Source organism: Miniopterus natalensis, chromosome 9 (assembly GCF_054644295.1).
Source record: "Miniopterus natalensis isolate mMinNat1 chromosome 9, mMinNat1.hap1, whole genome shotgun sequence".
NCBI lineage: Eukaryota > Metazoa > Chordata > Mammalia > Chiroptera > Miniopteridae > Miniopterus > Miniopterus natalensis.
The window spans coordinates 11,388,384-11,532,562 of record NC_142089.1 but is presented as its reverse complement, the minus strand read 5'-3'; the positions used below and the strand labels follow the sequence as shown (position 1 = coordinate 11,532,562).

General features: G+C 47.1%; 1 protein-coding gene across 2 annotated transcripts; it reads right to left on the bottom strand.

Annotated features, from left to right (window-relative positions):
* Positions 1 to 24,424: 24,424 nt before the first annotated feature.
* On the bottom strand, positions 24,425 to 142,505 carry UBR4 (ubiquitin protein ligase E3 component n-recognin 4). 2 transcript variants are annotated; one of them, XM_087820201.1, is made up of 106 exons: positions 142,330 to 142,505; positions 134,855 to 134,952; positions 133,602 to 133,705; positions 132,710 to 132,839; positions 132,468 to 132,607; positions 131,891 to 131,993; positions 131,632 to 131,773; positions 131,359 to 131,483; positions 128,421 to 128,545; positions 127,764 to 127,823; positions 127,388 to 127,578; positions 124,376 to 124,475; positions 124,107 to 124,244; positions 123,529 to 123,646; positions 122,203 to 122,390; positions 121,112 to 121,271; positions 120,924 to 121,009; positions 115,212 to 115,381; positions 113,706 to 113,988; positions 112,933 to 113,068; positions 111,921 to 112,000; positions 111,332 to 111,460; positions 110,475 to 110,657; positions 110,207 to 110,329; positions 109,890 to 110,119; positions 107,928 to 108,049; positions 107,279 to 107,376; positions 105,918 to 106,075; positions 104,986 to 105,195; positions 104,019 to 104,120; positions 103,607 to 103,707; positions 103,162 to 103,360; positions 102,369 to 102,557; positions 101,892 to 101,955; positions 100,314 to 100,505; positions 99,727 to 99,797; positions 99,489 to 99,636; positions 98,833 to 99,060; positions 98,048 to 98,218; positions 96,712 to 96,894; positions 95,675 to 95,833; positions 95,186 to 95,338; positions 94,580 to 94,807; positions 94,112 to 94,269; positions 92,994 to 93,165; positions 92,537 to 92,738; positions 91,855 to 92,018; positions 91,216 to 91,432; positions 90,157 to 90,373; positions 88,173 to 88,236; positions 87,618 to 87,752; positions 86,443 to 86,617; positions 85,440 to 85,580; positions 84,435 to 84,556; positions 83,670 to 83,781; positions 81,842 to 81,972; positions 81,547 to 81,724; positions 80,978 to 81,082; positions 79,329 to 79,484; positions 78,353 to 78,527; positions 75,002 to 75,098; positions 74,255 to 74,362; positions 73,667 to 73,783; positions 72,528 to 72,737; positions 70,683 to 70,832; positions 69,247 to 69,474; positions 68,401 to 68,479; positions 67,474 to 67,719; positions 66,514 to 66,682; positions 65,873 to 66,017; positions 65,015 to 65,100; positions 64,226 to 64,313; positions 63,768 to 63,961; positions 61,922 to 62,161; positions 61,398 to 61,536; positions 60,552 to 60,677; positions 60,308 to 60,436; positions 59,172 to 59,515; positions 57,455 to 57,545; positions 57,039 to 57,123; positions 56,750 to 56,877; positions 55,500 to 55,629; positions 55,218 to 55,375; positions 54,406 to 54,515; positions 53,600 to 53,741; positions 53,140 to 53,221; positions 52,645 to 52,818; positions 50,805 to 50,926; positions 49,676 to 49,873; positions 48,895 to 48,975; positions 46,729 to 46,816; positions 46,078 to 46,205; positions 45,620 to 45,727; positions 45,002 to 45,121; positions 44,103 to 44,293; positions 43,569 to 43,742; positions 43,109 to 43,208; positions 39,858 to 40,076; positions 38,854 to 38,967; positions 37,346 to 37,488; positions 36,777 to 36,902; positions 35,518 to 35,712; positions 32,093 to 32,317; positions 28,789 to 28,879; positions 27,929 to 28,091; positions 24,425 to 25,534 (listed from the first exon to the last, which is right to left on the bottom strand). In XM_087820201.1, the coding sequence occupies exons 1-106, from the start codon at positions 142,503 to 142,505 to the stop codon at positions 25,470 to 25,472; spliced, it is 15,564 nt and encodes a 5,187-aa protein (XP_087676327.1). In that variant the 3' UTR covers positions 24,425 to 25,469. The 2 variants fall into 2 exon arrangements, with proteins under 2 accessions (XP_087676327.1, XP_087676328.1); XM_087820202.1 differs by having other exon boundaries at positions 79,329 to 79,466.
* Between the last annotated feature and the right edge of the window lie 1,674 nt (positions 142,506 to 144,179).

The following is a 144,179-nucleotide window of genomic DNA, read 5'->3' as shown; positions in this document are numbered from 1 at the left end:
CCGAGGGTGATGGCCGGGCTCTGACAGCGCTGGGAGGTTGGCAGGGTCTGTGCCCCCAACAGTCAAACTGGGGAACCCCCAGCATCTCCAAATGTGACCTCCTCTGGTCATATGACTTACAGAGGTAATCAAGTAGGATGAGGTCATTAGGATGGGCCCTAACTTAACATGACTGATGTCCCTCTAAGTGAGGACATTTGGACACACAGACAGACACGCTCAGAGGAAAGACGAGGCGAAGACACAGGAGGAGGCCGTGTGAACGCCAAGGGCGGCCTGCAAACCAAGACGCTGGGCGAGGCTGGAGCGGAGTCTCCCGCAGTCCCCAGAGGAAGCCAACCGGCGACACCTCCCCCTCCAGTGACAACACGCTGCTGGTACTTTAGCCACCCAGTTCGTGGCATTTTGTCCCAGCAGCCCTCGCAGACTCACGCAGCAGGCTCGTGGGCAGGGGGCCGGTGCTCAAAAGGGCCCTCGCTTGGTGTCATGTTCTCCCCTCGCCACCCTGAAGTTCTCAATGCCTTTGCAACAAGGGGCCCACATTTGCCGTGTGCCCTGGGCCCCACTAATCAGGCAGCTGCTCAAGTTTTCAGGCCCCCCTGCAGCCCCAGGCCCAGAGAGCTCCCCGGAAGCAGGGGCCCAGCTCAGCACTAGGCTGTGAACTAGGGGACCCGAGCCAGGCATGGGGTGGGGGGTCCCAGGGTAGGGGCCTCCTGGGGCTCCTGCCACCTTCTTTCCCAAGGACCTGCTCGGAACAGGATACCCCCATATGGCTCTTAAACCAGGACTCCTGGGTTCCCTTGCCAACCCCAGATCCTCCCGCCGTGAGGCAAAAGCACATTAAACATTAGATTTTACAAAGCAGGTGGTCACCAGGAGCCGGCCACCACCCCAGTCCCCTCGCTAAAGAACCGTGACCTCTTCTATTTTGTGCTAACTCAGGTCCCATCAGCCGGCATTGCCAGACCCCGCCCTGGAGCTCCGCAGACTCCATCTGTGCCTTCCAGGAGCTCACCAAGTGGGGCTTGTTTCTATTTATTTCTTTAAAGACAAACACCCCCCCCCGGGAGGCAGGCCCCCTCCTGCTGGAGTGGTTGTCCCTCACGCCCAGCGCAGGCTGAGCTGGATCCACACCCAGGGGAAGCCACGGGCTGGGACGCCAGGGGCTCCAGAGGGGAAAAGCGGCCTGTTTCTGTGGGATGCTGGGGTCCCGCCCAGGGCAACATCCTAGATAATCACATTAACTCCCTGTAACAAAGCCAGGACAGATAGCGAGATAAAATAAAGCCGGGAAAATTGGGCTCACAGATAATCCCTAGATAGGACTTGAGCTCTGTTTCCTGGCCCAGCAACTCTTCACCCCGTGGGCTAGTGAGAATTCCCCTGGCGCCTCTTCTGTTCCTGGTGACCTGGCACCGCGGTTCCGGGAGGAGGTGAGGGGCAAGGTGGCGGGGAAGGAGGAGAGTGACCCGTGGTGGTGGCAGCCTGAGAACCAGCCCAGTCTGATGGCCCTGGGCCCAGACTGTCTTTCTCCTGCCCCCCCCACCCTCCCAGGCACCCTTGGAGACCCCAACAGGCATCGCCTCCTCGGGGACGCCCGTCCTGGTGTGGCCCTTGCCTGCCCCCCCCCGCCCGCTCTCCTGCTCTGTCCTTCACTGAACACATTCTACCTGAGTTACCCATTTATCCGTCTTTCTTCCTTCCAGCCAGAGCCTTTCTGGTTAATGACTGGCCTCCGCGCCTTGTATGGGACAGGACGCAGAGCAGGAGGTGGCACTAAATCTCTCGGGGTCAGAAGGAGGCAAGAAAGGAAACTGGGAAACCCGCCAGGAGGGCCAGACGGCGGCAGTGGTGACACTAGGCAGCCACCGTGGACCTAATGAGCGCGGTCGGACGCCGCACATGCGGAGCAATGGAGGCGTGAAGGGCTGATGAAGCGGAGAGAGATCTTGGGGCCCAGTGGAGGCCCCAGGCCGAGCCCATTTTGGTGGTGAGAGAGTTTGCAAGGGTGCAGGGCAGGCAGGAGACGTCTGCCTTCTTGCCTTCACCAGAATCTCAGCAAATTGAAATGGATGCAGCCCCCCGCCCCGCCCCCGAGAGCAACAGAGAGAGAGAGGCATTTCTTGGTGAACCCCTGTGGCTCTTTTGGGCCAATTCCTGGCATGGACCCCACGCGGGCAACCAGGGAAAGGAGGGCGACCCCACCCTGGAAGAGCTCAGACCAGCCAGGGAACAGGAGCGGCTTGCCTGGAATAAGCTCCAGTGAATCTCAAGAAATTAAACTAACCCCGAGGGGCTGGGCAGGGCCATGTGGGGACACCCAGAGAGACTCTGCATAGGACCATGAGCTTCGCTTCACTATCGAGGCCGTGCGTGGGAATTTTGGAAGGAGCGTGTATCCCCTGCCTCCACCCCTTCCCAAGGCAGTGGCTGTTTTATTAGGATGCAGCTCCTTCCAGCTCTTTCTAGGTGTGGTTTTCTGCACAGGGGAGAGGAGAGGGAAGGGCGCCCCGTGAAGGAGGGGCCCCCCACCACCCCTTCTTGAGCCCCACACGAGTCACACCGAGAAGCAGGGTTGTGACCCTTGCCTGCTGGCCGCAGAGCTGCCCCTGGTCTCTGGGCACATTTTCACAGGCCGGTGGAACAGTCCACATCTGCACAGGGGTGTGCGATCCTTACTGGGAACTCGGGGCCCCCGAGGAGGGGGCAGGAGGGCTCTGGGCCGTCCGGGGCAAATGAGCAGGGAGCATTCATTCATTCATTCATTCATTCATTCATTCTTTACTGGGCGGGTCCATCAGTCGGTCAGCAAAGTTCCTGAGGATCCAGAGAACGTGAAGAGAGTCCTCGCCCATTAGGGGCTCTAGTTTTAGGGAAGGACACAGGCGAGCAGGGCCGGTTACAGCTGGGCGTGCTGAAGGCACATGCGGACACTCACAGCAGCCCATGGGGTTCCAGGGACAGAGACTCCGCCTCCCTGTCCCCTACCCAGGCACAGGAGGGCGGGGGCCCTGGAAGGCCTCAGGTCAAGGGCTCCCTAAGGACGCTCAGATATTGCCTCTTCCATCGACCCGGGACTATCCGGCGGGGCACTCCACAGAGAGTTAGTCCCGGGGGGGAAGGACTGCCTGGGAGCTGGGCCCAGGTCTCACCACTCGCTTAATGAGGAAGGTGAGTATGAAAACACTTTGCAAACTGGGAAACACTGGGTGAAGCTGGGGGCAGAGACAGCCACCTGCGGACCAGGAGCATCCTGAGGACAAGGGCTGTGCCTCCACCATCTGTCTGGGATTTCGCTGAGTCAGGGGCTAGGTCTCTCCCATCAAACGGGAGGTGCCTGTTTTTTATTCTGCAGGCCCAGAAGGCCCTGCACCCAGGGTGTGTTCAGTGAGCCCTTTGCCCCACTTACGTGGGTGCTGGTGGACCATTCCTGTCAGCATTAAGGCTTAGCTGATTCGGCTGAATCGTTTCTGCTCCTTATAAAGACAATCCAGCTATTCCCTGACATGTGACACATTTTTAACCATTTATGAAACCCCTTACTATATACACATCGCACAGTGGTTGAGGTAACATTGACTTAAATTTATACTAAAGTGTAAATGACTCTGAAACAAGATCTTGTAACTTTGGAGTTAGAAGGGAACTTGGTGCTCTGGTTCTCAAGCTTGGCTACACGTGGGACCACCTGGAGAGCTTTTACAATTACCAATTAAGTCAGCATCCATGGGGGTGAGATCCAGGCACAAGCATTTTTTAATTTCCCCAGGTGATTCTGACCTGCAGCTGAGTTGCAGCAGTGTTCTAGAACAACCTCCTTCTCAATACAGGAATCGCCGTTGTTTATTTACTCAATAGACATGTATAAAGTACCTATTTAGTGCCTGGAACCAGGATTGTCTAAATCTCTTCTATAACTAGGTTGGTTCTCCAACCATTTTTTGGATACTCCTAGTGATGGGGAGCTCACTGCCTCATAAGGCAGATCTTTTCCCAAAATCTGGTCTTCAGGTGGCATGGAGGGAGGGGACGGGCTGGGAGGGGAAGCTAAGATGCATTTGGTCCTACCACGCGCCTGCAATGGTGTGGAGTAGTCCACAGGCACGATTTCTTTGAAACTTTACACCCCCACCCTGTGAGGTAGGGCGTGCAACCAGTATTACAGATGAGGAAACTGAGGCTCAGAGAAGTGAGGAGACTGACCCCAGACCACTGAGTGTCATTTCATTGGGAGATTGGGGCTGGCGGGTAAGGAGGGGCACAGGCCAGAGATGATGCCCAGGTCTCCCACCAACTTCTTACCCCTCCATTCCAGACACATTCCTCCCCCATTTTTCTCCCCTCTTATCTGTCAGGGTTGGAAGAGACTCCAAAACTCATTTGTCCAAAGTACTGGGGATCCGAGTCACCCCTCCAACAAAGTGCACTCACACGTAAAAAGACGCAACCTGGGCAGGGCAGTGCTCACCTGAACGCGTGGCTAAGGGCGATGCTGGCGGTGCTGCTGGGCGGAGGACCACGTCCATCCTAGACGGCCCGCCTCCAACCCCCAAGTGGGCGCAGCTGTGCAGGGTGACAGCGCCTGCTTCCTGAGTGCCAGGTGCCGGCCCCCGGGTGCTCCAGCCCGCACAGCCCTGCGAGCGCAGGGTGAGGACATTCTTTTTATCAACAGAGACAAGTCTCCAGGCCCCAGGTCTCCTGGAGAGCTTTTAAAATTACCAATGGTCAGGGCTGCACCTCAGACGAGAGCCCACTAGACCAGTGTTTTGTGTTTTTGTTAAATATATCTTTACTGATTTCAGAGAGAGGAAAGGAGAGGGAGAGAAAGAGAGAGAGAGAAACATCAATGATGAGAGAGTCATTGATCAAGCCTGCATCCGGGCATGTGCCCTGACCGGGAATCGAACCCCGATTGCCTGGATCCCAGGTCGACTCTCAACCGCTGAGCCACGCCGGGCCGGGCTAGACCAGTGTTTTAAATCTGCAGGTTGTGCCCAGCCAGGTTTGCTCAGTGGTTAGAGTGCAGGCCCTCGGACTGAAGGGCCCCGGGTTCGATTCCGGCCAAGAGCATGTACCTGGGTTGGAGGCTCGATGCCCACCCCGGTCGGGGTGCATGTGAGAGGCAAGCAATTGATGTGTCTCTCCCATCGATGTTTCTCTCTCTCTCCTTCCACTCTCTGAAAAGCAATGGAAAAAATATCCCCGGGTGAGGGGTAAAATATAAACAAATCTGCAGGTCGTTACCTGTTAATGGGGTTTGAAATCGAGTTAGGAGACCATGAATAGCATTTTTAAATAGAACAAGGTAGCCCTGGCCGGTCTGGCTCGGTGGTTAGAGCGCCGGCCTGCGGACTGAAGGGTTCCGGGTTCGATTCCAGCCAAGGGCACGTACCTCGGTCGCAGGCTCGATCCCCGGCCCTGGTCGATTTCTTTCTGTCTCTCCCTCCTGCTCTCGCTGAAAAGCAATGGGAAAGAGTACCCTTGAGTGTGGATAAATAGATAAGGTCACAAAGAGTGAAAAATCGCGCACACTGTAAGGGGAGGCTCGTTTCCTCAGCTCGTTCCCGGGGCCCTGCGGCAAGGTGGCGGTGAAGGCTCCCTCTCGGCGAGCGCGAGTGTGCGGCGGCCGGGGCCCTGCGCTGTTGTCTGCATGATGCTACTAGAAAGTGGCTTCCTTTCTTCCTGGGGGGGGCATGCACTCTGGATGCCCAGGAGCGCTCAGGGGGAGCACAGGGGAGGGGGCCCCTACTTTATAACTCCTCCAGGATGCTCGGCGGGGGGCCCTGGCAGCCACCATCAGGGAGGCGCCCCTCTGCTAAGGGCTCACCCCACCCGGCAGGTTCCATGCTGTTTACAGAACCTGCACCCCGGCCAGTTCTTGAAAAAACCCTCGGAGGCTGGCACAAGGGGAAGGAGGCTGCACTGCAGCACGAGGGATGTGGGTTAGACACCAGCAGGACTGGAGGAGAGTGTTGGAGACTGGAGTGGGCGGAGCACGAGGCGCTGCAGAGCCTCCATCCAGGGGCCCTTCGAAAGCAGAGAGGGGTTTCTGTCTAGACAGTTCAAACTGGTGGGCTGATCATGGGCCTCTTAGAAATTTCTGGATGTCTGATTCTCTGACATTGTGGTCTGGGCAGAGGTCCATGGCGTGGAGGTGGCACACGCGGGAAGGGACAATGGGTGAGGGACAGGACAGAGCAACGGTGATGTCCAGCTCAGCTCCCCTTCCTGCAGCGATGGGCACTCCTAGGAAGAGCCCTGAAGGGACCTTGGAGGCCCAGCTCTGCCAACAGGACCCTGCAACGACAGTGAATCGCACTCAGAGCCTCAGTTTCCCCGTCTGTAAAACGGAGCACAGCCTCGCCTCGTTTTGCTGCGCTCCGCTTCGTTGAGCTTCACAGGGGTTGGCCCTCCAGCAGCAGGCAGCTCTCAGCTCCCTTTGCTGCAGTACTCGCTGGGCCGCAGTGGCCTGGAACCAAGCACGGTGTCTCCAAGGTCTGCCCGGAGCGGCCTAGATCAGGGCTGTCCGACAGGCACAGCGTGACTCATTACTGTTCTAGTAGCCACATAAAACAGTACAGATGCACAGGTGAAGTCAGTTTTAATAATATGGTATTTAACCCAATATATTCAGAATATCATCAGTTCACTGTGCAACCAATATAAAAAAAGTATTAATGAGATTCTCCATTCTCTGTACTAAGTCTTCGAAATGCAGTGTGTATTTTGCACCTGGAGTACACCCCCATGTAAACCACATGCCCGAGCGGGGTCCCACTGCCACCTGGTTACTGGCCACCATGCTGGACAGCACACGTATTGATAACTCCAAGATCTCCTCTAATATTACATGACTGGATTGGAGGCCAGGTCAGATTCCTCACACATTTGCCTCCTGTGGAACCCCGGGGCCCTGGCTGGTGCCAGTGGCAGAAAAGCATTCAGGTGGCACAGTTAGGGAGTTACTTCCAGTGGCAATAAAATGGGCCATTGATTCTGGAATCACACAGACCTGGGTTCCTCAGCCATGTGCTCTAGACGAGTTATTCATTCCCTCCGAGGCTCGGTTGTGCCATCTGTAAAATGGGAATGTTAACAAAGCTAACATTATAGAGCACTCGCCATGGGCCGGGCAACGTTGTTCTAAGCCCTTTATGTGTATTAGCTTCTCTTTCAAGAGTCTCTAATGCAGCAGCCCAATTTTATAGGAGAGGTGGGGCACAGAGAGGTTAAGTAGCTTGCCCAAGATCACACAACTGGTATACACCATTGCTAGGATTCAAACCTGGGCCGCCTGACTCCAGCGTCCCTGGGCTCAACCATCGGTCCACACTGCTGGCCTCCTGGGAGGCAGTGAGGACCAGCAAAGGACTGCCCTGGAAAGGCTTGGCACAGAGTCGGCATAGAATAAGCTGTTGTTGTTGCCCTCAACTGGGAAGAGAGAGCGTGGGAAGAGCCCCTGGGTGACCTCCAAACACCTGGGGCACAGCTGGGTCATGACGGGCTAAGAGGCAGCCCCTTCTGAGCTTCCCTTGTGCCACCCCAGCCGGAGGCCCAGAGGGGAATCCAGCTGAGAAGGTGCCTTCCTCATAGCTCAGGTGCGGGGGCCTCTGAAGGTGGATGATTCAGGGCCTGAAGTGCCCAGGGCTGTGGCTCTGGGGGTGGTGGGTGGGCTGAGGGGGGTGGCAGCCCCCCTGATTTCAAGGGCTGGCCTGGAACAAAACCTTTTTTAAAAGTCTTATGTGGAACTGTAATACGTGAGTCAGATCCAAGCAGAGATGCTGTGCTCGAAGCAGGGAGAGGGGCAGGACCTCCCCTCCAGTCCCTTCCCCTCCCAAGGGGGCCCCAGGAGCCCCGTTTTCCCTCTATCTGTGGCAGCCCAAGCCACCTGAGTCAACATGAGCCCAGGGCAGCTCCCAGCACACGATCCAGGTTGGCTGAACTGCCCAGGTAATGTCCAGGGAAACCTGGACAAGGTGAGGTGGCACCCCCAAGACCTTGGGGTTCAAAGGAGAGGCTGGGGATCTGTGAACCCTGCTCCCACCATCACCCCAGGCCCTCTCAGAAAGCCCCTGCCACTGACCATGACCTCACACTGATGAGGAAACCGTGGGCGTGGGGATGGCGCGGTCAGAGCCTTCACCGCTGTGGGTGGCTTGGCCAGGAGCCAGGCTGGGGGAGAGCGGTGACAGCTACGAACAGAGCCACCTTGGACTCCGGAGGACAATGCCCTCCCAGTGTCCCTGCTGGATGGCCCTCAGCCTTGAGCCACTGTCTGGTCCCCAGGAGCAGGTAAGGCCAATGCTGAGTTGTTTCAAAATAATCATAGAAGAGTGACAGCAACTCCCACCCGGGCGACTCTGTAAAGCATTTTCCTGCCTTTTGTCTCATCTGATCTTCACAATGACCGTGAGAGGCCGCAGACAAGGTCACAGCTGCAATGCCTGAGCTGAGGCCGGTGGAGCCCCTGCCCTGTGCTTAACGCCTCTTATACGTCAATTCATGTCACCCTCACAACAGCAGCAGGAGGGGCCGCTGTGGCATCCCGGTCCCTGAAGAGGCCCCTGAGGCCCAGAGAGGTGAGCCCCAGGCACTCAGATCGAAGAGGCAGAGCCCGGACTCGAACCCCGGTCTGCAATCAAGACCACATGGGGAGCAGTTGACTCAACTAGAGCTGCTCGTTTTACAGGACAGGCTGGAGGGTCACCACCACCAAATCCTTGAAGGGCAGATCGCGTGAGAGGGACCGTGTGGGGCCTCTGGGGACAGAACATGTCTAGCACAGGGATGCTTCAGGGAGGCCAATTTCATTTCGACCCAAGAAAGAACCAGAGTTGTTACGCTCAGGGCCAAGGGCCAAGGGCCAAGGCAAGGGCAGCCGGTGAGGCAGGAGCGTCGGCCACTGGCCGGGTGCGGCAGAGGCGAATGTGGCGGGGGTTCCCGCACGGCTGGGGGCTGGGATTTCGCATTTCCTTTGTTTCACGAACAGGCCCCGTCTCCAGTCGCACCCCCAAGGCGCTCCGCACGCTGCGGAGGGTGATGTTCCAAAGCGTCCCTCCCTCCCCGCTGTCCCTGCGTCACAGTTCGCCACATGCGCCAGTCACTAGTGCTGGGCAACAAACTACCCAAAACGCAGTGGCCTGAAGCGACCACCCTGCTATGCTCAGAATCTGTGGGTCAAGCTCAGGCAGGGCGCCTGGGCAGGGCTGCGTGACTCGGTGGGTGCACCCCTCCCCCTGGCCCACCTCCACTCACCTTTCAGGCCTCAATGGAGACATCATCTCCCAGGTGACCTCTGCCCACCCGATGAGTTAGGGCCTCTCTTAAGCACATTTGCTCCTCTAGGTAGAGTGGCTTCCCCACCTGTGGGTCTCCAACAGACTGCGACAACAGCCCCCCCCCCCCGCACTCCCCCCAGGGCATGGATGGTGTCCACCCCATCTACCATTATATTTGACCCCAGGACTGGGCCAAATTCCAACCCCTTTCTGGGTCCCACCAGTGGACTTCCAGCAGCCACTTCCCCCAGGAAGCCTTCCCAGGTTCCCCCGGAGAACACTAGGTGTCTCTCTGCCTCTCCCGCGGGCCCCCAGCAGGTGCCTGGGAAGGCTGGATGGAAGGAAAGAGCCCCTCCCTGTTCCCAAGCCGGAGCTTGTCACTGCAGTAAAAGCAGCAAACTACCAGGCAGGTTCCCAGCTGTAACGATTAAAACAAGGGCATTGTTCTCGGGCTGCTAATTGCATACCTGAGGAGTGAGGTCTTCGCAGCCCTTGGCGTGTTAATACAGACCTCCGCCGCAGTGCGGGCCCGGGGCAGGGGGGCGTCCAGGAGCAGCGGGTCCCAAAAGGGTGACCTCATCTGCCTCACCTGGGGACCTCTTGACAGATTCCCGGGCCCTGCCCCAGAACCACTAAATCTGCATGGGGGGGGGGCTGAGGGCAGGCACATGTGTCCTTAGCGAGCTCTCCAGGTGATTCTGGAGGCCAGGCCAGCCTGGGTTCCTACCCCGCCCTCACCTGGCCCAGCCCACCTGGAGAATGTGGGAGATTCAGAAACTGACCTAGAGGAGAGGACAGGGAGAGGGAAGCCTCCCTGGGAACTCGGGTCTAATCTTCCTCGTAAGCTGAGGGACCAGGACGAGTCACCCACCTCTCTGAGCACAGGGTGACTGACTTACAGGGAGTGGAGGAAGCTGAGGCTTCTAGACCCCCCAAGGCCTAGGAGGGGCCCTAGCAATGGACTCACCTACTCATGTGTTTTGTACAATTTGCAAAGTTAAGACATTTTGTATTCTTTCCCTTAGAGTCCCCCAACCCCAAACTGTGTAAGTTTCAGGCCCCCTAAAAAATGGAGAAAGTAATTTGAACCTCACATAGTTGCTGTGGGGATGAAACAAGTAAATGTAAGTGAGAGCTGGCCCCGTGCGGACAACTCTCCACGGACACAGCGTGGCGGGCAAGGGGCTCAGCTCTCCACGCCTCCGTTTTCCCATCTGTGAAATGGACGTATGACCGGAGCTGCCTCATCACGCTCTGTGAGCAAGTGCAGGGAAGCGCCCAGCCCAGCGACGGTACGAAGCATGGGCTCTGTAAGTGCTGAGCGGGGTGCACAGCCCCCGCCAAGGACAACCCTGTGGACAACCGTGTGAGCGAGGGAGGGAGCGAGTGGGTGCCAGCTTCGGCTGGCCTGCCCAGCCCGCGAGGGTTGGGTGACGATGTGCGCTTTGGAAACCCTGTTCCCTGGGAGTGTGGAGAGAAGATAAGGCCACTTCCACCAAGCCAGTTTAAGAACGGCCCAGCCAAGAGGCAGGGGGCTGGGCTCAACGAACCAGATTGGCTGTGTAAGTCACAGGAGTGACAGGAACAGCCTTAACCTTGATTTCTGGGAAGGCGCCTGTTGGGAGGAAAGGGGGGGGGGACACCCAGAGCAGAGGATGCTGGAAGGTTTGGGCAAGAGGAGAGCTTGAGGACAGGGGCTTCGTCCAGTCCAACCTCCTCCTGTACTTCCTGTGCCACAAGCAATTGTGAATTAAAGCTGGAGGCCAGGATCCAGGAAAGGCCGGGTGACCCCAGTCCCCAAAACACACGTCATTTTCATGTAAGACTTCCTTGGAGGAGGCAACTTTTGAGCAGGGAGGGAAGCGACAGGGATGGACAGAAAGAGAAGACAAGACCAGGAGCTGCAGGGAGCTCGGTGGTCACCAGTGTAATGGCCATTAGGTGAGCACATACTATGTCGGGATTTGCCTGCACTGCAGTCAGTCAGTCTCATTATGGGAATTCTCTTGGGGTCATGTATTCTATTTCTTTGTTTTTATACTAATGGTTTTCAAAGTTTTGAAACAATTTCAGATGTATAGAAAATTTGCACATAGAATACTCCAAGGGTTTTGTGTTTTTTTGCTGGAACCATTGGAGAGTAAGCTGCTGACCTGACACCCTTCATTCCAAATTTTTTAGTGTTTGTTTTTTTGCACACAGGACATTTCCCTGCGCACCCAGAGCAAAACCACCAGATCAGGAAATGAGCACGGATGCATTGCCACCTTCTGCTCCACGGGCCTCGGGCGGGTCGTGCCAACTGTCCCAGCGACGCCCTTTATAGCCCAAGGACCCAGCTCAGGTGTTTGTCTGGGCCTCTCTGTCCCAACCAGTTCCTCAGACTTCCTTTCACGGCCTGGACACTTTTGACGATTTCAGGTCAGTTACTTTGTAGAATCTGGGCTTGGCTGATGTCTCTTCATGGCTCGGCTCATCTGTGGCAGGACTATCCCCAGTGGCACCTACTGGGGTTTGAATCTGTCCCATGACTGGTGGCGTCAAATTGGGTGACTTGATTAAGGTGGCGTCCAGCAGGTTTCTCCACTGTCACATTCCTCTTTCTCCCTTTGTCTTTGTAAGTATTTCGAGACTGTGTTAATATCATCTTCCTCATCGAACTTTCCATTCCTCCACTTAGAGCAGTATGGCCTGGCTTCCGATTGTATTCAACAGCTTGTAATCCTTTGCTCCCCTTGTTTATGTTAATGCTCAGACTGTCCCAAGACAGCCAGTGGTTGTCCCTTCGAGTGGTTCCTGGGGCATTCTGCCATGTCTCCACCATGCTTTGACATTTCCTTACTTTCTGGCACAGGAAGATATTCCAGCCTCATCTTGTCCTTTCCCTGCCTCGGTCCTAGAATCAGCCATGTCCCAAGGAGCCTTGGCTCCTGCCGTGGAGAATGGTACGTAGAAGCCAAGATCTGGGTGCAAAGTGTGCTCATTGCCATCGGGGAGTTGCTGCTCCCCGGCCCTCTCGGGACATGGAGCAGGGGGCGGGCATCAGCAAGTGTGTAATTTCATACACACGCATACACACATACATACATAGATGGCAAATACATAACACACACAGTTACACCCATATTTTTCTGTCTCTCTTGCACTGATAACCGTGAGTGCACACTGCTGGCTCACATTTCAATCCACCACCACAGGCTTCGTTTTCATTGTCTCCCATTGCATATCTGTAACTCCCTTCTCTGATGTGAAAATCTGGGCTTCTTTATCCTTAACATGTTTATCAATTAGATCAACCCCCTCTCTGTAACCAATCTCCCACTTCTACCACCTACCCCCCCCCACACACACACACAGGGGTGCTCACTGGGGCTCGGGCACCTCTCCACCTGGCCACCCTCCACACCTCCTGGGGCTCTGGCACCCCCTGAAGGCCACTCCCCCTGTGGACACCTTTCTCACCTCTGTGGGCTCTGACAGTCACCACGGGTCACCCCAAGGGGTGCCTTCTCTCCTGGCTCAGGCCCTGACTGCCCTCTGGGCTACTGCCATCCCCACGGACTCTGCTTACCAGGAAGTGGCACAGCCAACATTCAAACCAGACCCTGAGCCCTTGGCCACTGTGTCCTGTAAGAAGTCCTGAGGGGGACACTGTATCTGCCGATGAGCTTCCCCAGCCGGAACATCCGGGGCTCAGGGAGTCCTCAGCCTCCTTGGGACTGGTTCTCCTGGGGGAGGGCAGACAGGGCCCTGCCCCCTCGTCAGGGCTGCCGGCTCGTAGCCTCAGCAGGGCCCTGTGGCCTCCCCAGGGGTGAACTCTGCCTATGGCAGATCATAAGACAGCTTGCCATTCTCTACAGCACTTTACAGTTTACAGAGCCCTTAGTAAACTTGCTGATTCTTCACAACCCTTCAAAGTAAGGATCACTATACCCATTTTACAGCAGATGAAACTGAAGTTCCCACCAGGGAAGAACTTGACCGAAGTCCATGTCACACAGCCAGTGGGTGTCAGAGCCCAGAATCTCGCTCGGGACTGGCCGGCTGAGGCCAATCCTTTGCACACATACCCCCAGACCCCCGCACCCCGCTCCATCACCCCCACCACTCTACTTCCCCCTTTAGGGCAAGGCTTGGCTCAGAAGGGCTCCTCACATCATGCCTGACCCCCTCTGGAAGACCTCAGAGGCTGTGGCCCTGGTTATACCTGCCAGAGCGGGGCGCTCCTGTCCCTGCCCTTCCGAGCCCACAATCTGGGGCAGACATCACAGTGGCTGCAGTGCCAACAACAGTGGCAGGTTGTACCTACACCCTGCCTTTCCCAGAAGCCCGCCACCCACTCCCTTGACCTGGGACCAGCAAACTAAGGGTGGTCTGAGAGTTGTGTGGGGTTAGCCCTTATCTGCCCCAGTCCCCAGGGAATCTCCTGGCACTCAGGGGGCAGGCCCACCCCAGCCCAGGACAAAACCCCCAAGTCAGCAGGCCCACGTGCGGGCGATCGCCCAGCCTCGTGCTTGTGGCTCTGCTCAGGGCCTGTTGCGGGCAGGCGGCACCCTCATTAGCCTGCACGTGTACAGGGTCCTGAGCCCCAGGCTGCCTCGTGGGAGCCCCAGGACACCAGGCTCCTGCAGCCGGGCGACTCCACTGGGCCCTGGGAGAGGCACCTGCATGAGTCAGTCGCAAGCTGAGCTCAGCACAGAACTTACCTGGGCTGCCAGGGACACCACTCCCCAAGGTGGGAACAGCCTTTGTTCCCCAAATTCCACAGACGGGGAACTGAGTCTCAGCTTGGCCCTGGGTATGGGGCCCCTCCTAAGGAAAGCGAATGAACGCCCCCGGGTGGAACTGCTGAGTGTTTCCAAGGCCTCCGCTGCCCACCCCAGAGAACTACGGGACCCCTGACACTCCCTCCCCAGGGCACTGGGGAGGCCCAGCCGCTCCTCCCCTGGGCCAGCCAAACAGCCACATGAGGCAGGACCCTGGCCCCGAGAGTCCTCTGTGGTCCTGGGAAAGGGTTAGGGTAGGGTTAAGACACTTACAAAAGCCCCACATAGGGGGCACACGCGAGCCAAGGGATGGCAAGGACACCAGAAATGAAGAGGGGCCCGTGAAAAGGTCCGTGGGTGGCCTTGGCCAGCCTGGCCTTGGCTTCAGGATGCCGCCTGGGCCCCTGGCTCCTGGTCAGGGCCTCAGCTTCCCCATCTGTAAAATGAGACTGCTGTTTCTGATCAGTGGTCTCTGTTCCGTCATGCGGCGAGGGGTGGGCATGCCAAGCAGAAGGGACTCCAGCTCCCACTGAGACAGTGTCCCCAGGGCTGCGCCTCTGGATTCTCTTCATATATGGGAGTGGGGGTCTTGAGAGGGGCTTCTGTTCAGGGTTTGGGTGGAATATAAGGTGTGAAACCACTGGTCCGCCCTAGCTGGTTTTGCTCAGTGGTTAGAGCATCGGTCCCAGGTTCGATTCTGGCCCAGGGCATGTACCCCAGTTGCAGGCTCGATCCCTGGCCCCAGCTGGGGCTCGTGCAAGCGGCAACCAATTGATGTGTCTCCCTCACACTGGTATCTCTTTCTCTCCCTCCCACTCTCTCTGAATAGCAATGGAAAAATATCCTCAGGTGAGGGTTAAAAAACACACACCACTGGCCCAGGGCTGCCTAGGACCCCTCACACGGCCCTCCAGGCTCCCTTCTGTCTTCCTTTCCACGCAGCTCCCTCGGCACCGGGACTGCACAGGGCCCTCTAGGCACCAGGCGAGCCAGGCGCACAAACACCTGGCCCCTGCCCCCAGGACAGTCAGTAAGGTTCCGGTGAACAGCAGAGATAGGCCCCGCTCCAGCAGACGGGGCTGGGCTCAGAAACAAGTCGAGAGCCGCCTCACTTTCACTAAGGGACTAGTCCCTGTAAGGATAAACTAGCTACAGGCTACCGGCAGAAATGTCCCCCAGTTCCCCTGGTTCAGTGCCAGGGGTACACAGGTGCCAGGGGAACTCGGGTGCCAGGGATCTGATGTTCAAAGAAATAACTGCACCCAAGTCGGAGAGGGCTGTGACCAGGAGGTGACCAGCCACCTCGAACCGCACCTTGCACCTGCAGCCCCTCCTGGCTCCCACCACCCGCACACCTGGCACCGGGCCTTTCCCGAGGCCTTCCCAGGGCAGAGCCTACACTGGCTGCGAGAGATGCCCAGGTCCTCAGGGGTTGGCTCCCGCCACACACTCTCTACCACAGCTGTCCCTGGCCCCTTTGAGATTCTGTTCCCTCCACCTAGGAACACCTGTCCCCAAACACCACCTCCTCCAAGAAGTCCTCCCCTGCTGCGTGCATACCAACCCCAAGCAGATGTGGTTTCTCCCTCCCTTAAGATCCCGGCTGTGCTGCAGCTCAGTCCCTGGGACCCAGTCCTCCCTTCGCGCCTGAGGTACACCTCCCGCTGCCCTGGGCGCCGGCCGGGTCCTGTGAACAGCGAGGGCTCTGTGGCTGTCTGCTGACCTGCCCTGTGCCGGGCACCGGCGCTCCTAATGACGATGTAGGTAGGTGGCCAGTGACAGCACTGTGTCAGTGCTTAGCGGTCATAATTGCATTTACTTCTGCTGTAGGATTATCTCCTTTTCAGGGATGAGAAATCTGAGGCCCACAGGGGTTAAACAACTTGTCCAAGGTGATGGTGAGGGGTGGAGCTGGGACGAGAACCCAGGCCCACTGACACCAGAGTTCCCTGTGACAAGTAGTCTCTGACCTTCCAGGTCACCCCCTGGGGTAAGCCAGGTGTCCGCTGTCCTCAGTTCTGGCCTCTGATTCCCCCTGTGAGTCCTGGGGGCCCTGCCTCGCTCCCCCACCCAAGACCATTCAGGCCCTTCTTTGTTTTCCCAGCCTCCCTGCAGCCAATGGGATGCGGCTGCCCAGACTCTGAAACCAGAGCTAGGGGTGCAAAGAAACAGAATCAACGTGGGGCCTACTTAGGGGTCCATGGAGTGGCAGTGGCTGTGGGGCACAAGATGTCCAGGGCCGGGAGTGTGGCAGCCTGTGCCCACCAGTTCTGATAGCAGCATGAAGGGAGTGCGGGAGGCTGGGGGCCCCCAGGGCGGACTAGGACAGGCACTGCCACTGTCCACCTGACCGCGTCCCGCCCCCCTTGCGCACAGCCCTAGGGGCTCAGGTGCCGCCCTGCCCGGCCCCGGGGAGGGGCTGATTGTCTGAGCCAAGCTGGGCCACCCCATGTCTCCTGACAGGCGTGGAACAGAGGTCGGTGAGGGGCCCATGAGATGTGAGGGGAACCTTCTGGGGGCTTCCAGGAGGTCTCCTGAGAAGCGGACGCAGGAATCCGCACGCCCCGTCTTCCTCTGGACACTGTCAGGTGGATGTGATGACTGGACCCTGGGGGCAGCAGCCATGTGGGAGGTGGGGGCAACCAGCCTGGGGGCAAAGACCCTCTCCCTTGCGGCCTGAACCCCTGGATCAACCATTCCTGGGTCGCCCCCTCTGGGCTGGTTGCTGGGTGAGACAGTAGGTTCCCTTAACTGTTCAGGTGGCTTTGCATTGGGGTTTCTGACCACAGCTGGGAGCTTCTCAGCTGCTCCATGTCCCCCAGCAACGCCAACACCCTCATCACTGGTCCCAGCTGTCACACCTCAGCCTTGGCTGGAACCTGGGCATCGTCTCAGCGACGGACACCGAAGACAAGCTGGGGAGGCAGCCTGCAGTGTTTCCCAGAAAGGCTGGGCCCAGTGGCGCGACCTCGGACACAGGGAGGCTTAGAGGGCGTTAGGGACTTTGACTGGATGCTGGGCATGGTGTGGCCTTCAGGTGGCATCTCCTCTGTACCCACATGGATTGTGCACTGAACCAGGGCTCAGCAAACATTTTCAGTAAAGAGCTGGTCACGCAGCAGGCTCTGCAGACCACATGCAGCCTCTGCTGCAAATTCTTCTTTGTTTTATTTCCAACCCTTTAAAAATGTCCAACCACTCTTACTAAGCCACTCTTACTAAGCCACCCTTCCTAAGCCACTCTTACTAATGCATTTTTACTCAGAGGTGGACCAAGCAGCCAGACTTGCTCCCCCTGGAAACCCTTCTGGAACTGATTGGCCACGTTCAGCCAGGTCATCCTCGGGGACTCGGGAAGCTCTCCATGTTCCCCGCACAGACCCCGCCCCTAAGTCCAGGTGTTTCCAATACAGTGCCCAGCTGCGACAAGGACAGAGATGAGGTAGAGAGAGATGACGGCCGTAGACTGCGGCCTCAGGTGGGCCTGGACTCGGCTCCCCGCTCTGCCTGGTTGTGTGACGTGGGTGGGCGTGGGGCAGCCCGGCCCGGCCTGGGGCCTCCTCCCGACACCCCTGACACTTCTCAAGGAGGCCATGTGCCCCTCGGTGCCCGACAGCCAGGAGCCTGTGACACTCCCTAGCCCTCAGGGTCTCAGTTTCCCCCAAAGTGGCTAATTGGACGGCTCTGTATCCACCCGCGGGATGCCCCCAGCCCGCAGGAGTTGCTGCATACCCCTGCACATGTGTCCTACCCTCACAGCTGCCCCGGGCCAGGAGGAGCCCAGAGCACACACAGCACTGAGGGGAGCCTGGCAGGGGCCGCGACCCACCTGCCCATGGGGTCCACAGCTGCCTCGGCGTCCCTGGCAGAGAAAAAAACAGCCCAGGATCCAGGCCCTCCAAGGCCCTCCAAGAGGTGTTGGGGGACACCCTGGGGAGGGAAAATAGCTCTCTCCTCTGACCCACTATCTCCCCTCAGGTTCCCTTTGGACTTGGAGAAACCTACGGCCACTCTCACTGCAGCCAGCCTCACCTGCCGGGGGACAGCCAGAGTGACCAGGGAGGGGCTGGGCGGCTCCGAGGGGGCCAGGACCCCGGAGGGGCTCCTCAGAAGCCTCTGCTCCCCCATCAAGGAGGTGTTTCTTAGAACCCACAGCTGTTTGGCACCTGTGCTGAGCTGGGCACTTTGTGAGCATGGCCATGTTTATCCCGGAAGGTGGCCCTGTTAACCACCTTTGCAGGGGGCATTACCGAGATTGCACAAGGTTAGCTCCACGAGGTTACAGCACAGAGCAGCCAGAGTTAGAACCAAGACCTCTGACTCCAAAGCCCTTGAGCTTGCCACCTGCTGCCCAGGCCTTCGACAGCATCATCCCCTATGCGGCATCTGCCTGGATGCCTCCAGTGACAGAAAACTCAGTACCTCCAAGCAGCTCCTGTCACTGTAGGAGCCCTGCATCAGCTGCCTGTTCCTCAGATGGAACCCAAACCAATCCGTAAAAGCCCTTCTGGGGGGTGAGTCATTCATCACCCTAACTTGTGTTTCCGGAGCCTCCCTGAGCCAGGTGCTGTGTAAGCGCTCCTGGTTAACCCGATGAGGCATGTTCCTCTTACACATCAGGAACTCGAGGTCCAGAGAGGCTCAGGGCTCAGGCGGTGGCAGCATCCCAGGCTGCACGGCCAGCTCTGAACCCAAGTCTGAACCCAACCACTTTGCCACCAGCCCTGGCCACCAGGCCGTACCCAGGGCTGAGCTGTGGAGGGGTCTGGGCCAGCCTTCAGGGGTCTCTGAAGTCCTGTGGAGGAGAAGCTGCTGCAGAAAGGCCAGAGCTGGGGCTTCTGGAACCTGCCTCCCCTGCTCACCACACTTCAGACTCTTTGTGACCCTCAGGATGTCTCTTCACCAGCCACCCGCCCGCCCCCGCCCCTTGCCCCTTCCCCTACACTCCAGGCCTGTGGACCTTGAAGTCCCCCAAGCATGCCGGGCTCTCCCCAACTTCCAGGAGCACCTGCTGCTCCCTGGGCCCCCACCATGGGGGTCTGCACCTGGGTCTACCTCTCCCACAGAAGGGGAGAGGGCTTCCTCAAAGTCTGAACGAGCAGGGCTCAGGTGGTGGCAGCATCCCACTTACGGCTGTGCAGCCTTGGCAAGTGAGTGTGCCTCTCCGAGCCTCAGGGCCCTCAGCTGTGAAGCAGGAAGAACAATAAGCAGTGACCAAGACCAGTGACCATGCCTGGCACAGGCTCGGCCCAGAGGGGTGCTCAGTGCATTTGAGTACTGTGGGGTGCCTGTCTAAATCCAGGAACATCCTGATGGTGGTCCACAGGAGCCCTGTGGACACCAAGCAGGATGGGGAACAGTGGGCAAATGGGGTGACAAGGTAATTTGGCAAGGATGGCAGAGGGACCTGAAGGACAGAATCCAAAGAGCCAAGAGAGAAGACCCCCATTTCCTTCAGTGCCCACACTCAGAGCACTCGGGTAGGAGCTCTGGGCCCACTCGCTGATCTCCCTAGAAACTTGTCACTCCTGGTTAGTTCTGGTCCTGTCCCAGCCCCTCAGCTCCCACCCTCGTCCCATCAGTTCCATAGCCACTGAAGTTCATGGGCATGTGGACAATGGCCGGAGACCTGCATGGCTGTGCGAGCCCAGCATGGACGAGGTGAGCTGGAAGAGATGCTGGGCCTGTACTCAGTGCTCCGAACTCCACCTGCCACTTTCTCTCCCAAAAGAGAGCCCCCACACCCATCACTGTTCCCCCTTTCCTATCAGTGTCAGCCATGACCTGGAAACTGTTCTTCACTCACTCGGGTGACAGGCCTGAAGCGCCCCTGAGCTCTTGTGCCCAGAACCTGTTGGTCTGGGATACGGGAAATGCTGTGAGCCAGGGACCCCAGCAAGTCCTTCCTTCTCTCTGTGCCCCACTGTCCCAGCCCTAGAGCAAAGGGGTCAGAGTGCACCCCAAAGCTCTGAAATTGGCAGAGGGGCACAGGTGGGCCACAGGCTGGTGCAGCCCCGGGGTCCTTGTCACAGATCCCTCCTGGGCAGGGCCCCAGTGCTCTGGGAGAGGGGGAGCAGGGATCCCACACCCGGAGCTGCAGGAGCCAGCTCTGCACCTGGACACGCCTTGCAGCCGCTCCAGGCTTGTCCGGGAGGCTAAGGGGGCGAGCTGATAGCACACGAGCCTGGGCCACGCTCCGAGATGAGACAACAGACAAGGATGGGCAGGAGAGGGAGTAGCCCCCAGGGCGGGGACCACAGAGCAGCAAAGATGGAAATAACGATGGGGAACAAACAGGAATCACCAAGCAACAGACTCAGCGCGAGCGAGGCAGGCATGTGCAAGGGCCGCGTGCGTGCGTGTGGGCACGTGCTGCAGCCACGGGCCTTCCTGACAGCAGGTGAGGCCAGGTGACTCCACCTCAGCCGCCTGCGCTTCCTCTCTGCGGTAACACCAACACTGGCAACCAGAGCTACAGCGAAAGGCCTGGGCCGTGCCTGGTTCCAGGACTTTCTCTCACGTTAGCTCACTCACTCCTCACCCTCAGCCAGGTGAGGAGACTGGCCCATGTCCCATAGCAGCGCTGGGGCCTCCGGAGCCCTGGAGTATGCCCAGCACCACGCTGCCCACATGTGGTGACCACAAGACTAAGTCACTCACGTGATGAATCTGTTTAGTCTGGGAAATGCTGCATCCTCAGGCACAGGGCTCTGACGGTGTGTCCCAGGGCCTTGAGGACAGGAGGGAGCAAGCTGGGTCACATCCCCAAACCGCCCTTTACACCCTTACCCTCCCGGTCCTTCCCCTCCAGCATTAAGCACCAGTTCTCCCCACGCCGGCAACACTCTCGCTCACGGGGTTTAGGAGCCAAGCGGGTCTGGGTTCTAATCTTGACGCTGCCTGTCTCAGCTGCATGAACCTAGACAAGCTATTAGCTTCTGTGCCTCGGTTTACTTGTCTGGAAAAGGGGTGCCTCTGGTTGCACAGATGGCACTGCAGGTAAAACACCAGCTCCTAGCAGGCACTTGGTAAGGTCCGCATCCTCTCCCCTGGCCAGGGGCTGCCCTGCTCCCCTCCACATCTGAGCTACAACCAATCAGTCCTGAGGTGGAAAGAGGGCTGAGGTGGCCAAGACAAGCCAGAAGATGTAGTCCCAGGCTCACCCCTGGGGAACAGTGGGCAGCTGGCTCCAGGGGGCTCAGTCCCAGGACTTATCTTGGCTCTGGCCTTGCCCCCGGGGAAGAGCCAGCAGCGGACTCCAGGGGGCTCAGCCTGGAACTCATCTTGGCTCTGACTGCCAATCCTTCAGTGCTTCTGGGAACAGTCCAGCTTCAAAAGACTTCCTGAGGCCTGGGAGGCCAGAGGTAGCTCTGAGCAGAGAAATGGCCCTGCCCTTGGGGCAGTGTGTGACAGGAGAAAGGGGGTGCAGCACGTGCAGGAGCCCCAGTAGGGACTCGAACCTGGGTGCTCCAACTTGGGTCTGAGCACAGCTCTGCTTCCAGCATATTCTGGGACATCAGCCCGAACTCTGCTGCAAAGACAGCAAAGGGGAGAGGGTGGTGAAAGACCCTGTGCACCCACGCCATTCTGCGTGTCACCCAGAATTTCGCACAGGACTGTGGGCACAGCTGCCCCTGACCGTCCCGAGGAGACCCTGGCGCACCCGCTGTGGAGCAAGCACTGCTCCAGGCACTGGAAATACAGCAGTAAATAGGGAGAGTCACTAGCATATGGAGCTTAGGGAGATAAACCACCAAGTACACAAACTAGCAAGCTGAGTTCAGCGCATGAAACAGCAGCCAGGGAGGGATTCTGGTGAGCTCTCCAGTCAGGGCCCATCTCGGAGACTGACAGGAACCTGACTGGAGGGAGGGGACAAGCACACAAACATCTGGGGGTAAAGGGACAGCAAGTCTGTGGGGTGTGAGAGGGGACAGCAGGGAGGGGACAGCAGGCAGTGTACGGAACAGTGGGAGGGAGAGAGGAGCCGAGGCTGTGAGAGGGAGTTCAGACTCCACACTAAAGGTGAATGCGTGAGTTGGAAGAGATTGAGCAGGGGAGTCACATCTGAATGGCATTTTTAAATGACTGCCCTGGGTCATTGGGGCAACAGGAAGCCAGGAGACCGTGAGCGGCTCCTGCGGGCTCCCAGGACCAGGGTGCAGGGTGGGAGAAGTGGCGAGAGCCAGGCTGTATTCTGAAGACAGGAACCAGAGTCTCCTTTTCTGGCTGGTCCCCAGTCCCCCACAGGGCCCACCTGGCCAAAGCAGCAGTAACTGCCCGGGGGCCACAGACAAGCTGCCCACTGGAGTTTGCTGCGTGACAACCAGGACACCTGTCACGACTGGGCCTGAGCACCTGGGGTGAGCAGGTCAGAGCTGCAGGTGGACTGATTTGATGCCTCATTAGAAATCGGCTGCCCCAGACCCTCTGCCCCACACCCCACCTTCCAGCCCTCTCTCTTCATTTACTGCCTCTGCCCCTTGTGGGAATGTGTGCTCCACAGGGACAGACTGTGGAACCCCTGCTGCGCCCTCAGCACCCTGCATGGTAATGGTGCCTGCACCAAGCAGACACCGAGGATATGAGTGGGGTGATGTGTGGAGCTGTGCAGTCCCGCACCCCGTCAGCGCCTGGCTCCCAGCTGGCAAGTCACTCCCTCTGGGACCCTTTCCTCATCTGTAAGGTTGGACCACTACCTAACTTGTAGGGTTGATGTGAGAATTAAACGCAAATAACCAAGCACAGCCCCTGGTGTTTCAGCAAACATAACTGGGGCAGGAGGCCTCATGAGGAAGGGGCCACCTAAAAGAGCACTGAGCTCGGAAAGCTAGGCGCCAGGAGAGATGAGATACAGCTGAACGCAGACTCTGGAGCTTAAAACTTGTAGCAATCACTAGGCATAATTCAGTCTGGAATCATCTGAATTCCCAACTGGGGTTGCCTGCTGAGAAAGACAGGAATGAACCCAAGCAGCAATTAATTAGCCCAGAGATGGCTCGGTACAGGAAGGGACTGAGTTTTGCCTGGTGTCCTTCAAGGCTACTTTCATGAGCCCTGGGCTCGGGGGTGGAGTCCCCTCCCCAGACCAGTCAGTTCCCCTCCTGCCCAAACTCTGCTTCAGGCACTGGCCTGGGACCCATCACAGACCTGCATGGCCACGTGTCAGCAGTCTGTCTGGGACTGTGGCCGTCAGTGGGGAGCAATTGTGTCACAGCAGGGAAAGCTGTGACAGTGAAAATACGAGGCCTGATGCACTTGGGTTGGGGCCAAATTCCTGAGGCCTTTGCAAGAAATGAAGGGCAGAAAAGAAAATAAATGAACACCTTGTCATGACCACCAGTCCACAGCTAAGCTCCCGAAGGTGCCACATCAACACCAGTGCCCTGAGGTGTCGCTTCAAACACAGCTCAGCCTACAACGGTGCCACACAGACAGCAAGCCGATGCCTGGTGAGCAGGTGAAGTCCTGTTCACACAGGCACCTGCCCCGCTCACCCTTCTTACTTCACCGCCCCAGAAGCTGCCCCAGTTTATTTGCTACAAGGATGTTATAACAACAGCCACTCTGCACGCTAACGCATACCTGCAATGGTCTCTCAGGAGACGACCAGAAGGTGGGAGACGATGGACCCACGAGAGGGAAGAAACTTGCTGCACTCAGTGTGCAAAGGCAGGGTCCCTGAGACCAAGGTCCTTCACCCGCCTCCACTAGACACAGCTGGACCTCACCTGAGACGTGGAGCTTCAGTAAAGAAAAAAATCAAAACTTTGTAGAATGAAAGGGAATTCATTAATAGGAAGAGCAGCTACTTCCTTACTACATGGGCAAATAATCTCATGTGAGCCTGGCAGCCACCCTACCCCGCATGATATTCCCACCTATAGGCGTGGAGATTGGCGACACAGGAGGCGGTGGAGCTGGGGTCTAAACGCAGTGAGCACCTGACATGGCCTGGGCGATGCCGCGCCCTTTCCTCAGCCACATCCATCCCTCAGAAGCCCATCGCCCAATGCCAACACCGATGCCGATATGCATGCGAGCTCACACACTCTCATCTGCCAGGGCCACCAGCTAGGCTCTTGCAACAAACTGCTTCTGTCTCTGGCTAAACCCCAAGCACGATGCTCACGCCTGCTGTGGCGACTTCGACAGAGGCTCAGTGGAAGGGACACGAAGTCCTGGCTGTGGAAGTCTCTGAAACGGGCCCAAAGGAACCTCCTGTCCCACATGGCCTGGCCTGAGGATGGAGCCACATAAACTGGACATCAAGAAAGGGGAGTCTATCACTCAGAGAAGCAGCAGCAGAGCAGTCACGGAGGTCAAGACATGGGCGCCGGCGAGTTCTCCCTCCCCAGAGGCCATCTGGACCAGCCTTGCCCTAAGGTCCGGGAGAGGCTCTTAGGGGTTTTGCTGCTTCACTAGCAAGAGGGCCACTGCCCATGAACGTGGCAAGTGGGTCTCAGGCCCCCAAGGGACAGGAGCCACAGTGCTGGAGGACACAGCTTCAGAGGCACAAACCTGCAGCTCTGGCAGCCACTGGCGGAGGCCTCCGGCAAGTGACACTGGTTCAGTGGCCTTTTCCTGTAGGGCTGTCAGAAGACTAGAAATAACCACACACATTGGGCCTGGCAGAGGTACTCGGTAAAAGACAGCTGCTCATTATTGTGATTCTAGGTCTACCCCAGGCTCTCTCCTAACAAGCAACCCTGAAGAGAAGTCGCCAAAGGGTTCCTGATCCACAGCTGGCAGGCGAGTGTCCGATGCGCTTGCTGCAGAAAGGCTGGTGCCCTACTGCACGGAGCTGCTTTCTGCCGTGGGCTAGAAAATCATTGGGCTCCACGTGTCTTTGGGCTCCAGCTCTTAAGGCCTAACCATTAAGAGAGTTGGCCAAGGGGTTTGTTTTAGGAAAGATCACATTCATCAAATGCGGTGCCCCAACTTGCTGGCTGAACACAGACAGGCTCCATTTGACGCTGACAAGAGGCCCAGACAGCAAATCTGATGGTCTTCCTGCGCTGACATCGGAAAGGGTGGGTGGCCAAGGAAAAGTCTTTGGCCAGTGTCACTAAGGACGGGTTTAAGCAGCAGTCAACACCTTCTTTTTCAATGTGTATTAAGTCATTCGTTTATTTCTCAAGATGTGCACACTCAAGTATTAAGTTGGCCAGGACAACTCATGGCTCCTAGGTATGTACAGGTCCTTCGATGGCTTGGGTTACAAATAACTTCATAGCTAGTGCACCACACACACAAGATAAAACAGGAAGCCTAAAAACCCCAAGCCACTCCAAGGAAAGATGAGGGAGGGGAGGGGAGGAGTACTGATGTGGCGTCCTGTGGGAATCAATGCACAGGAGGGAGGAACACAGAGGGATGGGAGGCCAGCCAGCGTCAGTGGGTCAGCAGCGGTTCTGTGGGACAGTCAGGGGACTGAGTTCAACAGGTCCTTCAGGAAACTCTCTGGATCAGTGATTTCTGATAGTAGACCTGGAAACAGAGGCAGAGGTTGGTTAGGGGAAAGGAATGCATAGCCCCCAGTCCACTGAGTCATGGCTGCCACATCCACAAAGAGAACATACTGTACTCCAACAAGTTCTGACAGCGGCTCACTGGAGGCTTGGCCATGATTGGGGAGAGAGTCACCAGGCAAACACTCCCATCCTGTGAAAGGAGGTCTGCTCTGGAACCAGGCACTGCTGTTTGTCTGAGGGTTACAGTGGCACAGGCTGACCTCACAGTCTTCCCGGAGCAGTTCTAAGCCCGGGTCCAGAGACCACAGCAGGGGCCTGCAGGGCCACTAAAACTGAGTGGAAATGGAAGGAAAGTGTCCATAGCCTTCAGCACATTCTCAAAGGGACCTGGACTGAAGAAAGGTTAATATCACCGCCCTGGAGGTCTGGAGGTGCAGAGAAGGGTAGTAGGACCCTAGGCTCATCTGAACTCTGGGCACTAGTCCCGGGGCCCTGAGCCAGCTGCTGACACTCAGAAGCTCCGACAGTGACAAGTCCTTGTTTCATCATTGTGGGGATTAAATTAGGCATGTATGTGAAAGCGCCCAGTGCACAGGCGCACAATCAGCATCAGGTCCCCTGTTGTCCCTGGCCCTCCTACATAAAGCAGGGCACCCACGTTTAACAAGCAGGAGCTGTTACCCCAAGGCCCAGCACAACGCAAACTGAAGTTCTCTCCCCAGAATCTGATTAATGCAGGGAAGAGAGGCACTGATCATCTCCAGTTGGTTTCGGAAGATGTTTCTGTCCTTGCATTCAGATAGGGTGTGTCCGATGTTCTGAGATTTTCTACCAGTTTAAATAAAGTAATAAAGTCAGGCTATGAAAACTGGAACTCTGAGTGAGGGCCACAGAGGCTCCATGTCGACCGGCTCCTGTGCTCCCCTACTTCAGGCCAGGGTGCTGCTGCTGCAAAGCCCTGAGCTGAGGTGATCACCTTCCTTACCCTGCCCACCTCCTTCCTTTTACTCAGACTCTTACATTCACACTGACAGTCTTTGTTCGACATTCACCAGACCCCTGGGTGACAGGCACAGTGCTCGGCCCTGAGGAGACAGATCCATAGGCTACCTGCATATTTGTAGGGGGTCACTTCCTGGGAAGAAGGCAGGAGAGTAGCTAAGGTAAAAAGTCAAGGCTGGAGAGATGCACGTGGAAGCATCTAGTGACGTTAACAAAGGAACTGCAGGGAGCGGTGCTACCACGTGACCTCCGATGACGGGGAGGCACCAGGCTGATAAAGGCCCATCCTAGGGCACAGCTTCCACTGAGGCCACTGCAAAGGACAGTCAAGTGGAAGCCCAGGGCCTTGGGGGACACTCCATCAGTTGGGGCTGAGCTGGGAGCATCACAAGAAGCATCACTCCAGACCTTTGAGAGTTTAGTTCCCAGAGGGCAAACAGAAAAATATCAGTGGGATTGGGAAATTTTCCCCCTGCTTCTTTTCATGTCACAACATTCCCACAATGAACATCAGGGGAAAATAAAACAAGCTCACAGGAGTCAGGCAGGTGTGGGCCCCTCTGCTTCAGCCCTGGGAGCCCCACCTTGAGCAGGCGGCAGTGACAGGGGCTGTGAAGTAACAGCGCCCACAGCCCGAGAGGGCGCCGGATCTACGATCCGAGGTAGATTTTCCCAGGCAGCAGCCCAAATCACCCCCTGCGGTCACCTGATGCTTGGTTATGAAATCCAAACAATTTTTAATGTGTTTGAAATTAAAATACACATTTGTTGTATAAGGAATCCGTACGCAGGAGAGAAGGACGAGCTTTGTGTGGACACGGAACTGAGGCTGTCTCATAGGATAAGTGCTCAAAGTGCTGCCCTGTTCTTATAATCGAGATGCCCTTTGCTCTGATGCTTTGATGTTCACCACTTATTTTAAAAATCAAAGTTGAAATCTTCTACATCCCTCCAGGGGCAGCTGTGACAGAAGAGGCTAGAGAAAGACAAATAAGCTCCATGGTCCTCTCTGAACTGTCATAAAGAGCCAGGAATCAAAAGGGGGCTCTACCAGTTTTCCAGCTCTGCCCCACTAGAGATGTATTTAATCTTCAGCACCTCAGTTACCCCATCTGCACAGTGGGGATGACCACAGCCCTGCCTCTCACAGGGCTGCCTTGAGGACAGGGAAATGCAGTGGGCAGCACAGTGCCTGGAAAGCAGGGAGTCCACAACGTGTGCCATAGCTGCTGCTCTCATAATCAGTGGCTTGGTATGTACTTATCTCTTCCAGATCTTTTGGTGGCCCACAGGCTAGTTTTCACCTGTGTTTCTTCTGATATGTGAAGATAAAAGCTATGGCCAGCCCCACTAAGACAAACGGGTTTTGCTGCAGAAGATCTTTGAGATAGAAAACCCTGACACTGACCAGCCACGTCGAGGAACTCCGAGAAGGTCTCCACGGGCATGAACTCCTCCTGGAAGGTCTTCAGGGCTTTGTCAGCAGCTTCACAGATAGGCATGTCGTTGTGGCGGATGTATTCCGCTAGAGAGCAGGACCAGCCTCCCTCTGTGTTGCTGGTAGGCACCTTCTGCAAGAACCAACAGGAGACAGGCCCGGGAGGGGCGGGGGGAGATGACTTAATGCCTCAAATCAGGCCCTGTCAGTCCTGTGAAAGGAGAGACCTCCTAGGGACATCAAAGTGTTCCCTGGAGGATGTGTTTTGCTTCCAGGAACAATAAAATTTCATTTCACTCCTCTTACAGCCCCTTTATTACACACTGTGTCACCTGAACCTACAAGCTACAACAAGTGATTGCATTCTTTCCTCCACACTCATCACATCTGCATTTCCCAAAGAAAGGGAAACGTCAAGATGCCTCAATTGAGCTGTTTCATTCAGATTATGAAAGGAACCACCCCAAACCCTCTGATTTCTTCCAGGCAGAGAGGAGTGTCCTATTGTAAGCTGGGCTAGAGTAAGTCATATTCAGCAGAGCAGTGGAGTTTATCGAAACTGAGGGGACAAGAATGAACAAAGGGTGACTCAGGAGGGAAGCTTTTCTTGAAGAAGTGGGTCTGTAGCAGGCCTGAGACCAAGTGATAGGGTTGAGCACAGACACGCCAGGGTCTAGGCTGGTGTAAATCCCCTCCCACGGTGGGTGTGCTTGTTCCCTGGGAGAGGCCAGGGGAGGAGCAGCTACCTGCTGGCTGAGGCAGGGTCAGAGCCAGCAGCACGTCACCTAACACCCCTGCAGACATCACTGAGCCTCCAATGGCGTCCTTACCTTAAACATGTTGTAAATGAGATCGACAAGGGCCCAGAAGAGGAGGGAAGAGCGATAAGCAGAGTAGTCCTTCACGGTCTTGTCCGTCAGCCTGGAAAGAAGATCCCATTACATGTCCATGCAGACCCTGGAAGGGTCCTTCCAGGACAGTGCAAAGCATGGGGGAACAGGGAAGAGTCATAGTAATCTGTGTGTCACTCAGTGCCAGCCTCTGTATGTCTGCTCAGAAAAAAGTAGCTGTGGGCAGGGCCTTCTGAAGCCCCGGGACCCAGTACTTCATTTACTACAAACACATTCCATGACACATTCATCTTTAGTACTGACTCTTCCAAATCAGGGTAAATGGGAAGAAAGGGAGACACAGTTGTGACATGGAAACCAAAAAGCTACTGCCTTAAAAAGACCAAGGACTAGCGTGTTCCCATGTTGAGCCCCTACACGAGCTGTAATAAGTGAAGCAGGAAGCGAGGTTCTCCACAGTCTTCACATTCCCACTGGGAGGATTTTCAGTCAGCAGACCGAAAGCCACCAGATACAGCAATTTGTTAACCACGTGCTGTGTTGAAAACAGCAAGCTGGTGCAAAAGTGGCGATGAGCAATGTGAGGCGCAGGATGGAGGACGCAAGCGCCCGGCCCTCCCAAGGCCGGGATAATCCCGAGCAAACTGCTCACCACACCTCTTGGTTTCTACCCAGTATCAACCGCCTCTACTTAATCCCGTGATTAAGGTGCCTGAGGATTAGGGCCCGGCAGGCCCTGGAACACTGGGGGCTACCTGCAACCATGTCTGCTGCCTCCTTGGCAGGCACCGCTGCCGTGAGGGCTGGTTACACCAGGCGGAGCCACTGTGAAATACAGGCTCCTCTCTGTGCAGGGAGTGACATATCAGGGCCAGAATTCGGTCCTACCACCCAAGTCTACAAGAAGTACTGTCTGCAAACTGGCTTCACATCTGTAGTAAGTAAAGGCCAGATGAACCCTTGTCATGGAGATGCTACACCTAGGAACACACTGAACAGAGCCCACAACTAAAGGGACTAGAATTTAGTATTAGTGTGTGTGTGTTACTTATTACAGAAGCTAAACCTATACCGTATGGGCCTCAGGTGATGAGACAGGCCATCCATCACACCTAGTCAGTAAATGTAAATATTCCACTTGCTGAAATATGCTTCCTGTACCCTCCCTCCACCCGATGCCCTCCAAAGCACCCAATTTCTTTTATTTATTTTTTTATTTTAAAGGAGAGGGAGAGAGAGAAATAGAAACATCAATGATGAGAGAGTCACTGATCGAGCCCACAACCCGGGCATGCACCCCGACCAGGAATCGAACCCTGATCGCCTGGATCCCAGGTCGACGCTCAACCGCTGAGCCACGCCTGGCCGGGCCAAAGCACCCAATTTCTCCCCTGTGTGCCAGGCGTGAGGATGCTGCAGCCTAAAGTGAAAAAGACCATGTGAGGGGTCTGGGGATGAGGACAGTGACCCATTTCTCTGCAAACTAGATGACAAGAAAGTCCCAGGATTAAGTATCTGCAAGTTCCTGGCAGACGACCCTTCCTCCTCAAATGTGAAACACGCAGAAGAGCCCGACTTCTCTTGTGCAGATGCCTAGAGCTACATTTTTGTGTCTACCATTGCCTCCCACCCCATAATGTACAAAGCCTGTGCCAGCGACACTGCCCCAACCAGCAAGGTAACACCCTCTAAATGTCCTTCCAGCCATGGCCTCTCCTCAGAGGTGTCTCAATACCGTGCTAATGCCCAGGTCCTCCTCCAGCCTGTTTCAGGAGCACCCTGGCTCATGTCTCCACACCACACCAAGTTCGGTCCTTCTCTGTGACTGTTTTTGCCTTGGTGAGCAGGAATCTTGAATAGCCCTGCCCAACTTAATTATTTAAGGCTAATTAGGAAAGGTGACTAAACTGCTACAGAGAAAATGGCAACTCATGAGTGTAGCTCACACTGGATTGCCTAATTAAGCTGTGACCAAATCGGCTTTTCCTTAACTGCCTGGGACAGTAATGAATTCCAGTCTCCTAATTGAAAGCAAAACAGCTCCTGTGGGCTCAGATTTCACACCTGCCACTGAGAGCCTGTGCCCAGTAAATCGCCACTTTATGTGCTATGGAAGCAGGCCAGCCTGGCTTATCAACAGCTTGGTATCCACCATATCTAACTTGTGATTCTGGAGGCTAGTTAACTATTAATGCTTCGGTCTCTTGGGAAACACCGGAAGTGATATGTCTGGAATGGGGGCAGGGGTCAGATAGGAATCTAACAAGACTCGCCCCTCCTGCTCTACACAGAGAAACTGAGACTGGCCTGATTCAACAGCAGAGCTCCAACCTGGTCTCCCTGTGGGCGGGAGGCACCAACTAGTAACACTTGATAAATCAGAGCTGTTGAAGTAAAGATGCCAGGTGTGCCAATTCAGGCTCATGGCTGTTTCCACTTGGTCTGTCACTATCAGGGGCCTGAAAGCTCCTCCTAGGCTCCCTTGTTGACCTACAAGTGTGGAAATGTTTCTTCAGATCTTAGCAAAAGCAGAATCCCAAGGATAGATCTTCCAAAAGGGATGATTTTCCTCAAGCAGCAGAAAGCCGACAAACCCATCCCCTACTCTGCAGCATAGGGCAGGCAGACTGCACAAGGCCACCGTGAGCCAAGAGTGGTGCCCACGGAGTCCACTGAGTGTGTGGCTTCAGGTTGTTGTTTGGAGATGTTTCTCTCAAGTCACCTCCCACCTGACCCACAAGGCCAAAATCACAGCACAAGGTCAAAAAAACAAAGACCACTTCCTCTGGGAGGTGTCCACATCAATAGGAGAGGAAGAACAGCTTGTGGGACATGACAAGGACAGGACTAGAATGTGACCAAGGAGGGAGATGACAAGCTTTTAATGATAGGAAAAGAAAATCTCCAACTGCAACCATGCAGAGGCTTTCTTAGTTTATGCCAGACCAGCAGCCTGGGAAACCTGTCACCTGTCTGAGCCCGACACCCAAATGCTCCTCCTCGTCAGTCTCAAGACTGTCCATGGCTGGCTGCCTCTTGAAATTTCCCGGAGACAAGCCTGGCCCTGCCTCTCTAGTGGCTGAATACCAGACCAAAGGTGGCCAGGCACCTGCCAGCCATCAGGCCTAAACTGGGCATGGCAGATGAAGAAGGGTCAGGACCGATAACTGAGTCAAATGAGCACCTTCCCTCAGCACTCGCTCACTGCCTGGCAGTTTTCACACACTGGGAATACACAGTTCAGGCAATGGGGCAGGAGACAGCTTCCTGGACAGGTACTAACCTTGTGGCTCCTCCTGGAGCCACTGCCCGGGCCTGAGATGTCACCAGCAGCCTCCGCAGGATTTCCACACGAATGGCTCTCCACTTCTCGGGGGGCAGGATGTGAAGGGCCAAGACTGTGAAATAGTGAGGCCCATCCACTTCAAAGGCACTCTCTACCCACTTCTCCTTGGGTTGCTCCAGAAAGCCCTGGAGGTTCTTCTCTTCCCGGGAAGTTGCTCGGGTTCTAGAACAAACAGGGCTTGATGAAACGAGGGTAGATGCCAGGGACCAGCAGCAAGAGGGGAGGAGGGTGTGCTCCATTTCTTAAGTGTCTTGAACTCTTGGATAACACAACACTCCCACCCATCCTGGACCACCCCTCCCATCTCCTCTCCAACTGCTGCTGCTTCCCTTCCAAGCCCTTCTTGGTGGCACCTTCCTTGGCCCCCTCCCCACCCCACCCCCAGCTCAGCTCTGACACAATTCCAAACAACCGCTGGCTCTGAGCACCCTGTGGGTCGTGCACATTCACAAACACTCCACCATCAGTGACCTCATAATTCTGGAAGGTGACAGCCAGCACCTTTTTACCACGGTGATTTGCCCAAGGTCACCAAGCGTTGGGTGATAGGGTCAAGGTGAAACCAGAATCTCTGGTTCCGAGCTCACTGCTCACACTCCCTGAATCTGAGGTGTCTTATTACAGCTAAGTTATTTGCACTCCATTTCCATCAGCTGCTGTCCATGGCTCGCTACATTGTTTTCCTGTTTTTTGGGGGTTTTTTTAATGTATCTTTATTGATTTCAGAGAGAGGAAAGGAGAGGGAGAGAGAGAGACAGAAACATCAATGATGAGAGAGTCACTGATCGAGCCCGCAACCCGGGCATGTGCCCTGACCGGGAATCGAACCCCGATCGCCTGGATCCTAGGTCAACGCTCAACCACTGAGCCACGCCTGGCCGGGCTCCGTGTTTTTTTTTAATACTCACCCAAGGGGTATTTTTTCCAAGGTTTTTAGAGAGAGTGGAAGGGAGAGAGAGGGAGAGATGTGAGACAGACACATCGATTGGTTGCCTCCCGCAAGAGCCCTGACCACGGCCAGGGATCGAGCCTGCAACCGATGTACATGCCCTTGACTGGAACTGAACCCGGGGCCCTTTAGTCTGCAGACTGACGCTCTAACCACTCAGCCAAACCGGCCAGACTATTTTGTTTGTTTTCCTGTGTGTCTGTGCCCTCTCTCCATTAGAACAGCTTCTTCCAGGTGAGCACTGCCTCTTGTTCTCACTCTTGCCTAAACTGCAGTGATGATGATCATGAAGTTTAATGACAGGCAACTTTCTTAGACCTCCATGTGGACTGTCTCATTTCATCCTCACAATAACCCTGAAACAGGGACTAGCACTATCCCAATCTCATAGAAAAGGAAACTCCAGTACAGAGAAAATAAGTATTTTGCCCAAAGTCACACACTGGGGTGTGGAAGAACTGGGCTTTGAGCCCAGGCTGTCTGGCTCCAGAGCCTATCCAGCATTAGTTCATTCTCTATCTCCCCTCCAAAATGAAGCCTTGGTAGGTGGTCCCTGAGTCAGCACAGAAAGGGCGCAGGAGCCCCTAACGATCAGGTATTTCTGGCTACACTCTCTCCTTATAACCTGGATGGTGCTCTCAGGCCAAGAGAGCCTGATGTCCCAATTATATGGGGGGAAATAAACAAAACATAGCACTAAGAGTCATAAGAGTCAAAGTAACCAGGTGTGCAGACGGCACTGCCAGACTCTAGACTGTGGGAAGCAGGAGGGGCAGTGCAAGGACACCCTGCTCTCTGAAGAGTGGCATAGATGGAACCAGTGAATACACTCAACTATGTTCTCCAGAATTGGGAATCAGAAGCTTTCTGCCATTATAGGACCTGCTCAACTCTGCTCTGGATCATGGTGTCACATTCTTGCCTTAATACACAAATGGTCCACTGAAGGCAGCCACCCCCCTCACCCAGCCCCCCTGTGACCAAGCTTGCAGCAATGTGAAGTGACCAGCTAGGGAAGCAGTCTGGGGATGAGAAACTGCTTCTGCATGAAGCTTCCAGGTCAGCCTCAGACTGACCAACACAACCATGACACAGCCAACTCCCTCTCCACCAAGGAGCTTGAGCAGGAGTTAGAATGTCTAGCATTTGACAAACAGTGACACCTAAAATCCCCAGCTCTGTTCCGCGGGGAAATCATGCCTGCTCTGCGGTGTACCTCCGCCCTGGGGAATGGAGCAGCCCACTCCATGTCCTAGCTGCCAACAAGAGACATGTCTCTGCAAAGCCAAGAGCTCTGTCAAAGGCTACAAACACGCAATTAGCACGGCTAAGGCCTGAAGCACAATTTGCATAGTGGGAGCGTTTGTGCTGTCAGCGATGCAGGTGTTTCTTCTGACAGTCTAAACAGTTTAGCAGGTGATGTAATGCACTGACGGAGACCTGCCCATGCATCTTTTCAACAATGAAGCCTATGGTCTGGAGATCAGCCTTTTAACTCACAAGGAAATAGGAGGCAAGCAGAAGATAACATTGTTGAAGAGAGAAGACCAGCAAGGACAAGAGACATATTGTCTTGTTGCCTAAACTGAACTGCAGCTGCCTGGGGTAAACTGTGCACAGCCTTTCCACAGCCTGCCAATTCTCTTGCCCAGCAGATCTGTAAGGCTCTTGCTTGAAGTCTGGGGCTAAAATATGAAACCATTTAATCTAAGAGTTAAGTATATTAAATCTCTTAATTTGCTTTTGAAATCAGAGGTGGAATGAAAGAATATTATTCTCTACCCCTAAGTGCTTCAAGATCATACTTTCACATAGCAACCTAACTACTCCATTATGTACATATGGATGAAAATACAAATCTGATTTTTCCTGGCTGCCTTCCTTGTCAGTTGACTTTCCCAGATAATTTTTAACACTCCCTCCTTTCCCCTCACACCTGCCAGAAGTATTATTCACTGGAGAAAAAACAGGGGAAGCAAGTCCAGTTTCCATTTATGAAATGGGTTCTTGGCTCTGCCGTATCCCCTAGGTATGAAACCCTCACCTGCAACCCCTTGAAGTGACTGTGTGTGGCTCCCTCCTCTCACCTCCCCCATCCAAGAGAAGACAGTGTTGCAAGGAGAGGAAGAAACAGAGGCTACATCCAAGTAGAAGCTTTGATGGTCTGGCTTCTCCCAGTTTCTGCCCTCTCTGTGCTGAAGGTCAGTCCAAAGATGCAGCCCTTGGCTGCCCATGGTGGAAGACAGGGCAGTTTTGGAAGGAAGTCACCTAAAAGCCGTGGATGAACACTCCTACTTCAGTAAAGGCTGCCTCAGGCCAGAAATTTGCTCTGTAACTAACTAGGGCAACTATGGACAAATGAGAGGTCTTATTGAGTCAACTGATGCTGCCCAGTGGGATGCAAGATACTGACGTGTTCAGGACGTAAAGCACAGTGTGAATGATGTAGGGGATCAGGTGGATGTTGCTCTCCCGGCCGCCCCCACCAGTGTCCGCGCTGAACGACTGCTCCATGGCGAAGCGCAGGAAGAGCAGCTTGATGTCGTGGATGTTCAGCTGGTACGTGGGCTCCCGCTGGCCCGTGCATTCCTGGAGGTATGTGTTGTGCCTGGGGGATGCAGAACAAATGGTGAAATGGAAGCAAATTCCCTGGTGAAAACCCCCTTCCCTGATGGCTGCACAGGTTAAACAAATGGACAGAGGGGTGAAAGGGAGAGTCAAGGACAAGCACTGGAGTAGGAAGAGGAAGCAAAGGACATTTCATTTCTGCTGTGACTGAAAGTGATGCCCTCCAAGCTTTGATGAGAACCCACTGGTTTCGAGGGACCCATGTCCTGATGGACCAATGTCATAGGACACAGCGTGGCAACATATAGAAGTACATTTTGGAAGAACAAAGATAGAACTTATCCCTTCTGACTGACCAGGAAATATATTCATAAGAATCAACTCCTCAACCGACAAATAAAAGCTTCTTCTATGTCAATTTTCGTTACAATCTATTATGCCCCTTATTAATTGTGTGACCTTAAGTAAGTTATTCAATCTCTCTGGGCCACAATTTCATCTGTAGAGTGTGTTTAGCAATAATACATGGTAAGCATGTCAATGCTGCCCATTGTCACTTCCCTTGTTATTGCTGCCAGGTACTTGCTTTATGTGCCTTTTCATCACTGAGCATCAAGAACAGGACCTGGGGTGGGGCACACTCCACAAGACAGCCGTCAGAGGCAAGGGCCTCACAGAAGCAGCTTCAGCTACTCTACTCTGCGTTTTAGGACAAGGGAGCCCTTGACAGGGCTGGTATTCCCCATGCCACTAAGCTATTAATTTTTATTATTTAAACCTCAGAGGCACACACTGTAGAAGTGAACTCTGGGAAATTTTGGTCTCAAGGATCAAGTCAGGCATCTCATGTCTGATGTCCTTAGATCAACAAAGAAGCAGAGGTAGTACATAACTAGAAACTACACAGTGCACCAGACTCTGAGGGTACAGCTTCTCTCAGCAGAGTTCCTCTCTGTTCCTAACAGCCTCTTGCCAGCAAGCAAAGAGATATGGATACCCAATGAAGGCATCAGGAAATGGTCTTACCACAGGATGGGCTGAGAGCTGATGCCCCCCATCTCCTGGGAATCCCCTTTCCTACCATGCAAAATGCTCAACACTCACCTTGCCAAGCAAGTGGCAAAAGCTGACTCAGGGACGTGGGGTCCCCAAACCGGAAGGAGCCCATTGCACTTAGTGTTGGCGTTCTGAAGGGCAGCACTCTCCCACTCTTCTCGGCCTCGAGCCAACCTGGGTGGGGAGGAGAGCAGGGATTAGTGACTGCTAGAATTAACTTGGCAACCAGGCACTTGGAACAGTGGAACGGAGAAGAGTTTGCTAACACTAAGTAAGTTCGCCCACACTCCTGACTCCACACAGAGAATTAGCCATTTGTAAACCCAATATAGCAAATGCAGGCCTCACTGTTTCAGGTAAGTAACATTGCTTTCACGAGCCTTGGGTCCTGGTCATATGGCAAGAACAGTTCTGAGGTCTACATGGTTTAAGGTAAAACATCTTCCTCCCCAGAGACTAAGGAACAACGTTGAAACTTCAGGGTTGGCGGTCCCACCCCTCCAAGTCCAGGGACTTGGGCAAGCTGCTCCCTCCTGTGAAGCAGCAGAGGTCTGGAGCTGAAGCACACGTGCGGGAGAGGCCCATTGAAGGAGTCAGTCCGCCCGAGCCAGGCCCACCTGACGGCTGCCAGGTGGCAATCGTAGTGTACGATGTTGAAGTGGGACACGGTACTGTAACCCTGCTGTTTCCGGGGCTTGTTCTCCATCTCCTCCAGGGCTACCCGCTTGGTGAAGGTGTAAATGCCCAGGACCTTTGCAGGCTACAAAGACAACAGGAAAAGGAGGCAAGGTGAGGAGAAACGCCAAGGCAGGCTCTGGAAGCAGGTGAAGCAGGGCAAAAGGGACCCACAAGCCTACCCTCCTAGATGGGGACGGTCCGGCAGAGGGGTGACGGCCAGCACTCCAGGCTCTGGGTTAAGCACTGGCTGGGCACAGTGGGAGAATGTGGGGAGCAAGCAAGCGGGCACCGTGCCGGCGGAGAGGCAGACAGGTAAGCTCCCATTGCCCTTCTTTCCCTTTTGCTGCACTGACCTAAAAATGAATAAAGTGCCTTCTTGGTAAGTCAGCTGCTTTTCAAAAATTATCAGGCCGCTCCAAAGAGCTGTGTCACAGCAGAGCTTATGAAGCCTGTGGCCCAGGGCACCTGCCCTTCAATAGCTGAGTGCTAAGTTTTAAATACAAGCTAGAGAGAAAGGAGACCGGACAGGCCACTTGCTTCTCTGCTCCTTTCAGGTATAAATCTAGTTTAGGGAGCCTGGTCTCCCCAGGTGTCCTGAATGGAAGCAGCACGGTATGTTTTTAAAAGCCCAGAATTCTGGCTCTGCCCGTGACCTTTTTTGTCATCCACAAACTGGGACTTTTCACAAGTTTAAAGATAAAAGTATGCATCCCGCCCGGCCGGGTGTGGCTCAGTGGTTGAGCATTGACCTAGGATCCAGGAGATTGAGGTTCGATTCCCGGTCAGGGCACATGCCCAGGTTGCGGGCTCCATCCCCAGCTGGGGGCATGCAGGAGGCAGCCGATCAATGATGACTCTCTCATCACTGGTGTTTCAACTCTCTCTTTTCCTCTGCCTTCCTCTCTCTGAAATCAATAAAGATACATTTAAAAAAAGAAAAGAAAATGTTTAAAAAAAAATTAAAAAAAAAGAAAAGAACACATTCCACTAGGTGTGGCTCAGCAGGTGAGCATTGGCCTAGGATCCAGGAGATCAAGGTTCAATTCCCAGTCAGAGCACACGCCCAGGTTGTGGGCTCGATCCCCAGTAGGGGGTGTGCAGGAGGCAGCTGATCAATGACTCTCTCAACATTGATTTTCTCTCTCCTTCTCCCTTCCTCTCTATAAAATCAATAGAGACGTTAAAAATAAAATAAAATAAAAGTACATAGTTGCCATAAAGCTGTGTGCATGGGGCCTAGCACAGACAGAATCCAATGAGTGTGTGTTGTCTACAATCATGGTGATGATGAAGTCTAATGTTCTGATCAGTGTGCCTTCCGGCCTTTAAAGAAGAGTGGCCAAGAGGCAAGCTTTGGCCAATCTAAGAACAAAACAGCCTGCAGGTGAGGGCCACCACTGGAGCAAGTGAGCAGGCTGAGCCACCAGGCCCGGGCCCAGAGCCGTACCTGGAACTTGTACCCCTCCCTGCAGATGCAGCACGTAAGGCCCGGCTCCTCAATCAGCTCTTCCATTTGTTTCAGGAGCGCTGTCTTGGTCACGACCTGGCCCTTTTCATTTGTCTGTTGGGGGAACCCCAAATGGCTTGTCAGCAGGGGATTTCCACCCCCACCCCCACCCTAGCTCAGGGGCACTCAGGGTCAAGGCTGACCCTCCACATACACTAAAAGGACTGCTGCATCAAAAAGAAATCTCTTCAGTTGGCTTCTAATGATGGTAAAGACCCAGATTCCCCTGCTATTCTCTCCTGCAGGACCACTGAAGCAGAGGAAACCACCCGTTGGAACCCTGGCAGGTCGCCCTTGCCACCAAAACAGCCTTCTTTGTGCCAGCAATACCAACCCTCAGCCGCCAAGGGTTGTTGCGTTATGATTCAGTTACTGTTCCCATGGGAGTTTTAAAATTGCTGACACTCAAGTTTGCTGGCTTGGAGGAGGCTCTCAGGGCTACTGCTTCCTCTAAGGCCTCAGGACAGTGAAAACAGCACAGAGCCCTTCATGTAAACAGACCCCAGTTCAAAATCCTGTCAAGCACTTATTAGTTATGTGTCTTGGCCTATTTACTTCACCTCTCAGCCTCAATTAGTTCATCTGGATAATACCTCACAGAACCACATGAAGGCGTAATAAAATCTTCCAAGTAACCTGCCTAAGCACAGTGCTTGGCATATGGTAAATCCTCGATAAGCAATGGTTATCATCACCATCTTTACTGTTTCGTGAACTAAAGTCCCTTAACCTTGAGTCTCATCTGGATAGCAGAAAAGTCAGTCACAGCTCTTGAGGGTTGCTGGGAAGATTAAGGAAGTGAAGGGTCTGGCACACCAGTTCCCTCCTCTTCCTCCGTCCAGCCTCCACCCCCAACCCCAGCTCTGTCCCAAGTACAAATGGTTGTGCCACGGCATCTCCTCAGCAGTGTGGCAAGAACATGGGGACTCAGAGGATGGCTTTACCGTCATGCCCAGAGTGCCCAGAGCCTTCTGCCTCATCGCCATGGCCATGCGCTTCTTCTCAGCCCGGGTCTCCCTGCGGGCGGCGTCAATCTTCTTGTTTACATCAGGGTGCTCCCGCAGTGCCTCCAGCAGGTTCTCTGCCAGGGTCCCAATGCCCTCGTCACTGGATACCTGCTCCAGTTTATGCAGGTTTGTGATGGAGTCAGTTCCAATCAGAACCTGCCAAGAAGGGACCAGAGGGATGCAGGCCTCCAGTTATGTAGACAAGCATTCTTCCCAGAAAATTAATGGAATGTACACAATCTCATGTTATCTGCTCAAGTTTCAATGAGACCCTTTGATTCTACACTTTGAGAGATTTGGACATATGGAGGAGAGTTAGGCTCTGCCAAATACCTTTGACCTGTCACTATGCTCTTTAGCTTCAGCATCTCTATCTATAAAGTGGGGGTACTGCCAGGGTTCCTGTGATTATTAAGATTAGATAATGTGTAAAGCATCCAAGCACAGGGAAAGGGGCTCAGGGAAGATTCCCTGGAGAAAGAGCACCTGATGAGGCCTGAGTGGTGAACTCAGTGACTGTGGGGCCCTATGGGACCACCAAACTCAGAACCGAAATTTTCTTAGGATACTAAAGGTACAACTACAAGTGGGACTGGAGATAAGGAAACACTTTAAAAAGAAACCGCTGTATTTGACAAGGTTGGCTATCAATGCACTATAGCACCATGCTCTGAACTGGGGTTGGAGAGCATTCGAACACTAAAGGCAGGTGTCGTTTGAAAAAGTTCTCTCCAGGTAAGCTCACTGGAAAGGGCACCAGTTCACTGAAATCTGCACCACCCACATCACAAGTGAATTGATGACAATTACTAAATATTTGACAATAAATTGAAAACAACAAAGCCAACTTGCAATGTGAAAGCTCAGCACTCAACTCAGATCACTCCCTAGCTCATAAATCTATTCTCATGGCTTCACATTTGTACCTCAGCAAAATTACAGGGCATCTCATGTCTCAAGCTCCTAAATGCCAAACCCACAGTTGAGCTGCCTATTGAACTATTCCGCAGGTAGCCTGCACTCAACACTCTGGTGTTCACTGTGTAGGAGCCAGTGGTTTAGGTGCTGGGGGAAACAAAGACCGTACCCTCCTGAAGCATGCATTCTAGTTAGGAGGACAGACCACTTGTTACGAGTCTAATCTAACGAACTCTGCCCCACCTTACTTCCAACCTCCTAGGTTCTCCACCTTGTCACAGCACCACCATTTGCCGTCACCCACTCCAGAAACAGCACAGTTCTTGACTCGTCCAGCTTCTTCACCCCCACGTGCAACCAGCCTCCAGATCTATTTAGCCTACCTCCCAGATCTCTGCTGAATCCATTCAGTGTACACCTCAGTAACTAGTCTCCTCAGCCTAGCACAGCACAGGTACACAACAGGAGCTAAATAAACGTGTGGAAATGAAAGTGGACAGCCAGAAGCACTGAGTGCCAACTACCTACCTAAGCCTTACTCTAAAGAAAGTAATTCACTTAGTCACTAAGAACAAGCCTGTTGGAAGCTCACTGTTGCCACTGGCTGATCACAGCCCAGTCCCTTGATTTACTCACACTCACAGCAGAGATGCTACAAGGACAAGGAAAGTGACATAAGACTCGTGCAGGAAAAATCATCTCCACAGACATGTACTAATTGTGACCGTGTCCACTGAGCTGGACAGGAGAGACTTAGGTAAGACAGATGGAAGAACCTTTTCCATAACCAAATTGCCACGTCTGAAATGAGTTATCAGAACAGATTAGCAATGAGAATGTGGAACTATATTCAAGGCAGAACACTATAAGCAGGAAAAGCAATCCAGCCCTGAGGACTCTCAGAACTCAACGTTAAAGCAAGAAAAGATGTGAACAGGCATATCCCTGAAGGTACGCAGACGAAGCAGGGGAAGCAAGATGTGCGGCATAGTTAGCTGTTAGGGAAATACGAGTTAAACCACAGTAAGCTGTATCTCCCCACATCCATCAGAATGGCTAAAACAGAAAATAGCGACACCCCTCAATGCTGGCGAGGACGCAGAGAAAAGTGGACCACTCACGCTGTGTGGGCAACCACTTTAGAAAACAGCTTGGAAGTTCCTTGTAAAACTAAACCTGCAACTAGCAATTGTACTCTTGGGCATTTATCCCAGAAAAATGAAAACATAATCACATAAAAACCTGCGCAAGAACATTCACTGTAGCTTTATTGGCAACAGCCCCACACTGGGAACAGCCCAGACGTCCTTTAATGGGTGAACAATCAAACAGGCTACAGCACATCCACACCACGGACACCACTCAGCCATGAAAAGGGACAAACTACTGATACATACAACAACCTGGATGAGTCTCCAGGAATTATGCTAAGTGTAAAAAGTCGGTCCCAAAAAGGTTACATGCTGTGTGATTTCATTTATATAACATTTTTGAAACAACAAAACTACAGAAATGGAGACCAGATCAGTGAGTGCCAGGGGTCAGTGACATGGGGTGGGGGAAGGTGGGTGGGGAAACAGTGCAACAGGGGGGACTCCTGTGGTGCTGAAACTGTCCTGAATCGTGACTACACCAATGTCAATATCCTGGCTATAATATTTACTACAGTTTTCCAAAATGTTACCATTGACAGAAACTGGGTATTGAGTATAAGATATGATTTCTCTGTATTACTTCTTAACAACTGCATGTGAATCTATAATTATCTCAAAATAAAAAGTTTAATTTTTAAAAACTCCAGAGTGGTAACAGATGCCTCCGCCCAGTGGGGAGCTATCAGAGGGGACCAGGTGGGCGTCTCTGAGCACAGAGTTTTCAGCTGCCTGACAGAGCAAAAAAATGGTGGTGATGATTACAAATGTCCCAGTGACTGTGGCCAGATATCGAAACTGTTTTACACCTGGGCCATCCACACCCTCACAGTTCAGCTGCTGCTCAGGTGACCCGTGAGATAATGAAGCCCCACATAAGAATGAGTTGAGTGAGGAAATCACAGATAGAACTTAATCCTCTCTACAGACAGCTGAGCCAGATGACCTTCGAGAGTCTCTTCTACTCTAGGAGTCTTATGTATTAGGGCAAGTCATGTCTCAAGGCTAATTAAGGCAGTTATCTTCACTCAGTCCTGGAAATGAGAAGACAGTGTATGGTTCCCTCACTCCACATGTCCTGTCTCCAGAATAAGGTCTACATGCAGGCTGGCTACTCACCTGGGTGGCAGGGTGCTGGATGGCCAACCCCCGAAGAAGCCTTAAGATAAATGGCAGGGCTGGGCGAGACAAAAACTTTTTCCAGATGTCAGCATCCAAACTGCAAAGCAAAGGAAGGCTTGTTGGCAAGGCCAGAGAAGCAAAGGCTACCTAGAAACCAGCTGCTGATTCTGGCTAGTTTAAACACAGCCCTCCAAGAGTAACACAAAGAATCACAAAGGACCACCCAGCTCAGCTGAGAAGCCAGAGAGATGAGTACTCTAAACAGAAACCAAAGGCTGCCGTCCTTTTCCCAGAGCCCCAAAGGACTCTGCAGAGGCTGAGGGCTCACTGTGGTAGTTTCCAGAAGAGGAGGGAGACCCCCAAGGAGGGCGAAGGGGAACAATTATGCCAAGATGATGGAGGAGAAAAGGAGCCAGGATGAGGGGAAGGAAAGCAGCCATTTGCTGGAGCTTCTTACTTCTTGGCACTGGGAATGTGCTTTTTCATGTAGTCAAGCGCACTCTGGGTGATTCCCTTCTGGAGAATCAGATCCTTCAGCTGGTGCCCATTGCTGTTGTTCTTGATGCCAGCGGCTATTTTACAGAAGCAGTCCAGGAAGACTTTATCATCGCCGCTGTGATCTTCATCATACCTAGGTGGAAAGAGCAGAGTCTGCAGGTGAGAGGGGAGCAGCATAAGCTGAATGACCTCAACAGCCCACAGAATCTGGTCTAAGCTCCTCAGCTGATCCGGTTTCTACCACTCTCCCTCTTACCTGCTCCATTCCCCAGCTTCTCACACCCCTTCCCATCTTACACCTGGCTTGCCTTCTCTGCCAAGTCAATTTAACCCAATTATGGATTCTCCAATTATATCGAGCCACTTAAAGGCCTGCCGGACTGGCACACAAAAATCTGATAAAAACTCAGGTGATTCTTCCTCAGTCCCCCAGAACTAGTGCAGGGCCTTTGTGGGGACTGTCCCTTTGCCCTATGAAGTCCAAGCGACATACTTCTCAAAGCTGCAGTAGGGTTTGAAGCGTTCCACCAAGATCTGCATTTTCTCCACCTCTCCGAAGGAAAGGTACGGGATGATGCGCAGCAGGCCCTGGAGCACACTCGGGTTGGAGCGAACGAAGGTGCTATTGATCTGGTCTAAGAGCATCACCAGCTGATCTTTGTCTCCTGTCAGGAGGAGGTTGCCCTGCAACAGGAAAGAGGATGAGGGGACCCTTAATGGGGTCAGGACTTAGGCTGCAGCACTTCCATCAGTCATCAGAAGGAGCCCTAAAAGAACTGTGTCTCAGCACTGCCTGGGGAATAACCAGTATGAGGGCCACTTGGTAAATCAATTTCTGAATTTCTGTGATGGCTCTGTTAATAGTCCCAGGTGATGAGAATACACCAATACAATCTCCCCTTCCCCGGAGAGCATGCAGGCTCCCCGATACTCACTTGGTCATATCTCTAGCCGAAACATTGGCACCAATAAGAATGAAGGCAGGCAATGGTGCTACGGGAGAGAAACTGGACTGGGAGTTGGAGACCTCCAACTAGATGGTAACCAACTATGTAACACTGAACAGCTCACTCCATTTCTCTCAGCTTAGTTTCCTCAACTGTGAAATGAGGGGTTGGTCTAAGGCCCGTCTATCAGCCGGAACATGCCAGAATTCCACTAATGAGCAGCTTCTGAGTGAAAGAATATCCCTAGCAGCTTTGTTTCCTCTGAATCCACAGCTTTCAGGCTTCAATGCAATGATGTCACCATTAATTAGCTGAGGCTTGCCATTCCTATGAGCTGAGCAGGCTCAATCACTCTTGGTTGACACAGACACAAACAAGCCCATTGCTGGCAATGAGACAGTGCAGGTTCCCAGGGTCTGCAGATGGACAGGCTGGACTCACTCACCTTGTCCTCACTCAAGGGCTCAGCATTGGACTCATCCAGAATGATCTCCATGATGCTGAGCACCTGCTCGGCCACAGCTGCACCGCCACTGTCCTTGCTCTCCTGCTCAGCTACCAGGGCCTGTAAGAGGAGACGCAGTCACTCTGGGGATGACGACACAGCCGTGAGAGAGAGAGAGAGAGAGAGAGAGAGAGAGAGAGAGAGAGAGAGAGTGTGTGTGTGTGTGTTCTCAGAGAGACAAGCATGTGGGCTTCAGAGGGTAGTGACAATGTGATGTCCATATTTCTTTCTGGTTGCCCTGAGGTGAGTGGCACTACTTCTCCAATGGTGTGTGGTCTGGACTGTTTTCAGGACTAAACTCCTCTTGTCTCTGGTCTGAATTCAGGAAAAGGACAAGGAAGCCCTTGGATGTCATACCAGCAGCATGGGGGTGAGCAAGCAGAAGGAGAAGGGACAGCTGAATGACCCGAGCATCTGTGCCAGTCAGACACAGATGAAGGGCTTTAAGGGCCCCAAGTCCATTTCACCTGAGAAATGGAATTTCTGAGAGAACTGAGCTGTGTTTCCCCACCCAGGACTCCTAAGACTCACTCTATCTTCTGCAGCCAACACTCTTACCAAGTTTAGAGTCCCCAGCATGACATTCAAAGTGTTCATTTCCAGCTTGACCAGCTGCTGCCGGTTGACCTTCACTTTCACACAGTAACTGAACAATTTCAGCAGTACCTGGCAAGAAAAGCCAGTCAAAACCCATTTAAAAAGCAACAACAATAATAACAATAGACACAAGTACAGTTTTTTAGGAAAAGACTTTGGTTCCACAGGTGACTAAAGGGACACAGCAGAAGGCTGCCATCACACTGGTGTTTTGGGGGAGTGGGCCAAGAAGAGGGGAGTGGGGAAAAGGAGCCTAGATACAGAGGGCTCAGGAAGCTGCCAGGTCCTTCACTGGCTCGCACCCGTCCATGGCCTCATGCTGCCCTCTAGAGTTAAATGGCACAACGACCGCAAGCTCCTTTCCATGCAGGTCTCTCCCAAAGCAGAAGGCTGGTCCCGCCTTGCTGCTTCCAACTCACTGTTAGAAGGTGGCGGCCCTGCTTGAAATCCTTGATCCCTGCCAATCTGTTGAGCATGCACTCTAGGCCCCCGCACTGGGCCATCACACCAGCCATCTTGTAGACTTCTTCTTCGTCTTCTTCCTCATCTGGGGGACGGGAGGCAAGCAGACACCGAGGAAAGGTGAGGATGGGAGCAGAGCTAACAGCCCCTTCCAGGCTGAGAGCCGTTGCCCTTTTTCAGATCTCCAATAGAGACACAGACAATAAGGGGGTCGATATTGGCTATTAAACTACACCAGTAGCTTCCAGTAGTTTTTTTAAAGGTTCAAGTCAGTTAAAATTACTTACTCAAATATGTGAAAATATAAGCACCACAACCACCAACTGGGAGGGGGCAGGGAGAGCCAAAAAAACTAAGCTAAAAATAAATATGAACTCACATCTGTTGTTGCTAATTGCATTATTTTCCCCACGGTTTGCTTTTTCCCCCTCCCCAACCCCAGAGGTATCTGAATATTTTCCCTCAGCCAGAGAGGTAATCTCCCTCAATTCTGATCAGAGGTACAAGAGAGTACTTGGACAGACTACCCCTAAGTGCCAGGATGTGAACCGCTGACTGGTCCCAAACCTCAATCCAACATGCAGCAGTGTCTGTGAAAAGGGCCACACCTGTGGTAGAGTCCAGGGACTCGATGAACTCCTCGGTGGCATCACCCAGCAGCCCCCGCATTCGATAAACAATCCTCATGGGCTCTCCCTGAGCAGAGAAAGTTGGAGAAAGGTACTTGTAAACAGGCCCAGAAAATACAAAGAGCAATGTGGACAACTTCCATTTCTCTACACGATCTAGCACCTAGAATCCAAATGCACTACATTTCCCTTAAGGGGAAGGAAGCTAACTCATTTAGTGTCTATTTAGGCCAGGAATTGTATGAAACATTTTAAAGACTCAATCCCATTTAGTTTCATTAAACTCTAACAACTATTTACTGTTTTATTCTGTGCTAAGTCCTATGCTAATTAAGCATTTTGTATTACCCTTCTGTACAAGGTTAAACAGCTTGTTCTAAGTTACCCAGCTGTAAGCCCAGGGCTGTGCCTCCTTCAGGAGCAGAAACTCCAACTACTAAGGACCACTAATCAGGACAAGGGAGGTCAACAGGATCAAAGAGCTTTGATTCAAGTCTCAGGAACCAAAAGCAAGAAAAGACAATAAATACATCAGTCTTTGTCTATGAAGATCCTAAGGTCTTCATGTAACCATAGAGCAAGGAGAGGATTCCTCCAAATGTCCTCAATCTAAAACCTCTAACCTGATGGAATAACGAAGAATAAGTCTTGGTGAATTAGAAGACTGTAGCATTCTGTAAATTGGCGGATCATGAGCATTCATGATACACCAGATAAATGAGTTAGGCACACTAGCAGTTACATCATTCTCATTTTGGAGATAAAAAATGGGGGCTTGAGGTCACACTGTATGAAATGATACCTGCTGCCTCTAAGCCCATGCTCAGCATCAGGAGAGAAAACCCTGGAAGAGAGAAGCTGTCAGGAAGGCCATTTCTCAGCTATGAAAGCTCAGTGGGAACTAAGAGAACAGTCACAGACCATGGACAGAAAGAGGCCTAGAAAACAGAACAGTCTTCACTCAGTAGCTAAAGAGATAGGCTGTTTATGAGGGAAGTAAGAAGGGAAGTTGATGAAGCCCCAGATCAAAAGCTGCCACAAACTGGACTTTGTCAGAACCACCCCTCAGTGAACTAAGCACACTAATATGAGGGTCGAATGATCCTCAACTTCTATCTTGCCTCATGGTTCAAAAGGGGAGATGCCCATGTGTATTCCTTGGGTTCCATACCACCTTTAAAGGGCGTCCACAGAAGCTTGATCTTAATTGTTATGTGCATCGGGGATTAAATCTGCATCATCTATTTTGATGCTAAAATGTCAACGACAAGCTGCACTAGATGGGGCAGTCTTCTGCAGGTCCCTCTGCCAACAGCACTAGATCTACCTAGCTGGCAGCAGTCCAACAGTAAACAGTGTCCAGGATTCCCACCACAGTGGGAGAAAGAGAAAAGCAAAAATATGCAACAAATTAAAGGCCAAGATGTACAACACCAATCTGGTTTCTTAAACTCTACAAAAATATTTGAGAGCAAGTCTAGAAAAGTTTGCAGTACTTCATTGGAACACTAGTTTCCTGGAATTAACTGTTTATTTACTAAAAATCCCTTAATAGAGACGAGATGAGAAGGAGTAGGAAGGCAAGAAAGAAAAGGAGGGGGAGGGAGGGAGGGGCGGAGGGAGATTAAGAAAAGGGGAGGGAGAGTGGGAGTGAAGTATCTAAGACAGACTTTCATGAGTAGACAGAATGTGCTGAGGCGGCCAAAAGGACCAGAGTGCTATGCTGCCCTCACTTCCCTTCCCCCTCCTCAACTCCCCAACTAGTAGAAGAGAAATTATGCTTCCCTGACATAGCCACTGGGAAAATGTTCTGGTGAGTAGGCCCCAAAATGCTGAGGATTAACCTCAGTCACAAGGTGCCTGTATACAAAGGGTGCAAGACAACAGGCATTTCCCATCACAGTGCTTTCTCAGGCTTAGCCCACCCTGGTGGCCCACAGTCAGAAACACTCATCTCCTGAAGCTCTCCAACCTTCACTAGCCAGATGCCTCAAAAGGAGAGCAAGATGACTGGTTCTGTCCACACACCACAGTGAGGGGAGGGACAGGCTGGGTAAGTGATGACTAAAGCAGCTCCTCCCGGTACAAGTCTGCACACACCAGAGAAGTAAAACCACACCTCCACTCAGGAAAACAAGCACATACCTCATTCGTGGTACACCAGACCTTCTTGTAAACCTCGGCCACAGGAAGGTCCAAACTAATGATTTTATTGTTCACTAGGAGCTGAACAGAAAAGGAGGTGAGGCTGTTATTCCAGGTAATTGGAAGGCAAGTAAATTTCAAGATCAAAGGGCACTTTATAGCAGCATTTTATAATTCATAATTTTTATATGTTGAGGATCAATCGACTCTCCCTCTTGAAAATATGCACGTGTGCGCATAACACACCGAGTTTTGTGCACAATTTCATGGGTTACAAACACCCTTAATCCAAACCATGGTCTCAGGGCTAAATGCCCTTGCTGAAGACCTTCTCTTAACCTGAGCCCATTTTCAGGCTCAGCACCAGAAAAAGCAATTTTCTCTATTTCACCCAACCTGCTTTTCACTATGTATATAATAACGCCAGACGACCCTAGAGGCTGTCTACCGTAAGGTACCAGCTACAGAGTGAGAAATCTGCACAAGAGCTAAAGTGCCAGTGTTTACGGAGATTAACTGGGAATCACAGGGAAGCCTCTGCGAGAGCAACAAGAATAATAAAAGTCTACGCCTTGACAAGCAATAGCCACTAACCCTTTGCTTACCCTATGTCAGGCACGGGGCAGAGCCCTTTACAGGTGATTAGCATCAGGTAGGTGGGAATCATTAGCCCCCATTTATAGGTGAGAAAGCTGAAGCAAGCTCGCTGCCCAAGGGGAGGAACCAGAGTTGATCCCAGCCCATACTCTTAACCATGGCAGCTCTGTCCTATGCTTGTTACCTCCATCCCACTGTCATCCTCCAAGAGAGCCACCAAGTCACAGTCCTGGCAAATCTTGTTCTTTATATCCCTCATAAGTGGCCCAATGCCTGGCTCGTTGCTACTGTATGGGTTGCCGGGCATCCTGCCCTGTAAGAAGTCTTCTTGTTGGGGGTCCTTCTCCAGGGTCACAAAGAACTCAGTGACTTCGTTCTCCTCCTGAAGGACAGAGAGAGGACGCATCAGAAGGGACGTCACAAGGTATGGGTAGGGGACGGCAGAGGCCTTTTAGGTTCATGCCATGCTGCGTTGTTGTCAATGCTGAGGGAAACATGCCAGTCGCACCCAGCCCTTACACATTTAAAGATATAAAAAACAGGAAGCTCAGAGTGATTTAAAAAATCCAAATAGAATTCAAATAGCCTTAAACATCAAGCATCTCCTGTGAAATCAGGGTGGATTAAGAAAAAAAGCCTAATGAGATAAGCAGCCGAGGAGTGATATACGAAAGCTGAACTACTAAAATGAGGGGAGGGGGCTTTCCCCCACCCGCTCGTCTCATGGGATGCTAACCAATCTGGGGCCAGGTGACTCTGTTACTGGTGGCCTTCGAGTCAAGAAAAGGGTCTTCTCCAGATTACATAACATAATACTTGCCCACCCCCAATGACCCCTCATCAATAACTGAGAATACTGGTGCTTTTCATCCTTTCTCGGTAACAGGAGAGGGTCCCTGGATAACATTATGCTTCTCCACAGCCCAGGCCAGGGAAATACATAGGCATGTGTGCACAAAACGGAAAAAGGGGTGGTGAAAATTTCTTTGTTCTTTCATGGCGAATTGGATTGATAAGCAATGGCATTTTGGCAATGGGAGTTTAGACCTAGTTTAAAAAAAAAAAAGGATTAGTTGATCTTGATCTTGTATCTAGGAAATAAGACCAAAGAAGGTCTTTCTTTCAATATTTGGACATCAGGAACAGGAAAATTATGAAGATGCTTCCAGTTCTGTATCAGTGGTGCTTTCTAAAATGTTAACCAAATGGCCCGCAGCTGGTAAGACTGCCCATGACTACAATGGACCACTAACAGGTTTCATGGCAAAGGCTCATGCTGACACCCGGGCGCCATGGGAAGCACCACTGCTTACAGGATAAATGATGCTGCAGAGCCTCTCAAAGATGAACACGGGAGTCCGGTAGTCATCCAGATTGTAGCGCTTGGCTGTCTCAATGCACACAGCCATGAAGGCCTTGGTTTCTGATTCTGTACCTGCCAGAAATCAAAGTGGCCCAGTCAGTGAGGAAAGCATTCACACACAGAAACCAAGATGATTCTTTAAATGAAGTACCATCACTGACATTCTCTCTGCCTGGTAAGTCTTTAAAGGCCCTATATGGCAATATCAATAGTTCAACTGGAAACCTGAAGCTGATTGATTTTTATACTCAGACCACATTCTATTTCAAAGCCCTAATGCCCAAGTAAACACCATGCATCACGATCAGTTGTGTACATGTCTTCCTCTCAGAATTATAACCTCGTATTCTCTTGACCAATGTAGGTACTCGAAAGTGTCAAATATTTGACATTTTGATATAATTGTAACTGTATTTCAGTCAAATCAAAGGAAAGTTATAAGCTTCATTCTAAAAGATTAGGTAGATTGCCTTCTATAAACCAAAGACATAACGTCAAGTCACACAAAGAAGAAATATCTTCTTGAAAAGGGTCTAACTGACAAGGTCACAAACCAGTCAAGCATGGAAGGTGTCAGTGACCTGCCACACTAACAAAAAATCAAAAGCCAAATTAAAGAGAAATCAGGAACCCAGGAAAGTTAGCAAAACATTGAGGCTGCTTTTGTTTAAAACTTTGGTTTTCATAACCCGCCAAGATCTGAGAGCCGGATACAAAGCCCCAAATCTGCCAAGGTGAAAAGTCTAGCAGGAACGCCCTACATACATGTAAATCTGGTACCCGAAAAGAGCTACACCTTGGTCTAAGGGTCAACTAGAAATGACTCTCCCTTACCTTCAAGCAAATAATGACAGAAAAGTGTCTTCCCTTAAAATGTGGCATTGAGTAGAGGGGAAAAAAATCTCTGCAAACTCAGCCATTCAAAGGTCTGTGATTCACACTACCTGGGAAGTCTGAAAACCTGAAGTTTAGAACTTTGTTGAAGACAGCCCTGGGATGGCAGTGCCCTGAGGTACTTCACAGAAGCAGATACAAATCCCCTCTAAAAAACTCATCTTTGACTCAGGTCCTGAAGCATTTCGCCAAAACACAGTAAAAAAATCACAAAATACAAAAAAAATTTAAGAAACCATAAGAGTCAAAATAACAAACAGCAGAATCAGACCCATAAACACTTCTAATTTTAGAATTATCAGGCACAGAAATATGTTTGATGTGTTGAAAGATTATAAAAGAGATGAAAAATGTCAATAAAAAGCCATAGACTATAAAATCTACGTAGAACTATAAGAACACAATGGGTAGGTTAAGCAGGTAGCAAAGGGTATAGAAAAAAAATAATGAATTGAAAGGTAGACTAGAGGGAATTATCCAAAATCGGCATAAAGACACTGCGAGGTGAATACTATGAAAGAGAGGTAAAGAGATACGAATGACAGAGTGAGTGGCATTCCCAGGGACAAGGGAGAATGGGGAAGGGACAACTGAAGGAGTGATGGCTACGGATGTTCCAGAGCCAATGGAAGATGCTAATCTGAAAACCCTTGGCCTCTTCCTGCTCTATCAAAACATAAAAATATGTCCAAGTTGACTGAGCCCAGCTCTGGAATTTTATAACTCCAAGAACCAGTCTCTTGAGAGAAGTTTCTCCCTCTCTTTACTTGAATGCATGAATGTGTTTGCCACCCCTCCTCTGGGCTCTGCGAAACTCAGGGAAATCAGGCTAATGTAACTAGGTAGACCCAGAAGGGACATGGGGGTTGTGGGCCCTAGGACACTGGCAGTGTTACCTGTGGTCATGTCCTCCAGCATCTCCAGCAGCATATCCTGGGTCTCATCGATCAGCTTGGTCCTCTGCACCACCAGCTTTCGAAGACACAGGTATCCATTCAGCACAGTACCCACCAAGCGACTTTTAAAGTGCCTTTTGATGGATTCCACCTCAACAAAGGAGGAAAGAAGGCCTGTGGGGACAGGAAAAAGTTACTGCAAGCGCTCTGAATGAGAATATAAGCAAGGAAGGTCTGTGTCTTCAAAAGATTATGAGCAACTCAAAGGCAGGGAAAAGCTCTCTGTGCCTGGCATGGCGCAGGTGCTCAATGAGGTACACCAGTCAACAGAGCAGGAACTCAAAAATGTAAACCCACAGAGAAAACGTGGAGCTTAAATGTGCACCACGGTCAACAGGAGAGGGGAGAGTCAACCTCAGCACCCCAGGAACTAAGGGTCAGTTCCCAAACTACACCCAGGGTACCCTAAGGGAAGGACCAGGAGGCTCGCTCTACCTGTGAGACTCTTGAGGGCATAGCCCTGCTGCAGATCAGTGCTCAGGGTGGCCTCTTCCAGGGCCAGCAAGCGGGCTATTTCCTAAAGAGGACAATAAGCACATTAGGGTGACAGCACTGCCAAAGACACTGGTCCAGGAACTTGCAGCATCAACCAAAGACATTCTGCAGTCACTACTATTTTATTCTAATGATCCCTTAAGCTGAATCTTTGCAAAACTCCTTTCCAAGAAGCCAAGAACAATTGCATTGATGTTAAGGGATTGCTTAAAAATTGGGAAGAACCTATGTGCCCCCAACAGATTGCTATACCCTTATGACAAAATACAATAAAGTCATAAAAATAATGTTTTCAACAAATATTCCTTCTTAGCACAAACAAATATTGCAAAGTGTGTATGAGATACAGAGCTCACTGAAAGAGCTAGGAAAGGGTCCTCCTGGCTGCATGCTGGAGTACCTTGGTGATGAGGTTGCCCACATAAGGCAGGACTCCCCGAGCTGCCAGGTAGACTTTCCAGTGAGCTGAAGTGATGAGCTTCTGGTAGAGAGCCAAGTACTCAGCAGCACACTCGCCAGCTATGCTCAGTTCGTCCAGGTAACTGCCACCGAAACAGACAAGCCACTGAGAAAACTCAAACAGTTCCAATAGCCAACTAGTTCGTATGATCCTTCCATCTTCTAAGTTTTCTGCTGTCCTTTGCCCCGCCCCCCCTTCTAGGTTGGAGGAAGGAGCCCTGAGGAAACCCAAACTTCCCACTTGGGAACTCTCCACACTTGGGAAGAACCCAGAGCACACCACAGGGAATGGGACGTGACAAATTATACTCATCTGGAATAAGCAAAATATAGACCAGGATTATTTGGGCAGCGAAACAATGTTTGACTGTATCACTTAGAAGGCAAGTGTACAACAGGGTGGCCAATGCATGCTTTGGAATTAGACTGCCTGTAAGCAAAGGCTGCCTTCCGGTGAAGTTAATTAACCCCTTAAGCCCAGGTTGCTTTGAAGATTAAATGAGACAATGCAGGCCAAGCTTTTTTGCACGCTCATAAGCTGGTGCTTGTGCTCTATTACTACTACTATTACTACCACTAAAACTCGGCTTTTTAATACGTTTTTGTTTCTGTGGTTTTCTACATAGTATGTGATGATTCAGAGCACAGGGTGCCTCCCATCACTCTTATCTATGGATTCCCAGGGGAAAGCAGAAAAGGCTCTAGATGAAGTATGACCACTCTCCCCATCCCACCCTCAGATGGTACCTGGTGAGGAGGTCAAGGACCTGCTGCTTACGGCTGGGAATGGTGGCTAGAGCTTCCACAATGGTACAGGCTGCCTGCCGTGCTGCCTGCGTCGCCGGAGTAAAGAGCACCTGTAAGGCACAGGAAGAAAGCCTGGCTCAGATGACAGCCTTTCACCAGGCCCCCAGCAGGGCAGTCAACTACCACCCACCCAGAAGTCCTCTAGGCACCTCTTCAGGAAAAGGTTAAAGGCAAAAATCACCCGCTAACACGAGACCTGACCGCACACTGGGAAAGAGGCTGCTAAGGAGCCTCTTCTTCATGGAGATTTTCTCCATCAAGTAATCTGGAGAACACACCCAAGACGGCTGAACTGGGAAAAAGACAAGTGGGTATTTTCCTTAGCAAAGACTTCGATAATTCTATTTTGGGGACACCTCTATGCCAAGTATTTTTCAATTTATGTATCAATGGTCAAATGGGTTCTGAAAAAGTGTTACTTTAATCCTTTAAGACAGCAGCTAGAAAGAAGAGGAAGGGGGCAGCAGAGGATATGAAAGATGGAAGGAGAAAAAGGGTCTGTGGGGACTGCGGCTCAGGCCCACTAGTGGTCGGGGAGAGGGCAGAGAGCAAGACGAGCCTGACAAGGAGGGCAGAGGAGTTCTGCTCTGGCCAGTCCGCCGTGCTGTGGCTGCAAACAAGAACCTCGGCCTGCTCCTAATTTGAAAGGAAGCAAGAAAGCAAAGAGAAAGAAGAGAAGCAGAGATGTGGGAAGGTGCCCGGTATCTGGGGCCGGGCAGCACTGCAGGGGCCTAGGGGAGGTGGTCACTCACTTGCCGCAGCCAGTTGTTATGGCCCAGCTTGAGATCCAAGGGGGAGGTCCTTTTGCCCCGGCGGCTCAGGAACTGCTTCCACCTCCACACGTACTTCTCAGTCAAATAGAGATGGCGGAGCTCTGATTTGCTTGGGGATTTCCCGTTGCCATCTATCCCTGGCCGGCAAAAGGGTGCAGGAGGAGGTAAGGTAAAGAAAGTGACAGAAAAGGGAAGATTTCAGGGCTGTCAGGACAGGGGTAGGAGGGATTTACTTCCCAAGTCTTGAAGAGACGAACACACCTCTGATAGGAAGACACTTCTTCCAGGCTTCATAAGATGCCTTGGGGTCTCTCTTGAGCCACAGCTGAGCCTGGGCGTGGATCTCATTGCAGTACGGCTTGACTGTGGTGAGGGCCTCCACGGGAACATCCTGCAGGAGGAAAGCAGAACAAGGGGAAAGCACATGAGGTCACATGCAGCTCCAACAGTGGCACTGACACCCCAAAGGGGCACATGCAAAGGAAAGAATATGGAAGGATCAACAATCACATCTTTATGCCCAAATATGTGCTCCTGTTAAAGCACTCTGATCCAGTTTAACAGGAGCATCTCCACACTGAGCTTAAGGTCACTGATTTTGGCTGTGCAGGGTAAGATGTAGCTGGCTTCCTACAGACAATCCTAGAGTCACGTACACTAATTCCTATCCCCAGGCAGACTGGCAGTTTCCTAAACATAAAAGGGGTCACTGAGCAGCCTCCAGAATTTAAACAGCCATTACTAAACAGAACGCTAAGCCAGTGGTTCTCAAACTTTTTGGCCTCAGGGCCCCACCACTCTCTTAAAAAATTATTGAGAACTCTAAAGAGATTTTTTTTTCAGATATGTTTTTGATTTTAGAGAGAGAAAGGAAGAGGGAGAGAGAGAGAGAGAAACATCAATGATGAGAGAGAATCATCGACTGGCTGCCTCCTGCACACTCCCCACTGGGGATCGAGCCCACAACCAGGGCACGTGCCCTGACAGGGAATCGAACCGTGACCGCCTGGTCCATAGGTCGACGCTCAACCACCGAGCCAACACCAGCTGGGCTCTAAAGAGATTTTATATGTGAGGTTTTATCTATGGACGTTTTCCACATTCAAAATAAAAACTGAGAAAGTCTTAAAATACTTAATTTATTTAAAAATAAGAATAAATCCATTACCTATCAAGCTAAATGACATTTTTTTATATTTTCTGAAACAAAAGTAATCTAGAGAAAGGAGTGGCACAGTTTTATGTTTTTGAAAATAATTTAATGACTGCCTTAATAAGACAGCTGGATTCTCCTATCTGCTTCTGTTTTGGTTAAGTAAACAAAAAAACATCTATCCCTACACAGATATATAGTTGGAAAAGAGAAGAATATTTTTCTAGCTTTTCCAATTAATTTTGGATTTTCTTCTTTGACACTACACCAAAATTCAACAAACTGTGGGTTCTTAAAGATTGGCTGTAAGGTGGTATGTGACCCCGATCCACAAACTCTGAGACTCCCTGCCCAGTACCTTGTTCTTCTTGCTGGTTGGAGCAGGTGGTTTAATCAGCTTCTGCAAGATCCGCAGGCACATGAGGGTAATGTTCTCAACCACCACGGGGGTCTTCACGTTCACAGCCATGAGGAACAGGCTGAGAGCTAGAGTTGGAAGGAAGAGTCAAGATCACAGAACACCGCACCCCTGCTCCAGCAAGGCTGTCCAAGTGCAGTCCCTCCTCTCTCTCTGTGGCTGGGACTGCACCTTGAGGCCTCCTTTCTTTCCTCTGAAAAGCTCCTAACCAGATATTCCCCAAACTCACCACAGCGCAACCGGAGCTCCCAGCAACTGTCCTCCTTCGAGATAGAATCTGTCAGCAGCAGCATTTCATACTGAAGGCTACTTGCCTAGAAGGCCAACCAGAAGAGGCATGAGTAGAGAAGGGTCTGAAGGGTCAATCCCAGGACTGGTTTATGTCTAAGTTCTGACCCAGGGACTAAGTCACAAGTGGCATCATCAGAGAGAAGGGAGAGAGGGAGGCCCTTGTACTCCATATGGCCAACCACCCACTTCTCTTTTCCCTGTGGAGTTGGGTTGAACCTGGGAAAATCACACTGGGACATGAGCTCTGCAAGCAAACATGCTGCTCAGTCATGGCGATGGGAATGGAAGGGAGGCAGCGAGGGTGCGAAGGAGGAAAGTGAGGGAGGAGTCAGAGGGGACACCTGTCCTGCTCACCAGATCAGGATTGGCCCAGTGGCCCTTCAGGGCTGTGGAGACTTTGCCAATAATCAGGTCGTTCATTTGCTGGGTGGCTTCTGGATTGTCTCTGCAGAAGCAAAAAAACAAAGTCCTGTTACTCACCATTGACTGTCTCTCTTTTCCCCCGAAGGAGCCCAGAGAAAAGGAAATCAATGTCTAGGGCTATCTGGCCTTCTCCGGGGCAAGACTACAGCGTTAGCCAAGACCCAGGCATGTAGTGAAAAGCACCTGTCACAGCCACCTTTCCTGGAAGGAGACCCTGACTGGGGAGGAGCAGCAGCAACATAGGGGAGAGTGTATCCCCGCCCGCATCCCAGGCTGCAGAGCCCTCAGGTGCCGTGTGGTGTATTCCAGTCCCCAGATCTAGGCATTCACACTCAGTCTGGGTCACAATTCTTTCCTCATCTCCCCAACTGCCTCCACTTCATTTCCCACAAGGCATCCATAGTTTTCATTCCACAACCCTTTGAAAATGTCTACATTAACAAAAACAAAAACCGTAAACTGTATCATATCACTTTCTTGCTTTCCAACACTTCCTGAATAAAATCCAAAGTCCTTGCAATGGCCAAGACCCTTTAGGATCTGGCCCCTAGAGACCCCTCTGTAATCCCCACTGCCGTTTTCCCCACGACATCCTTCCCTCCAGCTACACAGACCTCCATGTTGCTCCCCCACCATTCCTGGCACAGCCCTGCCTCTCAGCCTTCCACGTGCATTTCTAATGCTTGCAGCTAATGCCTTCCATATCTGCACAGCTTGCTCCTATTTCACACAGCTCTTTGCTCCAGTATCACACCCTCAGAGGTGTTCCTGGACCATCCTATCCTATACAGCAATCCCTCCCACAATCAGGGTCACCACCCAGCTTTACTTCTCTTCACAATCTAACCTCCTGACAGTTTACTATGGAATTATCAGCCCACTGCAATTCTCCCATCTAGAATAGAGGCTCCAAGAGGGCAGGGACTTTGATTCATTTACCACTGTATCCTCAGAGTCTAGCACAGTGCCTGGCATTCAGCAAATGCTCATTAAGTATTTGCTGAGTGAATAAATAAGTAATGTTCATCAACCACCCAACACGTTTCAGGGTTTAAGCCACATACTCAGTAAACACCCACATCCAGCTCTGGGCACTGTGTCAGCAACCATTAAGTCCTCAACAAGTGTGAGTTACTACTCACATGAGTAATTTCATCCTCACAGTGAGCCATTAAGGTGTTTATTTTTCAGGCAAGGAAAACTTGGGCTCAAGGAGTTAAATAGTTTATCCAAGGCCCACAGTACAAAGTACCAGATACTGAGTCTTTCTGATCCACAGTCTAAGCTCTTAACCACTAGGCTCCACTGCTCCACTGTCTTCTTTTGGGTGAGTCTCAAGTCCAAGTGCCTAGTCACTCCCTTCTCCCCCCACACCAGAACTCAGATCACTTCCTCAGGAAACCGCAGTGGAACCAACAAAGCACAGTGCAAGCCAGTTATACTATTTACACAGGGTTTCAAGTGCTCCCTAAGTTCATTCATCTACACCCTGGACAGCTTCCCATTTTTTCCTCTATGATAAGCTGGCCAAACTGTCTGGCAATAAGCAGCATAATTCTTTGCACCCTCTAGTGTTCCCGGCATTGCTGATGCCACCAACCCTGGTGTTAGAGGGAATTACTACCCCCACCATGATGCAGGCTCTGACCGAGTTAGGAGGCACATGAGCTGGCGGACCTCCTCCCGCATGGCTGCAGAGCCCCTACGGAGATTGTAATCAAAGAGCTCCCGGATAAGGCCCTGGGAGACCAGGATGTGCCTCAGGGCCGGATTGGAGGCCAGGGCCCGGAGTAGTGTGATGCAATGTTCCGTGACGGCAGAGGCGCAGCCATAGCACTTGGTGGAGGATGTGTGGCCACAGCCCAGGACGGATAAGGCGCGGTACTGGCTGGCAGTAAAGGTGGGCTGCACAGACGTTCGGGACGATTTGGTGGCCGCTTCCCTCTGCTGCAGATCATATTCCAACAACTCTTTGCGTGAAGCAAAGACTTTCTAAGGGGGAAAAAAGACAAAGGAGAAAGAAATTAGCACTTAAAATAAGGAGGAAGTTAACTAGAAAGCTTTGGTGTGAAAAATATTTTACATGTATTTCTAACTTAACCTTCTGGATAACCCAACCAGTTAGGTGCTTTATCCCCATTTGACAGAGAAGAAAACAGGCTCAGCGGGGTTGGTTTTACCAAGGTAAGTGGCAGAGTAGGAACAGCCTCTGATCACAGGCACATGCCCTTAACTCCTATGTAACACTCTCACAGAGAACAAAGGCAAACATCAGAGCTGCAGGTCCACATAGCAAAGATGGCACACCAGCAGCTTGGGTGGCAAGGATACTGGCTGCTTGCTCTCCTTGTCTACATGAGCCTCCAATCCCATGGAGATCAATATTCTACCCGCTATAAGGCCCACCCTGGTTGAACAGAGTTGGTACGCCCTACCCATCTAGCCTGCCAAAATCGCTTTTAACAAAAAAAGGGAATCGAATCTTGGCGCCCGGTTTTTTAAAACCAGTCACTTTTCTACTAAAAGATGGGTTGTGAATGGTCAAGAAGAACAAATCTATCCATTATTTTCAGTCTTCTGGAATGAACTCGGCTCTCTTGACAAGCACCAGAAACCACAATAGGAGAGAATTTGTGTGGGGCAGCCACTCGGACTGCTTTCTCAGCTGGACTGGGCAAGGACCACCCCAGGAACTGAGCTGCTGGATGAAAGCAACAGGGCTGCTTTGAAAACAATTATCGATAACACACTCTAAGCACTGTAAAAGTGCTCCCACTTCTCTACCTGAATGATTTTGGAGAGTTCATCAAAAGAGTTCTTGCAATCTCCACAGTATTCCTGAGCCAACTGCAGGATGTAACGATTCACACTGGCTGAAGTGGAACTGATGCCCCCAGCCGAGCCCGAGTCATCCTGCAACCCAAGAGGAAAACTGTCAGCCTTCCACCAAGAGATAGTCTCTCCTGGGGGAAGTCTTCTGATCATGATCCAGAACCCTCTTCAAATGCCCCTTCCAATTTGGGATTACCTGGGGCTTCTCAGGAGCTGCCTCATTCACTTTGCAGAGCAGGTTCTCCAGCTGTGGCCGATGTCCCATCAGCTGATGATACACTCGATCAGCTTTGTCCAGAAGTGTATTGATGTTAGAAACAGCCTAGACAGGAAAAGACACAGACGTGCGTGTGAAGGCTTTTCAGCATGATGGCTTTCTCTGAGGAATCTGAATGGCTAACAGTTTACTGAAACATTTCCTGTAAGTCAAGTTCTGTACATCATATTATTTCTAATTATTTTTAAATAATATACAATGCATGTCTGGCCTGAGTGGCTTAGTGGTTGAGCATTGACCCAGGATCTAGGAGATCACGGTTCAATTCCCGGTCAGGGAACATGCCCAAGTTGCGGGCTCGATCCCCAGTACGAGGCGTGCAGGAGGCAGCCAATCAATGACACTCTTTCATCATTGATGTTTCCATCTCTCTCTCACCCTCTCCAGTCCTCTCTGAAATCAATAAAGATATATTTTTAAAAAATAAAATAAAACAATAGAAACATATTTTTTTAAAGCCTCCTTTAAAAAAAAAAGGCAGGGCAAGCCACCGACTTCTTTCCAAAACCTTTCCAAATCTAAAGTTATTTGTCCCTTGAGATATTCTAGTTTATTTCCAACACTTTTTCAAAATCCTATGCAAACCATGTGTTCCAACATGTCTTACTCTATTATTTGCTCTCACCCAAAAGCTTGGCCCTGAAAATGGTGCTGAGTTGAAGACTAGGGCTAGAAGAAAAGACTAGGGCATACTGCCCTACACCAGCTGTGGAGAAAGCTCAGATCAAAGCCATGGCTCTGAGTCTGGGATGGATGTGGCCTCACCTTCTTCCGGTCTTCTTCATTCTCAATGGGATCCACAGCACAGCAAGGCTTGGCATAGAGCATGAAGTCGAAGCGAGCATATTTACAGAAGCCACAGGCATTGCAGAGAAAGGGATCCTTTTCATCATAATTGATGGATCTGAAGAATCAAAGTACTTGGATCAGGCGGGTAGCAGAATTTGGTGGTATAGAGGTGACCCGGTAAGGAAATGGATTGGGTCACATCTATACTCTGGAAACTATTGCAGGGACAGCAACAAACAGGTGAGTATGACTTGAGCAACCAGATAACAAGAAAGGAAAACCAAGAACAAAACTTAAGGACCCATCCGCCCACCAAAGGATGGGCACATGCGCATGCGCAACCCCCCCCCCCCGCCCCAGGCCATTCTTCCCCCTCTCTACCTTTGAACTCCACACTCTACATACCCATAATTGTCTAACGATTGTGAGGGCATCAGACACTGAAATTGCCCACACTGCGACTCTTATGGAAAAATACGAAGCAACAACTACTTGGTTACCTGCACTTGTGACACTGATAGACATTCTCTCCACAGTTGCCGCAAACCCCTGGGTTGGCAGGGACGGAGGCACTACAGCGTGGGCACTGCAGGGTCTCTGTGGAGGCCTGGTAATTTTCATAGAAGTCTGCAAACTCAATCATCAGGTTGGAGGCCACAATGGGCAAGGGCAGGTCAATCTTCACCTCTGTCTGCCCAGGGGTCAGTTGAACCTTCTTGGCTTTGTGCCAGCGAGCCGGCCTATGAGAGACAGTGTCAGATAGAGGGGAGAGAACCTGAGAGCCTATCATTTAAGCCTCAGTGATGATGGTCTGATGAGACAAAGTCTGTCCCTAAGTATTTTTCTAAGGCAATGAAGTGGTTACTCTAAGACCAAGAAATCTGGCAAATAGCAGCACTCTAATTTTTAAATATTTTCCCACTACCTTTTTTCTATAAAAAAGGAGAGAACATATGAGTGCTTTAAGATGCTCCATATGATAATCTTTGAGATTCCAAAAAAACAGAAGTCCTTTTCAAGGGAAGACCTTATTCCAAAAGTGCACCACACTGAAGCCTGTACCCTCGAGAGGACCATGATGATGGCTGATGACTGCCACAAGTTCCCATCACAAATACTACCTCAGAATGATAAAGCTTAGGTTGCTTTAGAGAGACAGAGGGACACACCAGAATCTGGACCAAGTGCCAAGTAGAGTCAGAGAGAAAAGGCATGTAATAACCTAGGGGTAATTATATTAATACAATTAGAGCCAACATTTACTGAGCACTTACCACGTGCTAGGTAGGCTCTGTTCTCAGCACTTTATATATATATGTACACACACTAACTCACTGAGTCCTTAAAATAACACCTGAAAGTGAACTTATCTCTATTTTAAAGTTAAGGAAACTGAGGCTACATATAACTCCTCCAAGGTCGGACAGATAGGCAGTAGAACTGAGATGTGAATCCAGTCTTATTCCAGAGTCTAAGTGCTTTACCAGCACCTGCACGGACTCTACACAAAGAAAAGAAAATCCCCTCCTGCAGAAGGGAGTGGGGTTATCCCAAAGAGCAGCTTCAACTTGCAGGTCCCCAGTGTGAACTCTGCTTTTCAAAGGAAGGTGAGAAAGCTTCCTTTAGGCCGAGCTCCTGGTGGCCATTTGTCGACAAGGTACACTCCAGCTTTATTCTGCCTCTCAGAATAATGCCAATAGTTCCAAGTCTTAATGTTTGGGTAGTACCTACCCATGTTCTCTGCCCAACAGCAATGCCTGAGACTTCAACAAGAGATCTATCTCTGCAAAAGTTAGCACTATAACCTGCTAGTACCTTCTTTAGCCCATATACGACATGCCCGATACAAATACTGGGATCCGTGAGCTAGAAAGATCCAACATCAGCAGATATAGAAGGAAGGCACCATGCAGAAATTGGGAGGACCATGCACTAGAGAAACTTCTGGAGAAATACTGCCTGCTCTGTGCACAAGAGAATAGCATCTAAATCCAAATGACAACTACTTCCCAATATAGATGGTTTTATATAAAAATGGAACTGCTCTAGTTAACATGGGTATGAGAAGCCTGGGGTCCCCCACACTCAGCTTTCCCTCCCTAAGGCAAGCTGTTGAAGGATTTCCATGGAGCCTGGGGGCTCCACTGGACATGACTTTAAAATAACCCTTGTCAATATTCTTAGAAACTGGTAATTTCACTTTTGTCCCCCTGTCAAGACTAAAGTGGATAAGAGGACGTGCTGGACCCCTAGGGATGTGCTACTTTACGGGATTCCAGCAATCAAAGCCATAGGGGTTAAGCCTTTACAAGTCTCCTGCCCCTCCCCAAGTGTGAAAAGCCGTACTTGTTTTTCAACTCCACGATGGCCTGCACAGTTCGGTTGTTGTAATAGAGGTTGATAGTTCGCACCATCTTGGTCCGCTTCAGGTCTCCAATTTTCACTGTCACTTTGCTGATGGTGTGGCTGCCAATGAGCTTCACAACTTGCTGGGTGGTGGTGTACCGGGTGTCCACTTTAATGGAAGACAACTTGATATACTAAATACAAGAGGACACATAAAACACTGTATTATTTGAAGGCTACCGGCTCATTCTGTCTTCTTCAAAATTCACCACTGCAACCCACTCTTCATCCATGGATGAAATTTCGATTTAAGGTAACAAGTGTGGCAGGTAAGCATTCATACCCTTGGTGACCAAGCATTAGGAGAGGAACACCTATGTGGCAACAATCAATCTTGAAGTAAGAAACCCACTGGCCCTGTGAGCCTCAGGACTGTCCACGCTGAAGATGTCACTTACACAAAACGGCACTTCTGGATTATTACACACCAGGCAGGGGTCACTCTCCAGGTAATAGCCATCAAACTCCACTAAGCCAGACAAGGTGCTAAAGAAGAAACCAGTCTCAGCATAAAGAAATTTTCATCTTAGAAAGCACTGAGCTTCATAAAGAAGCCATGAAAAGGCCATGGCTCACTATTCCCCAAGGCAATCCCCACCCTAGTAAGAACATAAGGACATATGAGAAATGCCAACAGGGTTTAGAAGTCATGGGAAGGAAATTTCAACTAATCGACCTTTGATGTTTCCTGTTCCTGAGCTTTCCTGAGGTCAGGAGGATACTAAAAAGTTACGTTAAAGTTTGACTCCAAGAGTCACAATTAAATATACTAAAAATCATTGAATTGTATACTTAAAATAGGTAAATTCTGTCTTATGTAAACTGTACTTCAATGAAGTTTGAAGAAAAGAAAAAGGACAGTCACTATTAAACCTTGGAAATAGTCTAACCAATGTTCTCTTTCAAAAGTTTTTTTTTAATGCAGCCATTTTCTGCGAAGTTGTCGTATTTGATTTAGGCTTAGACTCTTGAGACTAGAGACCTTCTTTAATTACTGCTTATCAAACCCAAATTCAGCAATTAAATTTTGAGAAACTTCTATGTGCAAGATGCTAGTTACAAGGGAGGGATTCAAAGAACAACTAGACAGGGACACATTGATTCATATGTAAGAGCCAATCAACATGGAGAGAGCAACCTGGATTGTTGACTGAGCTTCAACAGGGAGAAAGCAGAACAAAGCTCACTTGTAAATGTTGGAGTTGGGATGGTTGGTAAGAATATGGTTTTGAGTCCGCAGAATCTCCACAGCCTTCTGTGAATATTCCTTCAACTGAAACAGAAGTCAATAAAGGACGATAGTTAAAGCCCAAGGAAATGTCTTATTGGAAAAGACCTTTGTCTTCTGCTTTCTAGATGATACTGCCCCAGAAGTACCAGACTTCTCAGCCCCCATCAGAATCATACAAAGCTAGGCCTAACTCCTAATCATTTAAAGGATTCTATCCTCTTTAGAAGTTTCCACAATCTTACGATAGTCCATCCTTTTTAGACCTTATAGAGGAAGATAAGTTTGATTCTTAAGGAGAAGCCATGCCCAGTCAGCTAGATCGCAGTTCAATTCCGGTCAGGTACATGCCCGGGTTGTGGGCTCGATCCCCAGTGTGGGGCGTGTACGAGGCAGTCGATCAATGACTCTCATCATTGATGTTTCTATTTCTCTCTCTCCCTTCCCCTCTCTGAAGTCAATAAAGATATATTTCAAAAAAAAAAAAAGCCATGAAAAAGTTATCTCATTGTAGAAACACTCTAGGGGATGTAGTCAGGGCTGTTAGAAAAACCTGAAAACCAGAGGAGCACTGTCTTTACCAAGCAACTCTAATGAGTTGCATTTTCTTCCCGCTTGATCTACTTCTATTGGCTAAGCCAATTTCAGGTTGTACTTTGGTGCTAGTATATATTATCTATGTAGTATATACCCTGAGAGTGCATGTATATGTCTACAAGAGGTTTCATATATGCACCACCTTTAGGAGTTGGTAATAATGTTCTTAACTCATATTAAAATGGTGAGTTAGCCCCTTAGACAATAAATCAACTGTTACCTTCTTCTCCGTTTGTGGAGTTTTCAAGGAGAAATATCCTAGTAAGTCCACAAACTGGGCAGCCTTACGACCGTAGGCTGGGAGTTCTGGCCATATGGACCACATCAGATCTAGCAGGAGCTCCTGTTGAGATTTGCTAGAGTTTCTGTAGATAAACAACAGTTCATATCACCAAGCAGCAGAAGGCCCAGAGGTTCTTTGTCAACAAGGCCCGGGTACTAGTTTTGTAGATATATCTATTTCCCCACAACTATGAGTTAAGTTTGAATGGTTTTGTTGCTTTTTTGACAACTGACCCTAACAGATGTAACAGTCTTTTCCTGTCTTTGGGATATGGTTTATTCCCATCATCCAACATTACTCCATGGCAGTAAACAAGCTTTGTTAGTCTGAAAAGTCAACAAACTTCTAAACATAGCCTTCTTAGTGGAAAACAGATCACCTCTTGCTTAAAAACATCAGTTTAATAGCTAAAAATCAGGTAACTCAATGAAAAAATCTGTAATAGTTAAGACGATTCTCCGGCTGGTGTAAATATTGAAACTGTGACCGTGAGTGTGTAACATAAAACCAAGGCAGAACTACACCATCCACTCTGGTCCCAGACCCATGCAGACTATCAAAACTGCCCTGCACCCTACCTGTAGATATGCAGTGTCAGGCAGTGGGCCTGCCAGCGCACTGAGGAAGAATTCGACTCTAAGAGGAAGCAACGCAGAAACTGGACCAAGGTTTCCTTATCTGCAAATTTGTTCAGTTGGTTCACCAGAGCTGTGCACAGCTGGTCCTCCTGGCTGCCTGCGCTCTCACCTGCAAGATCAAGGTAAGAATAGGAAGAAGTGGGCTAGAGTCACACAGCCAGTGTTACCATGTAGAGAGGGAGGGGAGGCTGACCATGTCTAAAAGTTTGAACTAAATGGTTGTAATCCGAAAATAGCTTTCAGTTGCTTCCTGGGGGACAAAAGGTCAACCCCATATAATAATGCCCCCTAAAAGGCACAGAATAGTGCCTATAATTAGCCTGGCACTAAACAAACACAATTATACTAGAGGAGAAATAACCTTTCAAAAATCTGCCATAAAAAGCAGTCAACATAACTATACAGCTACCTGCACTGAGAGATCTGAATAATTAATTGGGAGACTGTGAACCACCTTCCTTGTTTTCCACCCCTGATCATCTGTCTCAGGCCTCAAAGGACATGAAAAGCAGTGAAGCAGACACGCATCTGCCTTTCTGATGGTGAGAGGTGGGGTAAAACAGCTTGCGTTTGTAGAGCATTTAACAGTCACAAGGTGCATTTATAAGCATCACTTCATTTCACACTGACAATCTTGCCACAGAGCAAGCATGATTATTTCACAGAAAAAGAAACTTGGCCTAGTAAAAATGTTCAGTCTACTGACCTTCCTATCACTGTCACTCAGAATGGGAAGTCACACTGTTTAAGATGTCACCTTCAACATAACTGAAAATGCCACTGAAAGTAGACACTAGAGGGCACCTGGGTTTTCGGTCCCCCGTGCCTCAGGAGAGAATGAGCCTCATGCTCCGAGATGAGAGCGCATGGCGGGGCCACCTCGGCGAGGCAGCGGCTCACCCTCTTTCTCCTTCTCCTTGTCTTCCTTCTTGCTCTTCTTAGTGGACGACTTTGACTGGGCCGTGGCTTGTCCAGAGCTGGTGGCCACAGGGGCAGCGGAGGCGGCGGTGCTGGAGGACCCTGCCGAGGCCGCCAGAGCGGCGAGCACTTTGCTGCCGCACAGGGCACAGGAGAGCAGCTGCAGCAGCACCGGCGACACGCCCTCGTCCACCAGGAAGCTGACTTGCAGGAGGAAGTACAGGACGGCTGCGGGCAGAGGAGACGGTGCTCAGCTCTAGGACGGGGGCGCAACCACCGCCACAGGAGCAACTTCTCCAGGCGGCCAGGCCGCCCTGCGGCCCCAAGCTCCCTCTAGTTCTCTCTGCGGACTGCTGCCGGGAATCTATACCCTCTGGGCAAATGCCTGACAGGTATTGTACCGCCACCCAGAGACTGGCTCCTGGCCCCACTTCCTTGAATAAGATAATTCTCTAGACTCCACATACTCCTCTGGAGGTCAGATACTCCTACTTTGTGCCCCTGTAACATCCTACATTTTGTCTACTGGCCCTTATCACTCTTTCACATTTTTACTTGTCTTCTTTGCTAGGCAGCATTCTGTCTATACAGTCATGAGCCACATAAGGACAATCTGCTCAAGGATGGACACACATATGACCGTGGTATATCACATAGCGTAGGTGTGTACAGCTTACACCACGTAGATTTATATAAGTACATTCTATGATGTTTTTCACAACAACGAAATGGCCTAAAGACACGTCTCAGAATGTATTCCCATCGTTAAGTGGCATGTAACTGCACATCTTGCTCCTGGCTTTATATCTCTAGCATCCAGTTTAGTGCTTGGCATATAGTAAGTAGCCTCAGTAAAAGTTCTTGAAAGAATGAATGAGTAACAACAACCAAAGGAGCAGCACTGCTTACAGTCATCTTTGATGCAGAATTTCTGCCAGTTGATGGTTCGCTGGGCAGCAATCTCTGCACAGGCTTTCAGGTGCTCCATCTGAAATGGAAACCAATCAACAAAAATGAGTACCCTGCCAAGCAGCCCCTCAGTACCACACGTGCTGCCTAGAGGGGTCATCATCCTGGCTTTAGATGCAAACTGAACACGGCCCTCTGTGCAAGGCTGATCTGGGTGCCCTGGTGAGCCGGGGACCAAGGCCCACCAACAAGGCTCTTGCCAACCTCCTATGTGCAACTCCCACCAGCCAAAGGTCCTTTGTTTCCAGGCCACTCAATAATGCAGCAGGAAAGATAGGCCATGGCTTGGAAAACCACAATCCAGTACACTTTTTTCTTACTAAAAGCACAATAGTAAGGATATTAGATTAGGAGTCTTTAATACTGAAGATGTCCCTTCTAGATGCTCCTATGCAACATATTCAATTACTCCCCAAAGTACAAACAGTTTATCTTCAGGTAGTAAGACATAATTTCTTTAGCATTCAAGGACAAGAATCAGAAGTGTACAAATTTCAGGCTGATCCTGTCCATGATATGAACAAATGACGCTGGTAAAAAACCCAAGCCACTCCTCCTCATAATAGAGGAACCACAGCCAAGTGGGGGTGGAAAAGCGAGGGACGACTCTCAGACCCTGAAGCCAACTATATGTGGTGGTGTAGCACTCATTCAGGTATTAAGAACCCTGATCCCAACCCTGTCCATGATGTTCTCTAAATACCTAAGAACCCTGTACAGCTCCATCCAGTTCACATGCCCTCATCACATGCCCTCTCCCCACCCTACCATTTCCACCCCTCGTACCAGGCTGATGAGTGTATCATACTGCAAGGCGGAGCCTGAGCTGGCTGTCACCACACTTGCCCGGAGGAATATGCCCTGTTCCTCCAGCAGCTTCTTGATCCCACGCACGTGGGAGTCCAAGGTGTGCAAATCCCGGAGCTGGCGGTACTTGTCCTTTGATCCACAGATGAAGAGCAGAAGTTTGCGGACTTGCCGGCGCACAAATGGAGTCTGTTGGATCATCAGGTACTTGTGGGGAAAACAACACAGTCAATGACTCTGGAACTGTATCTGTAAAAGCCCTGGCTCCCTGGCTTTTAGTGAACTGTTATTAAAAACTGGTGAGAAACACAAACCAAGCTATTTTCTTGCAGCCAGGAAGCTGGCCTGCACTCCGACCCACCCAGAGTGAATATGTAAGGGGGAAAACATTCAGAATCTCTCTTTCAGGTAAAAGAGGTGGGCAAAGAGGTGAGGCTGTTACACACACCTTGAAATGGTCACTTGGAGTTTGCTAACAGATCATTCGTCCTAGAGTTAATCTCATGCTTGCTGTGGTTACTAAGCTATGGTCTCTCAGCTGGCTCTAAACTCACCCCGTAATACCCTGCTGCTCTGTGATGTCCAGTCCACAATTATGCTAACTGCATTGCTTCTTTGCAACTGGCTCCTCCCTCTAGTGCCAAAAGGGAGCACTAGAGGGACACTGGAAAGCAGGAGGGAGAGAAGGGACTTGCTGCTTCCTCTCTGCCTGCTAACCTAGCCACAGCCTTTACCCTGGCAGCCTCCATCATTTCTTTAGTACTCAAGGACAAACCAACTACAGTTGGTTCTAATCATCAGCTTCTTTCAGTACTTTCAGAATCAACCACATCACATCTCCACTCCTCAGAGTTCCTGAGGTGTAGCAGCTGCACCCCTCCTCAGATCCGCTGGGCCTCCCTCTTCATACACAAGGCTGCTGGTAGCTGCTGCTTACAGCTACTATCTCTGTGTACTTTAGCATTCCCTTTTAATCTTTTTGCTCTATCAGTGGCCGTTTAACCAATTCCCTATATTAAAATCTCTGTTAATTTAACTAGTATATGTTCTGTTTTCCGGACAGAGTCCAAAGTATTAAACTTGCCTATTATCATTATATGTGGGGGAAGTTAAATAGACAGAATCAGAAACTAAAGTGGATGGCTTGCTTTGGTGCACATCTTCCACAGGGTGGAGCAAAAGCAGGTTTACAGGTGTTCGTATGGAAAATAATACAATATGAATAAATAATAATACAAGAAAAACTCTGTTTTGCATACTCACAACTGTAAACATACTTTTGTTCCACCCTGTAGTCTACTGCACAGGGTAAGACCTAGGGAAACACTCTATGAGGGTTAGGATGAAACGGGGCCACAGAGGTAGTCACAGATGATGTGTCCCTCTCCTCCACTAGCACTGCTCATCTCACTTACCTCTGAGAGAAAGTAAAACCAGGAATGATCAAAGACAGGAGGTGGGATTCGAGAGCTGGTGTCAGCGATCTTTTTGATTTGGTATGGAAGCCTCAGTACCATCTCTGTTAGAAGCTGAGTATAGGCCTCAAACACATCAGCAGCATGACCCTGGGAAAACATTTGTGTAAGAACCAGTGACTGACAATTGCCATGACCATACCTAAGAAAAAGACTGGTTTACTGCTCGCTAGGCATACCTTATGGTAGAGCTGGTCAATGGCGCCTTTTGCAGCCAGAGCCATCACTGGCTACAAGTTTAGTTTACAAATCAAGTAAGGCCCAGGCTCCTGGGCAATTTCATTACATGCAAAGGTTGCAGTAGAGATAGATCTCACTGCTCTTAGACGTTCTAACGTTTCGCTCTGTGGTTTTTGACATTGGATTGATTATATTCTACTTACATAAAACTTAGGATTAGAATGGGAAAATATTTTAAAAACTATAGCAGGGAAAGATTCCTTTCTATGACAGATATAGTCCATTCCCTAGAAGTAAAATTTCCACAATAACAAGAAATATTTAAATAAGCCAAGGGGGCCAGGATCACTAAACTCAGTCGAGATCCTGGGTTCACAGCACACAGACAGGCAGGAGTACAGAGCGATTTGAGGACAGTGGAAACAACAGCTATCCTAAAAGCTGTGTGGTCCCTAGGAAGAGTCTGCACAACCTTTTTCATATTCAATGACCAGTTATTTATTGGTTCTATGCCAAGCACTGGAAGCATAAATAGGAGTAAAATATGGTCTTTGCTGACAGTTTGAAGGAAGACTCCATGCGTGCACAGGGAACCCAGGGAAACACTATCTTGATCAGACTTGACAGCAGGGGAATGTTTTCCCTAGGATCCGATGCCTGAGCTGGGTCTCGAGGAAGAAGTAGGAATTAGCTAACTGGGGGAACACAGGGATGCAGAGGGAGGGAGAGGAAAGGATTTCCAAAGGGACAGCATGTACGAAGGCAACATGCCACATGTGAGGAAATGTGCAACATAGTAGGGCTGCATGCAGGGGTGTTGTAGGTGAGAAAGCTAGACAGTAAGGTAGATAGCTGGATCCTCAAAGAACGTTTGGGCCAAAAAGTACTAAAAAAACCACCAAAGGGTTATTAAAAAGAGAAGGACATGATCAGATTCCTAGTTTATGCCTGTTGTACTCCTATACTATTCAAAGCAGTTCTGAGTACGCAATAAGAAGCACAGCTAGTCCAACCCATTTAGCTCTGCCACACAGACTCAGTGGCACAGAAATGGTAACAATGAGCATTCACTGAGCATTGGTATGTGCTGGGCACCGTGCTTTACAAACATCACCTAATTCAGTGCTCACGACAACTGTTTAAGGCAGATGCTCTGTGTACCCTCATTTTCCAGGCATACAAACCAAAGCTTACTAAGGGTGGGTAGAACTTCTCCAAGCCTCATGGTTAGTGAGAACTGGTCCTAGGGGTCTGTTCCCAGACTCACCTGATCAGAAAGTCCATCTTCTAAACTAGTGCGTTAAAGGGCCTCTAATGACAGCAGGAGGAGTATCTGACATACACATGAGGGCATGGCCCACTACTGACAAGGTGACCTTGTACCATCTCATCTTTTTCTAAGGTGAGAGGACCATGACTATTTGATTTCATTCAATTCCTCGGGTTTACAAAGTGGCAGGACTCAGGACCCCATAGAAGGGCATTTATTAAATCATACTGAGAGTAAACCGCGCCAAGGAATGCAGGCTCCCTCCTTCAGCTCCACTCCCCGGGTGTGCTCTGGATGAGGGACAGGGTGGCTCTTTGTCCAGGGAAAGCCCTCACCTTCACATACTGGCGGAGGAAGAACGGGCTCATGTCAGGTGGGGAGGAAGTAGTGTGCGGTTTCAGCAACTGGCTGGTAGCCACAGGCTCCTCATCATTCTGTTGGCTCTTCCAATACTCCAGCAAGGATTTGAGCACGTGCAAGCAGTAGTCCACAGCCCCAGAGCTCAGCAAGGCTGCCGCGGTGGCACTGGAGATGAGGGAGGACGACTGGGAGGGAGAGGTAAGAATGGCTTATAAATGCAGCTGGGTGTTGGGGAGAGGAAACACACTCACAATAGAGTTAGTTGCCATGGAAGTGAGTTAGTTGGTCTCTTGAGTTAAAAGTTTCCCAACTAGCTCAAACACTTCCCAAACTCTTTTGAATAATGGCATGGTAAGAGAAAAGAAACAGAAAAACCCCACCAGTTCTCAGCACTAATCTCCCTTCACACACATGCCAGAGGCCAAGAGGCAAGGACCAGAGAGCCTGTCCTCCTGGAGGGCATGGGTTTTCTTTTTCCTTGGGCAACTAGAAAAGAAGACCATTTCAAGTAGACAAAACTTTCCATTAAAGGCACTTTTTAGCAACCCCACCCTCCCAGTAGGGGCTTATCATAGAACCAGCTTCCACAGGAGATGGGGTGAGCGATCATATGAATAAAAAAGCAGGAGAAAAGCCGCTGTAAATAAAACCATTAGGAGAGCCTTGCAAATCCCAGGAAACTCCACAGCTCATAAGCTCATTAAGATTGGATGCAGTTCAGCCTCCATTTCTACCTTCTCTGCTTTGTGTTAATCTCCTTTCCACCACACACACTGCTTTCTCTCTGCTTTATTACCATACCTTATATCAACATACAGTGGGGAATCCTCTTAGCTACTCTGCACCTTGCAGAACAGTCCCCTGCTTTTCAATAATGGAACTTCCAAACCCTTTAACCTCTCCAGTGGAGGGAACTGTTGCAAAGATCAGGACTTGGAAGGGATTCTGAAAAGAATGGAGGCTCTGTTCTTGAAGAAGTGACAGCTTAGAATCTAACTCCTCTGGAGCAACAATGGCCTTACTCTAACACAGGACTATCACCTCTGCCCACAGCTCTAGGACCAACCAGACAATCCTCTTACCTTTCCCCCACATAAGCTCAAAGCAAAAATACCTCACATATGGAAGACTTGGATCCGGACTTGGTCCGGGACATGAAGACACTCAGGAGTCTCATTACTACCAGATGGACTTCATTCAGGGCACTGCGCTCGTTCTTCTTGGAGACATCCTGCAGGCAGAAGCAGAGCTCAGAAGCTCACACTTTTAAGCTTGAGACATTCTCTGAACAAGATTCCCTCAAGCCTATCACCACTAAATGTTCCTCAGATGGAAATCAGAGACAAAACAAGGTCATTTATCCTGGGACTACACCTGGATTACCAAAAGCCTGATACACTTAGGAGGCCATATTAAGATAGAAACAACTAATTTACTGTTCTGTAGTTCCTGGAGAACTACAGAAGGTCTATGAAGGCAGGGACTTTATCTTGTTCGTCATTTATGCCCAGGTCCAAAAGTATGCCTGTGCCAAAGGAGACACTGAAAACAACTTTTGTTGAATCAAGAGAACTAGAGCAGAGCCCTCAATGGATGGTCATCCCCTAAAACTAGGGGCAGTTCTCTAAGAGAAAAATAAAAAAACGAAGAACTGATCTTAGCCAATCCCTATTTCTCACACAGTATGACTCTTAAATTTTACCTTTTTGTCCATGCCCAGTTCAGCAATAAGCTGGGAGAGTAGGTTGTCCAGGGCTCCCTTGTCTTTCTCATCTTCTCCATCCAGATCTGCAGTGAGCATCAGAATAACCTAGAAGTCAACAGAAAGAGAAAACATGAAAGCCAATTCCCTAGAGAACAACTCGAAATACAAGGTGTTTCAGAAGAGATCTTATCTTCCGGACTTCCCTGTCAATCATAACGGTAATCCATGAAAAGGTTCTAAATCCCAAGGTATCCAATGTTTAAGTGTCCAGGGTCAGAAGAGTCAAATTTTGGTATTTACCAACACCTGGCATCACAAAAAGTGTTTTAAAAAGTTTGCAAAACTAAAAGACTAACTACATTACGTCCAAAGTGGACTGAGATGGGGCACTGTGCTGTGCGAAGAACTAAAGAACAATTCGGCCCAAGAGGAAGGCAGCTAGTGGCGCAATAGCTATCACACGACCATACTCTGATGATAACATGAATGAACAGTCTCTACAGACTAAGATTCTCTGGAATAGACTTTTGCTCCTGGCTCTGTCAATAACTAACTGGATGACTATGGACATTTTTTAAAAAATTCTCTGACCCTCAGGCTTCTCATCTATAAAATGAAGGGCTGTGACTTTCATTTCAAAATTGAATTCCATTGTTTTATGACCTAATACCAAAGCCTTGAGATGTCAGCATGCTTAATGGTAGTCCAACTATAATGTGACAGACCCAGGCAACTGAAGGGTACCTGCATGTATGGGATGGCTCGCACACCTCCAACATTTCGTAACTGGGGCAAGGTTTGCAGTAGTCTCTCCAACAGCATCAGACGGACCATGTGCAGCCTAAAAGGCCAAGGAAAACACATAAACATGAGCTAGTATACAACCTCTTACCATTTGAATATAGGTCTTTCCTCTTGCTCCCAAGGTAAACAAGGCACCTACTGCTTAGGAACAAACCTAGCATTAAAAAAAGTTAATAAATGCCTATTTGGTATACCAGCAATAAAAGAGAAATCTCACTCTGTTAAAAGAGAGCAAAACTATCACAAAATACATTTAATGGTACTGAAAACCTACTACTGGAAAGTTAAAATATTTCTCAAGCAATCAGGTCCTAGCCATTCTCAGTATCAAAATCAAACCTTCCACAGTAAGCACTATGGGTTTTTTTCTAGCACATGGCCCTACTCTGCCTCCAGGCATTATTTTCTGGCATTCTTTTATCTATAAATTCTGTATCATCCAGCTGCGCAGTGACCCAATCCTTTTGTTCTCATGCTTCCCAAGTCCTTAGGAAGGCCAGTCACTACTTTATACTCTCCTCTCACATCTTTTTTTTTTTAAAAAAATATATCTTTATTGATTTCAGAGAGAGGAAGGGAGAGGGAGAGAGAGAGATAGAAATATCAATGACGAGAGAGTCATTGATTGGCTGCAGCCTGCAACCCAGGCATGTGCCCTGACCGGGAATCGAACCTCAATCTCCTGGATCCTAGGTTGATGCTCAACCGCTGAGCCACGCCCAGCTGGGCTCCTCTCACATCTTGTCCATCATTTTTCCTCGTGCAAAATTCAATTTCAACACTACCTTTCACATACTAGACCCAGGAGATCTCCCATATACTCATTTGGCCACTACCTAGCCTTCTTCATTTGCAGATATACAACTGGGCTTCCGTACTAAGTGTGCCCTTGGACCTCTAGTGAATATGCTGATTCCAAAGGAGCAATATGAAAATAAATTAGGGTCTCATTGACAAGTTGGTTGATAGTCTCGCCTAACACACAACACGGTCTTATGCGGATTTAAGAGTTTATTTGCTGAATGAATTAATGGATTCACTCTCATAGTAAACTGTTCTTCATTTTACTTTATGGACTGTTTGTAAGAAACTATATGCCTGTATATTTTTAAGTGTGATTTTCACATATTACATATCCTAGCAGTTATCAAGAATATTTTCAAAATAATAAACATCTGAAAGAAAGTACAGTGTCTTATTTGAATAATGGTTATCATTCCAAAAAGAACTCGAAGGAGTAAGCTAAACGTCCTTTAGAATTCTGTAACATATAAAAGGCCACGCATGCATTCGTGAGTAATTAGGCCAGCTGTGGGGGACTACAAATGAATTCGAATCAATCAGGAATGACTGAGGTATAAGCGAAGAAAGCTGAGAGGAGAATAGTGGTTCTGCACTTTTAGGATATACGTAAGCTTTGAGATGGGCTACAATCATCATTCTTGGAGAATACACATGGGAATGAACACACACACAAAGGAAATCCAGCAAAATGAGCGTGTCTGGACCTGGACCGCGATCAAGCCAGATCACTAGCTTTCCAAACTCTTAGTACTCTTGAAACTTAACCAAAAAATTAAACACTACCAAATGTTAGAATTTCTTTCTATTGTGACTTAAAGTAAAAACAATTCAATTATATTATTTAAAATAAGTCACCTAATTGTTTAATTAACTTATTCCTGAAAAAAAAAGTTAAAACCACTTTAGAGATTTCTATTACCAATATGGTTAGGTTACTTCAATTGACCTTCCTGCTAAAAACAACTAAAAAACTAAAAAGATACAACATCATTGTAGAAACAATGATGAATCTCAAAACATTTCAAAGAATTGAAATCACATATTCTGTTCCCCAACCATAGTAAATTAAACTATAAGTCAGTAACAGAAAAATAATTAGAAAATCCCCAAATGTTTGGAAATTTCAAAACATGCTTCCCCTGGGCCCAAAGACTAAATTACAACAGAATTTAGAAAACATTACCTGAACAGCAGTGAAAATACAACATAACAAAATAAGTGGGCTCCAGCCAAAACAAAGTTTACAGGGAATTTTAGAGAGAAATATATAGCTTCAAATATGTATTTTAAAACCGGTTTAAATCAATGATTTAAGCTTCCATCTTATAAAGTTAGAAAAAAAAGGGAAAATTAAACCCCCAAAAATAAAGTACTAAAAAAAGTAAGCAGAGAAAGGAAATGATAAAGAGTGAAAATAAAATAGAAAGCAGACTTACAACAGAGAGAAAAAAAATCAAAGTCAAAAATGTTGGTTTTTTTATAAATAAAATTGACAACCTCTAGCAAGACCACATTATCTGAACTCATGGAATTAACCTAGAAATCACAGAAAGAGAAAATAAAAAAGATTAAGTAGAAAACCCCTTTATGTTAAAAAACAAATTCCAACAAGATATCATCAGTTACACTGAGCCAGGCGATCCTCATCAGAGGTGCTGCAAGGGTCTGAGTGGAGATGGGAGGAAATAGTAACAGAGACACTCTGATGCCCTCTGCAGTCTCTGGTGCTTGCTTGCTTCCATGGCCTTTTTTCTGATAAAAATCATTCAGTTCAAAATACTGACTCATTATTTCTACACTAATGTGATAACTGTGGGCCTCAACAAATTTAACAAAGACTATATCACAAGTGAATTTTTAGGTTTTTCTTCCTATTTCTCTAGTGACCTCTTGGTTAAGAGAATATACTCATTCCACCAATCCAGCACAACCACCACCAGAATGTCTTGAGGAAAATAGATTAGAATTTTTAGATTAGTTTCAATCTGCAAAGTGCTCCACCACTGGTGTTTTTTAGACATAAACATGTACTGGCTCTGTCTTCTCCATTACCTTATAAACATGCTGAGCAAGCAGCTACTTCTAGTGTATATTTAATAACTACCACTGTTGAGCCTATAACAATGCCATGGTTAAAGAGAATGCTACAAAATAAGTGCCTGGGTAATGATGAAACGAGAAAGATTTGCATGAGGATATGTTTTCATGACGATCACTTCTCAGTGACTAAGGAACACAAGAAAGCCTTAGGGAAAAACTACTTTCTATTCTCTCTGCATTTGATTTGATGTCATTTTAATTAGGACAAAAAATGCAGATTCAAAACACTTGCTAAGATTTTAAACTGCCTCATGAGTTTATCACCTTTATATTTCAAAAGACATACACTGTTATCACCCACTCCGCCTCCTGCAATGGATCCATCATCCTATCCCTAAAGTATTTTCCCACAGTAAGCCTCTTGACTGAGAATGACCAGGTCCTGACCTGTTGCTGGTGTGGACATCTCCTTCCCCTTCCCCTTCTCCTTCGCCCTCAGAGCCATCTCCTTCCTGGTGTCCGGTGGTGGTGCTGATGGCGCCAGTGCTTGAGCTGACACTTCCTGGTCCAGCCGGATGCCCCTCTGCTGTGGCATCACCATAAGCACTGCTCCGGCCAGATACTGGAGGGAAATGGTTTAAAAAGCACAAATCAACTCCCAAAGCATGATGGAACCCAATGCATTCTGAAGTCAACAACAGTTAGATGGCTGGTAGCTGTAGAAATTTTTCCTCTATGTGAGGCTATATAGGATGATATTCACATTTTTGACCCCATAGCACTATGTAAATGCCTCTCAAGAAGCCACTCATCCACCCTACAGAACACAATATCTACCTACAAGACTAATCTTAATCTCAGCTACTGATAAATTTCCATTTCACAGATTTGGTAATCTAGACATTATTGACTACTCTTAATCTCCTCCAAAAAAGATTTTCACATCCACAGACTGATTTATAACATCAAACCAAAATGGCTGTCTTGCTTCCTCATTCTAGAGCCCCACCCTATCAGCTAGCACACGGTAAAGATGACCTGCCACATTAACACATCGAGACCATTAACAATGATTGCCCAAAACATCTTACCCTAAAAGGAGCAAACATCAGTACGATGGCTTTCAAGGTCATCGCATTATTGTTTTAGAGTAATCATGACTTGGGATTAGGTATGTCAGTGCTCTCTTCCACTATCAGATAATTAAAAGCTACCAAAAAATATCCCAGTATTAACCTCACTGAGCTTAAGCTATTATCACTGAACACTTGAAACTCCAAGGGTGAGGTCAAATGAATTCCATGAGGCTTTCAATGAGTCTCCAAAGCTTCCCTCTGCTGAAACGAATCCCAGCACCCAGGCAGGGATTCCCATTTTGTCCCCACCCTCTGCCCAAGGAGATCAGGGTCCCAAGCCACATTACCACTGTGCTCGCCAGCCACCGAGTCCACTGCACTTCCCCCGCTCTCCGAGCCCACACTACCACCATGGTCAGCAGGAGAGGTCCGAAGGGTGGAACCATCAGTCGCTGCTGTGCTGCCCTCGTCATCTGAGGCTGGAGCTGAGAGAGTAACGAGAGCTGTTACAGGTAAAAACCCGTCCTTGGGGCGAAAGCATCAAACCACATAGTGCAGAGGACACAAAGCAGTTTATCTGTCCTGTGATCAAATGAAAAAGGGAAAGATTTGCTTTGCTCATTAAGAACTAACAGAAACAAACACTACACACGGTGCATTGCAAACAGTACTGAGACAGAAGTGGAAACCCAGTTCACTGGGCATTTCCTTCGCTGTTACATTCCAGTGCAAGAACAGTGCAGAGATTCAGTGAGAATCTGTGACATGGACACTCAGTTTTCTAGCTAAAATGCTTCACGGTCACCATTGTGTAGGTGTTACTGACACCTCCTGAGATTGGAAAGTAGCCATTAGCATTCGAAGCACAGAACCCTGAATTTTAATGAGATTTGTTTTGTATGAGTCAATTCATGCTTATGTTAGGGAATCGCTTCTGTGAGCTCCTGAATCACCCGTGTTTCCTTTTAATCGGGTGGCCCTGAGGGGAGCTCAAGGGAAAAGTTCACACCTAATCATCCTCATCAGATGCTAATAATGAAGCAAGGAAATTCCCCAGAGACAGCCACAGCATCCAGGATCAGGGCTGAGCTGAGACAGGAGGAAAGTGCTAGATGAGGAACATGGGGGAGGAAAGCCAAAACAGCCACAGAGCACAGTAGGAACACAATTGGAGCAGCATAACAGCAACTTCCAAGCCTGAAATGACAGCAACTGAAGGGACCAAGGAAAGCAACAAGCCATGGCAGCAGGTGACAGCCAATCTCTCTTTCTTACCTATCCAGGGTAAAACCCCCAAAAGGAAAATAAAAAAGAAACAAATACAGGGAAGAGTCAATCTGAAAAACTCCAAGTCAACCCGTAAATTTACTCGGGTTGCTTTCCCAGCAGCTTCTTGAGATGTTCCATCAGCTTCTATTTTGGTCCAACTCTACTAAGGAATTTTTTTTCTTATCAAGTTAGGCAAGAGATTTAAAGTGAAGACAAAATTAGGTCTGAAGATTTCCTATGCATCTGAATTGTGCACTAAATCCCTATCTCCCACGCTCACAGATCCCTGGTTAGCCACACCAACCTACAGCTAACTTGGCTTTTTGCAGCTTCACTTTTATTTGTAAATGAAAGGAGTTCAAAGGTATATAATCTCTATATCTTGTCTTTCTTTGAATGTTGTCTTAAAATGTTAGGACTCTGATGAAGAACCCTGAAAGCTGCCATTTAAGCCCTAAAGCTGATCAACCTGCAAGCTGCTCTCTTGGCCTTTCCTCAGGGAATTAGCTGAAGCCAGGCAGCATGCAAAGTGTAGGAAGCGAAGCCGTGAGCACCCTTGCCGAGCTGCATCAATATGCCTTCCACATCCGGGTTTCCAGAGCAAAGGCAGAAGCGGGAAGTCCAGAATGGCCTGTCAAAGCAGCTGCCCGTTACACTCTCACAGCATTGGAAACGAGGCCTGAGGGTCCTGGGGCCCTGAGCCATGCTCCTTGCTGTGGACAGTTACCTGATGCTGTGGTGTCAGAGAGGGTTCCTGCGTCCAGAGAGGAAGAGCTGGGTGCCTGGCCGGACAGTCCCAGGCTCTGCAGGCCCAGGGCACTGCTGCTGCTGCCTGGGAAACAAGTGGAGAGTGAGCACAGCATCCCTTCCAGGTCCCATCCACAAAGCTGCCTTGGCCACCTGCTGCCCTCAGGAGTCTAAACTCGCCAGCGTTAGACGCCCTCTGGCCTAGAGGAAGTTAATCAACAGCTACTGCTGTCCAACCATCACATTTGGTTACACAGATGGTGGAAGGCTTCCTTCAGCTCCGGTAGGGCACAGGCTGGAGGAATCTAACAGATTTGGTAGGGAACAATCCAAATGCCCAAACTAACAGAAACTAAGAGATTGGCTCCCAGAATGAAAATGTTACTACAATCCCTCTCACTCTCCACCTGTATCTCTGAACAGCTCTCACCCAGATCAACCTCTCCCCAAATCTGGGGACAAGCTAAGTCAGCTGCACATCAGTAACTGCCAAACCCTCTTTCCTGTGCAAGGCCAATGGGCCGCTGTGTTCCTGGCATTGCCTTCTACCTTGTTGGTCCTGCTGCAGGCTCAGGGCAATGGCTAGTTCAACCATGGTCTCGTCATCTGCATCAGGCGGGATGTCCAGCATGGGGGGGAAGCCCTCTGCACCTGCCAGCAGGGCCTCCAGGGGAGAGGGGTTGCCATTGTTGACATTTTCAGCTGTTTCCAGGACCATTGACTCAGACTGCAGAGAGAGAGCTCTGTCAGTGTCCCACGGTAACTGGTAGCTTTTGGAAGCCCACTGAATAAGAACTGGAGGAGAGTTAGGGGCCCCTCTTTCCCTCTCCAGCTCCAGACTCACCACCATCTCAAAATCTCCATGGTCCACCTCACTCTGTTCCTGGCTTTCCTGACGGATGTGCCCACCACTTGGGATCCCTGATGACTGCATTTTCTCATCTGCATCATCGTCGTCATCATCATCCTTGTCTCCTAAGTCAAAGAAGCCAGTCACCTGAAGGTACTTCGAGGTCTTTCCTCCTTCAGCATGTGGTATGAGGAGTCATGGAGCAAACGAAAACTAAGACAAGCAACCAGCTGGCACCTGCACCTTGGAGGTGAACTCCAGCGTGTTAAGCTCATGACTCCTGGGCCTGCAGGGTCTGGGAAGAGGGGGTTGGCAGTGACAGCTTGCCCCTCTTAGGAAAAGACTTTTTCCAGCTGATGAAGGGGGGCGGGGGAACCCTGGATTCCAAAGGGGATTGCCATAAAGCAGAGAAAGCTAAGACCAGCAGGCCCACAAGCTCCCACCAACTCTCAGGAGGCTTTGGACAAGATAGGAAAAATAAATAATAAATATCCATTATCTGTCAGGGCAGCCTGAGGTGTTACTTTACTATTTGCTTCCAAAACAACTGGGTCAGTGAGGTTTTCACACTACATAATCATTATGAGAAGAACCAGCACAGAAACGTAAAACCATAGAATGCAAGCTGAGGACACTGCTACCAGTCCTGCCTGGCCAGCTCCTGTGTGAAGGGGAGAGGTCTTCTAATAAGGGAGAAGTCAGACTCCTAGTTGTCAGAAGATGGGAGGCCTTGCCTCCCACTAGATGGGCTGGGAAAGCGTGTGAATATGGCCTTGATTGGAAACATACATCTCTGCACCCTAGCTTCTCACCAAAGATGCACAAACTGTTGCCTCACTCATCAAAAGCTTAGATAAGGTAAATGATATTCAAGAATGATTGAAGGTCACAGTATGAACATTCCTATAGACCTGCACTGTACCACACAGTAGCCACCAGCCACACGTGGTTACTGACCATTCAGAATGTGAGTGGTCCAAATGGAGATGTGACATTAGTATATACTACACACTAGATTAAGACTGCACAAAAGACATTTTTAAAGATGCAAAATATTTCACTAATAATTTACACTGAATACATGTTGAAATATTTTTATATACTAGATTAATTAGTTAGTTTCAACATACTTCTTTTTACTCTTTACAATGTGGCTAACAGAAACTTGACAATTATGTATGTGACTTTCATGGGAAATTTACTTCTGAGGCAAACCAAGTAATCAGACAGTTGAATAATATAATGATAATATTTAGATGCTTTGAGAACTGCTGCTACTAAAATGTTAAATATTATGCCCTCAACTTGTGTCCAAGTGCATCATGAGGGAAATCTCTTGCAAAATCTGCTATCAAACACTATAGGGAAGATCACTAAGGATACTACCCCCTAGGCAACAAAATGGACCCTTAATGTAGAGCTTTTATGCCAGGAAGTCTACTTTTCTTGAAAAATGGCTGCTTTTCTTCTTTAGCCACTGTGATTTTATAACTGTCCTTGTGCTATTCTTGCTATGACTCTTGGGAAGCTTTCAGCCAAATATACAATCTTCACATAACAACTATGCAGGGTCTTTTTTTGTATCCTTGGCTTGATTTTACTATTGTACCTTTATTTATTCTGACTCTGATTTTATTTTAATTCTACTTACTATATGCATTTTTATATGCCACCATAAATTCTTTACAGAATACGGTAGACTAAAAACAAAGGATATATAAACAAAAGTCTTGAGGACCCTGGTCAACACGGGCAGCACGTGCTCCCTTCTCCCCCCTTCCCACCACATCCACGTGAGCCTAAAACCCAGACCTCACATTACCCATTGGCGTGTTGCTTCGAGGGGAGGAGGGCAATGTCACATGTCTCCGCTTGTTCCTGGGCCTTAGGACTCGAATTAGGGCTTGTTTACAAGAGAAGCTCACGGCAGGATCCTGAGGTTGAAAGGAAACTGTCATGCTTAGGTTTTATATTTTTCATGAAACTTGTCTACAAAACACTCTCCTCTCATGGTCAATCATTTACATGCACGTGGAAGACTCACCTACTCTCACTGGCAACCCTTCTAACCCAGTTCAGCAGTAAACCCATTTCCTAACCTGGTATATATAAGACCCACTCACTACATGCTTGTATTTCAGTTTCTGGTGACTGGCAGGTCATTTGCTCCTGAAGTCACTCTGGCTCTCTACAAATGGGTTTTGGCTTTGCATCAGATGATCAGGCTCATCTTAACCCTGCTAAAATCCATATTTCAGATACTCAGATTCTATGACAGAGTCACTGGAAGTAGATCTTGATGATGATCCTTCATGTACTCATTTTAATTAACACCTAACTTAGCACTGAGGAGCAATAACTAGGACATTCCTGGGGATTCAGCACTAAACAAGACAAAGTAAGTTCATCACCTCTTCAAACCACTTTTTCCCACAGGATGAGTAAAATCTTAAAGTTTTTATGGATACTCAAAACTCTTAATTCTCATTATCTCCTTTAAGCCTGTTTTACTTCATTACTGAGCAAACTTATAAAAAAATATATTTCCAGACATTCCCCAGCTGTGTGGGATTGTAATGATACGTACAGGACATAGTAGCATCTGCATGTAGATCTTGGATGCTGTGTTAATACAGTCCAGTTCACATGTACAGTAGCCATGGATAATGTCCACCAGAGCATTGACAGTAGCTTCGATATGAGTGAGGCCTAAGGGGGAGAAAAATGTAACAAAAAAATCTTCTAACATTTGAGTCTAAGACAAAAGTAAAAATTCTTATCCCCACATAAAGGTCAAGCTAACAAAAATAGCTAGCACACACACAGCAAAACAAACAAAACACACATGCAGACTGTCAGCATTGTTTCTTTTATTAATAGTCTCCTAATCACCCAAACTATCCTCAAAAGCCTTTCCAGATATCCTGCATCACAGAAATAAGTAGCTTATCTACCCTCTTGGATATCAAAACAGGACAGAGAAGTGTGACGAGATAAGCAGATACTAAATGTTACCCATTAACCCCAAACCTTCAGTGATGACAAACATGACCTTGACATGCTTTTTAGGTTTAATGCCCAAGCACCCTCCAAACACAAATGAGCACCAGGGGTTGTTCTATGTTCTACTTTTCCAGATTGCTATTCAGATCCTGACTTTTCCACTTACACTAAGGATAATGTGAGAAGTTAGATACCAAAGGCAGTGGTAGCTTAGAAATAACATAATTCTCAAGGCTGATACTTAACTTTTACCTTTTGAACTGACTTTGAATCAAGCTCTCAATCAAACAATTATAACAACTGTTTAATTGTGATAATTAAACAATTATAAACATGACTGAGGACACACACATACGTGAAATCTTCACCCCCCAACACAAAGAGATACAAGAAAACTCTACTTCCCTGCCCCTCCACTGCATTCCTATCAAGAAAGACGCAATGATCTCACAAGCTTCTATTTCCTAACTTTACCTCTGAAGAAACGGATGCTTAAGACTAAAGGCCACGGGTTTGATCTGTTCAAAGACGAAACTTATGTCTGGCTTCACTATCTATCAAGACTCAAGTGTCCCTTTCAACATGATACCTGGCAGGCAGGCAGGTGCCAAGAAGGCATTCTTGGGTTTGGATGCATGGAGCTTCCAAAAGTGGTTCACCAGCTGGGTGATGAAACTACAGCAATCTCCTTCCAATGGCTTCTGAGGCTCTCTCCCCTCCTCCGCTCCTTCTAAGCAGGAGAAAGAAAATTATTAACGACGGTAAATCAGAGATGGAATTTAATTTGTTTTAAGGTTAACTCAGGTCAAGGAAGCTTGCCTGGGGAGGGAGTTTCAAGTGGGGCCCCAATCAATATGCCAACTATCCCTAGATTCCAGCAGGCACATCTAGGAAGAAAACAGTCTGGGAAAGGAATATCACAGAAAACATTGTATGTTAGAGTTAAGTAGAAGGGGAGCATTCAAGATTTTTACAGCAGATTCAGAGACCTCAGGTCCACTGTTCAACTTCTAAAAACTGAGGAAACATCTGAGATTTTCTAGAATGATTCCTAGATTATAGTATTAGAAGGAAGAACAAGATGATGACAGCATATGGGTGCATGTAAATAACAAAGAACTATAAAGGCATCAATAAGCTATATTTGATAAAGGCAAAACAAGTCTGGTACCCAAAATGAGAAGAGAGGAAGAAAAAGAATCGAGCACTAAGAACGGCCACCACACATATTAATAAAATTCTGGCAAAAGAACAGCAAGTAAAAGATATGACCCTATTACTTTAAAGCAACCAGGGCCCAAGCTTAACTTTACCCTGAACATCATAAGAGGTAGTGAGTGACAGATTATATAGAAGTCCAGAGAGCTAAATAAACCCAAGGGTAATCCAAGGAATAAGCACTGGAAAAGAGTACTATTTACTTAAAATGGTACAATCTTAATGCCACACACTCTCCACAAGGTATAAAGACAGAATAAAATCCCTGGCTCAGAGCATGAAATCAGTCAGAGGCCAGTGAGAGTAAGAGGGTGAAAAGGTCAGAAAGTGTCTGAGGCAGATTTCAGGACCACGGCCATATAGGCCAAGTTCACCTGTTTCCATCTGGGGCAGCTTTGACTCCGTAAAGTGGACAAGGTTGTTAGGGCGCATGATGGCAATGGAGCGAGCTGTGATCACCAGCCTCTGGAAGACCTCAGGGTCCAAGTCCTTGCCTTCTTTGCTGGATGTATTGAGACACTGCACAGCTTTGCTCAGCAAGGCCTGATCCTATAACGGAAGGATCACAGAGGATAAACCACAAGCAAGAGCTGGGTACTAAAGCAGAGGAGAGGAGAGCCGGCAGATCGTCAGGATGGCTCTCTTCTCCTAAGAGAACAGGTTAATTACCACAAACTAACTGGAACAAATTTTCAAAGTTAAATGTCTTAATACATAAAATATTAAAAGCACTAAAAAAAAGTTCAGAAAATCAGTATCAAAGTACGATGGGAAAGAAAATTAGAAACCACCAAGTCTCCAGAACTGCAACACCCCAGATCTCTTTCCTACAGTAAGAGTCATTCTTCTGCAAGGTCATATCACCCAAAGATTGTGTTTTTAAAACTGCCTTTCTTTGAGAGGTTCAGTAGGTTAAACTCATATTTCTCAGTTTCTCTGGTTTGGAGGCATAAAAGCTAACCAAGGCATCTGGGCTGCTGGCTTCTTCCTCATGGATCTGAACTGTCGTCTTTTCCATCTATGGAAACCAGTCTAATTTACTGCCTTTGGCCCTACTTACTTTTACAGGTGAGACTCTCTCTCCCCAGGTTTCCCCCTCAGCCTCTCCCACAACCATTCAACAATTTCCTCTCAAGCAAGGACACCTCATTAGGGTGGTACCACAGCTGGCAGACAGAAGCCACCAGTAGTCCTGAACTCCTGAATGAGTCCCCTCCCCTCGCTCTCTTCCAGTGAGAAGACTCTCTCGAATGTCCTTCCTTCAAATGTCCTTCCCTTCTCTTTCTTAAATCTTGCTGATCCTATTAGAGTGACAGAAAAAATAAATGCAAACCAGTATCCCATTGTTGGCTTGTCCTCAGTTTGCAGGGATATCCATCAAGTTCTCAGGAGACACTTTAGACTGGCTGGGTCTAATCTCAATGCAGTCCTTCCCCACCTTATTTCACTATGCCCTTGCTTTAGACAAGAAAAGCCAGCATATTTGATTCCCTGTCGGTAGCCCCAACTTCCACTTCTACAGAAGGCATCCCTGCAAGGGAACGATTACCTTATGGCTGTGATAGGCCGAGCGGCTGGTATGCAGGCTGGCCAGAAGGCTCTTGGACTGCTGCTGGACACTGGCAGGTGCTGGCAGGGACAGCAGCAAAGTGGCCAGCTCCTGAGCTGCATTCTTGTTTCTCTCCTGATTCGAAAGACAGCAGGGTTACCACTAACCCTGCCACATCCCTGACAAACGCTCTGTCTACGCCCTGCCCGCCCTTCCTCCCTCTTAGGCCCCCCAGGGCAAGGTGATGCTCCACAGACTGCAAAAATCCAAACAATTTCAGAAATTATAATCCTCCCACAATACAGGTGCAGATATTGAGTCCAAGCTCATGACTCCCAGAGTGGTGTTCTTTTACCAGCACTCATCCTATTCTATGAAACACTCTCACTAAGGGTCCCCCAAAAGTAGCTGAAGACTTACTTCTCTGGCACTTCTCTGCAAATCAAGATTGAGCCACAAAAGTTCTTTAGCTGCGAGGCCCTGGGGCCTCTGATGACTCCCCCTGACTTCCTATCTCTCCAGAGAGCTCCCACGTACTTTGAAAAAATAACTTGCCTTTTCGATGATTGGGCCAACAGCAAAGCAGCTTTCCAGGGCTTCTAAAGAACTCACAACCAGCCTAGGAAGACAGAAAAGCTGGCTTGAGTACAACCACCCTTCTCTCGGCCTTGTGCTTTAGCCTGCATAAACTATAGTCTCGACCTTGGGGACAGCTAATGAATACCAAATACAAAATCAAAGCACAAGAAGACCTGCCACAGGCACCATGCATATCGTTCCTTTGTGTTACAGGCCAGAAGAAACCTGGCTCCTGCTTGGAGATCAACCTGGGGCCATGTTCATAATCCGTAACTCATAGACAGGGCTTTTCTTCCTCAAAGAGGATAAATGTGCTTCCTTCTGCTGCCTGTGGCAGGATCACTGAGATGGGCTTAATAGTGTTGATGCAATGGGACCCGAAGCCCAGGTGCCCACAGACCACAGGCAAAGGGACACATACACGAGGGGAAAGGTTAAAGCCATCTTATACTGGGAAGGTTAGCTTATATTTTACTTATACCTCCTAGAAAATGCATAAAGGCACTTCCAAAGAGTCCCTGAGTATGGGGAAGAGAGCAAACTGTATTTTCAGAAGCATGCCAATTGCCAACATTTAAAGGATACTACAAAGCACTTTCAGAAACCTGAGCAATTTTCTCTTAGGAAAGAACAGGACACCCAACTGTTGGAGGGTACCAAGTAACATGCTCCCCGGGGCCGACTCCGGTGACTTTAATGTGGCATAGTAAAAAGCCCAACACTGACAGCCGACGCTCCGGACAGAGAGAGAAAGGACTGAGAAGGCAGCTGGAGAGAAAGGTCAAAGGCAGAGGAAGACAATAAAGAGCTCGGGAAGAGGGACCAGAGGCAGAAAACGAAGTCCGGCAGATATGCTCTCCGCTGGCTGTTCAGATGGCAGGACTTCACCGTTGTCCCACCGCCCCTGGCCGCCCTTCTCATGCACGGTAGAGAGGGCACAGAGAGGTACGGAGGAAGGAAGAGAAAGCCAACGACGTCTGAAGCGGCCAACACCAAGTGTGCACGGACAACCCTCCGCATTCTCCACTTTGACGGACAGCTCTGCAGCCATGCAATGACCAGGACAGAAGGAAGCAGGACTGCCACAGAAGCAGGGTCAACGCAAAGCCACGCCTCGGGTTACAGCGCTCTGACACACGCTCACTCGTGCAGAGAAAAGAAAGAGGGCATACTAACCGGTCCAGCTTGGTTAGGGACTCAGTTTCAGAACTTGGGGGAGAAGCAAAGAAAAAAAAGGAAAAAAATGTAAAGCTCAGAGAAACCTGGAAACACATCCTAAGCAAACAATATAAGAATAGGGTGGGGAAGAGAGAAAGACAGAGAAAGAGAGAGGGAAGGGAGAGGGGGAGGCTGCTGGCGGGAGGCAGTGATTCAAGCCAGGCTACTCTTACGACTTACAATGTAAGAAACTCAACATCTTACATCGAGAGTTACTCCATCTGCCATGGCAAACCAGTAGCTACCTAGCGCAAAGAAGCCAAGTGCAGTGCTTAAGAAGGCCACTGGAGGGAGCCCAGGAGTCTCTGGACTCTGCGACAGGCCCAGCAGCCAGCCTCTGGCCGCAGCATTATTACCACATAAATTGCTGCTGCAGAGAAAGACGAGAAAATGATGAAACCAGAATGAAAGGGAGGATTTTCCCCTATAATTTCAGAAGACTGGATCCTAACCTACAATACTGGCTTAGGCATTGTAGCAGCCTCTGGCTACTCCAAAGGGTACCTGAGCATTAAGAACAGGCACAGAAGCCCCCGGACAGACTGGAGTCAGATGGCTCTCAGCACACTTTCAAGCTTTGTCTGCACACTAAGGAGACAGCGAGTGTCAGGAGTTGCGTAAAAACTTGAAAATCCCAGGCTGGACTTGGGGCAGTTAATAGAGACTGACTGACTCTCTCAAAGTTCTGCAGGGAGAGTGAAAAACGGTGAGAACTGAAGCCAAGCCCTGCCACTGCAGGTACCTCTCCAGGACAGTTCCACTGGTCGTAGTGGGGGCAGCTGAGTCACTCTCCCCAGTGCCATTGCTCTGGTTCAGGTTTGAAGGACAGATGTTGCTGACGGCGGCAGAAGGGAACTCTTCCGGGGGCTCATCTGGCCAACCAAACTGCTCCTTAGTCTTGCCATAAATTTTTACAGCATCGATCATGGTGACACCTGCTGGATCCACTGAAGCCCCAACTGTAATAAGCAAGAGAAGCCATTAAGAAGTACATTATCTGAAGGGCTACCACCACCGCCTCCAAAGCAAAGACCAGACCAAGTTTAAGCAAAGTAGCAAATCACATAGGATCTTATCTCCTGCAACTTCAGCAGCACTTTAATCTTGGTACAGATGCTGAATACATGAACGAACAGTTCCACTGACCACAGCCTATGAGGTTTACCACATGGAAGGAGGAAGAGTCGCTAACCATCGCTGTATGGATCAGACCCTCTGGTGCTATCAGGATACTGTATAGCCCTCCCCCCACCCCTAGGGAGCTCTGAGCACTCCCTTTGTTCAAGGCACAAATCATCATCACTCACACTAACAGCATCACACAGGTAGCCAGTACACACTAGAGAAAGATGCCAGCCTTATGAAAGGCTCAGGATTTGTACTCAGGGTTTAAAGTTTTCAATAGGAATGCCAGGCAAGGCATCGCCGACCACCTCTCAGTGACATGGCCTGTGGCTCTCTGTACTTTAAGAAAGCCTTGGGATTCCATGTGCTAATCTTGCCTCCTCTCTGCATAAACACATAAGCAGCCCCATCAGCAAGGCTGGCTCAAGCCTACAGGGGTGGACACTAACGCAGAGTTTGATCCTATCTCCACTCCTCCCATTCTCAAGTATATCCCCTTCCTGTCACCTTGACTCCTTCATATCTCAACTGAAGCTCAGTTTCATGATGGCAGAAACCACAGAGATATCAGCAGAGCAGAGGAATCTCAAAATACTGGAGAGCCACCAAGAAGTGGCCCCCAAGTCAGCAGTCACAGTGGGAAGGATACAGTCTGTGCCAGGGGCTGAAGACTCACTGAAGAGGTTCAGTTTCTTATCAGCCTGCAGAGCCTCTTCTCTGGTGAAGGGGAAGTCGAACCAACGGGAGCGACTCAGGTTAAGCTGCATCGTTCTGCCGAAGATCTCAATATATGATGGAGCCCGTTCAATTGCCTGGGTCCCAATCTGGATCCGCATGCCTGTCATCACCATTGTGCTGTTGTTGTTACTGATCTCAATGGTGAAGCCACCGGGCTGCAGGGAGGAAAGGCTCACATCAGAGAATGAATACAGGTCTTAAAGGCAGGACTGTAGACCTTCCTGTCTCAATGTGTGATCCCGGGCAAGTCCTTCATTCTTTTAACTCCCAGTAACAATTTCCTTGCTTCCAAAGATGGGCAAATTGAGGCAGGGGGCAGACTCTCTTCAATTTCAGGCTTCCTTCTCCCCACCAGTAACCAGACCCCCTGCCCTCTGCACCGTAACCCTGCTAGTAACATTGTTCAGAGGCCCTTCTGCATGGGAATGAGAACATTCATTCACTGCAGGGACCACTTAACTAGAATCAAGGGTTAGTGGCTGTGAGTATATACTTTATACTTGCATTCTAAAAAGAGAACGTGTTCTCAAACAATACCGTTTATGAGGGACTGAACCCAGCCTGACCCAGTCCTCACCTTGGTGTTGGCCACATACATGCCAGTGGAATTTAGCCGGTGCTTTATCTGTTGTGCATTGTAGACCTGCAGGAGATCATTACCACCAAACTCCACATCCGTCAGCTGCTGGTTGTGTTCAAAGAAGTCAATGGGGAAGGTCACCTGGCTAGACGTGCGGGTTGCTGTGGGGAGCAGCATTAGATTACCAGAGAGCATCAATAAGTGTAGTCTCTACCACCTCTGTGCCCACTCCATAAGCAAAGACCCCTCCCAGCTGAGCCCACACTCACAGGCTCCAAACTTTCTAGACAAACTCTGGATATACTCAGTGGGAAATAACCAACTGAAGAGCCTACTCCTCAATCAGTTCCATCCCACATTTACCCCAGGCAAGCTATTTTCCCTAAACCCAGAGAAAAATCTCCCAAACAAGGTCCAAGAGATAATTCTTTACTGGGCACCTAAGAATGGCTGGCTGGAAGTGGAGAGCCAATGGGCGCTTCCCATTTGTACAATGTGTCCCTAAAAGCCACACAGTACACTGGTGGTCTCCAGAAATTTGACTCTCGCACGTATCCCTACCTTTACAAAACGTGTAAGTGGGAGTCACGGACTCTCCACAGATATTTACAAGTCTACTCTGAGTCAGCATCTAAAGATTACCATCCCATCCCCCACCAATCCTGAGGAGGGGCCTTACTGATGGTGGCCGTTTTGCGCTTTCGAACAGGCTTCATTATGCTGATGACACTGCTGGGCTGCAGGGATGGCTGAAGCCAGTAGGAGGTGTTCTCCACATTGGCCATGTAGATGCGCAGGCTGCCATCCTCACACAGCAAGATCATCGTTGTCCGCTGCTGCTCATTGCAGGCCGTGTGCCTAATGGCAACCATGTCTTGGATCTAGGAGAAGGAGACAAAGGAGGGTGTTAGTTCCTGCACCTATAGATCTGAACCTACAGAGAGAAAGAAGCAGAGAAGCAACTGGTTTCACAGTCAGTTGCAGGGCTGCAGAAGGGTGCCACAGGCATCTAGGAAAAAATGGATCCAAATTATTTTATAGACCGCCACTGAAAGAGCTGGGAAAGAAGCATAATGTACAAATAACAACTAGACCAGGTTCAGTCTATTCAAGTGATGGGAGAATGTGGCACTGACCTTTGCTTTAGCAGGGAGAGTCTTTATCTCTTGAATAAGAAAAGTGTCTGGTTTCACCATAACTACCAGTGGCACACCTGTGGTTTGCTGGACACAACACACCAAGCCAGGGTGGTTCATCACCTCAGACCACTGGCAAAGGGCAGGAGACGTCTTACTGCCACCATTGGAACTGTAGACAACAAAAGTGGCCAGTCAAGTGTCAATCACCATCTAATACTGCTGTCCTTGACCTAAAGGCCACCCTCACTAAGTACTTGACTCACAGAACAAGGTATTTGCCCAGGGACTCAATTACCCTCGAGTCTGTTTTATTCTGAGCCATATATACACTCTCATATGCCCCAATATGTGCTCACAGCAGGAGTCCTGGTTAGGATCTCCACTGCTAGGTTCCACAGTCTAAGGGAATAGGTTGTCAACTACATAGGGCAGTGGAGCTGCCTAAAGCTAATGACCCACTGTCCTATTAAGAATCTCCAAGCACTTTAAGTTACACATGAATGATATCTATTTTCTTTCTTCCCAAACCAGGTAACTCACAGAACAGAGGCCAGAGAGAAGGTGCTAGAATGGCTCTTCAAGAGCAGATTAAAAAGATGGAAAAAAGTCCTAAACCTCTTCTTCCTCCTCCCTAAATAAAACTCACTGCTTCACACACACCTGTATCATCTGGAAACCTGATGGAAGCCTCTACCTCCCCAACCCCAACCATGCCCCCAGTACATGTTCTATGACCAATGAGTCCCCCAGGAAGCAACTTAAAGGATATTACGACAGCATGGTGCCTAGGAGAAACTTACTTTCCCTTCTCAAAACTCAGTAATCACATTAAAATCCAGTTTGCTGCCTTGACCACAGCTTTTCCTTCTGAGTGACAGTGGCCCCCCCTAAACTACCTGGTACAGCCTAGAGTCTCCATGGTGGGGGACAAACCATGCAGACAGCCCAACCTGCCCACACTGGATGCTGCTTGATTTTAAAGATACCCAGCAGGGAAGGGAGCAGTGTGCTGGAGAAGGTACGTTTCACCAGATTCGTAACAGACACCAGGAGGGAGTAGAGCTCTCCTGTGGAATGTGGGCCTATGAAGCTAAACACTGAGGGAGCATGCCCACCTTTTGATGTTGATGGAGAAGAGCTGCAACACCTCCAGAGTTGTCCTGCTGATGGTGGCCGCGAATGATCTGCCTTGACAATAGCTAAAGAACAGCATCTGCAACACGTGCGAGTAGTAGACAGACACACCGCCGCCTGCCACCTGGCTGTTACTGTCCTGTCAGGGCAAAGACACAATACCTGCCTTAACTCCTCATGTTGCCTCGGGGACCAGCTTCCCGTTTTGCTAGTTATTAGTTTTAAATCAAGATTGTGGGCTCTTAGAGTCTAAGCATGGGATCCCTGGGGCTAAATCTTAAATATACGTGAGAATTAAATAAACATCGTTGAATCCACTTAGTCATAAAGGATGAAAGTTCTTGCTATGAGGTAAAAAGTTAGAAGCAAGAGAAAAAAGAACAGGAGCTATAACAGAAGGGCTGCTAATTAAATCGGGAATGGAAGGAAACAGCAACATCTGCTCCAACCTTCAGGTCCTCATGGTTGACTTCCAGAACATTAGTGACATAGAAGGGTCCCTGCTGCGCACTGCTGGCCTCTTCCATGAGCTGAGTATAGATGTATCCAGCTGAAGACATGATAACAATGATGTTCTTTCCCTCCTCGTTGAAGAGGAAGGTAACATCTCGTATCTTTGAGCTCGGCAGGAGAAAGTAGAAGGTTGGACTCAAGGCATCAATAGACAGGTCATAAATCTGCAGAATGAAAGGAAGAAAGATGAAATAAGGGAAATCTATTGCAGGCCCATCCCCAAATTATCCTAGTAAATCCAAAGAGCTGCAATTGGTGAGTGTTAGGCAGTGATGAACGAAGTATCTTTTATTCTCCCTCAGGGAATGACTAGGGGGAGATACACATCAACCAATTCTGTACCCAGTAATAGCCGTGCACTTGGTAGAATTGATTTCATATTGCCTACACACAGAAAGCTCCTGCTCGCAATATAACAAAAGGGAACAAAATGTTAGGATTTTTTATTTCCAGGAGAAGCTAGCACACAATGGAGATCATTCATTCTGGATTTAAAAGCAAAACCATTCTAGGACTACATCATCAAAAAGCTGTTACTGTACCTTGACAAAGTCTGCAGTGACAATTGCTAACTCAGTCTGTGAACCAGGTAACCACACAGCTTTGATGATGAAGTTCCCCGTTGCCAACTGGGGGTGCAACACCAAGTGATCCGAAACAGAGCCTGAGCTACTGAAGGTCAGCACGTGGCAGTCCTGGACACAGTTTAAGGAGCAGAATGGTTGAAAGATGATTTGGAAATAGGTCAATTCACTTCAGAGTTCTAATGTTTCCTTTTTTCCCCCCTAATAGTCCCTGCCTTCAGACAGTATTCAGACTATCTAGGAACATATTCAGGTTACAAGAACATACAAAGATTATTCCAACATAAAAACAATCTGGAAGAAACTGAGAGAAATATTTCTTTTACATTCCAATGATTTTTAAGTTTAACCTCAACAACCAGTAAGAGAAAGTGGTGCTGAGAACAGGGGAGAGAAGGTGATTAGGGTCCACAGCTCTAGGTAATCAAGCCTGATCAAGACTGTTACCTTCAGCCCACACACAGCCAGGTAGTCTTCCTTGCATGGATTCCCAGTGAGGCTCAGCACAGTAAAGGGGACTGGGGCAGATGCCAGGCGGGTCAGGGTCAACTTCCTTTTGCTGGAATCTGCTTGCTTCAAGAGTGCAGAGAGCTGCAGAACAGTGATCTGTGAAGGAGCAATTACCAATTTATTCTTTGCCCTCGTCTTCTCAGAGAACACAGCAACAATAAAAGCTTCTTCAATAGGGATACTAGTTTGCAGGTTTTTATTGAAGATAGGCCTCTTAGGAAAATCCTAGACCAATATCAGCCTCTATTTCTCCTGGCAGAAAGATATGGAATGTCTTCATTTCCTCCTTCCAGTGAGGACAAAACAGATGAGTAATAAACCCAATTTCTCTTTGTATAATCAGTTCATAAAAATAAGAATATTCCTATGTATTATGTCCTTTCTAGTTTACTATGAAATGTTTTTGAAAGTGTTTTCAAGCTGTTTAAAAACTATTCATATCTCTAGTCTGTTTTTCACTTAAGATAATGTTAAAATAACTTTACTGTGATGGAAACGCCAGGAAAACATGAGTTAATATACCCACCACTCTCTCACCTTCTACTGGTTCTATACCACAACATATAAACTTCCCTGTGTCCTCAGAGGGCTAGGAGGGCAGGGAAGAACCACGTAAGAACACTCAGCCTTCCCATGAAGCTCTTATGCCCTCCAGAGTGACCAAACTGGGCAAGACCGGAAGCCATGCTGTCGTAGGTCACTGCTGGTCATTACCATTCTCTGGGGGCTTGAAGGATATGTTGAGTGGGAATTTACTAATGAGAAACAGAGTCTTTGTTCTAGTCATACTGGGTCTAAGTCTAATGAAGTCACTAAGGGTTCAAGTAGACATGCTCATTGCACACTGTCCCTAGAGCATTCTTAGAACCTGATTTTTCCCAGAGGCCCAATCTGAACATAGTCATCGATCTGTTTTACTAAGTACTTAAGACAAATCTGACCTAAAATGAGTAGGAAGGAATTAGAGGACCCACCTTGCCTTTCTCATGGCTGACCGCCAAATGTTGGCGGCGCCCATGGGGGGAGGAGAGCACACACATAGCCACCCGCCTGAGCACATGGGCGCTGATTAGCTGTCGAATAGTCTGGCCCTGGTCTCCACTGTAATTCATCCGAACATTCTCAAAGGCACCTTCCTGAGAGCCTAAAGTGGGAACCTGGCAAAGAGGCAAGCAGAGAGAGTAGGCAGAATTAGGCAAACAAGATCAAGTGGATCTGCACACTATTCAAGTGACTAAGATATTGCAGTTAAGTCATTCAAAAGCAATGCAGCCCAATCTCTATCCATGGACACAGGTAAATTTGTAAAGTTACTGTCAGTCTAATAAAAACAACGCAGTGTAACGCTAAATTTAATTAATATAAAGTATTGACTCTTAAAGAATGTTAGAATGCCTTCTTAAAAGAATAAAATGATAGTGATCATGGAATTTTTTCTCATTGATCTGACCTGGGAAAATTAAAAGTCAGCAGCTTTTTGCACCACCACCACTCCAATACTTTTTAGCTTTACCTTTAATACCTGTAAGTCTAAGAAACACTACTCTAAAAGTGTAACTTTTTTGTTTGTTACTTTGAGTGAAGAAAACATACTAGACTACATAGGTGCCTTATACTCCTTACACTAAGGTATGTTGGACTTAAAGACACGGATTCAGAAACATCTTTACACTATTGTGTAACCAGGTGTAAACTGTAAAAGGTTTTTAATAAAATAGCAAAATGTGCGTGTGCGTGTGCGTGTGTGTGGATTTCCAAGCGAATATTTTTCCCTTAAAAGCAATCACCTTGTGAGACCCAGTCATGCATCTCATTTATTCTTGCACTTTCCATCTACCTTCCACTAACGAGGCCAGGGAGACCCCACCAGAAGCCCTATTGTCAGTGTTGAGCATAGGTTTTAAAGTGGACAATGACTTAGAACTTAGAACCCATGTCATGTGAAGAACTAAAGGAAAATTACCTAAAGCAAAAGAGGACAAACATTATTTTTACAAGTCAGATGAGCCTTAGAGGAGAAGATGCAATAAGGTGATTTTCTATTTTGTATACAGAAGAAACTTTTATGATAATTTCCTCCAAATGAAGATCCTCACATGTTGGCGGTCCACATGTTTATATGAAGTGAAAGGGGGGGCTTACTCCAAACGACCTCTTTAGAAGACATACCTCACATGCTGCTTTTCACACCAGATGTCATGGTACCCTAGGTTCTAAGTTCTAAATGGCCAGGGATCAATTGTTCTAAGAATATTTCTTAAGAGTACCGAGCACACTTTGGCATCTGTTTCCTAACGCTGACACACTCACCATGAGCTGGTCTGTCATCTCAACCACCTTGTCCACCGTATGCAGCTCACGGAGGGCTTGCTGAGCCCGGCTGCTGCTCCCCACGGCCGAAGCCTGCTGAAAGTTGGTCTGAATGGCATCCATGAGGAAATTGAGCATGTCTAACACGAGAGGAGCGAAGGAGAAATTGGCCTGAGAAAAATCCAAATACACAAATGAAAAAAAAAACCAAAAGATGGAAAAATAATGGGTCACACGCATCATCAGAATCCTGCCAGTGTCACCTTCAGAATCCACTATGGAGAATCTCCTGTCTCGCAATACTGAATTTGATTCCAATCAGTATGTCACTACGCTACTAACTCTAGAGCAATCTCTCTAAACCAGGAGACTCACAGACACCCCAATGCTCAATCGTGTCCACCATGCACAATTAATTAACTTCTCTCCTGTGAAATCAGAATGGTTCTAGTTATGTACCATCCTTGGGAACATAGAGAAAATAATCACGCAAATCATGTTCTGTATCCTAGGCTTCAGATGAGGAACCCTGACCGAGAAACCGAAACTTACCCTCCCTCAAGCCCCCACAACACACCTCAGTGATACATCCTCCTCGATCAGGTATGACTGACAACACATATAATTCATATTCCCTCTGTGGAAATGAGTGAACTTGGAGGAAGGGGAAACAGCTCCAAGTCCCAGCAGGAGAGCTGCAAAAACAGCCCTGTGCATTGTTCGCTCATGAACCACCTGCCAGGTGTTGCCCTCTGCCCACAGTGCTGGGCGCCATCAGAGCCCACCTGGTTCTGCAGCTCCTCCCGGCAGCCCTCCACTGTGCGGCACAGGCTGCTCTTCTTGGGCTTCTCCTCGTCAGCACCCTTGCCATCGCTGATGGTGACTTTGGCCTTGTCAGCTGGGGATGTGCTGGTATGGCGCACCAGACTCTCTGAAACCCTGGGTTCACTTTGAAATGCTGACTCCTTCATGGTGGAGCTCATGCCACTGCTAGGTGTTCGCTTCACCAGCGCCTAGGGACAGAAAACGTCAGAGGCCCTAAGCTCTTGCCCCAAGCACAGATGAAACATTGCCTAAAATCCTGGAGGAAAATCTGATTCAAAGGAGAAACTGGCTAACCATATAAAAGACATCCAAAGGCCAGAATTCTGACCTTCATGGTATTCACCTAATATCTAAAACTCACACAGCAACAGGTCTTGATTTTAACATCTGAAATTATGGAGAGGGTCTTAGAAAAAAACTGCAAGATCTCAAATGACCCTGCAAGTTCTAACCTTCTAAGTGAAGTGCTTAAGCCATGATCGGTGACAGAATCAGAATTTACTCCTAGGCCCAGGTCACCATGAAGGTGACATGAGAATTTCCCAGTTTGGCTTAAGCATTCTCATGTCACTAACAAGCCACCCTGTTTAGCCCAGCAAATGTTCCAATCTCTCACCAAACAGCTGCCATCTTCCTTGGCTCCACAGTCACAGAAGAAGGATCCATACTTGGCATAGGAAATCTCGTGATCCTTGTGGCACACCTTGGCACACACTGTGCACACACCCACCCCGTCAACCATTTTGCAGGTGTGGCAGTGGTACCTACAAAGAACAAGAGCCAGTGAATGAGCCCAGAAGCCCCGACACCCAAGGCCTGGCAAACCCTCACCTAAAAGGAGGAGCTACTCTTACCAGTGCTGGTTCATGAATTCTTTCTGAGTGATGGTGAAAGTGCAGAGTTTATTGCAAAGAGAATCTTCATCCTTCAAAGATAATAAGTCTTTTAATTAGAAACTTACCCCTCCAAACACCCACAAAAATACAACCTATGTAAACGGTTGACTCATAAATGACATGTAAAACCTGCTCCAATTGGAAATGGCTTGCAGTATAAATGTGCTACAATTTCAGGTGAGACGTCAGAGTGCTGTGGTTTAAAAAAAGAGAAATTTTATGCTTTCTCTAACAAGGGAGCTCACACCATTCCCATGAAGAACTCATCCCTGAAACTCCATTTCGGATGCAAAAACTAAGGCATGATAATTGACTCTGGATGAAGAAGGCATATGCTTATTAACAAGAGATTAGGTCCCGACAGTTTGCTCTACAGGCCTGGAGAAACATTCTGGCATTAATAAGCTGGGAGAAAGCAATAAGGACTGTGAAGTTTTGAAGCTCACAGGGGCTGAGAGAAAGGGCCACGGGCTTGTTAGTGTGAGCTCTGCAAGTGCCAGTCAGGAATTACCCTGTGGTTACCTGGGCAGTTACTTGGTACTTACTGAATCCTCAGCTTGGGAGTCTTCCTCTTCCACTGCCAACTCCTCCACCCAGTCTGAGTCCACCTCAATGGCCCGCTCTTCCCCATCCACCGAGAGGTGACTTGGGCCTTGACCGTTACTCTGGCTCAGTGCGTTGGTGACATCAGCCAAGTAAGACATAATATGGCATGTGCACTCCAGGACGACCACATGCTACAAGAGAAGACCACCCCACCATGGAACCTTGGTCGTCCATGTTTCATTATTATGGAAACTATGTTTTCTCAAGCTTTTCCCAATAAAGTCCAATTTCAGAGGATGGTATAAAAGAAAAAAAAAAAGTGATTTAATTATCCATTTCCCCAACTTTTAGCGCAATGACCACATGTGGCTGGTCAATAAATTGTACTGGGCCTGGCCGGCCATGGCTGAGCGATTGAGCATCAACCTATGATCAAGGAGATCGTGATTCGATTCCCAGTCAGGGAACATGCTCAGGTTGCGGGCTCGATCCCCAGTGGCGGCGTGCAGGAGGCAGCTGATCAATGACTCTCTCATCATTGATGTTTCTATCTCTCTCGTGCGCCCTCTCCCTTCCTCTCTCTGAAATCAATAAAGACATATTTTAAAAAGTAAAAATAAATAAATTGTACTGAATTACTATGTACTCATTTATTCTTAAGCACAAAGATGAGTCTTTATAAAATCTTATAAAATGAAGTAAAACTGAAATTAGGAAAAGGGGGGAAAATGAAAACAAAACTCACTCAAGGAAAGACTAAATTAAAAGTATGAGTAGGCTCTCACTAGCATTTTTCTACCATTAGCATTTTTTAACCATTAGTGAAAGACATTTAATTACTGGATTTTAAATCAATACAGTAGAGGAGAAACAGCTTCAGGGCGCAACTGAAAAAATGTCCAGCAACCCTTTGCAGGCGGTTTGTGCTTGCCTGAAAAACCCACAGCCTGGCATCAAAGCCCCAGCTTTCTCAGCTCCTCGCTCTGCACTGACAGTTCAGAGCTGAAAGGACAAGGGTTAGCAGGATAAGAGGGAGAAATTAATGGCGCTGCGGTGGGTCTCAAAGGGCAGTCATTTGTTCTTAGCCACCTATGCCAGGTTCACGAATGGGGGGGGGATATGCAAGATTTCTTTTTGCATTTCAAATGCTTTTTCTCAGTATAGTGACCTGAACCCTCAGGCAAAGTATACCATCTAGTATCTAGACTGGAGCTGAAGAGGTCGCCCGTCTGTAACTCACATAACACCTCCTCTCAAGAGCACATAGATCCAGTGCAGGAACAGGGGACAGTTTTCCATAGCACAGCAGTAGCTAAAAATAGCTGAAGTTCACTAAGTTTTAGGAAGGATTCTGGTGGATGCTTATTTACTACATTATTTCCTTCCAACCACTTCTTGCCTCCCAAAAGGTACCAAAGGGCACACAGTTAGCAATCACACGTCGCTAGGTTTTTCAGACTGCAGCCTTCTCCTCCGACGGCTGGCCAGGGACAGAAGCCAATATCAAGGAGAGACTTCTGCCTGACCACAAACACAGAATCACCACCCTGACTGTTGTCACTCCTCACTTTTCTTACCTTTCCATGCATTACATTGGCATTCAGTTTTTCAACCACATTCTTCTGCGACAGGTATTTCTTGCTATCCCAAAGAAAAAGGGGGAAGAGAGGCACAGAATCAGACAAACCAAAGGAAGGGAGCAGCGTCATAAATCTTGCATCAATTTGTGGACACTATGAAGCGAAGGCATTCTTAGAAAACTATGCAGGTAATCAGAGGTTTGGGGTGCTCTGTCCTTATCCCTGACACTTAGATACTTTCCCCAAGACTTCTAGGAATCATGAACAGGAAACCCTACTAAGAAAACAGTGAAGATTAAGTCTAAGGTGAAGAGAGTTACTGGCTACTTCAGTCCCCAATAAAACGGCAGAGAGTCAAGTTTCTTTTTTGCTCACTCTGAGCTACAAACAAAATAACCTGCAATTACTTATCCCCTTCTATCTAAGAGCAATGTTGTAACCTACAGATGGATTCCTCCAATTTCATCATCTTACCATCTACTTAGCCAGTCCACAGCAGCATTGTGAAGCTGAAGATGGCCAGCACCTTGACCTGCACTGGCCAGGGTGGCCATCACAACCATGAGTTCAGGAAAGCCAGTTCCATCACCATTGGCCAGCATCTCTGTTGCCATGGGGATCAGGGTACCCAGAAGCACAGCACACACACCTTCCCCAACTTGGCTGGTAGAAAAGAAACAGCAAACTGGTGAGTAATCAACAGGAATCTGACACCATGTACCTCTAAATGTGTAAGAGTAATTAAAGGAAGTCTTAAATTAAACATTAAATACATGACTATATATACACTTTGGACTTGGGCTCCTACAGCACGAAACTTTCATCTATGTTACAACCAACAAGCCAAATCATTGCAAAAGTTTTTCCAGGAAAAAAACGAGCTCCAGCCCAGCTGGCATGGCTCAGTGGTTGAGTGTTGACTTATGAACCAGATCACAGTTGACTTATGAACCAGATCACAGTTCGACTCCCAGTCAGGGCACATGCCCAGGTTTCAGGCTCGATCCCCAGCAGAGGGCGTGTAGGAGGCAGCTGACCCATGACTCTTTCATCATTGATGTTTCTATCCCTCTCCCTTCCTCTCTCTGAAATCATTAAAAACATATTTTTTTAAAAAAGGAGCTCTACTAGAGTCCTTGACTCTAGCGAAGGGAGCTATGGAGTCACTGAAGATACTGACTGATGCTTAAAGGAAAGATCTCTGCAAAAGCTCTCCACACATTTCTGGAGTCCTTAGGGCCACATGAAATAAATGCAGTTGTTCTACCTGTTTTCCCGGACAATGTATGTAGTCAGTAACTGCAACAGCTGCCGGTTCTCCTGAATCATATCCAGCTGATCGGAATCTTTGGGGGGCGATGTAGTCATGCGAGTGAGCCACGCCTGGAGACGCACAGGCTCCACGCAAGCCAGCTGTGCCAGAGAGCCGCAGAGATGCAGCAGGCTTGGGTTAGGACTCTTCTCAGCTGGGAATAGACCAAGAGGCCAAGGTCAGTGAAGGAGAGTGGGGGGAAAGGAAGCAAGGCACAAACTGTGAGCCAGGAAAGGGAAAGGCTTCAAGCAAGTTTTCAACTTCCTTCAGAACTTTCTCTGAGGGATTTTCTCCACTTGCTAGCGTTTTCATGCTATAGTTACACTCGGGCAGAAGATATGCACAGTATTAGCCGGACATCAAAGTTCCCATAAGAAGATTACTAAAAGCTGTTACTCACTCAGCTGGAAGAGTTTGGTGAAGAATTTCAAAACTCGATTACAGAATCTAGCAGAGAGGTTCTCATTGGCTGTTGCCATCATGATCTGCACAAGTTCTCCACTGGGAGGCAGAAAGGGCAAAAAAGGAGAGAGGCACATTAAGCCACCCATTTCTAATTCTTCACAATCTCCTCTCCACCAGGGGGACTGGCCATTTGTGGGTCAACAACACAAGGTGTTCATGAAATCAATGCCTCATCAACAACCTCAAGGAGTCCACAATTAACCTAAGCCCCCTCCAAGATACTGTTTGCACACCTAAGCAGTCCTAGAAGTATTCTTTGAGAAAGAACGCCTAAGTCAACATAATAGCTCCTTGCTTCCAGGAGGCATTCAAAAAATGTTCACTGAATAAAACAAAACACAGCTCACCTGTCAGAGAAAAATTCCTCCATGGCTTTACGAGCCTGGCTGCTTTCTAGTTGCTTTTCCAAATATTGGAGACATTCCTCCAAGATGGATTCATCCAGTCCACTGAGGATCATAAAGAAAAATTAACTAGCAAAAAGGAGGTCTGTTTCAATCACTAACACTTATTTTTAAAAACCTAAACTTTGTTTTTGACTAAACGTTGAAGGTAATATTCAATTTTGTGTAGTCAAAAGCATAAAGCCTGGCACACAGTAAGTACTCAATAAATATTTGATAAATTAAATTGTAATAAAACAAAAAAATTCCTAGACTCTGAGATAACTGCTGTAGTCAATGGCTAAAAGTCCAAAGGTCCATTACTGTTATGGAAGAAAAGGAGGTAGGGAGGGAGGAAAGGGAAGTGGGGGGAAAGGAGCCCCCCTCCCAAAAAAACTCTGGTCTCTTCAATAACATAAAGTAAGGAAATCCCAGTACTTAAACCTTTTACTTACACAGTTCTCAGTGGGGTAAAACTAAAGCTTACTCAACTATTCTTTATGGCTCACCCACATCAACATGGCCTAAACTATCAAAGTCAAACAATGCTGTGAAACTACCTAATTCCACTGACCACCCATCTCAGAAACTTCATCATAAAAATATTAGAAATTTTATCAGTTTCTTTGTACACTTATGACATCTAGTACAGCGCTTCATAAGCATCTTTTGAAATATTTCAAGTTTCCAAATCTGAACATTTAAGCCTTCCATATTTTTCATGTTCATTCCTAAGAATTAATCACAAAAGAGGATTCCAAATAACCTTTCACATATGTCCACAAGAACATGAAGTGCACACAAGTACAGAACTTTGTTAAAAAGCACAATAAGCAGCTATCAATTAATGACATAAAGGAGCCTGTGTTGGTACATTTCACTGAGAGTAGCAGGTCACAGGAACCTGGCTGATCTCCTCTATCAGGCTCACCTATTGGGATCCGCATGATTGGCCAGAATGTTGTAACAACCAGTGATCAGCTTTTCATACACACGAGCCAAGAACTCATCAGACTCCGCCGGGCCCAGGATGCGCTCCAGGGAGTTGCTACTGATCTCAGCGACACTCTCAGTGCTCGACTCCAACAGAAGGGGAAGCAGGGTCCGAATTACCTGAGGCGGGTTCATCTCATCAGACCAACTTCAACCGAGAAAATGGAACCAAGTTAGTGAATATACTCCTCCAAAGGGCTGAGGGGGATGGGGGTGAGGGGAAATAGGGCAATTCAATCATTATTGAAGGGAAGGACTTTTATTCTAGCCTTTTTTTCCTTTATAGTTGTTTTTTACATAGATGCAATCACATAATTTCCAATTTTTTCATTGTTATATCAGAAGCAAAACTCATTTCCATACGAAAAATTCATTTATTAAAATAGTAAGATATATTTTATGATACTCAGAAAAGAAAATTAACTAAAACCTAAGCTAGCAACCCATCCCAGATAACTTTTGTAGAAGAACTGCCAGGAATCTGGATCACTTTTAAGGCAATGTGATATAGGACTTCACCCGTGACCTGGGTACAGGAAGACAAAATAACCGCTCCCTGGCCTGCCCTAATCCCCAAATGCCAATGTCTAACTCCCGTTATGATTCTGAAAAAAACATGATTTCAAATACATCTCTGTCACCTTAAAATTTATACCCAGAGCACCTCCAAGTGACAGTATGATCTAAAGCCAGCATGCCTTTTCCACAAAATACTGCACAGAGAGGGGAGGAAGTACTCTGCTTCCCTTCAGAACTAAGTTAAAAATCATCCTAGGTGAACGCTCATACTTCTAAAGCAACAGGCTTTCTGCTACAGAAGCATGCACAAAGGCATTATTATGTAGCTAATTTCACATAGCAGGTACTCACACAATAAGATCTCCAGTCAACCTGACCAGTGAGAGGAGGGTGTGCTTCAGGGAAGCAGCGAGGGGCAGACTTTGGCCACAAAGAGTCCCCAGGTGAGCAGCCTGCACAGCACTGATGTAACTCTCTGAAGGGATGGTGTCATTGGCAAATGCATTTCGCTGAATGGAGGCAAAACAAACATGAATGGACAGGCCATCTACCTACCCAGGATAAAATTCTCACATGGGGAAAAAAGAAACCAAGCTGACATAAACTAAGGCCCTGTTGAGGCTTACAGACAATGGCTCTAGCAGGTATACACTACTGTTCATCCTGGGAAGGAAAGCTGGTGGAGTGGAGAAAGCATCTAACAAATTTTAGTTAGTACAAAGTTAATTTAAAATTTTAAAAGTTAAGGTTAAGTTACAGTTTAGTTAGTGCAAAGTTAAGATACCCAATATCACTTTCCAAATAATTAGAATATACTACTTTTGACCCTGGCCAACTTGGAGGTTATGGGTGCCGATCTCCCATATAGTCAAAAATCTGCATATAACCACATTCAGGCCTCCACATACACAGGTTCCCAACCCTGAAATTGATCCTTGAATACCACCAGATTGAACTGCACAGGTCAAATGAAAAATCCACCTGTAAGTGGACACGCACATTTCAAACCCACATTGTTCAAGGGTCAACTGTATATTCAACGTGAAAACTGTTGTGTCTAAAAACTGAGAAGGATCTGGATTTTGCAATCTGGGCCTCCATTATAAATCTTAATTATCCTTGTACTATAGCTCCAGGTGATGTAAACCAAAGTCACAGTTACAAAGCAGGGGAAACAAGATTATAATAGTTGGCTTTTCCAAAGAACTGTAATCACAGAATAATCTGTATATAGAGGTAATCTCAGTAAAGAGTACACAAAGTTCAAGTAAACAGAGAAGCCTAACAGTCTTCTAAAAGCCTAGAGAACCTAAAAGCTATCCCATAAAATTATGACACGAGAAGCATATTTTCTTGACATAACCTAAAATGGAAAGAGTTAACATTTACTGAGAATTCATGCCAGATAATGTGCTAGACCCTTCACATTTAATATACTCAATTTTCACATCCCAGTGTTTAACAGATGAAGAAAACTGAGGTTCGTAGTAACAAAGTGGTTGTCCTATAATATGGTAACACAGACTTCTTAGCAAAAAGACCATATGGGTATCGTTTGCGTAATTCAAAGCTTTGATGAACGCCTCAGCCATAGCAAATACAATGGCAGCACGGGAAGGTCTCTTCGTAGCTACTTTCAGCCTGAAGAACAGGAGTAGTGCACAGAAGGACTGGCGCTTTGCATCCCTACTCCCGGAAGGCCAGACACTCACCCAGGATCCGATGTTGGGAAATTCATTGGTGTTGATGTTGTTCCAGGACTCACATACCCCCTGCACCGACGACGGCAAATTCTGAACCAGTGCTGGACCTGGCAGCAACAAAAAGAACAAGGAATTATCACAAGAGAGAAAGAATTGGCCACAGCATTTCAAAAGCCAGGCCGAATGCAAGAACAAGCAGTACCACAGCCCAGGCTGTCAAAATAATTATTAATGCAGCTGAGACGGGTGATGGATAGCTCCACAGCAGCATTACATCCAAGAACTAGCTAACTGCTTAACAGCCAACGATCTCAACTGTAAGCTTTTCGTTTCCCACCATGACTCACTTTCTAATCTTGCAGGTAAAGCAGACAACTAAAAACAAGACGCAAAGTGAGGGCAAGTCATTACAAGTCGAGCTAAAATCACTATTAAATATCTGCTGCTCCTTCTATGAGGAAGCACTGCTTTGACCCCTCTTCTCCTTAAGATAAGCCTTAGGGGAGGAGTGATGAAGAACAGCATTCAAGGAAGTAGTGAAATTTGATTTCTAAAAGTGAGAATATCTGAACATCAAAAGGTTATTTAAAGCCTGAAATTCAGGATAGTACTGATCATACTGGTCATAACCATATTCTGCAACAGCACACTCACTTACCCAGTGTGTTCGCCTTGCACCTACTAGAGCCAATAGCTAAAACAGCAGCAAAGCCGTGCAATTTCTCCTGGGAAGGTTTTTCAGTGGATCCCTCTTCATTAAAGTTCTGTAGCAAATAGGCTCTGAAGAAAAAATAGTGGGATATGTGAAAGTTGAAGGAAACTACTTCTATCATAGATAGGAGAAACTAACCCTGGAAAAGTTGGAAAAACCTGTACCTGTTTCCTAATCTATTAAATATGCTATAGGGGAGAAAAAGGGACATCTGTAATATTTTAAACAATAACAAAATTTAAAAAAATTAAAATAAAATAAATAAATAAATAAATAAATAAATAAATAAGCTGTAGTTGATAGCTCATGCCCCTTTCTGGTCTCTTAAGAATTCCAATGGGGCCCGGCCGGGCGTGGCTCAGCGGTTGAGCATCGACCTAGGATCCAGGCGATCAGGGTTCGATTCCCGGTCAGGGCACATACCCGGGTTGTGGGCTCGATCCCCAGTCGGGGGAGTGCAGGAGGCAGCCGATCAATGACTCTCTCATAATTGATGTTTCTATCTCTCTCTCTCCCTCTCCTTTCCTCTCTCTGAAATGAATAAAGACATTAAAAAAAAAAGGCTTCTGCTTTAAAAAAAAAAAAAAAAAAAAAGAATTCCAATGGGTAACTGTTTCCCAAAGAATATCACATTCTCTGAAATGCTCCCAAATCATAATTTAAATATAAATGAGTTCAGGAAACAGTGAATACTGTTATCGACCCTTCTCCCCCTGGCCTTGGAAGATTGGCAATGTATAAAGGCTCTGAGAAGTGTGTATATATGTGCGTATGTTTTAAAAACTTTCATCTCTCTCCCCCCCTCCTTTCCTCTCTCTGAAATCAATAAAGATGTTTTAAATAATAATAAAAATAAAATAAAATAAAAACTGTTTTATTTACCCAGCAGTTCCCAAACTTACTTGCCCGGAAACATCTAGTAACAGTTCTATTTAGAAAGTATTGGCCTAATTGGCCAGATTAAAGCCTATAAGCTCCCAGAGGGCAGGGCCGTAGCTTTGCCACTGCTATACCCTAGCACCTAGAAAACCACTTGGCACACAGCAAGTAGTCATATTTGTTATTCATGTTTATTGCTCATACGTATTTGTTCAAAAATTTGCCTCAGGCAACAATCCTCTCTGTACTGTAAGGCATTTACATTAAAAGACATTGGTTAAAGGTTTACAAAGATCCAAGTCCCTGTTGACATAAAAGCCCCATAGGAGCTAAACAGTGAAATCCTACAGGGACCAGACAAAATAAATGAGCTTAAAGGGGCCCAGGGAGCACGGCTACAAGCGTAGTCACTCCAAGTGCAGCTCTGGTTTGTTACTGACACGTGGGAAGTCAGGCCCAGTTCTGCCAGTACTTCCAACACAAAAAAGGCGAGAAACTTTGATTTGTGAATAATCTCCCTATTTTTATACACTGAAAATGAATTCTAAAATATTTTGACAGCATGAAGAACAAACAAATATACATGGCATGCGATGTACTCTAACTCATTGAGAATTTGTTTCTCTAACTACATACCATAAAATCTAAACAGCTTCATCTTAGTGAAAACAAATGACAGAGCTTAGAAAAACTACATTATCTTTCTTTGTACGTCCTTTGTACCTCACAAGTAAAATGCTAGAAAATATTAAAAGGTTTATAAAAATTAAACTTTCTCTTGACTCTTACTGAACTATCTGAAAATTCCCCTCCCTTCATATCAGAGAAGAAAGAAAAGAAAAAGAGAAAAAAAACCTAAGCTGATAAAAACGAAAACCCATAAAATTCTGTCATGGGGATCTGAAGAGTGAACAGTACTTAGAACTACAAAGCTCAATTTTAGGAATTTTCAGAATCCTGAAGAAAGTAAACCACCCAAGGATCTAAACTCTCCCTTTCTGCCACCTCTGGGCAGGCAGCCCCCCACACCTAGTGAATGACGCATAGGTGTCGATGAGCTGCAGTGTGGCCGGGAGGAGGTTCTTGGTGATCTCAGATGACTTGTGAGGATCGGTCTCGGCAGCCATCTTAGAAAAGTGCTCATCCAAAGAGACCTGGACCTTCGAGATAGCAGCATCAAGGGTGTAGATGGACTGCAGACTAGGAATTTCATGGAGCTGCAAGATGGTGGTACAGTCGATGCTACAGAATGATGAGATCTTTAAAAATACCAAGATATCAATGAGTTGTGGCAAAAGGCTGTGGCAAAAGCCAAATTCCATCATATGGATCCAAAACTAGCATACCTGTCGAGCAAAGTATTCCTCCACAATTTCAACATCGTATTTCACTGAGCTGCACTTGGTGGCAGCCAGTTCTAGAAGAGAACCGGCGTGTTCAGCCTTCATTCCCTGTTTGATAAGGTGATCCTATTTGGACAGCAAGAAACAAGCATTCAGAAGGTCAATACAGACAGAGTCTGAAGCTTTCATTACCCTTACATTTAAAAGCTTCCAGCAGCACAGAGACTACAGGGTACCCCTTGGCAGCAAGCTCTGTATTCCACTGTGGTACCTTTATCCAGTTGACATAGGAGCTGATCCGGAGGCGAGAAGACCACCGCAGGGTGTGTAAGATGTCACATTCACTCATCTCAGGCGAGTTCATGGCCAGCTGGTTCATGTAAGTCTTTGATGGTGGTAAAATTCCTAGGATCCTCCACAGTATCAAGAAGTAATATTGAAGGGCACAGGCCTCCTGGAAGAAGCAAAAAAAGCAATCACAGAAGTAGCAGCACTGCCTCGAGGTCTCCCTAACAGTGAGAACTGCTCCAAACACAACTCTCAACGCAGAATAGTGCGGAGTCCCAATTTCCAACTGAGATTTGGCTCTCAAGTCTGCTCTCAGGACATGCTAGAGAATATATCTAATAAAGAGGAACATGTGAAAGCACACATACAAATAATTTGCTCCATATCCTGTGCACTTCACAGGCCAAAAAAGCTGTTCTAAGACAACTTTGGCTCCCCAAATAATTTAATAAGTAACCAAAAAAAAGCAGGACATTGTCCTCGGCAGGCCCACAATCAGCTGGCCCTCTCTGAGGCCCGAATTGCTGCTAAGGCTTCCAGACAGAGACACATTCCTGGGACCACAGGGATCACCCATCAAACACTCACAGGATATGCAATACTTAGGTGGCCATTAACCCTTAAAGTCACATTTTCCCCAATGTTAACAAAAGATGATAAATTTATCTCTAAGATGAACATAACCACCTTAACTACATAGAAATACTGAGGACCAGTCAGTTTTGCAAACAGATATTCAGTGAACTGGTTAGGTCCTAGAAGGGGATTTCTGGTAGAACTGCTACCCAGTTATCAAACAAAGGCCAAACTTCCTAACTAGCCCAGCTCCCTCTGCCTTACCAGAGCGGTTACAGTCTTGTTCTCCTCTCTCCTGACCGTGTCAAGCTGGGACCCAGCTGCAAGCAGGGATGTCAGGGCAGTGTAAAGCTCATCGTAACTGACAAGCTTAGAGAAGAGGACATCACACGCCTAATACCAAGAAAGAAAGACAATCATTTCTTCTTCTTTTTGGAAATTTTTTTTCCTACTACCTCCACTATCGCTTAACCTAAAGAGTTCATTTAAATTCTGATTGACAATTCCTTATTGCAGCAAGATTCCCACTCAGGGTCCTCACTCAATTTAGCACACAGCGCAGGCTTTAGAATAGGGCAACTACGTTTGTCCATTAAAACGTTGGCATGTGAAAATGCTGAAAGGGTCTTCAGGAATGATGTGTCAGAGGTGTCAACCACCAGGAGGGCATCCCACAGCAGAAGTGGAGCCCAGCAAACAAACCTCAAAATAGCATTTCCTCTTAGAATAAGCTCAAACTTTAACACAGACCAAACTCTCTCATTACATAAAGTCATCCCCTTTCCCCGACAGACTGATTTTGGTGGAAACCATCTGACCCGCACATAAAATGGGGTTTTAAAATTCCTGGTACCACAGAATCGAGTCGGTTCAAATCATCTTCTGAGGCTTCTGGAGACAGGACACAGTAGAATCTGGGTTGTGGCACAGCATCTGAAAAATAATGTGCTTATTAAAGAAGTGCTTTATTCTCGGCTCTGTTTATTAAATGTAAAATGTAAAAACTAAGAAAACACTTTGGAGCACGGTTTCCCAACCTTGATGCTATTGACATTTTGGGCCAGATAACTGCTGTGGAGGCTGTCCTGTGGATGACAGGATGTTTGGCACCATCTGACTTTCTACCCACTGAATATCAGGAGCACACTCCCAGTTGTGACAACTAAATATGTCTGCAGACACTGCCCAATGTCTCCTTTGCGGGTGGGGGACACAATCACCCCCAGTTGGGAACCACCACTCTAGGAGTTAAGTAACATGCTCTATGATCAAGCTAATCAACAAAATTGTATCATTGGACTACCTTAAACTTAAATGCTATTTCCCCAATTCCAAAGGGACTAATAAGAGATCCCAATGATAGTAAACTCATATGAACACTTGATGAAAGTTTCCACAAAATACACTTAAAATCTAACAATCTTCAGGATGAGAGCAAACACATACTAAAAATGAACACAAGAGGCATCTCATCAATGGACAACTAGAAACACTAGAAAGAATGTCATGGCTCCCATTATTTTTTGAATATTGACTCTAAAGGAAATTTAGCCTATGAATTAGAATCACATCCTTAAGGGAAATTAAATTTCATCACCCAGAGTGGCAGGAATAAATATACTGCAGTCTATGGCCAGAAAAAAAGAATTCCTAATTTTTGTGTTTCAATGTTTTTTGTTTTAAAATAAATGCTGGATAGGTGAGCATCTATTTCTGAAAATGTTTTAAATCTTTAGGTACTTGCCACCCATTGGGAGTAGACTAAACTAGTGAGCAAAGATCCTCAAGGAATTTCCAAGCTCCAAATTCAATCCTGCCCATGAGAACCAATGAACCAGTTTCTTATTGACAGTCTTTTTTCTGACCTGATGAAAAATGCTTGGACCAGTTTTCTTCTACTTCTTTGAAACCATGATAGAGGGGGGTGGTCGTCCGGCGGCTGTTGCTGTCTTGGGAGCCACTTGCCCACCCAAAAGGAGGACTGAGCAGATTTTGCTGCACCTTTTAAAACAAATACTCAAAGTAAGAAAGGTACACAGTCACCATGCTGCTTTTCACTCCAGGCATGATGTAGACTAATGCATCAAAGTTTGGGGAACTCACAAACTAAAATAAAATCTTAGACTTTTCTGTGACTTCTTTTGGGAAGTATCTTTTTGCTGGAGTATAAAAGGAATAGTGCTCAGTGGAACATTTTAAGAAATGCTGAGTATAATAATCCTTAACTGGCCCTTCCATCCTCATTCTGGATCCCTACAAAGGAATTCACTGATGCATAAAATTTATCGCTCGACCATCATTCAACCACTAACAGACACTCACTGAGGGCCGATGCTCAGGGCACTGTGCTAGACAAGGCAAGGTTAAGTCAAAGAAGGAAACCTGTGAACAGAGCCTATAATCCAGTTTTAACAAACACAGCAAATCAAGTAACTTACATCTATCGCTTCTGGCTAAACAATGAGTGTGAGGGCACAATCACAAGTCCCAGTGGGCTCCTCCTAAGGCTACTCAAACACCTACCACAACGAACACCCAAAACCTCAATGAACAGGTCACCCTGGTTTGGATCATGGTTACGCGAGAAGAAAACACTCTCAATAGCAGCTAGTAAAGCAAACAGAGCATGTCCACGTACCTGCTCAAACAGATACACAGGGGCTTTGGAGTACTGGTGAAGCAGATAATCGAAGATCAAAAGAAGGCGAGCCAGGATGAGAGGCACAGAGCGCATCTGGGCCTCCATGTTGGCGCTCAACTCCTGGATGATCTGCACAAAAAGGACCAATATGGCCCGCCGGCCTTTCTCGGTGAGGTTGTGGAAAATGAGCAGCAGCAGCTGCAGGTGTTCCACGTTCAGGTCTTCCGTCTCGCTGGGCACCGTCCCCTGCAGGGCATTCTGCTTCATTGTCAACAGAAACCTAACACAGAAAAGGACAGTATGTCCGGTGGGAAATATCAGAACACCCTCCAGAGTGTCACCAGGCCAAGTGCCGGAGGAGAGCTAAACTTCTTAAACCCAGGCACTAAGACAGCAAATGGAGGAAGACAAAAGGCAACTGGAAAGAAAAGATAAAACTAAATCTTAATTACAAAAGAGCCAGGTTCATCTACAAGAGCCCTTCAGCAATGTCAAGGGCAACCACAGAGCGTTATTGCCAACCCAAGCCATTTGTGACAATGGAAAAGAAGGTAAAGTCGCAAAAGGTGGTGCCTTTTTTTTTTAAATTAACAAACCTGGTCAGGTAGAAACAACTATTACTTTTCCCTATGCATTGATTTTAGAGTTTACTTTTTGTTTTGAGAGTTTACAGTACAGGCTAAATCAATGCATGATAATGGTCTAAAATAATTCAAATCTCTGCTATTCAGGTAACTTGTTGAAAAGCTTTCATGCAAATATGGAATAAATGTAGCCAATTGTTTCTACTGCCTTCGGCTATTAGAATAGAGATTTGTATTTTAATAAAGGTTTCCCGCACCAAAGCCCCCCCAACCTCCTGGTCTTTTTGCAAGATTCCACCAGGAAAGATGCAGGGTCTTTGGCATTCGAATGGTTTATGCTTTCTCAAATCCCGCATTAGTTATTTGATCGCAGAATGGGGGAGAAAAAAGCAAAGCCTTTTAGGAAAACAAACCACTCTGAAGACTTCTAACCGTGTAAACAAAAATGGCAAATATAGGTCCATCTAAAGAGGATTTATTTAGATGTTTAATCTGAGCTTCCTCCAAGTGAAAAGATTCTTTGAAAGTTGTCCAAAAAGTCCTGTGAGTCACTCTAAGTGGTTTCATGTTGAAAGCAATATAACCAAAGACAAGTTGGCCTCCCTGTTCCCTCTTTCAAAAAACCAGGTCAGGATAAAATTGGTTACGTTCACGATTCAGGTTCTATCTCATAACTGCAACCAAATCCTTTCTGTGCTGAAGGAAGATTCTGTTTCCAGACCATAGTTTACATACCCCTGTAGTCTTTCAAACAGTATGTTTTTCCCCAACCCCCTCCATCAGAAACACGTTCCTCCACCCGCATCACTTTAAACACTATCAGAGTATCACCCCAGAGGCACAGGTTAACCACAAAGAACTCAAACACACAAAAAAGTAAATAACCTTCTGCACAGGGCTTCTCTTGGCATTTTCTTACCTGTCCCAAACTTTAATGCATTCAGGGACATCGGGGTCACCTTGAGCGGCAGCTTTATGTTGCCAGATGAGCAGGAGGCGTGAAAGTACAGAGAGGCTTTGCGGGTGGATGTACAAGGGCCACGGGCCCTCAGAAAAAGGAGCAACTCCCAGCTGCTGCAGCAGTGTGTTCTGACATGAAAGATATACAAGAGGCCATTAGGCAAAGGAAGCGCGTGAGGCCAAAGGTGACAAATGCTCTCTAATGCCACTTCTTAATATTGGAAGGACTATTTAAACAAGTGAGGATGCAAAAACTCAGATTTAGAAGTGGCTTTGAAAAAGATCATTTCATTCAACAAATGACAAAAATATAAAGAAAAAATTACTAATCTAACCCCATTAACAATTATCATTAATTAGTGCCAGAAACAGGGTCCTGAAAAGCAGAAATGCATTGAGACAGCAGAATCAGGTAATATTCCAAATGGATAGAACATGAAAAGTCTGTACTTTCCAAAGAAAACTTGAACAACTGTAATAGCTAACATTTTTTCTTTCATAATCAGTTACATACTGCAAATAACACTCAAAATGGGGAGATCCAACATCTTGTAGGTCCAACAACTCATATTAACAGTATTAGCAGGGAAATTTGCCTGTAAGATGTCAAGGCGTCTAGGATTAACCGGGGCTGTCTGCCTCCAGTTGTGGTATGTCTTTCAAATGAGCTTTACTTTCAGCTCAGTTGTCTAAGCTGCAACTTATCTTCTCAAACACACAAACTGAGCAGAATGCCAATGGAAAAGCAGACAAAAGGGTGCTTTCTCACTTGGCTTCAGAAAACACAACTCATGGTTACCTCAGGACACAGGATAAATTTCTAAGTCTGCCAAATTAAATTATATTTTCATAAAATATCCTAGAGGACCTCATTCCTTGGAAATAATTATTCAAAACATCACAGATATCATGAGTAGTTCACACATACCAGGCAGTTACCGTAGGCTAAGCGCCGCACAGTCACACTAAATGCTCAGAGCTGTAACGTTGGGTAGGTAGGTATGTGCTCCACTTTACTGATGAGCGAAACAGCTCAGAGTGGTTTAAGGACAGGACCAAAGCCACAGATTACCAAGTAACAAAGCCAGGTTTACCTCTAAAACCTACATTTTTAATACCTATGCTCAATACAGCTGTAAATGACTTCTCAAACCCTGACTCAAGGAAACAATAAAAAAAAAAAAAAAATGCCTGAGCTATATAAAAAATAAACACTGTAGCACTAGTGTAATAAAAAAAAAAATCAGAAAAAAATCTACATGTTCAAGGGACATGCAGCCATAATGGTGGCAGCTATAAAGACCAAGGTAAACATAAAAACATTATATATATATATATATATATATATATAAAATTTAAAAAGGCAGAAAACGAGATGTATCAATGTTCTGATTACAACTGTAAAACTATGCAAACTATATAGAGACTAGACGAAGACACCTGAAAATTAAAATCATGAATTTGGTGAAAGAAGTATGGTTAATATACATATATTCCTTACAATGTTACTTACACAATATTTTTAGGTGAGGTTTTTGTTTGTTTTGTGTCAGTTTTTTGTGTCTTTGTGTCAGTTTTTAGGCCTCAGAGCCATAAGGAATGAATGAGCTAACATTCCTCAGCAACCTGGTTTTTTCCTAACACTTCAATTCCTCTTACCTCTAAGCAAGAGGAACTGACTTTCTAAGACGTGAAACTTAGCCACAGCAGCAAATCCCTGGCCCGAACCATTCATTCCGAGTACCCTTTTCTCCAGCCCTCTTCAGTGCTGGTGAGGTTTCTGCCTGCCTTCATCTCATCTCTCTTACTATATCCATCCATTTTGACAGTTTCTCATTACTTCAACAATTGCCTCAATAATTCCCAAAGCTGTACTACCAACCTTAATTTTTTAACTCCTGAATTTCAGACTCACATTTCCAACTACTTTCTAGATGTTTTCAGCCCACTGGTACCTCAGAATTTCATCATATTTAAGATGATTTTTCAATAATAGTAATGTAATGGTGACAGTTTAAACTAAAAACATTGAAAACCTAGTGTACAATAATTCTTGTATACAATTCTTGTATGCAAAAATATAAAAAATGTCTTCTCATTTGATTGAAAGGGCTATAAAATTCAACCTACCAACAAAGGAAGCTATATAATCACGTAGGAAGCACCTCTGCTGTCTTTAGTGTACTCCTTCGTTAGCGGAAAGCGTCACACGCACTATACGATTTTGTAGTCTACACAACAGCTTCAAGACTGGCCTACCAGAAGTGACTGAAACAAAGTCATGTTGATAAGCTTACACTGACTCGTTTGTTTTTAAAAACAGAGAGAAAATGGCAAATAGTGCCTCATGTAGAACCTAAAGAATCATTCTGAGTAAATGAGTAAATGTGAAATAAGTAATCCGTGAGTAAACATAACCTCTGAGCTGACTTAAATCTAACAGTGAGCAAACTGAGCACTGAGTATCACTTCTCCTACCCCAAGCCAGCTCTCCTTCCTCACTTCCCTATTTCTATGAAAGACAACACATCCTTCTAGTCTCCATTTGGGATTAAAACCCAGGCAGTATCTTAGACTCCTTCCTCCCCATGTCCTTCATCCCATTCAAATAATTTTCCATGGTCCCTACAACAGGTCCCCCATCCACAACATATATCCCTTTTTCTCATAATCCCACACCAATTCATCTTTATTTCTTCAGTGTCTGCAACAGTACCTGGCACATAAAAAATGTACAGTGAATGCTTACTAGTATACTGAATGAATGAACCTACATCACTATAGTAATAACATTACTAAATTATTAGAATTCTATAATACTAAATATAATAATAAATATAGTAATAGTAACAAAGTAATAAAGATAGTAGCTAACGTTTAGTAGGTACTAGCAATAAACTAGTATTAAAAGTACCAGACAATTTTGTGTGTGTGATAAAATAGCATAACATAAAATTTATCATTTTTAAGTGTACAGTTCTGTGGCATTAATTTCATACAAATTAGGCAACCATGATCACCACCATCCATCTCTATCCAGCACTTTATCTTCCTCAAATGAAACTCTGTAGCCATTAAACACTAACCCCCCTCTAATATTGTGATATAGTAAGAAATACACATTTGGTCTTAGTCCCATTCCTGGCACAGAGATCCTAAAACTTTTGTAATTTCCTAAGTGACAGGGGTGAAAGTGTGTTTTGTTAATCATAATAAGCCCGTTTCAGTAATACTTGGGTTTATGCTAAGGTGAGGCCCTACACAGGTCGGCCCTAGATAGCTTCAGGATGGGAGCTGGTTGCCAGAAGAACCATGTGATTAGAGGACTGGCACATTCAGCCCCATCCCCGATGTCCTCTCTGAGGCAGGGCTGGAGTCTAAGCTCATCACCAATGGTCAATGAAGCAGAGCACCAAAGTAAAACCAGACGAAGCCTGCTTTGCCGTTTGGCTTCAGGAGACACAACATCTTAGTGAGACTGCTTATTTGACACATTTGAAAGAGCAGAGGAGCCGTGGCAACCAAGCACATCTCCTCCCGCAGCCTTTCTTCAAAACAGCCTCTTCCCAAGATGTAAGGAGATTTCCATTTCTTCTCTAAGTAGGGAGCAGGCCCGCTGGCCTGACTCAGAACCAGGGTTCTGTACTTCCTGACAGCTGAAGACAATTTTTAAGACCAAGGCACATTTTATGAACCTCCCTTACAGGACACTGTTTGTGTTTTGCAACAAAAGTCAGGCACTTTGGGTAACGCGGCTTGTACATTACTCCAAAGAAACAATATCCAAGGTGGGGATCTCAACAGCAGATAGATTACACTAACTATCCTGCACTTTCTTCCACCACAGCTATGAAATTCGAGGGAAGAATTTAAAGTCCCACGTTTGGAGATGAAATGAAAAGGGAGGTTTGAGGATTTCCTCAGTAGCTATGGGCAATCAGGTTACATGTCGACACAAGGTCCGTAATTATTTTTAAAATGTTAAGAGGACAACATCATTAGAGGAGTCTTAAGAACTATGCTCTGGAGAAAAATATTTCTTCCCCATTATTTGGACAAGTTTAGGCAGGAAAAAACCAAGTCTATGAACTCTGGAACTTCCCTAAATAAAGTCAGATCTGGGCAAAGAACTGATAATTTTGGCAGGACACCCTGACCCTATACAGTCTGAGAAGTACTGCCAGCCATATACTAACTGAAGCATTTCCTTCTCTTCATTAGACAGGTCAACAGTTTTTCTACTCAACTTATATTCCCTTTCCTATCTCCCCCAAAAAAGTTTTCATGTAACCGTAGGTAAGTATAAATAGCTTTTATAATTATCTTTTTCAAAAACAAAAGAAAATTTTGAAGAATTTCTTAAATAGGTTGGGATTATGAATATCAATTTTAACCTCTTGAAATAGCTTCCTAGATTTTGGTCCTTTGGGGACAAGTGCAAGCCCTTGAATTGTGTCTTGATTCTGAGAATCCACTGAAAGAATCTTAAGGGTAATAAAAAATTTTCAGAACAGTAGCACAAGTTATTGGAGAGCTACCAAATTCTATGGGGGGAGGGGAGTGTCACAGTAGCTAGGAATCAGCATTTTAAATTCCCCGGGGATCCTCACGCACACTAAAGATTGAGAACCGCTAACTCTGACAATGTTGAAAGTTATGAAAATATGCTGTTGCCAAAAGTTGAGAGAGAATGTGAATGCACATGCTGCTGACACATTGCTCGTGGGAGTAAAACTTGGTAAAACTACTTAGAAGAGCAGTTTGGCACAAACTGCTTAAGGTCACAAACTCCATAACCTGTCAACTAAACAGGAAATGTACAAAGAAGATCATAGCAACACCTGGAACTGCAATGAAACCTGACACAACCCAAAGGCCTATCAGTGGGAGCTGAGGGGAAATGAATAAACTGGTATGATCACAAAGATAGCAGAACATCATACAGCAGTCAAAACAAGAACTACAAAAATAGGCAAAAATATAGACGGATCTTGGCAATATAGTACTAAATAATATTGTGAAAAAAGAAAGCCTGGGAAGATCGCATAGAGCACGATGTCATTTGCTATAAAAACTAAAGACAATAAAATAACCTTAAAACTTAAGAACCATAAATGTAAAAATAAATATATATATATATGGAACTAATGAAATGGGAAATTTTAGATTTAGAAGTCAGGACATCAGCTACTTCAGCGGGGAGAGAAACTGTAAGAGCCACAAGCCCATGACCAAGATCCCAGACTTCATTGTGGCGGTGGGTTTGCAAGGAGGAGTGCGTCTGAGAGCAGCTACCTCCGGGAATTTGATTCCATTAGAGCACACCTCTAATCTATATGTCTGAGATTGCTAGGGAACAGCTCCTGTGTCCGCTGGCCATCTGTATGTTTTAATAAACTGCCCTCGCTGATTCTGTCCACTTTCCCAGGATGACGCTCATCGGGGGCTGTCTGCTTTTGAAGTTTTCCTCTCCATTACGTTCACCGAGTCACACTTTCTTTTCCCTGAGTGGACCCTAATTAAGGCAGAGGGACATACGAGGGTACTGTCTTGGCCCTCTGTCCAGTGTGGGGGTTCCACGGAAACTGCGTTCCTTAGCCACAGAACACTGAGGCCCGCCGAGCACTGGTGGACAGAGCTCTCGGCCTAGCCAGGCACAGTGCACACGAACCTGCAGGGTAGGCGACTGAAGGTCAGAAGTCACCAGAGAGTGGTTGAAGTGATAGAGAGCAGCAGCGAACTCTTCATCTGATGAACCTTGAAGATAAATGGGAAAACCAATCATTCCAGCAGCAACTTGATGCATCATACCACCCTGCCGAAAGGCCAACTCCACTGAAAAACATCCTGTCTACTGACCCTTGAATCCATCTTTGTCTACCTCCTTAATGATACTGGCCAGGGTGGCCATATGTTGTTCTGAAAGAGATACACTCAGATAGTTTCGGATAAAATTGTTCCGCGAGTTCAGCATAGAAGAGGTGATGAAGTTCAAAATGTTGGAAGCCAGACCTAAAAACTAAAAAGAACAACAACAAAAAAAACAGCTCATATCAGGTTCAGAGGCCCAGAGCCCTTACAAATCCTGAATACAAACAGAAAGTAAAACATGCCCATAGCCCTCATGCAATAAACACAATGAATTTAAAAATCAGATTTTAAATCACCTATAGCGGTTAAGTAATTCTACCAGTTACAAAAAACAGTATGCCAGTTTAGTACAACAGACTTCACAAAACATTGTATGAAGACAGTCCAAATGGGCTGATTCATTTCTTTCTCCTCTGAAGTCCTGTATTCGTCCAGCTCTAGGACGTTACTGATATATTCAATTCTGATGCCTATACTATCATCATAGAATTCCTGGTTCTTTACTTCTCTATTAAAATTAAAGTGAATTACTGTGTAAATGTTTTATGTCCAGATCCTTGACTAGACTACTAAGCTGTATGGATGCAAAGATTGTATCTTACTTGTTTGCTGATACAGCTTACGAACAGGGGCTGACACAGAGTACATCATCTATAAATACTGGCTGGAAAAATCCTTAGCAAGAACTATGTACCAGACTTATGCCAAGAGCTCTTTAATTCTTCATAACATCCTTAGAGGCACTATGGGAGAGGTACAACCACTCCCATATGATAAAAGACAAAACTGAGGAGAGAAGTTCCGATTCTTGACCAAAGTCACAAAACCAGTAAGTGAGAGAAGTAGGATTGAAACTCACGTCTGTCTAACTCCGAAGACTATGTTACTAACCCTCAATCACAGAAACACCACCAAGAGTACAAGTTATTTAATAAAGCATAATCAATACATTTAAGTCCTAAGTAAAAATATCTTTAAATGTTACAGTTACCCATCCTGCAAAATCTTTTAGTTCTAATGATATGCTTTTCACACCTCTTCCCATTTCTCCTTCCCCTTAGCCTCAGAATTCCACTTACCAACTCAGGATCTTTGCGACTGGCCAAAATGTTGCCCTTCTCACCAGGAGCCTGCTTACTGGGGCTTTTAACTCTCGGAGAGCTCTCCAGAGGAGGGGGCGGAGGAGGAGGTGGAGGTGCCACTTTCTCTTTACTGGGGGAGATGGTCTCTTCAAACCATTGCCCCAAAATAGGCTCACTGTCATCATCTGAACAGAGAAAGAGAAAAGTAACAAACATAACACATTTTTAGAATATTAATATATCTGCTTTAAAAAAAAAATCTAAGTCAAAAGCAACACAAGAATATCTTGATTGTGGTGGTAGTTACACAACTGCATAAATTTGTCAAAACTCATCTGTTTTTACACCTGAAACTAATTATAATTGAAAACATCTAAACATATACATAAAATGGGAGCATTTTACTTTATGTAAATTATACTCCAATAAAACTGACATATTTTTTCTTTTTCCTTGTTGTAAACTGATTTTTTTTTTTTTTAAAGGAGCGCAACAAAGGAAGAGAAATAATCTCACTTTATTTTACCAGCAATAAACCAAATATTTTCAAGAGCAAATTTTTACTTGCCTATCAATTGTAAATCCCAAGGTAAGAATCATACCTTTCGCAATACTGTACATTGATCCCACAAACCTGATTATAGAGAACCTGAGATACTTACCCTTTTCAATCTCTCTCCAGACTGAGGCAGGAGAGAGCGCTAGTTTTGCCCTGTAGTTCACGACAACAGTCGGGAGTTTTTCCCCCTAAGCTTCCCCAAGCCACACATCTATGACAACAATCAAACCAAACACCTCACACACCTCTTGAGTTTCAGTGGGAAAGGTCAGAGCAGAGGTCACAAAATAGGTTAACACAAAAAGAAATATGAACCGAGATGTATTCTGATTTTGGAGGAAAACAAATGAAAAGCAATCTGGGCTTTGCAGTCTTCGACAGCTCAACTTACTCTTAAATAACATGTCACCTTTGAGTACACATAAAATCAACATCTAGACCAGCCGGCATGGCTCAGCGGTTGAACACTGACCTATGAACCAGGAGGTCACAGTTCAATTCCCGGTCAGGGCACATGCCCGGGTTGCAGGCTCGATCCCCAGGAGGGGGCATGCAGGAGGCAGCTGATCAATAACTCTCACATCTCTCTCTCCCCCCTTCTCCCTTCCTCTCTCTGAAATCAATAAAAACATATTTAAGAAAAAAAAAGATCCAGGCTAAGCAGCTGAAAGAAAATGGTAAACTGGAAACTAGAGGAACCACTGGGGAAACTTCCTGCTGCGCTCTGTAGCTAATCTCCTGGGAGACAGGAGAGAGGCCTCTACCTTGGCTGCTGTCCTCCTCTGTGCTGCTGAAATCATCCTCGTAGTAGGTGTTGGAGTCAGTAGAGGCGCTGGCATCACTGCTCATGGAGCCCTTCCTCTGACGCTGCAGGACACATGCCTAGGCAAACAGTGAGATTTGTGTAACTGATGACCACAAAATTGGAGTCACCCTACTTCATCTCACCCACCATTCAGAAAGTTTTCTCTGTGTCTTACTGTTTTTCTAAATCCAAGGAGTAGCTCCTAATAGCTCCCTTCAGGGCTCTCCTGGCTTTACCCTACAAAAGCACTCCAAACCAAGATATGGAAAGGAATTGAAAAAAGAGTGTTTCCATAGTGTCCTATATGTTTTTGTTTCAGCATGCAACTGTCACAAATCAAGTAGCCAGCCGTATGTGTCACAATCCTAATAACCAATAGCTGATTCAAATGTTTGGAATAATTTAAGAGTTCCTCTCATCTTTAAAATGATTACCACAAATCTGACGTTTATAAAGGTCACAGTGTACAGTCAGTCTCACTCATTTTAAGGTTATATTATAGATCTTCCCAGTTACCCGTGGCATGACCCCACCCACCTTCCTGTAGGAAGTTGAGAGTAATGTCAATAGCAAGTTCGTCAGTGGGACAGAGTCAATCAGCCGTTGAATCCTCTGTATGGAGGTGCTCTGAGCCATAATGCTCAAGACCGCAGGGGGGCCATCTGTCTCCCAACCCTGAAGGTAAACATCAAAAGAGAATTAATGTTATGAGTCAAAAGGAAATAACCTGACCAGAGAGCTCAAGCTAGCTTACACGGAAGTGGACCCAGCCATCGATATGCTGATTTCAAGTACAGTCCCCTCACCTTGTGCAGAGCCTCCACTTGCAGGTCTTGAAAGAGGGATGTTAACAGCTTGACAGCATGGTTTGCCAATATTACTGAGAGCACCCCAAATCCCTGATGCCTACACAAAGAAAAAGGAAAACATAAACCTTAGGATAACTCACAATAAATTACAACTTTAAAAACAGTGGATCTTGCCATTTTGGGGTCCTAGACCCCTTTCAGAATCTGTGGACCTTTCCCCAGCAGGGAAAAAGATTGCACAAACACAAAACTTGTGTGTAATTTCAGAAGTGCACAATCTCCCTGGAGCCCATCCATAGACTGCCTAAGGATCCACAGGCTTTAGGTTAAGATCTCTAGGACTAGAAGAAACTTCCAAATCCATGGCATTTTTTTTTTTTTTTACTGATTTTTTTTTTTTTGAGAAAGAGAGAGGAGGAGAGAGAGAAATATCGATTTTTTGTTGTTCCACTTTTGTTATGTGCCCTAACTGGGGACAGAACCCACAACCTTGGTGTACTGGGATGACACTTTAACCAACTGAGCACCCAGCCAGGGCATATCCATGAAATTTTAAAATTTAAACTATCAATTCAAAGCAACTGGGTCTTGTGAAGATGCTAACATTGAAATGGTGTTTGAACTTTTTAAAAATCGTTCTTGAGAAGAAAAGGTTAAAAGTTACCAACTTCTATAAAACTTTCTGTCTGAATGACACACGACAGTCAGTACACCTAGTGGACAAAGAGCTCATGTAAATCAGTAAGAAAACAAGGACAAATGCCAAAGAGAAAACCAAAGGGCAAAGGCAGTTTGCAAAAGAAACAAAAATGAGCAATAAACCACGATCACGCTAGGAACCAAAGGCATACAAGTAAGAGCACTGAGAACATCTCTCACTTCCAACGTTAGCAAACATGAAGACTGATGATACTCGTTGTCAAAGAGGACCTGGGGAAATGGGCATATGCACAGCCGGTGGGAAGGCAAATGAGAGCAGCCCGCAAAGCATTTCAAATTTTTAAATAAGTACACCCTTTGTCCTAACAATCATACTTCCAGGAATTTACCCCAAGGGGATAATTAAACAGGTCCACAAAAATTGGTGTTTTAGAAGGTTTAATAAAGCATAGTTTATCAAAATAAGAAGCTTGAAACAATCTAAGTAAGTGTTTAATAAGACAGTCAACTATGGTGTATTTATATAGTGGAATACTGTCGGCCATAAAAATGTACATAGTTTGTTCACTGAAAAGATGTCAACAATATTTCATAACAGTAACCCTATTTTTGTAAACACATTTTATACAGGTGCACAGAAAAATGTCTGTAGAATGTTTACCAATTCAGGTGATTTTTTTTTCATTCCTACGGTTTGTAGCTTATAAAACGTACATGTACTCTTTTTAAATCTCAAGAAACAACAGCCATTTTTAAAATGTAACTGCTCCTTCTAAGAATATAGATACTTTTTGGCATTCTCCCATTTCCCTTTACAATGCCAAGAGTGAAGATAAACTCACAATATCACAAACTACTGTTCTCTCTGGAAGGCACCTACCTCCCTACTTTGCCTGGTGTCTACTGTCATGTGTCACTAACAACGGGGATACATTCTCAGAAATGCAATTTCATCATTGTGTGAACATTATAGAGTGTGAGCTTACACAAATGTAGACGACACAGACTACAACACACCCAGACTACATGGTAAACCACTGTCGTACATAGAGTCCGCTGTTGTCCACAACGTCGTTATGCAATGGATGACTATACTGCCAACCATCCCAATGCATATTTCAGAACACTTCTTCAGGGAAGCCTGCCTTGATTTTTCTAACCAAAGTCAAATGCGCAACATATATTTGCATGAATATCAACTTTATGTTTCTTGGGAATGTGTCTATTTTTTTGTTCATCAAAGCATTTCAGACTAACACAGAGCCTAACACAAAGCATTTCGGACTAACACAAAACATTTTGGACTAACATAGAAGGAAGTCAGTGACTAATTTGCTGAATGAAATCAAGAATCTGACTTCACCCTTGAACTCCACACTCACATACCCTACTGCCTAGTCAACATCTCATATAGCGGTCTGACAGTCACCTCAAACTCAAAGGCCAAGATTAAATTATTTTGTTCTTCCCCTTCCTGCCTCTCGATCTACTCCCAGCTGCTGTTCCCTAGCTAGTAAATTACACGACTGTTTCTCATGCCAAAAATCTTGATGTCATATTTCTCACACTCAACGCCCAAAACATCAGCAAATCCCATCAGCTACACCTTCAAAATCAATCCCAATTTGACCTCTTCTCTGCCTCTGCCACCATCCTATTCCGTCTCTTTCCCCCATGTGGAACAACGCATCAGCTTCCTAACTGTTCTGCCTCCTCCTAGTCTAATGAACCTGCAGTCTACTCTCAAGTCACTAATAAATCAGAGCATACCACTCCCCTGTTGAAAACCTGTTACACCTACAGATTACACTTGGCCGTAGGTGACCTGTCCCCTGGCTACCTCTTTGACCTAATTTTCTACCACTCTGCCTCCTCAGTTTCTCCACTCTAGCCACACTGAACTAGTTGAGCCTTAAATATGCTAAATCGTACTTCTACCTCAAAACCTGCACAAATCTACCCCAAATATGTGCAAGGCTCAATCTGTCACTTCACATACATTCTCTATATGTTGCCAACATGCAAGTCAACTGAGCCCATTACACAAAAGCATCTTTCTCCTGATTGGAAGCTCAAAAAAAATCCTAAAATACATATCACACAGATATTTTCTCATTACAGATGAAGAAACAAGACCAGAGAAAATGAGTGCTTTATCCAAAATCACACAGCTGTGATGTAGAGATGGTAGACTAGGATCATCATTGTAGTAGTTAAATTCAACTGGGTACATAGGCAAATTTTTCTATTGATGTGGAGATGAGAAGAGTTAAACTAGCCTCCATCAGTAGAAAGTGTGAGGGAAACAAAACAGAACAAAGCAGGAGTGGCAATCAGGTGGACACATACCCTTTTCCAGGCCCCAGTTTAGGAGAGCCCACGCCCTCTTTTGTTCGAGAAAGGATGTCTCTGACTCGGAGTGCAGCCAGGGGGTCTTTCTCTTTCCCCTTATCAGCCAAGGCAGTAGGACTGAGGTTCAAGATGAGGAAGAGGCTGTTTAACAAGCACCAGGCGCCCAGCAGCTGGAAGTTCTGATAGTGCTGTTGAAAGAGGCATAAGAGAGATCTGAAACTAATATAATATTGAATCTCAACTGTAACTGGTAACTAAGAAAAAGGTGCAAAAGAAAAATATGAATACTGACATCTTATAGGCTACAAGACAGGAACACATCTTAGAGTCAACAAGACTAGGACGTTGCAGAGCTAAGAGAAATGTTTCTTACCTCACCACCAGCCCGGCGAGAGTTGCAGATTGCTTGTCCAATCATGTCATAGATTTCAAGCTGTCCAATATCAAACATACACAAAAATCTGAGCAAGCTGACATATTTCATTATAAATGCTAAATCCTACCTACATTAATGTAGCTTTGAAAGTTAAATATCCTCAAGTCACTTTCCAATGATACAATTCTATTACACGTTCTTTCATCTTCACATGGCATCGGCTCCCTCTTTTCACTCAGCTCACGTCACCTCAGAGGTGTTCCCTCCACCAATCTAAAGCAATACACCCAGACTGCTCACTTTCTAACACATTTATTCATCCTATACACTTATCATTATCTGAAATTATCTTGTGTATTATATTTCTCCACTAAAAGCACACTGACACACAGTAGGCACTCAAATATATATGCTGAATGAATGACTCATCTTTTACAAGGTCCACTGCCAGCACAACAATGCAGTGTTTTCTATAAGGCCAACCAATCTGCCAAATAAACAAACTGAAAGACTGCCTCTTAGACCTACTCCCCCAAGGGGAAGGGGTGTGGAGCATACCCCACGGCCTTTCCTCCATCAAGGAAGAAAATGGAACTGGCCATATTCTCTCACCTGAATAGTCAAGGCACCCGTATCCCCAGAGGCGTGACTTACACATTTCTGGACAATCGTAGCTGCATCACTCTCGTAGTCTTCCTCTTTGGAGCTCGTGGACCCTGTCCGCACTTGCTGAGCACTACCCACATGAAGGATGGCCATACAGGTTGCCACACTCACACCTGAAAAAAAAAGATGCACAGATTCCAATCACGGCATGGTCCCCAAGAATCCACCAAAACCCAACAAAAACACAACCCACAAGTAATTCAATGATCTGATTCCTGAAAATAAATTCCATGAGGGCAATACTAAACATAGTCTTACCATATGATCCAGCAATCCTACTCCAAGGTATTTACCTAAATGAGCTGAAAACTGCTATCCACACAAAAACCTACACACATATATTTACTGTAGCTTTAATCATAATCACCAAGAAATAGAAGCAGTCAGTCAGTATGTCCTTCAGAAAGTGAATGGATAAAAAACTGTGGTACATACACAAGGTACATTATTCAGCAATAAAAAGAGATGAGCTATCAAGTCACAAAAGACATGGAAACTTAAATGCACAGCGTAAGCATTAAAAAAAAAAAAATCCAGTCTCAAAAGACTACAGTGGTTACTAGAGGTTGGGGATAAGAGTAGGGAAGAAGCATTACTAGGTGGAGAGCAGGGGATTTTTAGGGCAGTGAAACTATTCTATAATGATACAACTATAAAGGATACATAATATTGTGCATCTGAAAAAACACATAACTGTACAATACAAAAGGGAATGCTAATATAAACTATAAACTTCAGTTAATAATATATCAGTACTAGGTCAATCATAACAAATGTATCATATTAATGCAATATGTTAATAAGGGAAAATGTGTAGGGGGAGAGAAGGTATATGGAAATTGTACAATCTGCTCAATTTTTCTGTAAACCTAAAATTGCTTTAAAAATAAAATCTATTGCCATGGCCGGTGTGGCTCAGTTGGCTGGGCGCCGTCCTGTGCACCAAAAGGCTGTCAGTTCAATTCCTGGTGAGGGTGCATTCCCAGGGTTGTGGGCTTGATCCCCAATAGGGGGCATGCAGGAGGCAGCTGATCGATGTTTCTCTCTCCCCCCTTCCCTTCCTCCCTTAAGTAAATAAATAAAATCTACTAATTTTAAAATATATTTTTAATAATTTTTTAACTTTTTTAAGATTATGGAAGAAAAATCCCACATTTAGTTTTTCTGGAAGACATCAAGGACAAATCCCTTTATTTAAATCTAATCCCAGATGATCACATTTTAAAAGCAAACCAAACCTGGGATCTTCAATTCATCTAAAATTTTTAAGGAATCTTTAATCCTTACTGACTAAACACACTGAGACCCATGTGGTATTTAAGAAATCCCCTGAAAACTGAAATTAATAAACACCATTTAAAAATACAAAGATCACCCGGCCGGGTGTGGCTCAGCGGCTGAGCGTCGACCTAGGATCCAGGCGATCGGGATTCGATTCCCGGTCAGGGCACATGCCCGGGTTGCGGGCTCGATCCCCAGTCGGGGGCATGCAGGAGGCAGCCGATCAATGAATCTCATCATTGATGTTTCTATCTCTCTCTCTCCCTCTCCTTTCCTCTCTCTGAAATCAATAAAGATATATTTAAAACATATATATATATATACAAAGATCAAAGGTAGAGGGCAGGAAACAAGCACAGGAATGGGCGTGGGGAGCCCAGGGCCACGGGCATCCTCAGCCTCCACTGCTGCTGCGCTAGCCCAGGCCGTAAGTGTGGTCTTGCCTTAATGGCTGCAAACTTCTCCTAACAGATCTTCCTGCCACTAATATCTCCCCACACCAAAATATCCTGCACACTACTGCTTGAATGTTCTTCCTAAAATATAGCTCAGATCATAGCATACTTTAAAACCTTTATGGTCTCTCCTGAAGAGGCCGTGGTCCAAATGACCTAGGCCACATTCCTAAGCCCTCTGACTGAGGCCTACGTTCTTCACAGCTGTAACTCTCATTAATCAAAACACACACACACACACACACACACACACCCCAGTATGTTCCCCAAGCTCTAGAATACTTATGGTCCTGCTTTTGCCTCTGCCTACGGACAGCCAAGCTAAAATCCTACCTGCCCCGCAAGATGTATCAGCAGAACTCAGTTCCTTCACGACTACTGCCTTCCCTAGTGCAAAGTGTCGTTATCTTTTAGATCCCTATTTGCACAGAGATGTTTAAAATAAACTGTCCAAAGAATGTAGGAAGATGACCAGCTTCAGTAATTTCTTGATGCCCCCAAGGTCAGGTTTCTAAGATTATTCAAATCCTCACTTAGAGAACCAAGTAAACATCAGAAATTGTTATACCTTCCAAGACATCCAGGGACTATGATATTTAAAATCAAGGGTTAAAAAGTCATGGTACAGTAATGTAAGAGTAAACACCAACTGTCAGGCCTCACTTCCAAGGCAGAGTGATCAAGGGGAAGAAAGGGGATTTTGTGGAAGCATGAAGAATAACATTGGTCATATTTACCAACATAAACAGATACCACCTGTTCTATAAAGCCTTCCTCAAACCTACTCCCACAGCAAACTCAATCTCTCCCTTCTCTGTGTGCCCCTAATATACCGTGTTTCTCTTACTGCCTTTGGCATCTCCTGTTTTAGATTAGACTATGTGGTCCTACCTGCTCTCCATGTTTGAGGGCAGGGATTAACATATTATTCACCTCAGTAACCCAACAACACTTGGCATTTTGCTGTTCATACAGTAGACACTTACGATCTGCACACACTATTGAAATCAAATACGCACTTAACACAATGCTAGCTGTTAAACAACAGGACAACTTACAAGATTCCTACTGAGACCTCATTTCACCTAGAAAGGATATAAGATAATCCTTGGGGGACAGAAGGATCTCATGGTTTCTGGAAAGTATACTTATGCTTGACTGAGAAGGTGAGATCAGACATAACTTCTCACCTGCATATAGACAACTCAGGCTGAGGACCGTCACATCTTGCAGACGAGAAGGATTGAGAGGTTCCAACACAGGTAGAGAAAGGGTATCCAATGCCATAGTTACATCGATCACCAGTGAATGAAAACTGGAACATAACAGAAAAGATGAACAAAAGTCTCTTTGAATCACCTGCTTCTATAATCTGAAAGCAGGGATCCATAAAAACTGACCAGTTTATCTCTTTTTGAGAACAGCATTAGAATGTAAAGTATGTGTTCCCTGGAGCACCTTACCCATTACGAACAGCGGTGGCATCCGCTACTGTTGCAGGCATGATGAAGAAGGAATTGGCCAACACTGCATCCTGAAACCGATTGATGTAGCGTAGGAAATACGGCAGGTTCAGACAGACACGCAGCAGCTTCTCTGAGCCGCCTAATTAATGAAAAGGCCCGTTACGAACGGGTTCCGGTCTGCTGTTTGATTCTTTTCCAACTAAGGAACTTTTAAAAGCAGAGGAACCAGCTTTCTGACAACAATTAGGAGTCTTACCAAGCTCTTGAAGACTAGCCACATTCTGAGCTATGAACACGTTCTTGGTTTTGACAGCAGAGGCTTGATCTGTGGATGACTGCTCATCATTTTCTCCTTCCACCTGAAGAGAAACAAGGGATGTGAAGGGCCTATGAAGATACTATCATCTGTTGACCGCTGCCCTGCAGTTCAGAACCGAACCAACTGTCCACACAAAGTAGCAACTCCATGGATACTCTCCAGACTCCCCAGTTAATGAGAGATTCCTCTCTAATGTTGGGGAAAATACAAGTTATTTTCCCAGAAGGAGGAAAATATATAGCTTTAAATATATACATATCCTGCAACTACTACAGAATGATGTCTTTTACAGAAAACATGCTCTTTATATTTATTTATATTAAGAAATGCTAGAAAATGGTCATCAAAATAGTACCTGTGGACAGAAGGAGTCAGGATGAGTTTTACCATTTTTTAAAATTTGCATTCTTTAAACTTTTTCTACCATGGGCACGTACATCATTTTATAAAATACGTTTCTTATTTTTTCTAGTATTAATCATCTTAACATGGACATTTGGCTGAAGTAACTCACCGGAGTCTGTGGGCCTGTGGGTGGTGATGTTATAGTTCTAGGGTTGAAAACTGACGTCAGCTGGTTCAAAAAGTTCATCTGTACCTCCTTCTGCCTCAGCTCTGGGTTTACTGGTGAGGCCAGCTCTTTCTGATCTTCCACTGTAAAATACGAAAGCAAAGCGAGGGGCGAGGAGGGTGCCACTAGAAAGCAAAACAGGAAAAAGCAGGCCAGGTAACCAGGCTTGGCAAAGGAACACTCACCATCTGAGAGTGTCTTCACTGTTTGGGGCAGCTTGGCCGATTTCATCATTGCTGTAAACGTGATAATTTCAGTCCTGTCTAGTCGGCTACAGCCAGTGCACAGGCCTTTGATGAGGAGAATCAAGTGTTTCTGAAAAGAAAACAAATTCCAATGTCCTTGGAAGAAGATCCTACTCTTCTGAGACTTCTAACTTGCACAGGACCAAATTTAGGTTCCTACCAAGAACTGCAATGTTAGGGAAAAACACTAAAGCAAAGACCACAAGATGATGGTCCTCTGACCGTATCTGGCTTGCAGATTTGTCTTACTCTTCTTCCAAAGTTGCTGGTTTTTAATTTAAAGCTAATGCTAACTTTTTAAAACATGGAAGGTTTAACACACAAATCCATATTTCTTCTCTCTCTCAATTATGTACAAGACATAGCAATGAGCCTTTGAGCCTCATTGCTGCACCAAACAGTGATTGGCCCCTTTATAGCTGGGTCATGCATGCATCTCAACTAGTGCACTTTACTCATTTGATGTTACTTGCCTAGCCTTGTAGGCATGTAACTGGAATTCTTGAAAAAGCCTCTGCAGTCCTCTATACCACAGATTGGAAAATCACAGCCCCAATTCAGCCCACTGCTTGTTTTTGTAAATAAAGTTTACTGGACCACAGTATCCTCATTCACTCACATGGTATCTGTAGCTGCTTTCACACCACAAAGGCAGAGCTTGGAAAGGCAGAGACTAGTTGCAGCAGGGACTAGATGACCTGCAAATTACTATCTGGCCTGTTACAGAAAATGTTTACCAGCCGCTGCACTATGCCACCCCTTCTCCAGCATTCCACTAGTCAATCGCAATCCCACCTCAAAACAGGAGCCAGAAATAGGCCATCACTCTCACCTGGGACACAGCACAAGCCTCATCTGGATTCTCCAGACGTAGGAGAGAAAACTCAATCAGGACTTTACAGGCTGCTGCCACCGACTGAAGCTGGTTCCGGGGAACTGAGAAAGTAATAAGCTTTACTCAAATATACCCAACATTTCCAATATTTCCATGATAGTAATTATTCAGAAGCAACAACCAAAGGGGAAACAAAGGCATCTTGGCATTGATAACCATCAACTGCTTACAAATCAATTTATTTTACATTTCCTAGAAATGAAGATAATTATAATAAATATACCACTGTAAGTATATTAACTCAATCCTTAAACTAATTCTATGAGGTTGGTATTGTTGTTATCTGCTCTCCCTTTTTTTTTTTTTTTTTTTTTTTTTTACAGATAACCATAGAGAGGTTAAACGGCCTGCCCACAGTCACACAGCTAGAGTCAAATTCAGGAAGTCTGGCTCTACAGTTCACGCCCTTAACCATTTGAATATATTACCTCTTTTTCCCCATAGATTCTAAATGCCTTTTTGCAAGGGGCTTCCTACACAAAGCTTCTTCAAGCTAAAAATAATTCTTTCACCAGTGGCCAGTACCTATAATAAACAGCATTTAACACTAAAAGATTACTCAGCAACCCTATAGCTTTCTTTCATTTTACTTACTTAGAAACTATTTAAGTAAATAAATCATTACAATTTTTCAGAACTACGTGAGTTAGGATTAAAAAATAACCTGAAAATGCAAAAAATTCAGAAATAGTGGAAAATAAGTCCTTGGTCACTTTTGAGTAGAAAAATTTAAAAGATGAGGAATTGAAGTAGAAATCTTTTCACATACCAGAGGACACAAAAGGAGAATTCAGTTTCTCACCAAAACCAAGTAAGGAATAGAGCCTTGGTTACTGGCTGCTCACCCCAGGTTGGGGTCCACCTATCCTCCCAACCACCCCAGAAATGAACACACTAGTAAGTGCATTTATGAAATCGATAAATGCTTCTAATTAAGAAGGTAAAGAAGGTTAACTCAATGGGATATGAAACAGGTGTCCAAACAAAGCAGTCTTTAAATCCCTCTTGGTTGGCCTAGGTAGAGAACTTCCAGGGCCTTATCACACTGACAGTTGTCTCCACTCTTGGGTGAACAAGACGAAAGTACTAAACACAGACTGTGGACAGCCTGTTTGGGCACCCTAACAGGAGGACACGCGACCCCCTATACACGAGCCCTCAGGAGAGAGCGACCAGAGCGCAGTACTTACTGAGGCTGCAAACTGTTGTAATATAGTGTGTAGAAAGTGCAACAAAAGATGAGTAGAACGGCTCGTACTGCTTCTCATGGTGCAAGATTTCTGATTCACTGCAAAGAAGATAATTCAGCCAAGATTTATTTAGTGCTTACTATATGCCAGATACCCCTACCCCTTCATTTATAGGTATTATCTTCCTTAATCCTGGTCGCAACCCTCCTGGGAAGGCACTGCTTTCATCCCTATATTCAAGACTGAGAATGTGAAGCTTAGAGAATTAAAGTTAAGTACCTTGTCCCAGGTAACTGACTTAATAAATGGCAAAGGCTAAAGGGAATACAAGTAAAAACACAACAGGATACCATTTTGTCCTGTATTACTGACTGGCAAAAACCAAAACCTAATAACGCCACATGCTGACGGAAAGGGGTAGACTAGAGCACTTGAAATACTGTTAGCCCGGCTGGGCGTGGCTCAGCCGTTGAGCATCGACCTAGGATTCAGGAGATCGGGGTTCGATTCCTGGTCAGGGCACATGCCCTGGTTACAGGCTAGGCAGCTGATCAATGACTCTCTCATAGTTGATGTTTCTATCTCTCTCCCCCCCTTCCTCTCTCTGAAATCAATAAAGACATGTTTAAAAAAAAAAAAAAATACTGTTAGTAGGAATACAGATTACAGTGACCCCTTCTGGAGTACAAACAAGGCTAGTCCATAATGCAATAACTTTAAAACAATCTGAGCTCGAGAGAGGAAATCATCTAATTGGTGCCAAAATCCAAAATTCACTAACTAGGTACCAGAGTTCTCCTCCACTCCACCCCCACTTCCATGTAGATTACAGCTAGATCACAACAAATTCAGTGTTCGTTTGTTTTTTTAACCCTCACCTGAGGATATGTGTTTTTTATTATTATTGATTTTTAGAGAGAAGGGAAGGGAGACAGAGAGAGGCACCGATGTGAGAGAGAAACATCAATCAGTTGCCTCCCATACACACCCTGACCAGGGATCAAACCTGCAACACTTTGGTGTACAGGATGACGCTCCGACCAACCAAGAGCCATCTGGCCAGGGCACAAATTCAGTGATTTTTAACCACATCCCTGATCTCTGGCTGAAGAAATGCCCTCTTCTGTGAAAGTCTGGAGCCCAAGTAGGTCTAAAGGCTGGATACATTTATGAACTCTATCAAATCAGATGCTAATCCACAATCCATGAAACAAGAGGCAAAGAAAAGACTAAAATGTATCTTATTAAATGGTAAAGCAGAGCAATGTGGTTACATAGTTTCCTCAATGAGTTAATTCTCTAACCAGCAGTATCAGCCTAGAAAGGGAAATGTAAACGGTAAGGATTCTATCCACTTGCCAAATCAACACAGGAGCCAAAAAGACAAGTTCAAGATTCAGAAGGTGCCAGTGTGAATGATGAATCACCTCCAACAGCACTTAAGAGTCTGGCATTGCAAACTTTGCAATTTGGGGATTTATCACAGATAAATGGGTATTTATCAAAGATCAGTTCCTTATCTTGTACCAACTCCTTCACCAAGAAAGAATATTTATGGAACACTTACAATGTACAAAGATCTTCCTACCCACCAATGATCTCCCTATTTGTCAGATTAACAAAAAGGAAAAAACAAAAACCTTTAAACCAAGGAGCAAAGTTTCTAGTGACCATCACATTGATAAGGGTCATATCATATTCAGCAAAAAACTCCCTACTAAGTCCCCTTGCTTCTACATTTACTTAGCTGTTCCTTCACGTCCACCCTTATACTTTCTTATTCATTATTCTAAAGTTCTTCCACCCTATGTAATTTATTTTACTGCATTACCTTCTCTGTTTTATTTCAAAACTTCAGAGCTGCTTATCCCCATGTTTTTCTGTTGAATGGGTTTATCAAAACTAAGAGAAAAATTGCCCACCCAAAGGATGAACTTATTCTGTTGCTTTCATTCCCAGTCAGTGAAACATCCAAAATATAGGAATAAACTCATTTAATTGCCTGGTTCAGTGCTGTCCCATTGCGATTTAACAAACCCTATTTCTTGCCCTAGAAAAACACAACTGCCTTATTCCAATAAAGAAACAAGCATGTACTCTGGACCCCGGGGAAGGAGACACCTGATTGGTGGTGTTGCTCTGTATCAGTCAGGGGGCTAAGCAGACGTGCAGTCCTTAGTTCACCCCAGCTTGATGCCTGTGCTGGCAGCCAGAGCTGTTTCATGCCTGAGGCACATTACACGAATAAGAATAAGATCTCTGTCCTGGTCCATTTGGCTCAGTGGTTAGAGCATTGGCCTGTGGACTGAAGGGTCCTGGGTTTGATTCCACCCAAGGGCACGTACCTCGGTTGCATGCTTGATCCCCGGCCCCGGGGTCAGGACACGTGCGGGAGCAGCCAATCGATGTGTCTCTTTCACATCGATGTTTTTCTCTCTCTCTCTCTCCCTTTCCCCCTTCCACTCTCTCTGAAAAGCAATGGGGAAAAAATAAGGAGAAGAACACTCTGGGGAAAGATGGATACTGGCATAGGACAAGAAAAAAAGGGGGCAGTCCTGAGCTCCACTTATACTTTGCTTAGGGCAAACTAAGGATAAACATGGGGAAGTTAACTTTAAAGCCACTCGAAGGAGGAAATAGACATGTGGCCAATAACAATGTCCTCTCTCCTGATTTGAAAGAAACAGGTCTGCCTGAGTCACCTAATAAAGATGCGCTGCCACACTTCCTGACCCCACCTTTGTGCCTCAGGAATATGATGGATACCAAGACACCAGAGGACACAGAGAAATGAAAAAATGAAATAAGGGGCAAGGAAGTAGGTAGGAGGGGAAGAGTAAAGACTCGAAGGCAAACAACACAGAGGAAGAAAAACGAAAAGACTAAAGACCTCTCTCCCCTAGAGCTCAGGCTACTGTCCTCAAACACCTGATCTGCTGCTTCTAACTCTGCAACAGCAGCACCCCTGGGTCCGAAACACGCTGAAAGAGGCATTTACAGTCCAGACAAAATACACATGACGCAGACTACACAGGGGAACAGCAGCTTAGCAGCTGGGTCAGAGAAATCCGCTTCGACATGTAGGAAAAAAGAACTGGAAGGATCTGGAAAAATCCAGCTTTTTTCAGGAAGAGGTAGAAATCTGAGAGGACAAAATAAAAGATGAAGGAGTCGCCCCACTTCTCCCTCTTAGGTAACATACTATTCAAATCTTTTTGGGAAGCTGTGGAAACTCCACACACCCCTTTCAGCTCATCAGAATCATAAGCTCCTAAGTACAGAATCCATTATGCTTATGCTTACTTGTTTCATGACACTACAATCATGAAACAAATAAGTATAATGAATACGTTAATGAATTATATTTTAAATAGTATATGTTTATTGAACATCCGCTGTGTGTCACAGAGTATTTACTACATATTAACCAAAGACCTGAAAGCTTTCAGATATGTCCCTCACATTTTTTTCTTTTTTAATATATTTTTACTGATTTCGGAGAGAGGAAGGGAGAGGGAGAGAGAGAGAAACATCAGTGATGAGAGAGCTGTCATTGATCGGCTGCCTCCTGCACACCCCCCCTTGCTGGGAAGCGAGCCCACAACCCGGGCATGTGTCCTGACAGGGAATTGAACCTCGATCTCCTGGATCCTAGATCGATGCTCAGCCGCCAAGCCACTCCAGCTGGGCTGTCCCTCACATTCGTGACAAACCCATGGTGAATGTGACACTAAGACAGGGAAACATTAACTAGTATGCCAGGACTAATCTCGCTGTTATACTCTATCACTTGGTGGTGGCCTTTTTTTCTCTAGGTCAATTACAAACTTAGTCCTACAGACTATAAATTCAGAAGATCATGGCATTGGTGCATCCCTTTCTCCCTTTCAAGATTTTTAGGAAATGGCTGTGCATTATCTAATGAGACTGTTTTAACAGCTTCTGCCTTGCAAAGTAGGTCTCTCTGGCCTAAATTTTATCAAATAACTGGGAGGCAGAGAGTCAAAGAGGCTTATCACCAAGGAGGCCAGGACAGCCTAGGAAGGGCTGGCTCAAGGGAAAGAGGCAATTTCTTTTTGTAATCTACAAAGAGTCAATCAAATTGTTCAGTGACAGCCATACTGACCACCGTACCCTACACAGAGTTAAGAAAGGAACTCTGTATTTGATAGAACCTTAACACCTAAGGCTACATTCAGCAATTATACTAATTAATTCCACATACAGTGTGTGCTCCATTAAGCTAGTTCTAGCTCCATTTCTGGTCTGGAAAAGTAACAGTGTTTAAAAGACTTTCAATCTTTACTAGGAAAAAACATGCTAGCAACAGGCAGTAGGAATAAAAAATAACTGCCCTCTAAGTAAACTCGGATGTCCTTTCCTTTCAGAACTCTAATGGCACTTTAGAGCACCTTCCCCGTTTATCCATGCTAGTCTCACCTCCCTTGTTCCACAGTGTGGTATCAAGCCAAGCTCAGCAGGGTCTGGGCCTAGGAACTTTTTTAATCTACTTTTTCTTCTAACCCAAAGGTCAATTCCAACTATAAAAGTATGAAAGAACAGGGACAGAAACAGAATAGTAGAGTACTGGGCAGTCTCTTAAGACATTTGTCATCGTCCCCAATAGTCAAAAAAGGAGAAATTCAATGGGTTAATAGGGTGCCAAACAGAAAGTAAGGGTTGGCATGATGGAACCAGGACATCAAAAAAGGAAGCAGAAAGTAGCAGGCTGCAACAGAAAAATAGAAGGTCCCTGTTGGCAAGGAAGAAAAGCATGGCAGACAGCAACAGAACGAAACTCAGGAACTGCAGAAGATGGAAGCGGCGACCACAGAGGCCGAGCAGCAGCCTAGGCACCTAAGCGAAGCCCACCACGGCACCCGCACAGTGCTGGCCCTGATCTGGCCCTACACCCAGGGACCACCACTTGACACTCAAGAAATACTTCCATAATTCCAACACCCTTCCTTCGTTTTTTTGAAAGGCAAATAAAACTTGAGAAACAACCCTGACAGCACAGTACTAATAATGTCTGTGCTCCAGATCAGGATTTGGCAAACTGGCCGGCAGGCCAATCCAGCCAGTCGCCTGTTTATATAGTCCACATTTAAGAATGGTTTTTGTGGAAACTAATGAACAAAATAAACTAACAAACAAAAAAGACACAGAGTCATAGATACAGAGAACAGACTAAGAGCCGTCAGAGGGGAGGGAGTTTGGGGGGGCTCACGAAAAAGGTGAAGGAATTAAGAAAAAATAACCTCATCGACAGACAATAGCATGGTGATGACCAGAGGGAAAGGGGGTCGGGGGAGGTGGCAGAGGGTAAAGGAGGGTAAATGGTGACGGAAAACTTGACTTTGGGTGATGAACACACAATGCAATGTACAGGTGATGTTTTATAGAATTGTGCCCTTGAAACCTACACAATTTCATTAATCAATGTCTGCAATAAACTCAATCAAAAAATTTTTTAAAGAACGGTTTTTACATTTATTAATGGCTGAAAAAAATCAAAGAAGCATCTTTTATAACAAGTTAGATTTTGGAACCCAGCCACGCCCACACAGTGGCCAAGTTGACGAGTCTATACAGACGCTATATGGCCTGCAAATACTTACTGTCTGACTCCTTACAGAAAAAGTGTGCCAACCTCTGCTCTACACCAAACTTAACACTTAATATGTTTAGTTGTTTCCAACTACAAATAACTTGTAAGCCAGCTGTTTCTTTTGGAAACGTTTCTTAAGATCACATTCTCATAGAGTCTGGAGAGGATACATAACAGGCTTTCAAAGTTAACTGAGCCACAAAAATCAGAACAGAGACTTTGAGGATCTTGCCTTCCAATAAAAGTTTGTTACTAACAGCCATCAGTTTGGACCTCCTTTCTAAACCAGAAAGAAAGGTCTTATGAGGGTCCACGAACTTAGGCAGCTCGGGTTATCTTAGGTAGCACAGGGTGTAGGAGGGGCCACCACTACTTAGGTGGCAAAATTCAAACCTAGTTCGATGTATGTGGTTTTGGCTCCTTCTACAGGTTGGAAGGAGTTGCTTAACTACTATAGTTTTAAAAGGCATAGGGCCCAGGATATGGGATGTATGAGAGGGCGTCAACCAACAGCTTACCACCTAACTCAGCTCACTTCCACCAAAACATAAAAGCAAATGTTCTTAAAAAAAATTTTTTTTAAATGTTTAAAAGTGGAACACTGTCCGTGATAGGTAACACGACGACCCTAATTCGGGAAAAATTCCACTAATCCAAATGTTTCAAACGGGCAAAAAGTGGACATATAATTTAAGAGCAGTATCTCTGATGCTTGTTTCCATCTTCAGAACGCTCTTGGCATAATAATTAGAAAAAGCTATCTGGAAAGTTAAGCGGGACCAAAACTGTTACCAAACCCAACCATTATTTAATTACATATATATTTTTTAAACTGCATCCAAAGCAACACAAACTAACAAATAAGCACGTGTAATGAACACCGTTTCAAACCACGGGCCTTCCGTGGGCAATCAACAGCAATGCCTAACCTTCTGGACAACAACTGAACATACCCTTGTGGGCACGAAGCGAACGTGGCCCAGTCAGCAGCAGCAGGGAGCCGCAGAAGGAAGGCTGGCCAGAGAAATGAAAGCGAGACCAGCCCACCAGCCCTGGCCGCCGCACGGCGAAGGCGCGCTCCGAGCGGGGCGGTCGGGAGACGGCGAGCGCCGCCCGCCCCCCGGCGCAACTCGCTCCCTCCTGAGAATCCCGCACGGAGAGGCCGAGCCGGGCAACGGCGAGCCGAGCGGCAGCCCCACCTGCAAAGGGTCTGAGGCTGCTTTACTGAGAGAGAGAGAAAGAAAGCACCCCCCTCGGGAAAATGACCCCTCACACTCACACGCGGGAACGTGTTTTAATCGAAGACCGTTATGGCAGAAATAGTAAGTGCAGCCGGAAGGGAAAGTCATCAGTGGTCACCAGTGGCTTCAGTCACAGCAACTGCACGTGCCCCCCGCGACTACAGCACCGCGGGGGGACCGTTATTAAATTGTGCGGCAGGTCCCCCCCCCGTTTAAAGCCCGGGCCCCGAGCGCTCGGGCCCGGCCTAGGGGCCCGGGTGCCGGCGAGAAATGCAAACTCATCAGCGCTCTGACCTTAACACGGGGGGCAGCCCCGGGGACATTCCCCCACCAGAGCGCGGGGCGCCTCCGAGTCACTCACAGGCGGCTCCGACCGCTCCCTCCCGAGACGGCGACCTCAAAAGTTTTGCTCGGGAGGGAAACTGAGGCACGGATGACTTACAAGGGGCTGACAGAAGGAACCCCGGGCAAGCCCTCGTCTACCAGGGCCCGGGAGCCCCGAAGCCGCGGCTGGGGCGCGGGTCCCCGAGCGGCGGGAGGCGGCCCGGGAAGCGGGTCCAGGCGATCCCGCACAGCCTCCCCTCCCCCCCTGCGCCCGCCCCGCCGGGGCCGCCGCCCGGTACCTCTCGATGACTGAGGCCACCAGCTGCGGCAACTCCTTCATCTCGAAGGCGGAATAGGACGCGGATAGCAGGGGCCGCACCGCCACCTCCCAGCCCGGGGTCGTGTCCACCCCCGTCGCCGGGTCCCCGGGCGCCGGCGCTACAGCCGCTGCCTCTTCGCCGCCGCTCGTCGCCATCTTCCGTCGTACTACTGCGGCTCCCTCCGGGGGATTGCCACCGGCCCAGCGCCGCCTCCCGGGAGGGGGCGGAAGTGACGCAGTCAGCGCGTCAGGCTGCGCGACGCGGTCGCCGGCCAAAACACGCGACGCGCGGGGATGGCCTCGGCCCGCGCGGAGGGGGGGCCGGCGCGGCCGTGACGGGGCGGGGCGAGCTGCTGCGCCTGCGCAGGACGCAGCGCCTCGGGCGAGGGCGGGGGCGCCTTAACCTCCTCGCCTGCGCGCTGGGGCCGTTCGCGGAGGTGGGAGCGAGGTGGCCTCGGGGTACCCGGGAAAGGTGAGTTGGGCCCTTGGTGTCAGGGGACGAGACCAGGGCAGCGGAGTGGACTGTGTGTCCGCGGATGTGATGGCTCCGGCCGGAGACGGCTAAGAGCGGGGAGAGGAGGCCGAAGCGAATCGCTCCCCGCATCTAACTCCCTGTAATGGGAAAACGCCAGCGCCTCGCGTTCCGAGGCGCTCTCCCCACCCCGCCCCCGCTTTCGTGTAATCACTGGTCCTTCCTTCCTTCGCGCCCACATCCTTTGTTTTGATTACCCTCGGTGGTGGTATTACCAGCTCGTATTTACTCCGCTCTGGCCGGTTTGCCACATAAGGTTCCATTCTCTCCGTTTTTCTACTAGCAAAGAAAGAATGTAAGCTTTTATTCCCAGGGCATAATGTCCCGGTTTTCTCGGGGGGGGGGGGGGGGGGCTGGGTGCCAGAAAGCCGTCTGGCTCGGGGAAAGGTATGCGAGCCTTGAGGACGCTGCTGTGCACGTGAGACGCTGGCGGACGCCGCCCAGCGCTGGGCCCGGGGGACCACAGTCCGCCTAAATAAAATAAAAAATCTCTAGAACCATGGAGACGGTTTGAAAATCCTGAAGCCCTGAAATTTCCCAAGTTTTGGAAGAGCTCGTTACTGGTAAAACGCTAATGAATGGCTTGGTACCCGGTGATCGGTCTACCCTTTTAGTAAGAAAAGACCTATTTCGTGTTGGAAATAAATTCAGTGTCAGAATTAAGCAGCTGTAGCTGAATGGTGTGGTTTGATGTGGGAGTAAGGACCAGGAGGGAGCTGGGAAAGTTCTGCATCTTGACACGAGTGGTTACATGTAGATACAATAGTATTCATTGAGCTATGTACTTGATGTGTACACTTCAGTGGCTATAAATTATACCTCACTCAATCTAGCAGCAACAAGAAGAGGTGTCACTGCAGGAACCTCAAAAGCAAGATGTACTGGCCTTTTTTTTCCTTCTTTCAAAAATACGCCATTGATACAGAGTTGCTTGAAGCAAACTCTAATAGATACTGTGTGTTTAGAAACAATTAGATGAATAAACCATAGCTACTATTACCTCCCAGGAGCCAGAAGAAGTCAGTCTGTACTCGAGCTTTTGCAGTTACGGGAACCAATAGTCAGGGCATACTTTGTGGACACTCCTAATGCTGCACTGACTACTACAAATGGAGAGCAGCTCCTTTTTGGCAATTCACAATGAACAAATTTTTTCTTTTAAATACCAAGAATTTAAGAAAATAGATTGGAAACCTGATTCAGTTTAGTAATACAATAATTTGTAATCCACAAATATTATTTTTCCCATAATAGTGCATTTTATATGGTAAAAATTTATTTTATTTTTTAAAATATAT

Excerpts from the sequence above, each read along its gene's own strand:
- UBR4 (XM_087820201.1), bottom strand. The coding sequence starts at position 142,505 with ATGGCGACGAGCGGCGGCGAAGAGGCAGCGGCTGTAGCGCCGGCGCCC. Across the intron at positions 67,720-68,400 it reads ATTCTGCATCAAAGATGACT|CCGTCCTGTACTTCCTCCTG; the intron begins GTAAGCAGTGCT and ends CTCTGCCCGCAG. Across the intron at positions 45,728-46,077 it reads AGGGCCGCCACCTTCTAACA|GTACTGCTGAAATTGTTCAG; the intron begins GTGAGTTGGAAG and ends TTTTCTTGCCAG.